Genomic DNA, 125982 nt, shown 5'->3' on the forward strand with positions numbered 1-125982 from the left:
CTCGAAAAAGGACAGAAATGGTATGGATCTAACAGAAGCAGAAAATATTAAGAAGAGGTGGCAAGAATACACAGAAGAACTGTACAAAAAAGATCTTCATGACCAAGATAATCACGATGGTGTAATCACTCACCTAGAGCCAGACATCCTGGAATGCGAAGTTAAGTGGGCCTTAGAAAGCATCACTACAAACAAAGCTAGTGGAGGTGATGGAATTCCAATTGAGCTATTTCAAATCCTGAAAGATGATGCTGTGAAAGTGCTGCGCTCAATATGCCAGCAAATTTGGAAAACTCAGCAGTGGCCACAGGACTGGAAAAGGTCAGTTTTCATTCCAATCCCAAAGAAAGGCAATGCCAAAGAATGCTCAAACTACCGCACAATTGCACTCATGTCACACGCTAGTAAAGTAATGCTCAAAATTCTCCAAGCCAGGCTTCAGCAATATGTGATGTTCAAGCTGGTTTGAGAAAAGGCAGAGGAACCAGAGATCAAATTGCCAACATTTGCTGGATCATGGGAAAAGCAAGAGAGTTCCAGAAAAACATCTATTTCTGCTTTATTGACTATGCCAAAGCCTTTGACTGTGTGGATCACAATAAACTGTGGAAAATTCTGAAAGAGATGGGACTACCAGACCACCTGACCTGCCTCTTGAGAAATTTGTATGCAGGTCAGGAAGCAACAGTTAGAACTGGACATGGAAAAACAGACTGGTTCCAAATAGGAAAAGGAATACATCAAGGCTGTATATTGTCACCCTGCTTATTTAACTTCTATGCAGAGTACATCATGAGAAACGCTGGACTGGAAGAAGTACAAGCTGGAATCAAGATTGCCGGGAGAAATATCAATAACCTCAGATATGCAGATGACACCAGCCTTATGGCAGAAAGTGATGAGGAACTAAAAAGCCTCTTGATGAAAGTGAAAGAGGAGAGTGAAAAAGTTGGCTTAAAGCTCAACATTCAGAAAATGAAGATCATGGCATCTGGTCCCATCACTTCATGGGAAACAGATGGGGAAACAGTGGAAATGGTGTCAGACTTTATTTTTTTGGGCTCCAAAATCACTGCAGATGGTGACTGCAGCCATGAAATTAAAAGACTCTTACTCCTTGGAAGAAAAGCTATGACCAACCTAGATAGCATATTCAAAAACAGAGACATTACTTTGCCAACAAAGGTCCGTCTAGTCAAGGCTATGGTTTTTCCAGTGGTCATGTATGGATGTGAGAGTTGGACTGTGAAGAAAGCTGAGTGCTGATGAATTGATGCTTTTGAACTGTGGTGTTGGAGAAGACTCTTGAGAGTCCCTTGGACTGCAAGGAGACCCAACCTGTCCATTCTGAAGGAGATCAGCCCTGGGATTTCTTTGGAAGGAATGATGCTAAAGCTGAAACTCCAGTACTTTGGCCACCTCATGCGAAGAGTTGACTCATTGGAAAAGACTCTGATGCTGGGAGGGATTGGGGGCAGGAGGAGAAGGGGATGACCGAGGATTAGATTGCTGGATAGCATCACTGACTCGTTGGACGTGAGTGTTAGTGAACTCTGGGAGTTGGTGATGGACAGGGAGGCCTGGTGTGCTGCGATTCATGGGGTTGCTAAGAGTCAAGACACGACTGAGCGACTGAACTGAACTGAACTGAACTGAACCGAAGGGCTAACAAAGTCACGAAAGGCCTGAAGGTTTGACATTGAGGACTGTGCACTGTATATCTTTATCCCCAATCTGAGATGTTAAAGAACAGATATCTCTAGAGCACAAATAAGGAAGTAGAGGTTAACGATAAAAGGCATGCAAGGATTAGGATCTGGGCTTTTGCCTGCGAATGACATCAGCCCCCTGATCCCCACTTTATTTCTGAGTCTTCTTTTTCTTTATTCTTCTGTGGCACTGCTCCCTCAGATTGGTTTGTTGTTGGGCTGGTCCCGACACTAACATATTAGTTATCCTATCAATGCAAACTGTTGCAGACACATTTTGACCAGGGCGTCAAATGTATTACCTGACTAGGATAATAAGGGAGTATATCTGAAAGTGAAAGTTGCTCAGTTGTATCTGACTCATTGTGACTACCCCATGGAATTCTCCAGGCCAGAATACTGGAGTAGGTAGCCTTTTCCTTCTCCAGGGGATCTTGCCAACCCAGGTATCGAACCCAGGTCTCCTGCATTGCAGGTGGATTCTTTATCAGCTGAGCCACAAGGGAAGCCCTGATATTACCCTGACTATGTGGTTTAGTCCCTAAGTTGTATCCGACTCTTGAGATCCCATGGACTGTAGCCTGTCAGGCTCCTCTGTCCATGAGATTCTCCAGGCTCAAGAATACTGGACTGGATTGCCATTTCCTTCTCCAGGGCATCTTCCCGACCCAGGTATTGAACCTGGGTTTCCTCACTGCAGGCAGATTCTTTACCAACTGAGCTATAAGGGAAGCCCCCTGACTAGGATAATAAGAGAATATATTTAGATGCAAGCAGAACAAGATCTAATGATTTCCATAATCATGTGGACAACTGATAATAGCTATATTTGGACCTATGGATAGATGGTAGCAAGCATGAAAGTGAGCACACAAAACTTCAGCTTTGAGGATCTTTGAAAAAAGATTTATAGTAGGAAGATCAAGAGTGAGTTCTGGTCCAGTAACTTACGAGTTGTGTGACTTAGGGCAAGACGCTTTAGTAGTATTCTTATATATAAGATGGGTAAAATACTTCTAATGTAAAATTGCTATTATATGGTAGAAGCTCATGAATGTTTAATCTGAGTTTTTTCATTCTAATTGGCAACAACAAAAATTAGGAGGAATTTCAGCAATCTAAAAAAATTGAATAAATGCAGACACTCTATTTCTTAGAAGATTAAATACTGTAAATGTCAGTTCCTATCAAATTAACTTACAGTATGGTTATAAATTTAGTAAAAATGGTAAGAGAAAACTTTTTGGATATGGAAAAAAACAAACAGGTAAGTATAGAAAACAAGATTCTAAAAAAAAGAGCAAGGGATTAGTGACAAAGATGGTGAGAAAAAGCTCTAATATTAAAACAAAAATTACATTAGTTAAATGAGTGAACACAGGAAACTTCAATCAGATATCCCAGAAAGTACATCCTATTATAAAGTAAAAAATTCAATAATTTAAAAAAGAATCACTACAAATGAAATCCAATTCATGAGCTTGGATATAACAATTTAGAGAAAAAACACCTATAGTTTCACCTCATACTGTATGCTGCTGTAAATATATAAATATAAAACCAGAATATAACATAGAAATACAAGTTTATTATTGAGTTGATTAAAAGTTCAGTTAAATTTTGAAGAGATAGAAGAGTTCACAAAGATAAAAACACTAAAATATCTAATTAAATAAACATGAAAGTTTCTGTAAGTTAAACAAAAACCCTCTAACCTGTCGACTAAAAAAGATGTACAACTGGAGAGTTGTGAGTTAGGTTTTCTTTGGGGCAAAATGAGGACTGCAGCCTGGGAGGCAGCATCTCAGATAGCTCTGAGAGAAGACTGCTCCAAAGCAACAGTGGGGGAAAGTCAATGTATAAGGTTTTGGTGAAGGGGGAGTTCAATACCATGAAGCACTCAATTTACAAAAGGTTTTTTGTTAGTCCTGAGGGTCTGATGTCACCATGAAGGGATTTAGTGCTTCTCTAGACATGCAAGGATTGAGATCATAAAATCTGTTCCTAAAAACATCCAACTATCTAAAGACCTGTCCCACCAGATTCCCTGGAGCACAGAGTGCCTCACTTCACCCTGAGCTCCCTCAGTGGGTGTTGAAGGTCAACAGCTACAGCAGCGTGGGGTTCAGTCTCTGTAGAGGCAGATGGCAGATGCCTTGTCATTGGCAATGCTCTTGCTAAGTGCCAATTTGTAGCTGACAAACCCAATACCAGATAGGCTAAGAAATATATATTTGGAAAAAACTGCCCAAATGACAAAGTATCAGTACCATTTAATAGTGCAAGTCTTATACAAATGGAAAAACAACCCCCGAATTGAGCAACTTAAACATGAGTTTATTATTTTAGTGCACTGAAGATTTCTATAAATAAGTCTGGCAAGTTTGACCAATTCACACATACTCATGAAAGGTAAAAAATTCACAGTAGTGAAAAAGATTCCAGGAAATACCTGGAGTATGTGTAGCTGCTAACATGCTCAACATAGGTCAATTTATACATCAAGAGTTCACTTTGCTCCTAATTTCAACATGGCTAATTAAATAAATTACCAAACAGCCTAAAATTCTTCCTCCTGTCTTTGTTTCCATACATACTGCAAAAAGATAAAGCACCCAAAATAAGCAAGTCCTGAATAAATGGTAGTAGTAAGCACCAACAAATCAGTTAATTGCTAAATAATAAATGCAAAATACAGTCCTTTAGAAAAGATTTTATTTTCTTGGCACAGACATAAAAATGACATTTGCCTACTAGACAGAGCAGGTGAAGACACATCAGAAATGCATCACACACGTTCATGGACAGGATGACAGGTCTCATGTCTCCTCAGTTATCTGTGAAACATATTACATTATCACAGCATACTGGTTAAACTGGCAAACTTCTCAAGTAAAAGAGTAAGACTGATCGGAATTAATTAAGAATCAGGGCACAGAACCATTCTCAATATGTGATATAATGGTACCTCATTCAACACCACACAGGAATGAAGTATTCTATTGAAATGTTTTTTAGTCAAACAACATTTATCCCTCTAAAGTCTAAAGCTATTAATATTATTTTAACAATCTTTGATAAAATAATGTGTAACATGCTTCTTAAGGTTTAAAATAGGCCATGCAGATTATAATAATGTTCTTTCATTAACATTCCTAATAAAAATATGAATTGCTTAATTTTCTAGTATAATATGATATCCTAAAAATGTACTGGTGAGGTGGATATATTTGCCTTACCATAGATAACCCAATATGGCTATGTTTTGAAAATTGTAAGCTTGTTATTATTTATTTATTAGGATTAATTTACTCATTTACTTATTTATCACATTTAACCATCAGCCAGCCATTGCTTCTTGCTTTTTTTTTAAAACAGATTTAATGTTGGTCTTTAGTTACTTTTCTTACCACTTTTAATATAGAAGTTTAATTACAACAGAACTATGTGAATCTTTGATAACTAATGGTTCTCCCTCTCAAGGAAGGTCATTTTTCTAACTGCACAGGTTAGAGGTCAGACACTGAACAATGAAGAAGGAAGGAAAACTTGGAAATCAATGCATCGTTATGTAGAAGTCAATCTGCTTTAGGTTGGGAAACCAGAAAACCAAGCTAGTTAACACTAAAGTAGGGTTGAACATGGGTATTTGGCATCTGAAACATTTTTATATTTTTACTACCCTGAAGTTTTAGCTTACTTGTTTTTCAATATTTTCACTCCTTCTTCATAGTTAAGGGAGGTGGGCATATGACTTCTAGGTGAGAAAAGTGTTATTGTACCACTATTTTAACTATAAATATTACAACTGAATAATGAAATGGATTTTTGCAACTATTATCCTTCAGCTGAAAGTATAATGATCTAATTGTGCCTTCTTGAGACAAAAACAGATAATTAAAAAAAATCATCTAGAAAATAAGTACTATTAAAAATGTCAAATCGTACAAATGTTAAAAGTCTTTTTCCTTTTATGACTTTTCCAGATTTAAGCTATCTTCAAATCACATGAAAAGCTATTCAAGTGACTTTACTGGAGTCAAGATAACTGCTGAATTCGTATCTCTATTTTAAGCTTGTTCTCCATGCTAAACTTGTCAACAGTTTTCAGTTAACAGGAAACCAATATAATACACTTTTATACACAAACTAAAAATAGTTATTTTTAGAAAATTAATATAGTACCTTTTTCTTTAAAATTCTCATAAATATGTCTGAAGGTTTGCATTATGAAAATGTAAACCATCTCAAAGTAGGAAAGTGGAACTCAAGACTAATTTTATAAAAATTTTCTTAGAAAATAAATTTCTAATACTTTGTGATTTTTTCATATAGCCTATGCATCATTAGCACAATTAAATATATGTTAAATATACTGTTGAAATTCATTGTATTAAAAACATATTACACTATCCGTGAAAAAAATAAAAGCACATTATAAACATCTGTGCTTCACTTACAAACATATATTGTAGGTGGACATTTCCATGATTCCATATTCATTTATTATCTTCTGAATGCAATTTGGAAGGTGCTAGATATACTATTGGAGAAGGCAATGGCAACCCACTCCAGTACTCTTGCCTGGAAAATCCCATGGACGGAGGAGCCTGGTAGGCTGCAATCCATGGGGTCGCAAACAGTCGGAAACGACTGAGCGACTTCACTTTCACTTTTCACTTTCAGGCATTGGAGAAGGAACTGGCAACCCACTCCAGTGTTCTTGCCTGGAGAATCCCGGGGACAGGGAAGTCTGGTGGGCTGCCGTCCATGGGGTCGCACAGAGTCGGACATGACTGAAGCGACTTAGCGGCAGCAGATATACTATTAGTAAAAGGTTGAGAAGATTAATTAACCACAGCTTATTCAGTATATACTGTTACTGAAGAAAATATATACCATCATTTAAAGATACTTTTCCATTTCTTTCATTATTACATTCTCATATTTCATTTCACTTATGCACAAAAGGAATATTACATGATTTTTCTTTTTCAAACTCCGGCTTTCAAATTATTTATTTCTAGACATCTGAGGAATACTTCTTGAATTCAAAAGACAAACATTCCATTGGTAGTGATAATTTTTTTTCTTACTCAAATCAAAAACTACATTAGCAAACCCAATGCTTTATAGTCTTACCTATTAGGGCATCAATATTATATGAATGGGATTTAAAAAGTGACTTTAGCATGTGCATATAAAGCATTTACATTACATTACAACTGCATTCAACAATACAACTGGTTGCATACTTAAGAAATATGCATGAGTCAACTAACTATAAGTCATAGAGTGTTTCAAGAACAGCAGCAATTGACCAGGCTTGTGTTTCACAGCTGAAAGGACAGTATTGGCCATTCTCGTTGGTCAGCTCTGGAAGTCCTTTCCAAGGGGATCTTAAAGAAAGAAGAGCCATTTTATGAGATATAATCAAACATATATCTTGTTGGGTTAATAAAATAGGCAATACAGCTGGTGATTTTGTCTTCTCTTTTAGGAAACAATCATCTGTACCCATTTAATACAAAACAAAACAGGCTATACTAAAGATTATGTATAAAGAATTTAGACTGAAATTATTCTTTGACATTCAGTCTTTAGGATTTAAGACTTTCAATTACAAAGGAGTCCCTTTAAGTATCGAAAACAGGACACTCCCACTACAAGTAATGTAAGTATAGAGATAAACATCCTCTCAGGTCTAATTTTATTTCTTTTAGAGTAAGTTTATGAGACTCAAATTGTAATTATATGAATGTATTATGTTTTATCTTGACAAAATTATAAAATGAACATGAAATGATGAAGGAAAAAATGATTAGGAAATGATGATTAGGAAAATGATTAGAAAAAAATGCCAATTAAAAACAATCCAAATTTCTATACAAATTTCTCATTTTCCTGAATAATAGTACAGTTGATATTTATTGTACATTTACTATGTTCTAATACTAGTGCTTTATGTACATTATCTCAGTTAATACTCACGGCAACCCTATGAGGTAGGTATCATTGCTATTCTTCTAGCACAGAAACACATAGAACTTCAAGGAGAAATAGGCAAATCCATAATTGTAAAATAATATGTTACCCTTCTAGGTAACTCACAGAGCAAGTAGACAGAAAATCTGTAAGTATTTTGTACTACACTAGCCTGCAATGCAGGAGACTGGGGTTCAATCATTGGGTCAGGAAGATCCCCTGGAGAAGGAAATGGCAACCCACTCCAGTATTCCTGCCTGGAAAATTCCATGGACAGAGGAGCCCCGAAGGCTATAGTCCATGGGATCACAGAGTCAGACACAACTGAGTGACTAACGCTCATCAACCTAGTTGACATTTTAAGAACACCCCATCCAATGTTGTGGCTTCCCTTGTAGCTCAGTTGGTAAAGACTGCCTGCAACACAGGAGACCCGGGTCAGTCCATGGGTTGGGAAGCTCCCCTGGAGAAGGAAATGGCAATCCACTCCAGTATTCTTGCCTGGAGAATCCCAGGGACAAAGGAGCCTGGTGGGGCTACAGTCCATGGGGTTGCAAGAGTTGGACATGACTTAGCGCCTAAACCACACCACCATCCAATGATAACAGAAGGTACACTTTTTTACTTGCAGTTTAGTGACCTAGTTAGAACATATTTTGAGTTATAAAATAAGTATCAATAAGTTTAGAAAGATTAGTCATATAAAATACATTTTTTGACCACAACAGAGTTAACTTTGAAATCAGTTATAGAAACATCTCTGGAAAATTCCTAAATATTTGAAAACTAAATAACACCTTTATAAATAACCTATGAGTCAAAGAAGAAGCTAAAGGGAAAAGCAGAAAGTATTTTCAACTGAATTAAAAAAACATAACACATCAGAATTTTGGGGTATTGTTAATTTAGTACATAGAAGGAAATTTAGCACTAAGTACCCATACTAGAAAAGAAGAAAAGTCTTTAAATCAATGACCTCAACTTACACCTTGAAAAAAACAGAAAAAGACAAATAAACCTAAAGTAAGTAGAAGAGAATAATAAAAATTAGCATAGAAATCAATAAAAATTGAATAATATGAAAAAAAAATTGATGAACTCAAAAGCTGGTTCTTTAAGAAGACCAATAAAATTGATAAGCTTCTAGTCAGGCAGATCAGGAAAAAAAGAAAAATACAACTTATCAACATCAAAAATGAGAATACTGACATTATTATAGATTCTATAGAAAATTTAAAAAGTAATAATGTACTTCAGGTGAAACCATTTCTTGATTTGTGACAAATATTTTTGTTCTATCTTTTCATTTAATCTTGACAACAAGTAATGAGATATTCTTATTCCGATTTTATAGATGAAGAAATTTATTTCAGAGACGTTAAGTAACTTGCTGAAAGTCACACATGAAAATTAGCAGCAAGGACAGAATTTGAATCCAAAGCTCATAGTTAAAGCTAATGGTAATAAAAGTAGCTATAGGAAACAGCAAGAAATAAAAATGAAAAGGTAGCTGGAGAAAAAATTGTGGAAACTAAGGAATTTTGATTTCATTCTGTAACCAGTGGGGAATTGCTAAAGATGTTTAAACATAAGATTAAAATTGTGAGAGTTACATGTCAACAAGATTGAGCTTGTTTGGGGTGATATGACAAAATGGAGAGAGAAGAGTGGAAGTAGTATGGAGGCTAACTGCCTAGTCCAGAGAAAAGATTATGAGTTACAGACTAGGCACTGGCCAAAGAAAGGAAGACGGTGGGTTATTGAAAGGAGGAGAGCTAGAATCAAGTCTTGACAACTATCTGGATGTTCTGGAGAGGTAATGTAGTAAAGTTAAAAAGAACCTGGGGTGTCTGAGCTTGCAGACCATGAATAATGGTAATACTGTAGCAAAGATGGGAAGCATAGGAAAAAAAACTGAGAGAAAATGAGTGATGGCAGAAGGACATCCAAGGTAAGAAGTTTATTAAGTAGCTGAAAAGTAAAAGAGGAGTTTATGAAAGTTCAAAATTACCTGAAGAGTGAAGATGTGAGACTAGGTGAAATATAACAGAAGACAAGCAGACAGAGAAGAAAAGAAGATCAAGGATAGATTTTTTTGGAGAATGAATGTGTTTTTAGGTTCCAGAAAGCAAAGCCAGAAAAACAGCAAATAGAGCCAATTGTGTAGTGGTTAAGGGCGCAGTCCGTGAAACCACATTGCCTGGAGTTTAATAAGAGCTCTACCAAATTACTTGCCATTTGACTGTGTATAAATTACTTAACTTTCTAAGCTTACATTATAAAATGGAGATAGTAGCTCATATCTGAGTTAGTATCTTGTCCATGTTATACATACTAATAAATCAATCCTCAAAACAACACCAGCACATACCTTAAATAGATGAGGAAACAGAGGCTTAGAGAAGTTAAATAACTTGCCCATAGCCACGCAGCTACTAAGGGGAGATGTGATGCTCGGAAAACAATAATAGTAGCTATCTTATATAGCTTTTTGGATGAAATGAGTAATGTTATATGAATGCATTTAGAACAATGTCTGAAGTACTCAATAAATATTATTTGCTATTATTATAATTGTTACTGTTATTAGGTTAACAAGGGAAATTTAATGCTATGGCTAGCATAGGTTTTTCATGAAAAGAGAAAAGCAACGAGATAGCCAGTCAAAGAAGAGAACTGAGAGGAAGTCATAGGATCTGGGAACCAGAAAGGATCTTCTTGAGTGGCTTCATCAGAGTGGTGGGAGCAAAACAGAAGCCACCTTGCATGTGGTGACGACTGAGTTGGTGTCAACAAGCAAACAAACAAACAAACAAAACTAATCATATAGAAAATGTGGATCCTGAAAAGAAAACAGAATGATAAAACAAAGCTTGAGGTAGGAACAGTATGAAGGGACTTTATTTTAGGGTAGGCTGACAGGTATCTTCATAGCTTAGGAAGGAAGGATCAAGTGGGATACCAAGTAAGGATAATCACTGGATAAGGATGTGGAACAGGGAGGAAGGATGGGATTATAGGCAAAAGTAGATCATCTCTTCAGTGCAACATATTCTTACTCCTCATGGAAAAAAGGGAAGAAAGAAAAGTAATGCAAATATTGGGATCTGTGGTGCAATAAAGGTCAGAACATAAGAATGTTTACATTACAAAGACTTCAGACTTAATCTCTAGATGAGGTAGAAGTGTGACAGGACTAAAGTTTCTGTGACTGCTGCTGCTGCTGCTAAGTCGCTTCAGTCGTGTCCGACTCTGTGTGACCCCATGGACGGCGGCCCACCAGGCTCTGCCATCCCTGGGATACTCCAGGCAAGAACACTGGAGTGGGTTGCCATTTCTTTCTCCAGTGCGTGAAAGTGAAGTCGCTCAGTTGTGTCTGACTCTTCACGACCCCGTGGACCGCAGCCTACCAGGCTCCTCTGTCCATGGGATTTTCCAGGCAAGAGTACTGGAGTGGGGTGCCATTGCCTTCTCCATTTCTGTGACTGTATTTAAGCTAATGAAAATAACTTTGAAAAAACAATTTTGACAACATTCATGGTGACAGATGGAAGCCCCAAGTGTTCCTGTAGTAGAGAGAAAATCTATGCTGCTCATGCATATTATAAATACGATATATGTACATCATATAAGATGTATATATATCTAGGTTTAATCTAGAATTTGTAAAATTAAGAGCTTTTGACCAAGTTATATCATCCTAAAAAGGCACATAACTCTGATACTATTTATCTGCTAACAGTTCAGACAAAGGACATGACAAATGTGTTTGAAACACTCAAAACACCAACACTGATATTTTAATTATAGTATTATAAAACCATTTATGAAAACATTTATCAATATATGTTTAAATAGGTGAACTCAAAAGGCCAAGCCTAAACCTTTAGTTTTTGTATATATCCTGTACTAACCATATCAAAAAATATTAGATAAATTTTAAAAACCAAAGGCTTTTCCCCCTCATACAAATCATGCAATATCAAGTATTTAAATAACAATCTAAAATAATTAAAATAAGGTGAAAATTACATAGAACTTGTGTTAAAGAGTAAAGCTTTCAAATTTCATTGTGATACATAGAATATACAGAAATGTTATGGAAATGCCATTTACTTAATAGCTAATGAATTGACTAAACATTCAGTTAAGTTCAGTTGCTCAGTCGTGTCGGACTCTTTGTGACCCCATAGACTGCAGCTCGCCAGACCTCCCTGTCCATTACCAACTCCTGGAGTTTACTCAAACGCATGTCCATTGAGTCCATGATGCCACCCAACCATCTCATCTGTTGTCTCCTTCTCCTCCCGCCTTCAATCTTTCCCAGCATCAGGGACTTTTCAAATGAGTCAGTTCTTTGCATCAGGTTGCCAAAGTACTGGAGTTTCAGCTTCGGCATCAGTCTTTCCAGTGAATATTCAGGACTGGTTTCCTGTAGGGTGGACTGGTTGGATCTCCTTGCAGTCCATGGGACTCTCAAGTCTTCTCTAACACCACAGTTCAAAAGCATCAATTCTTTGGTGCTTAGCTTTCTTTATAGTCCAATTCTCACATCCATACATGACTACTGGAAAAACCATAGTTTTGACTAGATGGATCTTTGTTGGCAAAGTAATGTCTCTGCTTTTTAGTATGCTGTCTAGGTTGGTTATAACTTTCCTTCCAAGGAGCAAGTGTGTTTTAATTTCATGGCTGCAGTCACCATCTGCAGTGATTTTAGAGCCCCAAAAAATAAAGTCTGTCACTCTTTCCACTGTTTCCCCATCTATTTGCCATGAAGTTGGGTTCAGATGCCATGATCTCAGTTTTCTGAATGTTGAGCTTTAAGCCAACTTTTTCACTCTCCTCTTTCACTTTCATCAAGAGGTTCTTTAGGTCTTCTTCACTTTCTGCCATAAGAGTGGTGTCATCTGCATATCTGAGCTTATTGATATTTCTCCCAGCAATCTTGATTTCAGCGTGTGCTTCATCCAGCCCAGCATTTCTCATGATGTACTCTGCATATAAGTTAAATAAGCAGGGTGATAATATACAGCCTTGACGGATTCCCTTCACGATTTGGAACCAGTCTGTTGTTCCATGTCCAGTTCTAACTGTTGCTTCCTGACCCGCATACAGATTTTTCAAGAGGCAGGTCAGGTGGTCTGGAATTCCCGTCTCTTTAAGAATTTTCCACAGTTTGTTGTGATCCACACAAGTCAAAGGCTTTGGCACAGTCATTAAAGCAGAAATAGATGTTTTTCTGGAACTCTCTTGCTTTTTCAATGATGTTGGCATCATCATTGAGGATGTTGGCAATTTGATCTCTGGTTCCTCTGCCTTTTTAAAATCCAGCTTGAACATCTGGAATTTCACGGTTCACATACTGTTGAAGCCTGGCTTGGAGAATTTTGATCAATGCTTTACTAGCATGTGAGAAGAGTGCAATTGTGTGGTAGTTTGAGCATTCTTTGGCATTGCCTTTCTTTGGGATTGGAGTGAAAACTGACCTTTCCCAGTCCTGAGGCCACTGCTGAGTTTTCCAAATTTGCTGGCATATTGAGTGCAGCACTTTTACAGCATCATTTTTCAGGATTTGCAATAGCTCAACTGGAATTCCATCACCTTCACTAGCTTTGTTCTTAGTGATGCTTCCTAAGGCCACTTGACTTTGTTTTCCAGGATGTCTGTCTCTAGGTGAGTGATCACACCATTGTGATTATCTGGGTCGTGAAGATCTTTTTTGCATAGTTCTTCTGTGTATTCTTGCCACCTCTTCTTAATATCTTCTGCTTCTGTTAGGTCCATACCATTTCTGTCCTTTATTGTGCACATCTTGCATGAAATGTTCCTTTGGTATCTCTAATTTTCTTGAGGAGATCTCCTATATTTCTTTGTACTGATCACTGAGGAAGGCTTTCTTATCTCTCCTTGCTATTCTTTGGAACTCTGCATTCAAATGGGTATATCTTTCCTTTTCCTTTGCTTTTCACTTCTCTTTTTTTCACAGCTATTTTTAAGGCCTCCTCAAGCAGCCATTTTGCTTTTTTGCATTTCTTTTTCTTGGAGACAGGGTTTGATCCCTGTCTCCTGTACAATGTCACAAGCCTCTGTCCATGGTTCTTTAGGCACTCTATCAGAGCGAATCCCTTGAATCTATTTGTCACTTCCACTATATAATCGTAAGGGATTTGATTTAGGTCATACCTGAATGGTCTAGTGGTTTTCCTTACTTTCTTCAATTTAAGTCTAAACACTAAACCCTAGTTTAGAAATTACATGCTCTGATGACTTACCTCTCAAGGTGAACATAATGTCGAGAAAGGACATTTTTAACCAAAAATATAGTTTTTGCAGTAGTCTCTGGACCCATCAATCTGGAAAAGTACAATTTTGCACGAAGAAAATACCCAACAGGCCACAACCACTCCTGAAAAATTTAAAAGTGAAGAGAAAGGAGCTGTGAATATCTAAAATTCTTTGAAAAATAACAAATTGAAAACTCAAAGAAATAAAAAGAAATTCTTACAGGTCCTTGGTGGTAATTGAAACCTTTAGCAAGATTATAGTTGTCATTGTCTAAGGCATTGTCATAAGTTCCACAGTAAACCATATCACTGCAAAATGATTGAAATTTAGGTTAAAAAAAGATCAGACATTATATAAAAAGCATTAGAAAAATTTCCTAATGGAAAAGGTAAGAAATAATAAAATTATTTTATCTTCCAACCTATAGACTAAAGCTCATCATCCACCTAACCCTAAATTAGTATATACTGAGTTCAGAATGTGTTAGGGGATGATTAACAAATGCTCAATACTTAATACAAAAAATATAAAATATTCAGATATCTTGCTTCCAAAGAGACACTAAATATTGGTTAAAGTTAATTATTTCACTTGTGCTTAGTCGCTTAGTTGTAGTCGACTCTTTGCGACCCCATGGATTGTAGCCTGCCAGGCTCCTCTGTCTATGGAATTCTCCAGGCAAGAATACTGGAATGGGTAACCATTCCCTTCTCCAGCATTATCTTCTCGACCCAGGGATCGAATCTCGGTTTCCTGCATTGCAAGCGGATTCCTTACTGTCTGAGCCACAAGGGAAGCCCCTAATATACTTATAACAATTAAAATATACACACAATAATTTGAATTAGTAAACATTAATGATAAAGTTTTACTAATTATTATATATTGGAAAGGCTGTTTTTTAAACTTCTCCATTAAGTTATTTTAAAATTAAGTAAAATTGGTAGGTTACCAGATTATAAATAGCAACTGAATACAATTTACACATATTTACAAACTAAACAAAGTTACAAACACTGCAATATTTAATACAAGATAGTTATCTATACTCTCTTTAATTAAATTATTGCTTTTTTTCTATTAGTGAGATAGATAGACCTTATCACATAAGTGTGTTTTTTCTGTGGGTTTTAGTTCTGACCAGTGGTTCTTACCACCTCCGAAAACATTGAAAATACTTTAGAATGCAGATAAGTTCACACATATAAAATTTTGCATCTCAAGAGTAAAATGAGTAAACAATATGTTAGGAAAAATCTACAAAGGTAAGGCTACAACAAAATGGGAATCTCACATATGAAACAGAAAGCAAATGATGACGGGCATCAAATTTTAAAGCACAACAGTAGAAGAAAAATAGAAACATCATTATGAACTCAAGAAAAAATAAAAATTGGAAAAGAAAAGAAATGCAAAATGAGATAAACATTTAATCATAGAAACAAAATTATTTATTGGCTTAAATAAAAACAGTGATGTAATTATTTAGAGAAAATGGAAAGGGTTCAGGGCGAGGTAACGACACAGTTAAATCTGTCATCAAAAGAAGTGATGTGATCTGTCATCACAAGAAGTAAGAAAATAACATCGAATATTTAAAGGAATCAAGAAATAGCTACAAACACATACTATTTAGAATTATAGGAGGAATTACTAGGAGTAACAACTTCTACAATATTGTCTCTGAGGAAACCATACATCTATGCTTCCAATGTTCATAATAATCATATATGACTTTTATGATCAGAAAAAATAGGCATTAGAAAATATTCATATGACACCTTAGTTTTATAAAGTTAAAATTCTTTTATTGATTATTGAATTTAGGACAAGCCCACTTTGAACACTGACGATTATTGAAGATGTTGTTGCTGTTTACTTGCTAAGTTGTGTCTAACTCTTTGTGACACCATGGACTGTAGCCCCCTAGGCTCCTCTGTCCATGGGATTCTCCAGCCAAGAATACTGGAGTGGGTTGGTGTCCTTCTCAGGGCATCTTCCTGACCCAGGGATCGGGGCTCACATCTCCTGCACTGGCAGGTGGGTTGTTTACCACTGAGCCAGTAGGGGAGCCCCTTAATGAAGATATAGAAGGTATTTTTAAAAATTCAGTGTGAATGCAACTTTAGAAATTTAATTGTTAAGCAAAAATTATGACTTGATGAAATAAAATAGCACCGTTCTTAACACCCATATTTCGACTTACTCTGAATTCACAGTTTTCATGCCAATATTAATATAAGTAAATATAATTATACATTAAATATAATATGAACTACATTCTTAATACTTATAACTTACTCTGGATCCAAAGTTTTCATGCCAAGAGGACCAAGCAATTTTTTTTCTGCAATCTCCAAGGCCTTCCATGCTTTTTGGGTAGTAAAGAGCTCAGGGGCCTAATGAGTTTTAAAAACAAATATACAAACTTTTTGAGATCACAGAAGAATTAGTGTCTACCCACATTAGAAAAAAATACTATAAACTTGGAAAATACTGAAAACTTTAAAAATACAGTGCAGGTCCAGAAGATCGAGCGTAGATGTCTAATCAGACCTAATTCTATCAGGCTGACTCGGAAGCACTGATCTTGGCCTTAGAGGTTAGGAAAGCTGTTTGGGGTGATTGTTTTCTTGTGTCACTTTAAGAAAGTTTACTAGTTCCAAAAGGAAGTTGCCATAGCGCCAATGAAGGCAGAACATAAGATTTACATTATCTTCCTTTAAGTTCACCTGGAACTCATTTTTTGCTTTTAGTGTCATAATGAAACACAGAAGGATATGCACTGGAATAGCATGAGCACATTTGCTTGTGATATAGAGAAGGAGAGAAAGATGACTAAGTGACTAAAAATCCACATTAAATTTAAATGTTAAATAAAATCAATGCACACTGAACCAAAGCTACCTTTATGTACTTTTGTATTTTTTATTCTACTGTAATTAATAATACAATACTTAATACTCTTTTTGACAAGGTGGCAACATCCGGACACAGATGTTGAACACATACCTTCTCTCTTTTACTGTACTTTATTTTTAGGCTAAAGTATAGATAAAAAAGGAGAGTCAAGCATTCTTGAGTAGACGGAACTAATTAGAGCAATACAACAACAGCAAAAAGCAGAATGTGAATTGAAGCTACTCATATTAGTTCATTAGTCCAGATGTTTCCAACTAGTGAGCTGAGGCATGGCACAAGTGTGCTGAGAAACAGACACCCTCAGCTTTCCCCACAGCTGGGTGGGGTCTGGGGCTCAATGATGTGGGTGGATCTGGCAGCAACCTAATCCATTTCACCCAGTGTGCTGTACAAATATCATCATTTTCCTTTTTTAAAAATTATCATTTTCTATATGTTATGATGTAAAAACATTGAGAAGAACTTCGTTAGTCATCACCCATTATTTTCTATTTTTTTACATCAAATGTTATAGTTAAGGGTGTTATGCTTTATTCATTAGAAAAGACCATATGGTCTATGACCATACCACTCTGAATGCACCTGATCTCCTCTGATCTCGGAAGCTAAGTAGGGTTGGGCCTGGTTAGTACTTGGATGTGAGAAAAGACCATATAAAACTAGCTAGTAAATAACTCATTTTTAAACAATTCAATGACCAGTCAGAATGGCTGCGATCCAAAAGTCTACAAATAATAAATGCTGGAGAGGGTGTGGAGAAAAGGGAACCCTCTTACACTGTGGGTGGGAATGCAAACTAGTACAGCCACTATGGAGAACAGTGTGGAGATTCCTTAAAAAACTGGAAATAGAACTGCCTTATGATCCAGCAATCCCACTGCTGGGCATACACACTGAGGAAACCAGAAGGGACAGAGACACGTGTACCCCAATGTTCATCGCAGCACTGTTTATAATAGCCAGGACATGGAAGCAACCTAGATGTCCATCAGCAGATGAATGGATGAGAAAGCTGTGGTACATATACACAATGGAGTATTACTCAGCCATTAAAAAGAATACATTTGAATCAGTTCTAATGAGGTGGATGAAACTGGAGCCTATTATACAGAATGAAGTAAGCCAGAAAGAAAAACACCAATACAGTATACTAACGCATATATATGGAATTTAGAAAGATGGTAACAATAACCCTGTGTACGAGACAGCAAAAGAGACACTGATGTATAGAACAGTCTTATGGACTCTGTGGGAGAGGGAGAAGGTGGGAAGATTTGGGAGAATGGCATTGAAACATGTAAAATATCATGTATGAAACGAGTTGCCAGTCCAGGTTCGATGCACGATACTGGATGCTTGGGGCTGGTGCACTGGGACGACCCAGAGGGATGGAATGGGGAGGGAGAGGGGAGGAGGGTTCAGGATGGGGAACACATGTATACTTGTGGCAGATTCATTTTGATATTTGGCAAAACTAATACAGTTATGTAAAGTTTAAAAATAAAATAAAATAAAAAAAATTAAAAAATAAACAATTCAATGAATTTGAGAACAAATGAGAATAAAGAACTAAATAAACCCTATCAAAACATTTTTGAAATTTGAAAAGAACAAAGCAAATCACTCACCACAACCATTGCTATGGTAAAATTAGGCCTGAGCTGGTAGTCACACCAAGGGCTTGATGCTCCATAGCTATCTTTGTATATGCCCCGCTTGTGCACCAGGTTAGGATGCTTTTCATTGACATCTGAAGGGTCTTCTGACACATAAAATAACTTTTCAAAGTTCTCTTGTATTTTTCTGTTCCATTCATCATATGAGACTCTCACCAACTTTCCTGAAACATTATAAAAGACCTGGCAGTTTTAAGCATTCAGAGAAACTCAAACATTTAGTTAAAGCCGAAGAGTAATATTTAGTCAATAAATTATACACTTTTTTTGGAAAGTGTCAGGGTCTTTTGAAAGACACTAGCCAGAAGTTAAAAATTATCTTTCACTGTATTACTGAAAAAGGATTAGACTCCAACAAATGATTCCAGATCATTTGTTTGGGTCACTCTTACTATTGATAAAATTATCTTTATTTAGCACTTGAAAGGAGGCTAGTCTGAATTGAGAGGTGCTAGAAATGTAAAATATATACTGTATTTCTAAGGCACAGTACCCCTCAAAAGAATGTAAAACAGTCGTGAATAATTTCATAGTGATTACATGTTGAAATAATATTTTATATATACTAAGTTAATGAAAATATAATCATTAATTAATTTCACCTGTTTCTTTTAACTTTTTAAAATGTAGGTACTAGAAAATTTTAAATTACATATGTGGCTTAAATTATATTTCTAATGCACAGCACTGTTTCAGAAAAAAAAAGATGTAAAGATTTCATAATTGTTCACCAAAACTTGACCTGATCATAGTCATATCAAGGAAAAAAAATAAGTATGATGCTATTCATATGTCAGTTCAAAGTTGCTATAAAAATATAGTTAGTAATCAGGTTTGTTACAATTTTCATACTAGTAAATTAATGGTTTGTCTTTCCTTTTAATCTTAAGGGTTTTCTAATACTAGTTCATTGAGTCACATGATGATTATGTAGATTAAGCATACAGACAGTCATTGGACTTTCTTTGGAAACAAAAGAAATAGCTTACCATGTCTTTTCACTGTAACATAATGATAAGGAAAAATATTTTTTTGGGATAATTCCAGCAACCAACGAACAGCAGATTTACTCAGGCCCACAATTTCCACAGCAGATCCATCTCTAAAATTAAAAATAAATTTTATTCTGTGACAATGAGTAATTTAAGCACTATTTAAAGGGCATTCAAAAAATAATTTTCAAGAATTATATAACTAATATAAAAATGACTATAAAAATCCTTACTTTATAGGAAGTGTGTGGCATATATAAGAAATTTCTCCTTTTATTACTTTTGGATTGCTTAGCATCTTATTTTTAAAAAATTCTATGAAGTAGAATACAGATTACGGAGTAAAAGGAGATAGCTTCTGGAAAAAGGCAGAAGTAGTAATCAAAGAATATTGAGACAGAATTCCAGAGAAAAGGTAGAAAATATAGGATATAGGACTAAAGAAAGCCAGAGAAGTTAAGCATCATAATTTCAAAGCTCATTTTTAAGGAAAATGAAAGGGAAGTTCAAGATCTAATAATTCATCAAAATAAATAGGTTTTTAAAAAGAACATGCAAAATAAATAATGACAAATTCTATTCAACAGTTTTTTTTTACATTTCTGATTGAAGGTAAAATTTGGATAAGAAAATAGTTTCTTAGATTTGATATTGTAGTAAGAGCTTAAAATAATAAAAAGAAATGATGAGATAAAAGATTAAAAAATTAAGGGGAAAATATTTAGAAAGTGAAAGGATTTCATAAAAGACAGGACAACTGGTTGTTTTCTGTATTTATAAGAGATAATAATAATGAAATATTTATAACAGTGAAAATAATTAAGTTATAAAGAAATGTCTTAACCATGGGGATAATGAATCATAAAACTTTCCTTTGAGGTGCTTGTAGGGAATCAATCCATGAGAACATCCAGAAGAGAACAGATAGCTTTACCTGATGACATATCAAGAGGATTGTATATGTGTGTATTGGGGGAGAGACAGGAGTACGGGGAAGGGGAAGTGGGAGGAGGGAAGGAAAATTTTGACTGATTTAACAAGAACATTTCATGGTTAATAGAATAAAAGATTCCACAAGTGTATCACTTTACAAATGATATAATTATATAAATACTATAAACAAACACTACCTTGGAGTGGCTGGGATTCCTTTGTTTCTAGCTCTGTCACTTTCTCCCATTTTATCCATCCAGGTACCGCAATTGAAGCGATTTCCTCCATAAACAAATCCTGTTTCTTCATCAACCCCTGCAGTAATATCAAAACCTAAAAATAAAAATAAATCATTTATAAAATTTAAAAGGAATATAATAAATTAGGAAAACTACTCTGGAGATAATTTGGTAATAGCTTAAAAGTTGAAGATGTGCAAATCAAAACTACAATGAAGTATCATGTTATACCTGTCAGAACGGCTATCATCAAAAAGTCTACAAATAACAAATGTTGGAGAGGATGTGGATAAAAGGGTATGTACAATATTGGTACAATGTTGGTGGGAAAGTAAATTGGTGCAGCCACTATATTTTTAATACACAAGATAGGTCATGTCATTCATGTTCAAAACTGTTCACTGGCTCATTTCAGTATGAAAATTCCTTAAAAAACTAAAAATAGAACTACCATATGATCCAGTAATTCCACTCCTGGACATATATCCAGAAAAGATGAAAACTATAATTCAAGAAGAAACATACATTCAATTCAAGAAGATACCCTAATATTCATAGCAGCACTATTTACAATAGCCAAGACATGAAAACAACCTAAATGCCCACCAACAGATGAACAGATAAAGAAGATGATCTACTTTAATATAAATTTGTTTGAGTACTGGTGAGATTGAATGCTTCCCTTATGTTTATTAATGGATGGTTGATGCACCTCCTTGGGCAGGCTCCTTTTACCTCCTGTTCCTATTTCCTCTATTATGAGCTAGGAATAGAGGTACTAGTTTTTGGAAAATGTTTGTCAAGTGATACACAAAGGCAAAGAGCTTTTTAATTTACTTGATACTAAATAACTGGACAGTCAATGTTTAGTGACTAAATCTCTGAAATTTGGCCACAAAGTCATAAGAATGAGCACAAAAAGGTACACAGGTCAAAATGACTATGAATGAACAGGTTGTTTCAAATGCATAAAGTGAATAGAAAATCTATCTTTGCACTTCCTGATGAGCTGCCAAAGTATTCCAGGCTATTGGTGCCCTTTCCATAATCAACCTTGGAGAAACTACAGAGAAGTATGTGTGAGGTACTGATGTGAAGAACTCACATAATGTTTGGGAGAAACTAATGAAAACAGGTGAGACATGACACGTCTCTTTGGACTCTTCTTTTACCTTGGCTCTTAAAGCTGTTGTTTTACAACTTAAGAAGACTGCTACAGAGAGCTGATAATCAAGGGAATGTGAGCTTATTGGGAAAAGACAAACCTTCGATAGCAGAGGAGTCTAATGACTAGATGAGAGAGACAAGTTGAGTAACATATTTCACATGAAACAGAATTACTGTATCAATAGCACACAATAAGCAAAACAAATATCCTCAAACATAAGCAAGAGATTATTAACATGAAGTAGGAACAAAAGACATTAAAAATGACTAAGTGGAGATGTTAGGCCTGGAATTTTTAATAGCTGAAATAAGGAAAACAGTAAAGTGATAATAAAGGGACTAAATAGTAGATGGATAGAGCTAAGAGTGAAATTAGTGAGATGGAAGACAAGATGGAAAAATTCTCCAGAGGCAGCAGGAGTGGGTAAAGGCAGACAACAGAAGAAAAGCTGTGGGGATAGAAGTAAACAAGAAGATACCCAGACAAAAGTAGCCCCAGAAAGTGAAAAGAAATAGTAAATCTCAGATCAAAAGGGCTCATAGAGGACCACATGAAGCAGATAAGAAAAGTTAGAGTAAAATCCCAAATTAAGACAAACATGGTTCTAAAACTTCAAAAAAGAAAGAGTAATCACTTCTAATAGAATGAGGTATAGGTCCATGAAACTTTCAATAGCTATACTGGAAGTAAGACATCAACTGAATAATATTTTCTAAAGCACTGAAGGAAAAAAGTATTTATGTCTAATCTGTTATTTAAATATGAGGGCATAATAAAAATACTGCCAGTCATTCAAGGCCTTGGTGGGTTTGACATGTAAACTGCTGTTGTTGTTCGGTTGGTAAATTGTGTCTGACATGCAAATTACAACTTTAAAAATACTCATATAGCAACAATAAAAATACTCATATAGCAACAATAAAAATAACTACAGCAAGACGCTGTAGTAGTAGGAATTGTTCTGAGGTTTTCATATACTAACATAAATAAATAAGCTCATTTGACTAATTCTAATAAGGAAAGAAAGAAATCTTGGAGGATATAGTAACAGGGGATGGAAACATGATCAAATTATACATCAAAGTTTATTGTTGCCTAAAAATAGCAATAACCAAGGAAAAGAAAAAGAAGAATAGTCACAACAATTCAAACTGAAATTTCACCTAGATAATATCAAACAGGGATTGGGGGAGAGGTGCATATACTAAGTTACTCAATCTGTTAGGGGTCAGTATAGATTTTAACAAGGAAATGAGTACAGGCGTGAAAAATTAATACAGCTATAGGTCATAAAAACAAGAATCACAGGAACAAAAATAGAATGGATTAAAGTGGAATAAATAGTTTCTTTAAAAAACATTTGTAAAACGCAAAACCACAGTTAATAAAAGTCAATGTGAGAGATTATCTTTGTGATATGAAGGTTGGGTAGGATTTCTGAAATAAAATATGGTGAAGGATATGACAGATAAGTTGGGAAAAGGTCTGTATAATTCTAAAATTAATGATGGACAAGTACCTAGAGTAAACCAAAAACTCCTGGTAAACAACATGAAAAGTATTGGAATGCCAAAAGAAAGATGAATAAAGGTATAGAATAGGAACAAATAGTTTATAGAAAAGGAAACTTTCCAAAGATGCAATAAACATATGAGAAAATATTCAAATTTAATAACAGGAGAATTACAAGTAAAAACAACTACATATGGTTTTATAACCATATTCAGCATTAGATAATGCCAAATGATGTTGGTGGGCTTGGGGCTACATAAGAAGACACTTTGGTTGGTAATGGGAATAGAGACTGATGGAATAATTCTGGAAAAGAATGTGGTAGTGTTTAAACAAAGGGCATAAAAGTATAGTATATACAGCTCTGATATACCAATGTTAACTGAAATAAGCCAGACATAAAAGGACAAAAATGATGTAATTCCATTTATTTGAGGTACCAAGAATAATCAAATTCACAGAGACAGAAAACAGATTAGCAATTACCAGGAACTGAGGGGAGGAAAGAATGAGGAATTACTGCTAACTGGGTGGGAGTTTCAGTTTGGGATGATGAAAAAGTTACGGAAATGGACAGCAGTAATGGTTGAAAAACAGTGTGAATATACTTAGAGTCACTGCACTACACACTTAAAGAAGGCTAAAACGGTGTATTTTATGATAAAAGGGTGAACATGTATTTTACCACATACACTCAATAGTAAAAAAAATCCAAGCAATCCAATTAGAAAAGGGATACAACACAGTTTTATCATCAAAGAAGGGGTAGGGATGGTAAATAAGCACATGAACAGATGTTCAATACTATTAATACGAAAATGCAAATCAAAAACACAATATATAGTGGTCTACATGTCTACCAGAATAGCTAAAAAAAAAAAACCCCACCAAATTCTGGCAAGGATGTGGAGAAATTTGCTGGTGAGAGTGCAAAATGTTACAACCACTTTAGAAAACAGTCTCAGTTCATTCACTTAGTCATGTCTGACTCTTTGCGACCCCGTGGACTGCAGCACGCCAGGTCTCCCTGTCCATCACCAAATCTGGGAGTTTACTCAAGTTCATGTCCATTGACTAAGTGATGCCATCCAACCATGTTATCCTCTGTTGTCCTCTTCTCCCACCTTCAATCTTTCCCAGCATCAGGGTCTTTTCCAATGAGTCAGTTCTTTGCATCAAGTGGCTGAAGTATTGGAGTTTCACCTTCAGCATCAGTCCTTCCAATGAATATTCAGGACTGATTTCCTTTAGGATGGGCTAGCTGGATCTCTTTGCAGTCCAAGGACTCTCAAGAGTCTTCTCCAACACTACAGTTTAAAGGCATCAATTCTTTGGTGCTCAGCTTTCTTTAGTCCAACTCTCACATCCATACATGACTACTGGAAAAACCATAGCCTAGACTAGATGGATCTTTGTTTTTATATAATGTCTCTGCTTTTTAATATGCTGTCTAGGTTGGTCATAACTTTTCTTCCAAGGAGCACGTGTCTTTTAATTTCACGGCTGCAATCACCATCTGCAGTGATTTTGGAGCCCCCCCAAAATAAAGTCTGCCACTGTTTCCATTGTTTCCCCATCTATTTGCCATGAAGTGATGGGACCACATGGCATGATCTTAGTTTTCTGGATGTTGAGTTTCAAGCCAACTTTTTCACTCTCCTCTTTCACTTTCATCAAGAGGCTCTTTAGGTCTTCTTTGCTTTCTGCCATAAAGGTGGTGTTATCTGCATATCTGAGGTTACTGATATTTTCCCCAGGAATCCTGATTCCAGCTTGTGCTTCATCCAGTCCAGTGTTTCTCATGATGTATTCTGCATATAAGTTAAATAAGCAGGGTGACAGTATACAGCCTTGACAGACTCCTTTCCCTGTTTGGAACCACTCTGTTGTTCTATGTCCAGTTCTAAAGTTGCTTCCCGGCCTGCATACAGATTTATCAAGAGGCACGTCAGGTGGTCTGGTATCCCATCTCTTGAAGAATTTTCCAGTTTGTTGTGATCCACACAGTCAAAGGCTTTGGCATAGTCAATAAAGTAGAAGTAGATGTTTTTCTGGAACTCTCTTGCTTTTTCGATGATCAATGGATGTTGGCAATTTGATTTCTCGTTGATTTGATCTGGCAATTTGATCTAAATCCAGCTTGAACATCTGGAAGTTCATGGTTCATGTACTGTTGAAGCCTGGCTTGGAGAATTTTGAGTATTACTTTACTACCGTGTGACATGATTGCAACTGTGCGGTAGTTTGAGTGTTCTTTGGCATTGCCTTTCTTTGGGATTGGAATGAAAACTGATCTTTCCCAGTCCTGTGGCCACTGCTGAGTTTTCCAAAGTTGCTGGCATATTGAGTGCAGCACTTTCACAGCATCTTTTAGGGTTTGAAAGAGCTCAACTGGAATTCCATCACCTCCATTAGCTTTGTTCATAGTGACATTTCCTAAAGCCCACTTGACTTCACATGCCAGGATGTCTGGCTCTAGGGGACTGATTATACCATTGTGATTATCTGGGTTGTGAAGATCTTTTTTGTACAGTTCTTCTGTGTATTCTTGCCACCTCTTCTTAATATCTTCTGCTTCTGTTAGGTCCATACCATTTCTGTCCTTTATTGTACACATCTTTGCATGAAATGTTCCCTTGGTAGCTCTAATTTTCTTCAAGAGATCTCTAGTCCTTCCCGTTGTGTTGTTTTCCTTTATTTCTTTGCATTGATCCCCGAGGAAGGCTTTCTCATCTCTCCTTGCTATTCTTTGGAACTCTGCATTCAAATGGGTATATATTCCTGTTCTCCTTTGCTTTTCACATCTTTTCTTTTCACAGCTATTTGTAAGGCCTCCTGAAGCAGCCATTTTGCCTTTTTGCATTTCTTTTTTTGGGGGATGGTCTTGATCCCTGTTTCCTGTACAATATTACAAATCTCTGTCCATAGTTCTTCAGGCACTCTGTCTATCAGATCTAATCCCTTGAATCTATTTGTCACTTCCACTGTATAATCGTAAGGGATTTGATTTAGGTTATACCTAAATGGTCTAGTGGTTTTCCCTACTTTCTTCAATTCAGAAAACAGTCTGGCAATTTCTTATAAAACAAATCATGTATATTCCATAATGACCCACATTATTGGGAACAGTACATGAATCGTGAACTTCCAGATGTTCAAGCTGGATTTAGAAAAGGCAGAGGAACCAGAGATCAATTTGCCAACATCCGTTGGATCATCGAAAAAGCAAGAGAGCTCCAGAAAAACATCTACTTCTACCTTATTGACTATGCCAAAGCCTTTGACTGTGTGGATCACAACAAACCATGGAAAATTCTTCAAGAGATGGGATACCAGACCACCTGACCTGCCTCTTGAAAAATCTGTATGCAGGTCAGGAAGCAACTTTAGAACTAGACATGGAACAACAGAGTGGTTCCAAACAGGGAAAGGAGTCTGTCAAGGCTGTATACTGTCACCCTGCTTATTTCACTTCTATGCAGAGTACATCATGAGAAACACTGGACTGGATGAAGCACAAGCTGGAATCAAGATTCCTGGGAGAAATATCAGTAACCTCAGATATGCAGATGACACCACCCTTATGGCAGAAAGCAAAGAAGACCTAAGGAGCCTCCTGATGAAAGTGAAAGAGCAGGGTGAAAAAGTTGGCTTGAAACTCAACATCCAGATAACTAAGATCATGCCATGTGGTCCCATCACTTCATGGCAAATAGATGGGGAAACAGTGGAAACAGTAACAGACCTTACTTTTTTGGGCTCCAAAATCACTGCAGATGGTGACTGCAGCCATGAAATTAAAAGACACTTGGTCCTTGGAAGAAAGGTTATGACCATCCTAGACAGCATATTAAAAAGCAGAGACATTACATAAAAACAAAGATCCATCTGGTCTAGGCTATGGTTTTTCCAGTAGTCATGTATGGATGTGAGAGTAGTATAAAGAAAGCAGAGTGCTGAAGAATTGATGCCTTTGAACTGTGGTGTTGGATAAGACTCTTGAGAGTCCTTGGACTGCAAAGAGATCCAGCCAGCCCATCCTAAAGGAAATCAGTCCTGAATATTCATTGGAAGGACTGATGCTGAAAGTGAAACTCCAATACCCTGGCCACCTGATGGGAAGAACTGACTCATTGGAAAAGACCCTGATGCTGGGAAAGATTGAAGGCGGGAATAGAAGGGGACGACAGAGGATGAAGTGGTTGGATGGCACCACTGACTCAATGGACATGAACTTGAGTAAACTCCGGGATTTGGTGATGGACAGGGAGGCCTGGTGTGCTGCAGTCCATGGGGTCGCAAAGTTTTGGACATGACTGAGTGACTGAACTGAACTGACTGGGAATTTCTCCCAGAAGAATGAAAACTTATGTTTACACAAAAACCTGTATATGTTCACAGCAACTCTATTTGTATTAGTCAAAAGAATGAAAACAATCCAAATGTCCTTCAAAAGATGAAAGATATAGCCATAAAATGGAATACTACTTAGCAGTAAAAAGTAATAAAATATTGACATATGCAGGAACTTGGATGGTTTTCAAGGGGAATTATATGTAACTATATATATATATATATATACACACACACACACACACACACACACAGTATACACATACTACATATAACTTATGTACATTTATATATATTATAGGTTACATACTATACAATTGTATTTACCTACATTCTCAAAATGCCAAAACTATAGAGATGTAGAACAGACTGGCAATTGCCAGAGATCAAGGATGTTTGACGTGACTATAAAGGATAGCACAGGGAAAACCTTTGTGGAGATGGAATAGTCCTGTGTCTTGACTGTGGCAGAGGTTACATGAAGTTATACATGGCATCAAATTGCACAGAAGTACACACACACACAAATGAGTTAATGTAAAACTGGTAAAAATGGAATATTTCTATAGGTGAATTAAAAGTATTATACTGGTATCTCTCTCCTGATCATGATATTGCCCTACAGTTACATAAGATGTCCTCATTGTGGGAAGATGGATGAAGGGTTCAGGATACTCATGTATCATTTTTGTAATTTTATATCAGTCCCCAATTCTTTCAAAATTGAAAAGTTAAAAAGACTATTTGTGCATAAAGAAATGTGTATTTCATAAGAGTACATTAGTATACAACAAACCCCACTGGAATATCTCTAAGGGGAATGGGTAATAAAATGAAATAAATTGTTAGCCTTGCATTGGCTAATGATGATGAGTTTGTGCCATAAAAACAGGAATATGATGAACTTCAAAGATGTTAAACTGTATATTGATTTTAACTCTGAATACAAATAAACATCTTTATAAGAGCCCAAATTACAAGGGCAGACAAACTATGGATGAAATCCTAGCTCTGCCACTTAGCAGTTCTGTAGACTCTGGGCAAGCTACTCTGCTTCAGCCATCTTATCAATAAAAACGAGAACAATGAAACTCATCCCCAACGTTCTTAGCAGTGTTTGTTAAATGGAAATAACATAGGTAAAGTAGTTAGCACAGTGCCTAGCACATAGTAAGCACTCAATTATTAGCAATTATTATTATGATTATAAATGTAAGCACCAAATTGGTTTTGGTGCTTTCAAAGTTGGCTGACAAAGGATATAAAATTTTATCTTTCCTCCAGAAACTAAAACTAAATTGGCAAGATCAGAAACTCTTAACCTTTTTCATTGTTATATTCTGAAGTTTTATACACAAATAAAATACTTGTTGAATAAATGAACAATTACAAGGTTTAATTTCCTCTCATCAGTAAATCTTTATTAGGTACCTAAAGTTATGTACCTTCATGGGACTTCCCTGGTGGTCCAGCAGTTAAGACTCTGTACTCCCATTGCAGGGGGTGAGGGTTCAGTCCCTGGCCAAGGAACTAGGATCCCACATGCCGCACAGCGTGGCCAAAAAAAAAAGTTATGTACCTTCATCCTTCATGTTCCGATCTATCTGTGGACCAGCATTCCTTTCTCGGAACTGTATGCCCTGCATGTGTCTTTGCATAGCTTCCTGTATTACTTCAAACAATGGTTGATCCTGTTTGAAACATGGATGTTACCTCTGTTAGAAATTACATTTTTCTTATCTTCTTCCAAATTCTACAACTGAAGTTTTGTGAAAACATGTATTTTCCCTTAAAAGAAGAAATAGGGATCAGGGGTGGGACTGGGGAAAGCAGCAGCCTTTATACATCATATAATACAGCAGACCTTTTGCATGTGAATATTTAACATATTGTAGTTTTAACTATAAATTTCTGTGACATGAAATAATCTGTAATTCTGCTGATACATGAAAAAGAATCTTGTGAGTTGTGATCTGTTAAACAGTTCAACTAATAAGCAAATCCAGCTTATTATGCAGAAATCCAAGTTTTAAACTGGCATTGTTCCAATTCATCCACATACATAGCAATGGAGACAAATTATATACTAAAATGGTAATACGTTTACATTAAAAAATTTGGGGACAAATATTCTTCAAACACTTCATGATATAAACATCGTAGAGCTAGCCCTGAGGTAGCCTAGAAGCCCTCCACCCAAGTAAACTGTAACATAAATGCAGACCAGATGTGGCAAAAGTACAATATTCTGTACATTCTTGACTGGGTAAAAAACATACACAAATGTTTATTCATTCTGCACTGCACATAAGAGAAACTCGGAACTCCCTGGATTGGCAGCCAAGGCTCTCCACAATCTGGCCCCCACTTTCCACAATCCCTTACTACCTGGCAGGTGCCCTACACAAAAAGCCAAACACTAGATGGAGCAGTATGTCCTAAGCTGTGCTTCAATCCACCCTGTGCTTTTATTATTCTTTTCATCTTTAATGTCTTCTCATAATTTCCCTCATCTCTGATGAAATCCTACTCACCTTCTGAGGTTAGTTTAGGTGAAATTTTAATTATTTTCTGTAGTCCTCTCTGATCCCACTAAGAGATCATCTCTCTTTCTTTTATGAGACTAAAAGAGGCACTTTCCATATATTTCTTTTTGCAATGATCGTATTATTAATATATACATTATCACCTCTTCTACCGTGTTGCAAGCTCATTAGGTAAAGAATAAGTCATCTCTGCAGTCTCTCACCGTAGCAGCAGGTGCTAAATAAATACCAATATCTGAAGAAGTGTAAGACTCAGATTCTTAATTACATGTACTTTTATCAGATCAGTCGCTCAGTAAACTTATTCAGGAAAAAATTATTTTAAGAAATGATCTTTACCACTGTGCCGGCAGACAAAGGAACAGAGTCATCTGTAGGATACATTCTGGAAACCGGGCAGTTGAGAATGTCCAGGCCATTTGGAACCATTTTACAATAGTCCTGAACACACTGCAGCCACCACCACACAGCATCCCGGCAGTTGTATCTGGCGTGAGCTCCTTCACCCAGGAGATTAGGAATGAGGCCATGTCTCAGGGTACTAGCAAATGCTAAAATGATATTCCTAAAACAACATAAGTAGGTGAATCATTCGACATGAAAATCACTTAAAAAACTAAAGGCAAAAAAGTCACTTTGGGTGATAATTATTTTTTATTCTTTTCTCTTATTTCTTTGTATTTTCATTCAGAAAGTGGTTGTAATATAGAATAAGCACTGAATTAAAAGTCAGGAACCTTGATCTTCACCTTGCCTTCTTCTCTAACAATCTGTATGACTTATCCTCTGGGAGAGTTTTTTTTATCTGTGGAGTTTGGGACCAGGTGATTTTTAACGTCCCTCATAACTCTAGATTTTGCTTTTGAAAACCCTAGTATTTCCAAAGAACAGGAATTTTATGATCTTAAATGGCAGATACCAAAAATAAAGCAAACATATAAGAAAATTAAAAACATAATTGAAAAACATAATTCATTTTAAAAAACTTGTAGAGAATATTTTATCTTTCAACACATCATTCTACCATCATATACCAAATGACAGCTTTGTAAGATGGCATGGTTCTAAAAAGAGCATGAAACTGAGAACTAAGAAGACGGAGATTTAAATCCTAGTGCTGCCATCTGGATAACCTTGGAAAAGTCATTTAAAGTCTTTTTTTTGCTAAAACCATTTAAAAATTTAATTCTGTGTATCAGGTAATACCTCTCAAATAATTGTGTAAAAGGAGCTTTTTTCATTTTCTGCAGTACAAAAAGTGTTAGTGTGGAGAGTGACACTTTCAGTTAATAAAAGGTCAGAATACTAGCAATCTAGAACAGAACAATTATCCAGAACATGTCATACACATGGAAGTTGAGTAAAAAGTCCTCTGTCCATAAACATCTCTGCAGAGGGTGGAAGCAGAACTATCTGTGGTAGAGACAGCCATATGTCCACCAAAATGGCTTTCCTAAAGGTCCCAGTCAGATGACGGCATTCTCCAGGAAAAAAAAAAAAAATTAACTGCATGGAACAGGAGTGTTTTCCCCAGGCTCTCTTTCCCTCTCTGCCAGCTGACTGGAGAGAACCCAGAGGTCCTGGAAGATTGTATATCATGCAGATAAAGGAGGCTATATCCCTTAACCACCATGTGGAAAACCGCCTCTTGAACACCCATATAGGATCAGAAGATCATAAATTTTGTTTATGAAAAGCCCTTGAAATTTAATGGCTTATAATTTATAGTAGTTAGCACTACTCTAACAAACATTATCTTCTGGGAAATCTTCTAGATAAGGGGTAGGCAAACTATTTTTCTGTAAAAGGCCAGACGTAAATATTTTAGGCTTTGTTGACCTTACATAGTGTGATCATGCATTCTTCTTCTTCTTTCAATAATTCTTTAAAAAGGTTAAAACCATTCTTAGCTCACAGGTCATATAAAACAGGTGACATCAAAACAAAAACATAAAAAAAAAATGCTTTTTTTGCTACAGATTTTAACTTGTAGAGCAGTGATTTCAAACTTCAGTCTTAGGCCACTGGAAATCACCTGAAGCCCCTGCAAAAACACAGATTTCCGTCTGTCAACTCTGCCTTTCCACCTCCAGGTTCAGACTCAGGGAGTTCAGCACAGGGGCCAAGAATTTGCATTTCTAACAAGTTGTCAGATGATGGTAATACTGATTTATGGAACACTATACAACATTGCTGTAGAGCTTTTCTTTTCTACCTTTAATAAATTTATTTATAGTATTGTGACGTAGAGAACACCATTTTAAGTCTAGAAAACATAAAACTGGAGGTTATGAGGTCTGCACTAAAAAGAAGGAAACCTGATATTGTAATTCTCTTTACAGGACTTTGTCATTATGGAAGAACAAAAAATGGAAGACTTTCCAATTTTACCTAAAAGTCATCTGCATTCTTATACTTAATTCAGGCACAGACATTTTACTCTTTAGTGAGCGATGTTTGTAACATGGTTACACAATTCTTAGTTTTTCCTGAAATAAAGTAGCAAATGCTGAAGATAACCTGATCTGTAATGTGAAGTATTAGAATTTGGTAACTTCAAAGATTGTCACACCTTTGAAATTCTATGATCCTATTAAATGAACACACAACAAATAAAAATCACACCTCAGGAAAAATGTGCCTACCTACCAAATGTTGAGAATAGATGAATAAGAAAGGTCTGAAGAGCACTGAAAAACACTAAGACATAAACTTGCATTGCAACTTTTTAAAGATTTCCTACCTGGCCTCCAAATAGCGTCCAGTAATCAGCAATAGACCTCTAAGGGCAATAAAAGTATCCCTTCCCCAGCAGCGAAAAATACCAGCAGAGAAGTGAGGTAAGCCTAACAGAAAACACAGCAGAGTAATCTATTAACCTCAGTATACACAAGCCTATGAACTCCACGACTATAGACTGAGCTGCTCTAAACTTTGGGGTTAAGGAGGAGGTGAAAAGAGTCTTCAAACTCTCTTAAAATTATCTCAGAATGTATGGTTATTCTTATGTCTACTTCTGTGTGATGAAGTTCCATAATTGTATCTGATTCTTAAAGGAATCTGTCACTCAAAATAGACTAAGAATCAGTGCTATAGAGTGATGTTTATTTGAACTGGTTAGAATGTGTGAGTTTTTAAACACAGACTTTCTTTTAGCAAATTAAAGATTAAAATCAGAGATCAAATATTTAACACATGAAGAAACACTCAATATAGTAATAATGATATATTTAAAAAGGTTCTACCTGCAGTTTGAAGGCAACAAATTAATCTAAATATGGAGTGATTACCTTAATGACAAATAATTGCATGTTTATGGATCTATCACTCTAGGGCTATTACTTCATCACCAAATTTCCCATTAACTTAAAACCACTTAAAAGTGTCACAGTTTGTTAGAAACAACTTTTACAGGTGAAAACAAGGATTTCAGATGTTAAATCACTTGAAAACTTTAGGTAACTACAGGCTTTATGCAGAAAGTAAAACAGAATGACCATAGATAAAATCTAAAATTTTACTTTTATATTTAGTTTGGTTTCTTATGAAATGTGAAAAGAAATACAATTGTTATATGTAACAATCAGCAGGAAAGTAAAGCAAAGGAAATTAGCATTTCACTAAAAAAAAATGTGCTAAAGTATACATGTAACAGAAATTTCAGGGAAGAAAAACTCAGCTCATAAATAAAACATTCACAGCATTCATTTATAACTATTTTCTAAACACTTAACACTATCTGACATTATTTTGTCTGTCTTCTGGTTTGTTGAATGAATGTCCCTCCCCAGTAGAAAATACGACCCATGATAACAGAAACCTCATTAACCTTATTTGCCAAGTTATATCACTGAAAACTGAAGCTAGTATATATCACTATGAAAATGTATTGGATAAATGAAATAGAAGATTAATTATAAAGCACAAATTGAGAGGTGAGAGAATTTGACTAAGGAAAAATATTGGCAATACTTCACAATTAAAGTTTCTGTTTGTTAGGTCTTCACCTTGGAGAAAGACATTATTTTCTTCGGTTAGGAAAAGATCAGAACTAAAGATAACATCAGACATTTCTTTCTATATTTTCTCCCAAATAGTGGTATAAAATTTCCCTAAACACTTTTATATGGTTTATACACAGTTAGACTTCCCAGGTGGTGTAGTGGTAAAAATCTGCCTGCCAAACAGGAGATGCAGGTTTGATCCCTGGGTTAGGAAGATGCCCTGGAGAAGGAAATGGCAATGCATTTCAGTATTCTTGCCGGGAAAATTCCATGGACAGAGGAGCCTAGTGGGCTACAGTCCACGTGGTAGCAAGGAGTCAGACACTACTGAGCAACTGAGCACCAACATACATGGTTGACATACAGTTTATATATATGGTCGATGATGGTACTGATGACAGCAGGGAGTATATATATATATAGTACTCCATGTTGCACAGATTTCCTGGTACTTAACCCACTTAACACTTGGCATAAAATGTAAGTATAGACAGATCCAAGGGTATGTTTGAGTTGGTATGCCCTGAATACAGGCACTCTTGTTAAAAAGTCAAAACTAAAACCTCTAGCATGGATGTGTGGAAATATCTGTATTCACTAAAACATTTTTTAAATTAATTAATTAACTTTATTTTTGGCTGTGCCGAGTCTTCAGTTGCTGCACAGGCTTTTCTCTAGTTGCAATGAGCAGGGACTCTTCTCTAGTTGCAGTATATGGGCTTCTCATTGCAGTGGCTTCTCTTGTTGCAGATCATGGGCTACAGGGCACGTGGGCTCCAGCAGTTGCGGCTCATGGGCTCTAGAGCACGGGCTCAGTAGTTGTGGCTTAGCTCCTTCATGGCACGTGGGATCTTCCTGGACCAGGGATTGAACCTGTGTCTCCTGCATTGGCAGGCAGATGCCCAGGGAAGCCCTATATTAACTTTTTGACCTTTCAGAATATATGACTTACAGATCACACATCTTCTGAATAATTTCTACCTTGTCAATTAATGTAAAAGTTTAAAATTATACACATATTTTGTATCACTGTTAGAAAAGGAAGGTATTCTTGGCCTTTGTATCATTTAAAAATGAAACCAAGAAATCTATCTGCAAATCCAAATACAGTCCTATATATTGTTAATATGGAATACACAAAACTCTCCTTTTGGATGCTAGAAAGAAATACCAGAACTTCTATCCATATTAATAAACTATATTTTTAGTTTTTCTTTTTGTTTTATATTGTTCTTGATATGTAAACATACCAAGTATAATAGCATATGAGTATATCATTTATGATCTCAATATATTTATTTTGGGAGTGTTTAACAACAGAAGTGGATAATCAAAAATGTTGAGATTACTGTTTTATATAATAGGCTTCTAAACAATAGGCTTTAAAATCAAATTCTGCATTTTTTCCACAATGTTCTTATTCAGTCTTAAGACCATCTGCTATGGGTAAGTACCAGAAGGATATCAAATAGTTGAGTGAAAATCTAAAACACATATAATTAAAATATTCAGAAGGTTCATATAATCCTTCTAAGTTAAATGTTAATTTCTTTTTTAGTTGTTGGGTCCTAGTAGGTCATTTTTATTGGTTTGGCCACCTCATGCGAAGAGTTGACTCATTGGAAAAGACTGATGCTGGGAGGGATTGGGGGCAGGAGGAGAAGGGGATGACAGAGGATGAGATGGCTGGATAGCATAACCGACTTGATGGACGTGAGTTTGAGTGAATCCGGGAGTTGGTGATGGATAGGGAGGCCTGGCGTGCTGCAATTCATGGGGTCGCAAAGAGTCGGACACGACTGAGCTACTGAACTGAATGCAAATTTAAGGGTAAACTGAGGCAATCACATAGACAATACTGTTCATTTCATCCTGCAACTGATATTTCTCAGTTTAGTTTGGAAGTTCTAAACTTCAGTGGACTCAAATATTAAATATGTTTTAGAAATAGCTTCGGAGAAGGCACTGGCACCCCACTCCAGTGCTCTTGCCTGGAAAATCCCATGGACGGAGGAGCTTGGTAGGCTGCAGTCCATGGGGTCGCTATGAGTCGGACACGACTGAGCGACTTCACTTTCACTTTTCACTTTCATGCATTGGAGAAGGAAACGGCAACCCACTCCAGTGTTCTTGCCTGGAGAATCCCAGGGACGGGGGAGCCTGGTGGGCTGCCAACTCTGGGGTCGCACAGAGTCGGACACGACTGAAGTGATTTAGCAGCAGAAATAGCTTGAAATTTATTAAAAAGAAACCATAAGCCTATTTTGCTGAGAATTATACCTGTTACTTGATTTGGGTTTTAAATATACTTTTAGGAAAGATGCTAATGGAGTTGGAAGCATTTAATTGCAATTAGAAACATAATAAAAATTATTTAGCATTTGTTTTGTGTTTTGTAATTTACAGAGGATCTTCACATGATCTCTTGGTAACTACAAGGCTGGGTAAATTTTTTATATTGGGGAAAAAAAGTATAATGTAATGGGAAAGGTAGTAAAACAGATTTGATTGAAAAATGCAAAATGTTGAGAGTTGGAAAAAATATACATGCAGAAGAAAGGGATTAACTGGCCACAATAAAAAATGCACATAAATAAATGTCTGGTGCACAGTGATACTTAAATAAAACCGTTATTACTTTTATAAATGTATGCCTGTGACATTTTACTATCCACTAACATAAAATCTTGGAAAACATCATGAGTTTTTAAAAATAAGCATTTCTTTATAATTTTCCTAGTACTGACTTACACATTTTAATCTTGTACATAATTTCTTACCTGCAGCTAGAGACACACAACACTGCTCCTTCTCCCTTGTGATCTCATTCAGCCTGCACGGCACATCCGTAAGGGAAGGTGAAAGAAGTGGCAGAGAAGAGAATCTTCCTACTCCACACATTTGGACTGAACCCAAGGAAAGGTGTTTCACAAAGGTAGAACCATTCTGAACAAAGCTGCAACAAAGTTATAGAGTTCAAAGTGTTATGGGAGAAATAAAAAATTTTTATTACTTATTCAAAAAAATTTATTAGGGTAAGAACACCTAATTTGAGAATCTACTTTTTTAAAGAGATTTTTAAGGGCACAACACCAATTGCTATTTACAGCCACAACGTTGTACGTTAGATCTCAAAAGTTACTCATCTTGCATACCTGAAATTTTATGCCTTATTGATTCAAAAAATTTTAGCAGTATTATTTTAGTTCTTTTTTTCTCTTCAAAAAGTTTCTCTATTCAAATGTATAGCAATGCTAAAATCGGTTAAACAGAATTTTAAATTTGGTAAAGGTTTCAGAACTGCCTTCATTTCACCCAGTATTGTATCTATTTAGCTGGCTTTAAAATGTTTATTGTAAAACAAATGGTAGAGTTGAAGGTTTATCCTTTCTGAAGTTATGCCCAAATTGCCTTGGCTGCTCGTCATTGGTACATTCCAGCCTGTGGTTTCACCTCAGGGAAATTCACTAATAAAGGCATATTTCATTTATAACAATAGCAGAATATTTTTCTATTCATTAATAAAAAATTAGAAAAAAATAGTATGTATAGATTTAAAAAATTTTATCCATTAACTTAACAACTTGAGGTATAGAGATAACACCAAGCAATTAGAATTTTCCATCAACATGTTTTTTAGCTTTATAGAATAGATTTTAATATCTAAGTTTGTTTTTGTCTGTTCCAGATTAAAGGATGTTAATACATTTTATTCCCACTTATTAACTTTTTCAGCTATATGCATGCATGACAATTCCTGATGTTTTGGTCTTTTTAAGACTGTATACACTGTATGTGGCTTCTACACAAACATGCCTATCCACTCAATCTTTGCTGGGTATACCTTGACATTTGCTTCCATGCTACATCCAGAAGAGTGGTGTATGCACCGATTAATATAGCATCAAAGTAACATGGGATAAGGTAACGTGGGATCTGCTTCAGGTAGAAGAACATAGCCTGCAACCATTTACCAACCTGTTATAAAAATAATTTTAAAAGTTAACTTGGTGTGCTTATAGGCTTGGATTTAAAAGCTAAATCCAAACATGCCACTGTACTATCTAGCAATCTATTAACCAGATTTTCACTTATAAGAACTGAAAGATGATGCAGAAGAAAATGTTTCAGGTTAGAAAACAACATAAACGTATATGTTAATATATATTTCTTACTGTGCTCCTCACCTTTTAATTTTTCGGACAATATAGCTTTACTTACTTCAGCAATAGTTCCTGACCGTGAAATAAGTCGGTTACTGACATAGTCAATCATCCAGTCTCCAGATCTCAAATTATCACAGAAGGGATGCCCCAAGTCATTCTTTGGTCTTATTTCTGCCAATACGGACATTAATCCTGAAAATTCAGAGAAATATCATACCAATTTAATCACTGGCAGAGTAGTTTGCTCTCACAGCCTGGCGACCTGCTGCTAGTCTCCAGTGATTGATGGTGAATATACACACAGCTAGAGACAAGAGCAGCAGAAACCTCAGTGGCTCTTCCCATGACGGGAGGGGAAGTGTGGCAACACTGCCTTGAACCAAGATATAAAGGCAGGCTGATGGGGACTGTGGTCGGTCACATGAGCTATGCAGAGCTTTCCAAGATTCCTGTTTTCTGGGTTGGTCCTGCTCTTTTGAATTTTAATATTACAATATTCAAAGGCAATTGGCACAGCTTCCCTATCCTAAGGCATCTAGGGGCAGAAAACTGATAAGTTTGTCTTTTCACAGTTGAAAAGTGGTAGATTCATGAATATTCAAGCAAGATTTAAGAAAAATCATAGAACTGGCCCAGAGACAGCAAGATCACCTATGGTGATACTAAGAATAAAGTCTGTTCTGGAGAGAATCTTTGAAATATAACAGGAGTTTGTGTTGTTGTTTAGTTGCTAAGTTGTCTGACTCTTTTGGAACCTCATGGATTGGATCCTGCCACCAGGTTCTTCTGTCCATGGAATTTTCCAGGCAGAATACTAGAGTGGGTCACCATTTCCTTCTCCAGAGGATCTTCCCTACCCAGAGATAGAACCCTGTCTCCTGCATTGGCAGGTGGATTCTTTATTGCTGAGCCATCAGGGAAGACCATAACAGGAGGTACTTGGAACTAAATGAAGTATCAAAATGAAGTATACAGACATATCCTCAAGTATCACTCAATTAGAAATATTAGAATTTCTATGCGTGTGTGTGTGTGTGCGCGCGTGCGCACTCAGTCGTGTCCGATTCTTTGTGACTCCATGTACTGTAGCCCATCAGGCTCCTCTGTTCATGGAATTTTCCAGGCAAGAATACTGGAGTGGGCTGTCATTTCTTACTCCAGGGCATCTTCCTGACCCAGGTATTGAACCTGCATCTCTTAAGTCATCTGCATTGGCAGGCAGATTCTTTACCATTGTGCCATAGAAATTTTTGGGCTTCACAGGTGGCTCAGTGGTAAGAGGATCCGCTTGCCAATGCAGGAGATGTAGTATGTTCAATCCCTGGGTCAGGAAGATCCCCTGGAAGAAATGGCAACTCACTCCAGTATTCTTGCCTGGAGAATCCCATGGACAGAGGAGCCTGGCAGGCTATAATCCATAGGATTGCAAAGAATTTCTATGTATATATAACATATTGCTATTTCAATGACAGATAGCTAGAACAATAATACTTCTTTCCATCACTTAATAGGGTAGTAATTTAAAATTATATTGGCTTCACTGACTTCATTCCAAATAAATTTATTTAGTTAGTTAGAATTCAATTACTTTTATTGTGTAAAATAAGCATGTTTTGAAAATTTAAAGTTAAATATATAAATTAAGATATTACTGTTACAAGAAGTAGGGAAGGGGAATTCGGGTTAGAGAAGAGAAAGGTCAGTGAAATGGTTAAGTGTGATTTGAGTAATCTCCTGGGTGTTCATTGGAAGGACTAATGTTGAAGCTGAAACTCCAATACTCTGGCCACCTGATGCGAAGAGCTGACTCATTTGAAAAGACCCTGATGCTGGGAAAGATTGAGGGCAGGAGGAGAAGGGGATGACAGAGGATAAGATGGTTGTATGGTATCACTCCTGAGTTGACTCCGGGAGTTGGTGATGGACAGGGAGGCCTGGCGTGCTGCGGTTCATGAGGTTGCAGAGTCGGACACAACTGAGCGACTGAACTGAACTGAGGTTGTTATTAAAAGCCTACTGGAAATACAAGGTGATTGTTGGAAATATTAAACAGCCAGAGGAAATACGGATTGGTATAGAGTAAAAAAAATAAATCAAATAAGGGCAATTATATTTAGAACGACCGAGAAAAATAATTTCATGAAGAAGTAGTAGGAAAGTAGAAAGTTTAGTTATGTCTATTACTATACTTCAGAGAAGGCGATGGTACCCCACTCCAGTACTCTTGCCTGGAAAATCCCATGGACGGAGGGACCTGGTGGGCTGCAGTCCATGGGGTCGCTAGGAGTCGGACACGACTGAGCGACTTCACTTTATTTTTTCACTTTCATGCATTGGAGAAGGAAATGGCAACCCACTCCAGTGTTCTTGCCTGGAGAATCCCAGGGACGGGGGAGCCTGGTGGGCAGCCGTCTATGGGGTTGCACAGAGTCGGACACGACTGAAGTGACTTAGCAGCAGCAGCAGCAGCATAACTATACTTAATTAATTATAAGGAACATAAAGGCGACAAAAGAAGTTCATAAAAGTACAGTCTTTTCAGGCAAGTAGAAAAAGGAATTTAACATCTCAGAATGAAAATGGAGTAGATATTTGCTTATGGCTGGTAACACGTTCATTTCTTTATTACAGCACAAAATAAAAAATGAGAATATTTCAGAAAAAATGTCATAAACATAAAAAGTCTTAAAATTTTTTATTGAAAGCTTCTTACGTGCTTGATTTAGCAGAAGGTATGAAGGCTAAAAACAAGAATCCTTCAAAAGGCAAACACTATTCTTCTAAGGGTACAGTCCACTTAGTGGAGTTTGATAGCTAGTTATCACTGAATACTTACTATGAACTAACCACTCACTGTCTAACTACTTTATACATATTAACTCATTTAATCCCAATAGTAAGCCCTTGTGGTAAACACTATTTTTATTTCCATTTTACAGATGACAAAATTGAGCCACAATTTACCATATAATTAAAGCTAGTCAGTGCAACCCATAGTTTGGTTCTAAAGCCTATTTCTTGATCATGATAAAACATTCACAAAAAATAGTATATTAATTATTAAAATAAAGCAATAAATTCCAAGGGCTAATCAGAGATATAATAGATAAATACAGTGGGTGTGGAAGACAAAGAAATTACTGTGAAATCAATAATTAATGAAGGATTTGTGGAAGATGTAAGAATTGAATTGGCCCTTAAAGACGGGAGATGTACAAAGACATTAGGAGTCGAAAAGGAGGCTTGTTAAATTGTAAACTTCATGAACCAGGAATATATGTGAAGTAAACCAAATTTCCTAAATAAAAATCTAAGAAAATATGGCTAAAAATGAATTAAGCTGACAGTTAAATATTTAGTTCCTTTATCTCAGTTTACAACTACTCTAACTACAAGATATTTAACTAAAAGTTCTCTTTGTAGGATAAAGCAAATAGGCAATAAAAAAATTTCCAGTTATATGAAAAAAGATGACTATACTTACAACCTAGTCCCATTTGGGGCCCAAATGAATAATCTCATTTAATCCTCACAAAAGTCTATGAATTAGACTTTTAATTAGTCTATTCACATGTTATGGAGGCAGAAGTTGGGGCACAGAGAATTTAAGTTACTTGTCAGAGGTCAATCAATGAGTAGGTGGCAGAGCCATGATTTGAACCCAAGCAGTTGAACTCTGAGCCCATACTCTTATTTCTATAAGGAAGATACCACATGACCCTAAAAAAATACCCCTGAAAAGCTTCACCATCTTTATACTTGCTTACCTTGAAGACCTGCATATTTAAGAGGTAACCAGTTTGGTATGTTATAACATCCTCCACCATCTTCTTGTTCTTCTGATTCACATCGGTAAAGTACCTGATTTAGCTCAGCCAAAGTTAATCTAGAGGCAATACTAAAAATTGGAAAATAAAGAAAACTGGTTAAAAATAATGAAATTCCACTCACTCTCAATAAAAATAAAGAAGAAAATCTGAACCATAACCATAAAATGTCTTAGAAATGTATGTTTTAGGAACTCAGCATTATACTATACATTGTAAGCAGTACACATTATAAACAACAATTAAAGAACAAACACACTAAAAACTCAATTAGAAGTAACACTTCTTCCAAGACAAGGAATTAATCAAGTGCTAAATTTTATTAGTTAGAAGTACACTGAAAAAATCTTTTGGCTGTTATACCCTTTATCTTTTAAATTTGTGTTTTTAATCTTTCTATTTCAGACTTAGTCTTTTTTCTCCTTTATATTCTCCTATGTGTGACAAGCACTTTTATACTAATTATCTTAAACTCAAAATAATTATCAAAGGACCCGTAAAAGGACAATCAAAAGTCACAGTTAACTACCTTACAAATCATGTGTTATTCTACTGTTGCCTCTCTTTCCTTTTCCTTTCTGTCCTTTCCTAAAGTTGCACTACCTTTCAGATTCGTTGTTCAAAGAACTAAGATTTTCTTAAAGTTGTTTCTTGATAATGATCAGAATACAGAAACTAACTCTCATGGCCTTAGTTTCAACAAAGGTTCAGTTAGCAGTGAGATTGTGCAAGGGACCACACCTACCTGAATGCAACTGAAACCCTACTTTCTTGCATTTCTGATTACTCAGGTAAATTCACCTTATATAACTGAAATATCATGAATAGTATGTGAACACATATTTTCTTGAAAATATTCTCTTTTTTCTCATTTACTTCTGTCTCAACTTAGAACATGACTTAGTGACTAAACCACCACCATCAACTTAGAAAACTGTCAGCTGTGCTGTGTTCCCTCTGTCTCTGCTAGCTTCCCTCCTCTCTCCTGGGACTGACTCTTTGTAATCTGTGAGTCAAGAGTGAGTCAAATCAGCAGCCTCAGTACCAACTCCATTCTACTGCAGTACTTACCAACATGTAGCCAGTGAACTCCTTGCAGAAAGCCCAGAGATATATCCATGCACCTATGGACACCTTATCTTTGACAAAGGAGGCAAGAATATACCATGGAGAAAATACAATCTCTTTAACAAGTGGTGCTGGGAAAACTGGTCAACCACTTGTAAAAGAATGAAACTAGAACACTTTCTAACACCATACACAAAAATAAACTCAAAATGGATTAAAGATCTAAATGTAAGACTAGAAACTATAAAACTCCTAAAGGAGAACATAGGCAAAACACTCTCCGACATAAACCACAGCAGGATCCTCTATGACCCACCTCCCAGAATATTGGAAATAAAAGCAAAAATAAACAAATGGGACCTAATTAAACTTAAAAGCTTCTGCACAACAAAGGAAACTATAAGCAAGGTGAAAAGACAGCCTCCAGAAGGGGAGAAAATAATAGCAAATGAAGCAACGGACAAAGAATTAATCTCAAAAATATACAAGCAACTCCTGCAGCTCAATTCCAGAAAAATAAACGACCCAATCAAAAAGTGGGCCAAAGAACTAAACAGACATTTCTCCAAAGAAGACATACAGATGGCTAACAAACACATGAAAAGATGCTCAACATCACTCATTATCAGAGAAATGCAAATCAAAAGCACAATGAGGTACCATTTCATGCCAGTCAGAATGGCTGCGATCCAAAAGTCTACAAGCAATAAATGCTGGAGAGGGTGTGGAGAAAAAGGAAACCTCTTACAGTGTTGGTGGGAATGCAAACTAGTACAGCCACTATGGAGAACAGTGTGGAGAATCCTTAAAAAACTGGAAATAGAACTGCCATATGACCCAGCAACCCTACTGCTGGGCATACACACCAAGGAAACCAGAATTGAAAGAGACACGTGTACCCCAATGTTCATCGCAGCACTGTTTATAATAGCCAGGACATGGAAGCAACCTAGATGTCCATCAGCAGATGAATGGATAAGAAAGCTATGGTACATATACACAATGGAGTATTACTCAGCCATTAAAAAGAATCAATAGTGGTGATTACAAATATATCAAAAAAGATCTTCACGACCAAGATAATCATGATGGTGTGATCACTCAACTAGAGCCAGACATCCTGGAATGTGAAGTCAAGCGGGCCTTAGAAAGCATCACTACAAACAAAGCTAGTGGAGGTGATGGAATTCCAGTTGAGCTATTTCAAATCCTGAAAGATGATGCTGTGAAACTGCTGCACTCAATATGCCAGCAAATTTGGAAAACTCAGCAGTGGCCACAGGACTGGAAAGGGTCAGTTTTCATTCCAGTCCCAAAGAAAGGCCATGCCAAAGAATGCTCAAACTACTGCACAATTGCACTCATCTCACATGCTAGTTAAGTAATGCTCAAAATTCTCCAAGCTAGGCTTCAGCAATATGTGAACTGTGAACTTCCAGATGTTCAAGCTGGTTTTAGAAGAGGCAGAGGAACCAGAGATCAAATTGCCAACATCTGCTGGATCATGGAAAAAGCAAGATAGTTCCAGAAACACATCTATTTCTGCTTTATTGACTATGCCAAAGCCTTTGACTGTGTGAATCACAATAAACTGTGGAAAATTCTGAAAGAGATGGGAATACCAGACCACCTGACCTGCTTCTTGAGAAACCTATATGCAGATCAGGAAGCAACAGTTAGAACTGGACATGGAACAACAGACTAGTTCCAAATAGGAACAGGAGTACGTCAAGGCTGTATATTGTCACCCTGTTTATTTAACTTATATGCAGAGTACATCATGAGAAACGCTGGGCTGGAAGAAGCACAAGCTGGAATCAAGATCAACGGGAGAAATATCAATAACCTCAGGTATGCAGATGACACCACCCTTCTGGCAGAAAGAGGAACTAAAGAGCCTCTTGATGAAGGTGAAAGAGGAGAGTGAAAAAATTGGCTTGAAGCTCAACATTCAGAAAACTAAGATCATGGCATCCGGTCCTATCACTTCATGACAAATAGATGGGAAACAGTGGCAGACTTTATTTTGGAGGGTTCCAAAATCACTGCAGATGGTGACTGCAGCCATGAAATTTAAGGACGCTTACTCCTTGGAAGGAAAGTTATGACCAACCTAGACAGCATATTGAAAAGCAGAGACATTACTCTGCCAACTAAGGTCTGTCTAGTGAAGGCAATGGTTTTTCCAGTAGTCATGTATGGATGTGAGAGTTGGACTGTGAAGAAAGCTGAGCGCTGAAGAACTGATGCTTTTGAACTGTGGTGTTGGAGAAGACTCTTGAGAGTCCCTAGGACTGCAAAGAGATCCAACCAGTTCATTCTAAAGGAGATCAGTCCTGGGTGTTCTTTGGAAGGACTGATGCTAAAGCTGAAACTTCAGGACTTTGGCCACCTCATGCAAAGAGTTGACTCAATGGAAAATACCCTGATGCTGGGAGGGACTGGGGGCAGGAGGAGAAGGGGACGACAGAGGATGAGATGGCTGGATGGTATCACTGACTTGATGGACGTGAGTTTGAGTGAACTCCAGGAGTTGGTGATGGACAGGGAGGCCTGGCGTGCTGTGATTCATGGGGTCACAAAGAGTTAGACACGACTGAGCAACTGAACTGAACTGAACTGAACTGAAAAAGAATACCTTTGAATCAGTTCTGATGAGGTAGATGAAACTGGAACCTATTATACAGAGTGAAGTAAGCCAGAAAGAAAAACACAAATACTAACACATATATGGAATTTAGAAAGATGGTAATGATAACCCTTTATGCGAGACAGCAAAAGAGTCAGATGTATAGAACAGTCCTTTGGACTCTGTGGGAGAGGGCAACAGCGGGATGATATGGGAGAAGGGCACCGAAACATGCAAATTATCACATGTGAAACAAATCACCAGTCCAGGTTTGATGCATGATACAGGGTGCCTGGGGCTGGTGCACTGGGATGACCCAGAGGGATGGGATGGGGAGGGAGGTGGGAGGGGGATTCAGGATGGGGAACACATGTACACCCATGGTGGATTCATGTCAATGCATGGCAAAACCAATACAATATTGTAAAGTAAAATAAATAAATAAAACTGAGATAAAAAAAAAAAAGAATCACCTGGAGAACATATTCAAGTGCAGATTCTTGTCCCAAGATAATCTTGGTAGCTCTGATGAGGAATGTGCTATTTTATAAATATGCCATAGAAGCACAAAACTGCTTCATCTCAGATTCTTAAAATAATGTATCTACTAAGTATGGCCTGAATTAAGAGTTAATATCCTTACTAATAAAAGCTCTTATAGAACAACAAAACCAACTGAACAGAACATAAAAGTGAACTAATATTTAAAAATGACATTTCACTAAATAAATACAAATGACTTAGGAACACAGAAATTAGCTTTATATTTAAAATAAATTGAGATGTAATTTTAAAGTACTTTATATTTACCAATTTGAATAGTAATAGCTAACACTTATTGATCACTGGTACTCTCTGTCAAACACTGTTCTGAGAGTCACTATATCTTCTAAGTAACTTGCCCAAAGTCTTACTTCTTACAGTTAATAAGTCTGAAATTGGATTTAAATCCAGGCAGTCTGGTCCCATCCTTTATGCTCTTAAACATTACATTATAATAACATATACTCAGTAAGGATGTGGGATACTAGACTTTTACATAGAGCTGAAAATATTAATATAATCTTTCTGGAAGGGATATGGCAGTATTAAAAGCCTCAAATATATGATAGTCTAACTCAGAAATTCCATTCCTGGAAATTATCCTAGTACTCATGATATATAACATACATTGAACATTTGTTATGTGCCATGAATTGTGTTAAGTGTTTCATGTGCATTATCCAATTTAATACTTATAAAATCTAAGAGGTAGGAATTATTTTAAGCCTCATTTTCCAAATGAGGAAACCGAGATGAATAAAGTGTAAATAACTGGTCCAAGTTAAAGTGTCCAAAAAACGGAGACGGATGAAATAAACTATGGTATAGCCAGATATAAGAACAATGTATTGGCATTAAAAAAATGAAATGGTAAAGAGTATGATGCATGCAACCTAGTCTCAAATAGCTCAGAAAGATTGTATATGTATATATAAAGATGTGTATATACATATATATATGTATGTGTACATATGTATACATGTATATCTATCTAGAGACCATGTATGAGTGAGAGAACATGTGTGCACACAAATGATAAAGTAACAGGATAAAAGGTTAACAATAAATGATGCCAATACTGCTGGCCCTTGGACTATCCTTTGAGTAACAAGGATATAGAGAAGCCTTAAAACTGCTTAAATCAGGCTTGTGACAACTTATCATTATTAAAGCGGCAAATCTCCGTAAAATAAGGCGTACTTACGAAGCAAAAGGAATTTTTAATACAGGATCTGCGTTGTCAACAGCAAGGCTCCCAGATTTAAAGTGAGGACTGAACTGTGTCAGATGATTTCGAAGAATTCCAACAGCAACTTGTGCATGTGGATCAAGACTAACTCTGAAAACATTAATTAAAATGTGGTTGATTTTTAGGAGTAATTTATTCAAAATTAACAGAATATGTAAAATATTTTAAAGTCAATAGCTTGAACTCTACCTGAATATAATAACACTTCCTGGAGACAAATTTTCAAATTCTATTTCTTGAATATATTCATTGGGTCCTTTTGTAGTAACTCCAGCTTGCTTAACAATTTTACTTTCATTGAGCTTGAAAAAAAAATATAAAACCAGTCAATAAATAAGTCTAATGTCCTTAAAATGTTAAATACAGTAGTGAGATGAGAGTCCGAAGTACCTGAATATGTTCTCTAATTTCTACTGTGATGTTGGGTATTCCATTGATTGAATTAGCATCCTTCCTATAAGGTGCTGTATTTCTCTCAACAGTTCTAGCTTCAAGAACTACTTCTTCAATTTTGCCTAGGAATATATAAAAACTTTAACAAAATTTCACATTAAACCATCTGAAATTAAGAACTGCTAAAGGAGTTTTAAATCATTTAACTTAAAGCTGAATATATTAGCTAACTTAAAAAAAAGCAATCTGAGAGTAGATAATTCTACTTAACAAGCAGTTTTCATACATGCTTTTAAAAAATTAACAAAACTATTTAAAAGAGATGTCATCAAGTAATAATAGTTTAGCTCTGGGAAACAATGTGAAACCTTCCTAATATTGACAGGAGAGAAAGTAGATCACTTGAAAGGCTTACATTTTAAAAATGGAATATTTCAAAGACACAAAAGGCAGGGAAAAGTTAAACATCCAGATCCCACTACCTCGTTTAAGAAAATATTCCAAACCCAACCGATGTCCCTGTGCTCCCTTTCTTTCCCTTCAGAGGTAACCACTACCTGAAGGCTGGTCTGCATTGATCCTGTGCATTTTTACTACACATACATGTTTCCCTAAGCCCTGTATACTATTCTCCATATTTCCAAGTTTATGTGAGTGGATTCAAGTTAAAGATACACTTCTGCAACTTCCTTTCTATTGAATAACACTGTAGTTTTTCAAATTTATTTATACTGCTATGTTAGCTCTACCTCATTTATTTCAAATGCCAAAGAGTATTCCACTGTATGAGTGTACCAAAGTGTATTCATTTAACCACCATTGTCATTATTTTTCCTCTATTATAAATAATGTTACAATAAATATTTTTGTGCATATTTCCTAGTGGAAGTGCAGGAGACTTTCTCAGATACATACCTGGGAATAGAACTGCTAGATCAAAGGATATATAAAACTGAAACTTTATTACTTAAATAATTTGAACTTTAAGCTGTTAATCTGATCATGAAAGACCTGATCCAGAAATCTACTTCTGAAAATATATACTAAGAAAATTATTCAAAACAAAAAGATTATTCCTAGTGTATAATCAAATCTTAAAGAACACTGCTAAACACACACATAAATGTTAAAAATGGAATGCTAACATAATATAAAACATTCAGCATAATGAAAATCACAATTATGTAGACTGACAAAATGGAAAATGTTTTAAGAATGATCACTGATCAAAAACAAAACAAAACAAAACCCTGAGATATTACTGTATACACTGAGTGCAACCATGCAAAACTATATATGTATATTAGCAACAACCAGATGAGGTTACTGAATATAAACTTGTGAACAGTTTAAAAAAAAGCAATAGACATTTAACCCTAAAACTATTCAAGTTGGTAACTTCTAAAAAGGGGAGTTATGAATATTTTGCAATTAGCAACAAATACAGAATATGATCATTTTTGTGAGAAGCTTCATTCACTCAATTAGTCAACGGACTTGGACAGCTGCTATATGCACAGGAGCATGTTATGCCATAATATATTATATAAAATATAAATAAGGAAATTAAATACACATATCTAGAAAACAATCAAGTAATAATAAGTATATACCTCAAGGATGCATTTTATAATGTCTGAGTGATACAGAGACTATAATTGCTATATGCTCAGAGGACAGAGAGTTTACTGAGTACTTAGAGAAGGCTTCTCAAAGGAGGTGAAACTTTAGTCCTTGAAAGATGTAAAGAATTCATAAATAAGTAGGAGTAAGGCGATGGCACCCCACTCCAGTACTCTTGCCTGGAAAATCCCATGGACGGAGGAGCCTGGTAGGCTGCAGTCCAGGGGGTCGCGAAGAGTCGGCCACGACTGAGCGACTTCACTTTCACTTTTCACTTTCATGCACTGGAGAAGGAAATGGTAACCCACTCCAGTGTTCCTTCCTGGAGAATCCCAGGGATGGGGGAGCCTAGTGGGCTGCCGTCTATGGGGTAACACAGAGTCAGACACGACTTAAGTGACTTAGCAGCAGCAGCAGCAGCAGCAAGGCTACTTAGGGAGCAGTGGAAATATCTATTTGGTTGAAACAGATGAGGATGGATTATAAAGTGCCTTAAATATTAAACTATTTTCCATTTTGGTTTATATATGTAAATATATGTATACATATACAGAAACACTTGGACACACATACAAATATATATGTATATACATATGTACATGAATATACATATAAATCTAGCTGGATGTAGAAGAAATACATGTTCATTTATATAAATTAGGAGGTAGGAAAAGGTATTAGGATGAAAATAAAATCACAACTCAAAAAATGTTAACATTTAACAATATTTCCAGGTTTTGCTCCATGTAGTAAAAATACAAGTTATCAAAAATTTGTAATTCTTTTTCTTAACTACATCTACACTTGCACTGTGTTACAATATATATGACACGTAAAAACAATTTAATAATATTTATTATTATTAACAATTTAACAATATAATACAACCAAAACAACATTTTTTAGATCACATTACCAGGGATGCACATTTGAGGCACTTCCTTGCTGTAAAATGAAGTCTTGGGATTCCTGAAAGCAGTTCTAGAAACAGATACGACTGACTGATGGATACTGGGTGAATGTCTGGTTACAGCCACTATGTCTGCATCAACTTGATCCACATACACCTGAGAAACAGAGAGAAAACACATTAGTGCTCGAACTGGAAAGACTCTAAAACTGAACCTTGAGAAAGGAACCTAGAAAATGTAGCTTCTTGCCTGAATAAAACCCTTGGCTCCAAGCTCTTGGTGAAGTTTATTGATAGCACACCTGGCCGCAATAATGCCACTTTGGGAGTTCACTTCACCAGCGTTGGATGGTGATGCTGCAGGATTCCATTTCGTGTAAAACCGCTCTTCAGAAACTACTGAAATCTGAACAAAATAAAAACTTAGCTATGTGCATGTTTTAATTACAATGAGAAATTTTGGTAAAAATGATCAGTGTGGGGCCTCGTGGGTTTTAAAAAACAACACATAAACAAACCTGGTGAGGCACTAATTCGTCATAGCCTTTAGTACTACCGCTAGCACAACACGCCATGGAGACAATCGTGGTGCTTGGGAGAGCGTCATACGCTGACCTATGCTACAAAAGAGTAAAACAACACAAGCTTATTTTCTTTCAATGCAAAGTGCCATGCTATAGCCCAATGACGTAAAAGGGTAAGTGCAGAATGTACATAAGTACCTTCTGAAGATGTATTCATTTGCTTTAAGACAAATGACAAACCACTCAAAAACCTTTAAATCACAATCATTTATAAATCTAAGGCACTATTTGGAGGTACTGTGGATATTACTGCCATTAAACAGCAGAGAACTAAACATCAAAACATTTAGCGAAATAAGTAAATACAAGAAACAGGATAGACGCTTACCACAATAGGACACTCGTTATCATGGGTGATATCCATAAACAGGGCATGTGCAATAGCTGGCACTAAAGGCCTCAAACAGGGCTGAACAAAGGATCCAACAGGTTCTCCTCCGTATCGGTAAACTAATCTGCCCTCTTCATGGCTATCGTATGCACTCATTGCCTCTGCAAAGCATTACAGAGTATTTTAACAATCTTCATTAGCAATGTCCAAAAAGAGATTAGATTTTGTATTGTGACTGACTTTCAAAAACAGACCACAAAAATATTATCAAAAATAATTTAAAAAAATCAAAAAAAAAATTATCAAAAATAAAACTGATTTAAACATTTAAACAAATGTCCATCAGTTTAAATGACAAAAAAGTCTTTTCTGCAACTTAACCAGAGAAATGGCTCATGCAGTAAAAAAGGAATATATGCTGCTTATTAGGATGTTGGTTACATAAAATCTATGGAGAAAAATCTCAAGATTACATCATTTAGGCAGATAGAGATGAAAAACAGATTTATATATTTTCAACAACAAAAAAGTGATTTTGTTCAAGTCATCAATTCGTTCCATTGGTCTTTCAAGTTAAAATGAGATATCTTACCCCAAAGTAGAAATTTTCACTAATGAAAACAGACTCAGTTATATTAAGCAATTTTGAGTAGAATATTTAAAAGAACAATAACTATGTTGAACATTGTTAAACACTGTACATAAAGCTATTAAATGCCTTTTAATCTACTTAAACAAAAACTGAAGCTTTTAGATGGGAAAAACACTTTCAATGAGCCTACCTCTTATTAAGGAACTAATGCCCAGTCTAGTAACAAAGACATTGTCCAGGTCTTCACTTCCTGTGAACAGTTCAGCTACTACATATAAATTGGGTTGCAATTTCCTAGCAGCATCCAACATGTACTGCAAAAAGCACAGTCACAAATGTAACAGAAAGAGAAAAGCAAGATGGTGTGGGGGAAGGAGAGGAGGCAAGACTAGGCACAGATTTGACACAGGAAAATACCATGTAGCAAGACAAAATGGAAATCCAAGAGAATTTCCAAATAAATTTAATTGTGCATAAGTAAGAAAAGATAAAATGGACCAAAACATACAGGAAACAAAAGAATGTATAAAGCGAATATAACAGTTAAAAAGGAAGATTAGATTTTGCAGATGGGACACAAAAGGGGGAAAAAAAGGAAGAAGAAAAATGTTAGTGTCACTTAAAAAATGTAAACCATAGTACTGCAATTCTGCTAGGCTTTCCAAACCCTATTTTATATTTTGTTTTTAATATCTCTAATTAGCCTATTAATTTCCAGGCCCTTGACTAAACTATAAATGATAAATTCCCTGCTGGTGCATCATTTAGCTATTGTAAAGGTTAGGTCTGACTAGACTGAAGCCAGTTTTTCCTGAAAATGATAATAAATTCCTTTTTTTTCCCCTGGCCATGCTATGTGGCTTGCTGAATTTTTGTTCACTGACCAGGGACTGAACGCAGGCCACGGCAGTGAAAGCACTGAGTTCTAACCATTGGACTGCCAAGGAATTCCCCAAAACTTCTAATCAGAAATAAGATCAGTTCAAAAAAAATTTTTGAACATTTGCACAAAGGCTAATACTTGAAATTCTAACACATAAGACCCTAGAGGTTTTTTAAACTTAAATTTTAGTAGTCTAAGTTTTGCTATAATGTTATAACCATCTTACAAATGTATTGCTAAAGGCATACATTAAAAAAAAAACTCTGCCTTTTTTTGAAGCTAAAAATGTTCTACTACCTTAACTAATGTTCATTAAATTCTTCCAAATCAAAGCAATTTTTCATCACAGGACTTGAAACATATGCATTATAATACTGCTTTAAAATGATAGAAATAGATGTTTTTCAGATAAGCACACATTTCCATAGAACACTAACTTGTCACTAGGAAAGTTCCAAAGATCTTACAAATAGGATGAAACTCTAAAGTGTTTACAAAGCTGTAAACATAAAAGATAATGCTATAAATTATATAAAATTTATAGCATTTATAGTATTATATAAAATTTAAAGCATTATCTTTTATGTTTCATAAAAGATAATATTATAAATGTTGGCATTGCTTAAGTTACTATAAAAAACCTGAAGAGGAACAGAAAATTTTTATGTTTACATTTACATATAATTATATTTCCATATGATAATGAAAATTGAATCAGTGAGACAAACTATCTTCAATATGCTGTAATGGTAGTGTTTAAATAATTATTATAATATGAAATAAGCTATATGACTTCACTGCTGCTAAGTCACTTCAGTCAGTGTCCGACTCTGTGCGACCCCATAGACGGCAGCCCACCAGGCTCCCCCGTCCCTGGGATTCTCCAGGCAAGAACACTGGAGTGGGTTGCCATTTTCTTCTCCAGTGCATGAAAGTGAAAAGTGAAAATGAAGTCACTCAGTCGTGTCTGACCCTCAGCGACCCCATGGACTGCAGCCTTCCAGGCTCCTCCATCCATAGGATTTTCCAGGCAAGAGGACTGGAGTGGGGTGCCATTGCCTTCTCCAATATGACTTCACAATGGCTACTAATTTATTGAAACTAACCTAATAATAAGAATAAGACAAATTAATATTTATATATTGTTAAATTATTAACAAGGTTAATTCTTTTAAAATATTAACATTAAAATATTAATAATATTTTAATAATATATATGGCAATATTGTTGTATGTGTATTATCAGAGACAATATAATGTCCCTAACTTAAATAAAAATATTAACTCATATGTTTTATAGCCCAGTACTTGATAATATCTGCATCAAAAAATTCTCAGAATTATGCAAATTATGCAAGTTTTAAAATACTACCACCATATTACTGTTAGCATTCAACAAGCAAAAGGAAACATGTATTTGTACACTCTCATTAAGGAAAGCTAGGAAAGAACACTGATTTCTTTAACATAGATGAATTATTTATCTGTACCTCTGCTACATGAAGAGGTGTTGAGTGACAATTATCAAGACGGACTCCCTGGAAATAAGTTGCGGTGATTTCTGTGTATTTTTTCATGTGTTCCCAGAGATAAGGACAGTCCTCTGGTTTTTTCCCATAGCGTAATTTAACACTGTCTCCCCAGCAAATAAGTTCTCTCCTTAGATAAACATCTGAACCTGTTAAAAAAGGAGCTTGCTTTCAATGGTTCGAGGAATAAAATGAAAATATTTATTTCAAGGAAAAACTGTTGTTTTAAAATGATATTTATTATTTCTAACACAAGCCATATATAGGTTAAAATTATATCTAAAATGGTATGGGATAAAGTTTTAAAAAATTGATAGTAATTTAGATCTCCTATCTATTTTGCTAAAACTGTACCTTATATTCTCTTCTAAAAATGTGTGCTTAATAGTAAAAATTCAAGATGCTTCTTAAGGGAAAACAGTAATAGTAATATCATGAGCCTTTAAAGCTATACCAAAACCATTTAAAGCTCCATCTCCACCTTGCTACCAATTTTTGGCAATATGTTACATTAAATCCATGGTGTAGAGCAAAGTGTCATTTTTCACTTCGAATGGTTGGAAAGGAGATGGCAGAGATACTTAAATGCAAAGCTACATTTTTTTTTTTTAAATGAGACTTCTGAATTAAATTTAATGTCATAAAAACAGGCTTCTGATTCTAAAATGTTAAAAAATAAATATATCGATAGGTCCCCTGCAAAATTATTCCTGGCAATGAAACAGCTATAAGAAATAAGAAGCTAGCATTAAGTAAGAGGGAATCTAAAAACAATTGTTTTCTAGTTTAACTGTCATTCAAATATCTTAAATACTCCTCTAGCTAATCAGTGAAAATATCTCTTACAGTAAACAGTTGTAATCATACAGGTTCAGATGGCTTTTTAAAGATGCAAATGGGTACATTTGTGTACAAATGAGTTGCCCAAATAAAATCTTCTGTAGAACCATAATATCAAATAGATATATGAGAACTCTTCTGTTTGAGGAGATAGGGGTAGAAAAGGAAAGAAGGAGAAAGAAGCTGAATCTCATTCTGTCAGTCCCTTCTCTTCTCTCAAACTGTATGCACCTCTGGCATCACCAATGAAACAATTTAAAAATCATTAGCCTACTTGGGGAACAAAATCAACAAACAATTTATATTCTGAGCTTGCCATGAACTTTTATTTCCCTGTCCATAGAGAAATTAACAAAAATGACATACCTGGTTCAGCAAAATTTCGAAGGGGATCATCTCCCATTACCCATCCATTATGTGCCATCAGAAAACAAGCTTTATTTGGGACATGAATCATTGATTCTTCTACAGAGAGGGATATGTCTTCAAAAGGGAAAGTAAAATATCTAGGGAAATACAATGAAGTATGAAATCCATAGAGAGAAATTCCTTGGAGAAAATCTGAATTAATACCATTAAAATTAAACTTTGTCCCTAATGAATAGAATAGATAAGATTAGTTTGACACCATTTATAAGAAATAAGAAATAAACTTCAATACAGGTGAAAAAATCATCAGACATTTTGAGTAAATCTAGCAGGATTTGAGAAATTGAGTTAGTATTATAGTATATCTGATTAACATTCTAAGTAATAACTTTAAAAATCTCATAGAATGACTAAGAAAATCATCTAAGTATTGACATTATTTTGCAAAAGTTTTTACTATGCTTCAGTTGCCTAATCTCTGCTGTACATTACTTATAAGGAGCTAAATACTTGCTTAATTTGCTTAACAGTGAAATTATTAGTAAGTATGCAGTCCTCCAGAAACATGAATATAAATGATTAAAAACTGGTTCATACTGATGATAGTTTCTCTAACTAAAGACTTGCCTAACAAAATTAATTAATATTAAGCCTACTTACCAGATCAAAACTGCTATTTCAATTTAAGAAACTTACTGGGTCACACATTCAAGAAAATTCAAATTTAGGTTAATTTGAAGAATTTAGTACAATTTCAATTTTTAACCTTTCATGAGAAGAAAACAAAAATGGAATACCTGGTAACCAAAGGATGTTTTCTAGTAACAGGTCCTAGTTTAGGTCCATGGCCAGCCAGTCGTTCATAAAACACATTTCCCAAAAGGCAATTGACTGCCTAGAAAACATGAACTTATGTCAATAACAACAAAAAACAGTATTAACACTCAAAGAAAAACAGCAGTTCAAAAGAAGTAGGTAAAACCTGTTCTTGATGATAGTTAATGAGTTGATGCTTCTCTGAATTTAATTCCTCAATTCTCTTCCTGAACCAATTGCAGCATTCATTAATTGCGGCTGGCCCATTGCTTGAAGTACATAAAGGAATATGAACATTATTTAATGGTTCTACAAACTCTACATTAAAAATTTTTCTAATATGGGTCACAGAAACTTAGGACCTTAATTAAGACTTAAGAAATTTTCCAGTTGTATACATTTTTACCACAAAAGGGGAAATGTCATGTGGTGGAAGTAGTAATTATAGTGAATTACTTTATTTCATTTTTTATTCAGGCTGTTAACAAATAGCATAAAAATAATACCATAAATGTAATCAGAATAGTCATAAAGGTTTACAAGCAATATTATTCTTTAGTATGTAGTAAAATATAAAACGTACTCATGTGGTATGAAAGTTGCTAGAGCAACATTCATATCTACAGTGCAGCCAAGCCGTCTGTATTCAGGATCCTGAATTATCTTAAGGTGGTGATCTGGATCAGGCCTTGTTGCTTTCCTATTTTCTGAAAGAAAGAAAATATTATATCTTAAATGCAGATATATATAAGGAGATTCTAACTGTTACTTATTTCATATTTTTATTGTTTTTTTTCTTAGAAAATAAAAGAACTATTTATTTCATAAGCATTCCTTCCTACCTCCCTATGTATCCTTCTGCAAAAACCTAACACACACACACACACACGCACGCACACACACACACACACACGGAAGGAAAGAGAGAGGCGGTGTTGGGTAAAGAGGAGAGACAGATGCTGACTGGGGCAAAAAAACAACACTGTAGAAGAAAAATGCAGCAATTCCTACCAGTTCAACCCCAGTCCCACCTTTCTGCTTCAATTAGCATTCAGGTATTCTATACATTTTTTAGGGCACTAAAGATGTTCAGTTCGTTCGCTCAGTCATGTCCGACTCTGCGACCCCATGAATTGCAGCACGCCAGGCCTCCCTGTCCATCACCAACTCCCAGAGCTTATTCAAACTCATGTCCATTGACTCAGTGATGCCATCCAACCATCTGGTCCTCTGTCGTCCCCTTCTCCTCCCACCTTCAATCCTTCCCAGCATCAGGGTCTTTTCCAATGAGTCAGTTCTTTGCATCAGGTGGCCAAAGTATTGGAGTTTCAGCTTCAACATCAGTCCTTCCAATGAATATTCAGGACTGATTTCCTTTAGGATGGCCTGGTTGGATCTCCTTGCAGTCCAAGACTCTCAAGAGTCTTCTCCAACACCACAGTTCAAAAGCATCAATTCTTCGGCGCTCAGCTTTCTTTATAGTCCAACTCTCACATCCATACATGACTACTGGAAAAACCATAGCCTTGACCAGATGGACCTTTGTTGGCAAAGGAATGTCTCTGCTTTTTAATATGCTGTCTAGGTTGGTCATAACTTTTCTTCCAAGGAGCAAGCATCTTTTAATTTCATGGCTGCGATCACCATCTGTAGTGATTTTGGAGCCCCCCAAAATAAAGTCTGACACTGTTTCCATTGTTTCCCCATCTATTTCCCATGAAGTGATGGGACCAGATGCCATGATCTTTGTTTTCTGAATGTTGAGCTTTAAGCCAGCTTTTTCACTCTCCTCTTTCACGTTCATCAAGAGGCTCTTTAGGTCTTCTTTGCTTTCTGCCATAAGGGTGGTGTCATCTGCATATCTGAGGTTACTGATATTTCTCCCATTGATCTTGATTCCAGCTTATGCTTCTTCCAGCCCAGCGTTTCTCATGACGTACACTGCATAGAAGTTAAATAAGCAGGGTGATTATATACAGCCTTGATGTACTCCTTTTCCTATTTGGAACCAGTCTGTTGTTCCATGTCCAGTTCTAACTGTTGCTTCCTGACCTGCATACAGGTTTCTCTAGAGGCAGGTCAGGTGGTCTGGTATTCCCATCGCTTTAAGAATTTTTCACAAGTTTGTTGTGATCCACACAGTCAAAGGCTTTGGCATAGTCAATAAAGCAGAAATAGGTGTTTTTCTGGAACTCTCTTGCTTTTTCCATGATCCAACGGATGTTGGCAATTTGATCTCTGATTCCTCTGCTTTTTCTAAATCCAGCTTGAACATCTGGAAATTCATGGTTCACATACTGTTGAAGCCTGGCTTGGAGAATTTTGAGCATTACTTTACTAGTGTGTGAGATGAGTGCAATTGTGTGGTAGTTTGAGCATTCTTTGGCATTGCCTTTCTTTGGGATTGGAATGAAAACTGACCTTTTCCAGTCTTGTGGCTGCTGTTGAGTTTTCCAAATGTGCTGGCATATTGGGTGCAGCACTTTCACAGCATCATTTAGGGTTTGAAAGAGCTCAAATGGAATTTCATCACCTCCACTATCTTTGTTTGTAGTGATGCTTCCTGAGGCCCACTTGACTTCACATTCCAGGATGTCTGGCTCTAGGTGAGTGATCACACCATTGTGGTTATCTGGGTCATTTTTGTATAGTTATTCTGTGTATTCTTGCCACCTCTTAATATTTTCTGCTTCTGTTAGGTCCTTACCATTCTGTCCTTTATTGTGCCCATATTTGCATGAAATCTTCCTTTGGTATCTCTGATTTTCTTCAAGAGATCTCTAGTCTTTTCCATTCTATTGTTTTCCTCTATTTCTTTGCATTGATTGCTGAGGAAGGCTTTCTTATCTCTTCTTGCTATTCTTTGGAAGTCTGCATTCAAATTGGTATATCTTTCCTTTTCTCCTTTGCTTTTTGCTTCTCTTCTTTTCTCAGCTATATGTAAGGCCTCCTCAGGCAACCATTTTGCCATTTTGTGTTTCTTTTTCTTGGGGATGGTCTTTATCCCTGCCTCCTGTCCAATGTCACGAACCTCCATCCATAGTTCTTCAGGTACTCTATCAGATCTAATCCCTTAAATCTATTTGTCACTTCCACTGTGTAATCATAAGGGATTTGATTTAGGTCATACCTGAATGGTCTAGGGTTGATGGTACACATTTACTTAAGGATGTTGATGGTATACATTTTCTTCCCAGGTGCTACCAAAGACACTAACTTTAGGAGTTCTTTTTCCTCAAAGATTGCTTTCTATTTTAAAAAGTAAGTCTTATTAACAACTTGACTTTCTCTGAAAGAAGCAGACAAGTTTGTTTTTATATTTTTTCCGTTTCACCAACTAGCATTCTTCTCTTACATAATAATAAAAAATGAAAAAAGTAAATAAATGCTTTGTAGGGAGAGTTTTCATTCTTATTCTGAACTTGTTTCTAGTAAGTCAGTGGAGGATTGCCTCCACTGGGTTTGATTTTACTTTAATTAATTAATATCTGGCTTATTCTAAATGAAATGGCTTATAAAAGCACAAAGTAAGATAAAGAATAAATAGATTTAAAGATGTAGTTTCTGAGGTTAATTTGGAAGAGTAACATACACGAAAAATGCCAAGAAGTGTTTAAAAAAGAGGTAAAACTACACAATCCGTGTATATTATAAAAGTCTTTCGTATTGCTAGAGTATAAGACAGATCAGTGGAATAGCACAGATAACAGGGCCATGAATATTCAGTATATGATTATACATTATGAAGTATTATGGTGGTATCCCAAACCAGTTTCAAAGGATGGAATATCAACCCAGTATCACTTTTTAAAATTAAATAAAGTTAATGTCTTCTTTATATAAATTCCAGGTCTATTAAATATTTAAAAGTAAACTGTAAATAAGATTATCAGAATGTTGTTTGAAGGTCTATGCACAATGTGAAATTAGAAGCCATAAAAGAAAAGATCAATAAATTTGGTTACAGTGAGGAGAGAAAACCACCATCAACAAGGATTAAAAGATCAACAGCATAATAGGAGGATATAGCTGAGGCCACTATAGTAAGGAACCACCAGTAATAATAAGTCAATATGAAAAAGATGAGCAACCCAACAGAAAAATATGGGAAGAACATTAATATGCAATTATTGGAAGAATTATAAATGGCTAATTAAAACATGAAAAGATGTTTCATTCATAACCAAAGAAATATAAATAAAAATAATGAATATTTTGCCTATTGACAAAGATTAAATGGTAGCTAATGTTGGTGATGTTACAGTTAGTGATAACATAAACTGGTACAATTTGTATTGAAAAGCAATTTGACAACATCTATTACAAATTTATCATTAAATTTGTATACTCTTTGACCCATGAATTCTGCCTAATAATTTGTCCTACTGATTTAGTCAGAAAGCCAGTAAAGTTAACATGCACAAGGATTTATTTTCTATAGTATCACTTGTAAGAATATAAATTCCTCTAGATCCAGGGTTTGCTACATTCACCTCTGAATCCCCCTACCTGGATCAGTGCCTCGCACATAATAGGTGATTCAATAAAAATGTATTAAATGAATGAATGAGAAATGAACTACAAATAACCTATCAAAATGGTTAAAAGGAATTCAAGTACTTTAACACAGTATATTGCTATCTAGAAGTTAAAAAGAAATAATTAGCTGTAATAAGATCATGTTGTCAACTAAAAGAACAACTTGTTAAACAGTCTGTATACTGCAGTCTTATTTATGTGTATAAAATAGATATAAAACTTATGAATGTAATTTATATGTACCTAACTATATAAAACTGGAATTTCTTTCAAAAAAGAGTCTGAAAAGAAACACAAGAGACTATTAAATAATAGTTCCTTCTAGTAAGTAGATTTTGGAGGAGAGGAAGTTACACATTCCATTTATTATATATTTGTATTATTTGGCTTTTTTTCTTTACTGTGTGCATACATAATTGTAAATAAATAATACAGTTTATAAACATCAGAGGAAAGGGAAAATGGAGGCACTTCAGTAAGATAAAACATGAAGGAAAGATAATATAAAAAAATACATGTATTAAGATGTTACACAAATGTGAAAGCTGGAAGAGTGAACCTGACCCGAAGCTTCCAGGGCCTCAAATCATAATGACTTTGACTTTGAAGGCAGTATTTCTGGGCCTTACTCAAGCTCAACTTTCTGGATATTTTAAGAGCCTTCAAAGATTCTTGCTCTTAGGTTGTCCTATACCAATTGTAGATATATTCTTTATTATTTCTCTAATTAGCTTCCTAAAAAATCCTAATTTCTCTTTTGGCATGGTTTTTCCTATCCTACTTTATTAGGGACACAGAGATTAACTTCTCAAGGTTAATTATGTCCTTAATTGGAGATTTGTTTCTTTACCTTTGCTACTGGCTAGTATCTGAGTCAGTCTCACTAGTAATTAGGTGGTCTTAATGGTGCATACGGAGAAGGCAATGGCACCCCACTCCAGTACTCTTGCCTGGAAAATCCCATGGACGGAGAAGCCTGGTGGGCTGCAGTCCATGGGGTCGCTAAGAGTCAGACAGGACTGAGCGACTTCACTTTCACTTGTCACTTTCATGCATTGGAGAAGAAAATGGCAACCCACTTCAGTGTTCTTGCCTGGAGAATCCCAGGGACGGGGGAGCCTGGTGGGCTGCCGTCTATGGGGTCGCACAGAGTCGGACACGACTGAAGCGACTTAGCAGCAGCAGCAGCAATAGTGCATATGTGAATGCTAAATTGTTTCAGTCGTGTCTGACCTTTTGCGACCCTGTGGACTGCAGCCCGCCAAGCTCCTCTGTCCATGGGATTTTCCTGGTAACAATATTGGAGTGGGTTGCCATGCCCTGCTCCGGGAGATCTTCTTGACCCAGGGATGGTACCCATGTCTCTTATATCTCCTGCATTGGCAGGTGGTATCTTTACGAATAATGCCACCTGGGAAGCCCAGTGTTAATGGTAGGTACCATCAACTACAACTTAGCTAAGTTAACTGAGGTACCATCAACTACCTCAGTTAAGATTCCTACATTAGCCAACAGAAAACAATCACATCTCTCAGTTTTGAAGCCTGTTTTGAGTTTTTGGCAGCTGAAATAATCTGTTCTATTTACCTGCCATGTTAAACATTCATTTAACAAATGTAATATTGAGCTGTATGGTATTCTGAGCATTGTGCTAAGGAATCAATATAAGAAGCAGTCCCCAAGGGAAATAATTGTGTATTATGAAAGAACTGATGCTTTTGAACTGTGGTGTTGGAGAAGACTCTTGAGAGTCCCTTGGACTGCAAGGAGATCCAACCAGTCCATCCTAAAGGAAATCAGTCCTGAATATTCATTGGAAGGACTGATGCTGAAGCTGATACTCCAATACTTTGGCCACTTGATGTGAAGAACTGACTCATTGGAAAAGACCCCGATGCTGGGAAAGACTGAAGGTGGGAGGAGAAGGGGACGACAGAGGACGAGATGGTTGGATGGCATCACTGACTAGATGGACATGAATTTGAGTAGGCTCCGGGGATTGTGATGGACAGGAAGGCCTGGGGTGCTGCAGTCCATGGGGTCGCAAAGAGTCGGACACAACTGAGCGACTGAACTGAACTGAATGACATGGCCTTTAAAGATTTCTGCTAACTCACAGATAGCCTCCAGAATCATAGTGTTAGAGCATCAGAAACAACACAAATATCATATAATAATAACAGATTTAATACTGTGTTAACTAAGAGAAGAGTAATACTAAATTTCTTAAAATTGATGGTAACATTCTAGTGTATAACCTTTACCTTGTGTAAGAAGTCCTCTAAATTGCTCGACTGCTTTGTGAACATCTACTTGGAAAAATTCCCAGAGTTGAGTCTTTGGAAAAATATCCTCCCAAATTACTTTTCGAATGCACTGAAAAATATTAAGTTAGAACACATATTTAAAATCATTTTACTAAGTATTATTTAGCACCTTAAAAGACAGGTTCTAAATGATCTTCAAAAAGACATTTAATTTATATTTTAGAAATTGTGTACTAAAAGTGTGGTATTCCTATATACATACTGACATTCATTTGATGGTCATTTTCGATCAAAGCAGGTACTCCTCTGTCTTTGTATTTCCCTTCTGCAACATCACAGGATAAGTGCCAAAGTGCTCTGTCTAAGACCCAGGCAGGTTTTAAGTGTGGGGAATTCACAAGGTTATATGCACTTTCTGGATGTTCCTGGAGCCATCTACTATTAGCAGCTTAAAGAAAAAGGAAACATAAAGGATTATCATGTAATTAGACTGAGGTTAAGATTAAAGCTGAAATACAATATCAACATCTATCACTCATTTTCTTATATGTTAGATATCAATATTTTATAATGATACTGTAGTGGTATGAAAACAACTTTTTGGTTGTGGTATCCTACCATCTATTTTACCATACATTTTTCTTTTCTGTTGTAGGAGTTTTTAACTGACAGTAAATAGGATCAACACTGATTCATTATATCATCATATAACATATTTACTATTATGGTGGGAGTTAAGAAGGGTCTTGTCCTCTGCCTGTCTTGATGGTCCTTAGGAGAACAATGTTTTGGAATGCTCCTTCTAAACCCAAAGGACCTCGTTCCCTTTATGGCAGAAAGTTACCTGCATCTTCAACTCTGGTTTAGGCTTCTCAGTGTCTGGCTGTTCAGTTGTAGGGCAGGAAAAGAGCCCCTGAAATGTACTCTCTCTTGAAGCTCCTCCTTCTTACTTCTGGTCTTCTAAGTGAGAGACCTTTCTTTGGCCCCATCTAACTCTAGATTATGCCTCTTAACCATCTTTTGGATGTAAAATGTCATTTATATTTTTCCCCCTGCATATCATGTCTTATTTTGTTGTCTGAGGGGGGAGGGAGGTGAGATTCTTTCTTCTGGATCTTGAAATATGCTGTATCTCCCCAAAGCTACGAATACAAACACACATCATATCTAAATACAGTTATTTTCCTAAGTTCTGCAGCATCTATTAGTATCAAGACCAAACAACCTACATCTACTGCTTCTACTCTCTCCCCACACTCTCATTCTTCTTCCCACCACAGTCTGCTCCCGTATTCACTCAACCATTCACTCAATCTGTGTGCTGTGGAAGCTCTACCCCAGTTGCTCTACTCCAGGCAGATGTGGCCAATATGGCAATGCCCTCTCCTCCCAACTCCTTGTCTAGGGTGAGTTTCATTCTGGGAGGCAAAGGCTGCCTGTTTCTCACTCCCTCTAGCTCCAAGCTGTAAAAGCTCTATTCCAGGTTGCAGGCAGAGAAAACCTTGACTCTTTTCCTTCACCAAATTCCAATGTGTAGGGTAACTGTCCTACTCGAGCTGTGGGGGGCCCAGAATACTGGGGCTCTATTTGCCCCCGAGACCTGGAGCTTGCTCATAGGGAGGAGGTTCCACATGGGAGGGACAACCAAGAAGATCAGAGACTGACACCTCCTGCCTGAACACAGTCAGAATGGCTGCCCCAGGACAAGTGGGCAGTGGCACAGGTGTTCTGCTCAAGAGGCATGACAGGCTATAAGGTTGAAGAGCTTTGCCTGAAAGGACTGAATTTATTAGGCAGGGTGAGTGGAGAACTCTGTGCCTAATGCTGTTGAAAATAATAGAGACCTTGATGAGGCGCAGTTAAGAGAATGCTAATAGCTCCATGATACAAGAAAAACATTAGAACGACCAGGAATTTCATAGAGAGAACCAGGGAAAGAGATTGCTGAGAAGAACCCTACTGGGACCACTGGCAACTATGGGGTTTGGGAAGGCTGGACGCGTGTGCTAGGCTGCACCCACTCAGGGGCATCCTAGAAGGACATTAGACTTAAAAGCCTAATGTCAAACCACAATGTGTCTCAAACCACATACACACCCATCAACACAGGACAGAAAGTCACTGCCGAAGGGACTTAAATACAACCTCTAACCAAACACTGAGTGAACAAAGAAGTACACCCTGACCCGAGGTGAGTTCTAGGAAGCCGGCATTAAAAACAAGTCACGTCACCTCTGGCAGTCTGGAAGACCTTGTGCATGCACAGGGCTAAGCCATCTTAGCAGTGGTCAGAGAGGGACTTCCAAGCTAACAGTTCAGGTTTATCTTTTTTCATCCTTTTATGGTCAAACTATTTGTATCTTTGGATTTAAAGTATGTCGCATGTAGACAGCATATATTTGAATTTTTTTTTTGACTCTGACAATACCTTCCTTCAAGATATTACTTTCAAGAGTCCCTAAGTCTTTGGCTTTCAAAATGTTTACTATGATGTGTCTGAGTGTGGTTCTCTTTTGTTTATGGTTCTTGGAGATCCCTGAGTCTTAGAATGTGTAAACTGATGCTGAAGGTTAAGAGGTTTTCAGTCATTAGTTCTTCAAGTATTTTTTCCATTCTTTCCTCTCCTTCTGGTATTTCCATGTCCCACATTCCACTGAAGCTCTGTTCATTTTTATCTTTTTTTCTTTCTGTTCTTTACATTGCATAGTCACTATTCACTAATCCTTTCTCCTGTCAACTCAAGTATACTGCTGAACAGCTGTAACTGAGTATTTCAGTTTGGTTATTTACTTTTCAATTTCAGAATTCTCATTTGGCTCTTAAAAATTTTTTTTTTATCTATTTATGATATTCTCTCTTTATGGGATATCATCATAAAATCCTCCTTTATAGCTTTAAGTTGGTTTCCTTTAGTTCTCTAAATACATTTATAATACTTGCTTTCAAGTCTGTTTCAAGCAGGACATCTGGGACTTCTCAAAGGTGATTTCTATTGCCTGATTTTTTCTTGTGTAAGGGTTGCACTTTGCTGTTTCTTTACATGTCTCAATTATTTGCTGGGTATTGGTAATTAGATAATATGATTGCAGAAAATCTGGATACTGATCCCATCCCCTCCAGGTCTTTTTAGTTGTTTGTCTGGAATATTTTAGGGAAGTCTACTTCCCCCACAGTGTGTAGCCTCTGAGGTAGTCTATTAAGCTGTCAAGTCTATTAAGCTGTCTATTAACATGTCCAGGCTATATATTGTCACCCTGCTTATTTAACTTATATGCAGAGTACATCATGAGAAATGCTGGGCTGGATGAAGCAAAAGCTGGAATCAAGATTGCTGGGAGAAATATCAATAACCTCAGATATGCAGATGACACCACTCTTATGGCAGAAAGTGAAGAAGAAGAAAAGGGCCTCTTGATGAAAGTGAAAGAGGAGAGTGAAAAAGTTGGCTTAAAACTCAACATTCAGAAAACGAAGATCATGGCATCTGGTCCCATCACTTCATGGTAAATAGATGAGGAAACAGTGGAAACAGTGTCAGACTTTATTTTTTTGGGCTCCAAAATCACTGCAGATGGTGACTGCACCCATGACATTAAAAGACACTTGCTCTTTGGAAGAAAAGTTATGACCAACCTAGACAGCATATTAAAATGCAGAGATATTACTTTGCCAACAAAGGTCCATCTAGTCAAAGCTCTGGTTTTTTGTGGTCATGTATGGATATGAGAGTTGGACTATAAAGAAAGTTGAGTGCTGAAGAATTGATGCTTCTGAACTGTGGTGTTAGAAAAGACTCTTGAGAGTCCCTTGAACTGCAAGGAGATCCAACTAGTCCATCCTAAAGGAAATCAGTCTTGAATATTCATTGGAAGGACTGATGCTGAAGCTGAAACTCCAATACTTTGCCCATCTGATGCGAAGAACTGACTTTTTTGAAAAGACCCTGATGCTGGGAAAGATTGAAGGCAGGAGGAGAAGGGGATGACAGAGGATGAGATGGTCGGATGGCTTCACTGACTCAATGGACACGAGTTTGAGTAAACTCCGGGAGTTGGCAATGGACAGGGAGGCCTGGAGTGCTACAGTCCATGGGGTCACAAAGAGTCAGACATAACTGAGTGACCGAACTGAACTGAATTGAATTAAGCTGTCTGCTTCTATTGGTATCAGCTATTACACTCAGCTATTACTCTCCTGAGCTGTTACTGAGGCTGACTGTGCTATGACTTTTTATAATATTCCAGAGCATAAATTGCACCACAATATGACCCAGTTAAATCTGGGTCCTTTGGCAGGGGTAGTCTTGGAAGCTTGTCTCTGAAGTCTGTTTTGACCGTAGGAAGCTCTGCTTTACTGTCTCTTTCCCTGGTTTTCTCTGTTGGACTACTAGCTGGCCTATGGCATAGGTTGTTACTCTCATGAAGATACCAGTATCCTCCTGATTGTTTACCACTGTTTTCAACAGTGCTCACGGGCATGAGCTTCCCCTGCTATGTGCCAAATAAAGTTATTCCATTCTGGCTCTGTTTCTACTGCACATCTCTTCCCCTGGGCAGAACACCTGTGTCACTGTTCCACCATTGGTAGCAGAGACAGTAGCCTCCAGTTTTCTTGGCTTAGCTCTCCAGGTGTGGAACCCCAACCCCACAAGCAAGCTGGGCAAGGGCTCAGTATTCTTTATCTGCTATGCATGGGGTAGAACTTTCTCTCCATAAATGGGGGCTGGGTGGAGGAAGGGAGTCCCAGATTGTTCATCCGCTCTTGCCTAGAATAGTTTCTGTAATATAGTGCTGAAAGTGGAAAATGAGAAATGCTGGGCACCTGCCCTTTTCAAGCACAGGGAGAAAGGGAGCCTGGGGTCCTTGGCAGCATCTGCTAGGAATAGCCATATCATCACTCTGATCTGAGGCAGTGGACAGAGGGAGTTGTGGTTCAAATGTCATAGGCTGACTACTCTTTTTGAGATTTAATAGATTTTCTTGAATAAATGTCTCTCTATATGCTGAATACCCTTAGGACAATGTTCAGAGACTAGTTTTTTAAAAATAATTTGCACCAGTTATAGCTGTTTTGCAGGGTAGAGGGTCTGTGAAGCACTCATACTGCCATCCTGGAAATCGACTTCCCCTGGAAAGTAACTTTTTAATGAAAACCTGTTTTGTGGAAAAGACATTATGATATGCAACACTTTCCAAGTAAGGTGGAAGTAATGTTCACTTCTTTTATATTACACAGAATCTCTCAAATGCTTTAGAAATAGTCTCTGACAGAGTCTGTGACTGTACCCCAAATTTTATACTCCCTTTGTCCCTTTAGTAACAGAATTCTCAAGGTTCAGTGATAGACATAGCTGACAAGCAAAAGACTATATACTGCAAGCTCCTTTACAGTTAGGTGTGACAAGAGACAAAATCCCATCTGATGCAATGCGAGCGGAAGTGATATATACACAACATCAGGCCCTTAAAAGACATTACTTCCCTTTCTTCGTTTCTACCGGGTAGAAGGTGGTACCAGGAACTGGAGTGGCTATGTTTGATGAAAAGATGGAAGCAAAAGTGCTGGACAGTAGAGCATCATGAGAGAAAGAACTCAGTTCCCTATCACGGGTGGGCTACCACACGAATCTTAGAATGCCTACTTAATTTTTTAGAGAAATAAGTATAATTTCGGTCTTACGTCACTATATTTTTCTGTCTCTCTGTTACAGATGCCTAAGTCATATCATAATTTGTACAATTCCATTGTATGGTTTGATAAATTTGATGTGAATAATAGTAAAAGATGTCAAAGTGGTTATCAATAATATCAAATTTTCAAGTGAAGACTATCGAATTCTTGGATATTAGGAAGTCTTCCCTGTGAACCCTGATGCTTAGATTTCAGGTGCAGGCAGAAACAACACACTTTAGAATACACCTACTTCGCCTAACTTTGAATTTTTATTATTATACTTAGAGATTATTATTTATATTGATGAACTGAATCTTTGAGTTTTTAAATATCTTCATAGTTGCTATGGTTATTTGGGAAATGATTTTATGACACGGCAGAGATTTTTGTTGTTGTTGTTAAATGTTTTGAACCACCTGGAATCCCTATTGTTTACATATGTAAATCAGTGGTTTTCTGACTTCTCTACACCACAGCAAATAGAAGAGAGTATTTGCAAGCCGCACTCTGATCAGGACTAGGGGCTCCTCCAGGCCCAGCTGCAATGACAGCTGATGTTCCTGAGGATCAGCATCTGGAAACTTAGAATGTATTTTAAGGAACTGGATATTGGAAAGAAATCTTGGGACCCAAAACAGGTTAACTTTAGTAATACCTGTTAACATGGAAAAGATATAATAAAGATTTAAGAATTTACCATTAATTTTCTCTTCAAATAACATCACTCAGTTTTTTCCAAATACATGCTAGGGTATGAGAGCTATTATACAGTACTCATTTGTTGTTCTGGAAAGTATTAATGCTGTAAGTTGAAATATGTTGCTTTTTTCCTATGATCATACTCCTGTTTTTATAATCATTACATGTAAAATACTTATGTTTTAATTATATCTTCAATTAATACTGCTTTCTTTGAAAAAAAAGTGGTACTATCTAAAGGCATTTTTTAAATTGAAGGACACCTAATCATTACTTGTGTTTTCAAAATTTGTTATATAAAAAAGCAAGGAATGAAATAATTAACATATAATATTCTCATTAAAAGTAATAGAAGTAGTTAATGAAGTTCATACCAGTGTGATTGTAGACAACATCAGTTATACAAAGCATATTCCATTCCTTTTTCAATTTTTGCACCAGCTGTCCAACATCAGTCCAGGTGTACTTTTTATTAGGTCTTGAAAAGTCAGGATTTAATTCTAACTGATCAGCAAGGGAATAGCATGACCTGGATAGTCCAAGAGTCTGCAGTGGAGTAAAATGAATCATGTTGTACCCTGCAACACAAGAAGATAAACAAAGGCCACTATGAGAAAAGACATACCTAAAACGAAGTATATACATTGTAAAGTTAAACTTCCATGCCTGCACGTGTGCTCAGGCGCTTCAGTTGTGTCCGACTCTTTGTGACCACATGGACTGTAGCCCACCAGGCTCCTCTGTCCATGGGATTCTCCAGGCAAGAATACTAGAGTGGGTTGCTATGTCCTCCTCTAGGGGATCTTCCCAACCCAGGGATTGAACCTGTGTCTCCTGCATTGCAGGCAGATTCTTTACCCACTGAGCCACCTGGGAAGCCCTTAAATTTCCAAAAGTAATTCTAAATGGCAAGACAAGCATGCCACAAGAGAAGTGGTTAAAGACGAGTTCAAATCCTAGCTGTACCAGAAGTGATTTAAGCAAGTCTACTTAAATCTTTCAGGATTATCAGTTTCCTCACATACAAGATAAGGATAATGAGATGGTGTATTTGAAAAAAAATCAAAGAGAGTGCCCACTTACTATTAGGGGTTCAATTTATATTTCTGGAATGGATATATTTATATGTAGAAAATATATCCTATGCAAGTACATCAGTACATCTTTCTCCTAGTTTTAATGTTCCATAGTACTTGTATTCTTTTAGTTAAGTCAGGGAACCTCTCATTTCTTTTTTCACTCTACACTTAAGTTGAAAGTAGAAAATTAACACTATGCCTTACTTAGTAAAATACAATTTAAGTTATATTTTACTTTGGTATGTATGGCAGCACATGACTTTCACATTAAATGCTTGTTAAATTAAAATTATATATAATGATAATATATTTCCAATATTTTAGTAGCTTACTAATTTTATATGTCAAAGTAAAGTCTTAAGAGACAATAATATCCTCATTTTATCATAGAGTTCCTTAATTATTAAGTTGAACCATATAATTTGCCATTTTTTGTAGGTTCAGTTCAGTCAGTCAGTTCAGTCACTCAGTCATGTCTGACTCTTTGCAACCCCATGGATTGCAGCATGCCAGGCCTCCCTGTCCATCACCAACTCCTGGAGTTCACTGAGACTCACGTCCATCGAGTCAGTGATGCCATCCAGCCATCTCATCCTCTGTCGACCCTTCTCCTCCTGCCCCCAATCCCTCCCAGCATCAGAGTCTTTTCCAATGAGTCAACTCTTCGCATGAGGTGGCCAAAGTCCTGGAGTTTCAGCTTTAGCATCATTCCTTCCAAAGAAATCCCAGAGCTGTTCTCCTTCAGAATGGACTGGTTGGATCTCCTTGCAGTCCAAGGGACTCTCAACAGTCTTCTCTATCACCACAATTCAAAAGCATCAATTCTTCAGCACTCAGCTTTCTTCACAGCCCAACTCTCAAATCCATACATGACCACTGGAAAAACCATAGCCTTGACTAGACAGACCTTTGTTGGCAAAGTAATGTCTCTGCTTTTGAATATGCTATCTAGGTTGGTCATAACTTTTCTTCCAAGGAGTAAGTGTCTTTTAATTCCATGGCTGCAGTCACCATCTGCAGTGATTTTGGAGCCCCCCAAAATAAAGTCTGCCACTGTTTCCACGGTTTCCCATCTATTTCCCATGAAGTGATGGGACCAGATGCCATGATCTTCGTTTTCTGAATGTTGAGCTTTAAGCCAACTTTTTCACTCTCCACTTTCACTTTCATCAAGAGGCTTTTTAATTCCTCTTGACTTTCTGCCATAAGCGTGGTGTCATCTGCATATTTGAATAGTCAAATATCAACAAGTTCAAGGCTATGGTTTTTCCAGTAGTCATGTATGGTCGTGAGAGTTGGACTATAAAGAAAGGTGAGCACAGAAGAATTGATGCTTTTGAACTATGGTGTTGGAGAAGACTCTGAGAATCCCTTGGACTGCAAGGAGATCCAACCAGTCCATCCTAAAGGAAATCAGTCCTGGGTGTTCACTGGAAGGACTGATGTTGAAGCTGAAATTCCAATATTTTGGCCACCTGATGCAAAGAGCTGACTCTTTGAAAAGACCCTGATGTTGGGAAAGATTGAAGGCAGGATAAGAAGAGGATGACAAAGGATGAGATGGTTGGATGGCATCACCGACTCAATGGACATAAGTTTGGGTAGACTCCGGGAGCTGGTGATGGACAGGCAGGCCTGGCGTGCTGTGGTTCATGGGGTCGCAAAGAGTCGGACATGACTGAGTGGCTGAACTGAACTGAACTGAACATAGAGTTCTACCTATTTATATTACTAGATATATTAAGATGTGAAATTAAAAGGATAAAGACTTTGTAATGTGTATCACAGATGATAATTACATTCATTTTAAAGAAGAGAAGAAAAAAGCTGACATTACCTGATTCTTTTGCAACCATAAGTCTGCTTTCCCATTCATCAAAAGGTCCCATACACTTGGCTAAAAATGTCTGGAGCGTAACACAGTCCAAGGGTAACACGTGATTATCAGCACCAACACGTAAAATAGGGTCCACGACTATGTAACCTCCACCACTTTTCTCATTTCTGAGGAAAAAAACAAAAACTTTTCAATTAGCGACAGGAAAAAAAGTCTCATCTAATCGTCTGACTGGAAAGTAAATTACCCCATTTTAAAACATATTTTGAAGCCCATAAAATCTTTTTAAAAAGTTGCAGTGAAACTAGTACAGCCACTATGGAGAGCAGTGTAGAGATTCCTTAAAAAACTGGAAATAGAACTGCCTTGTGACCCAGCAATCCCACTGCTGGGCATACACACTGAGGAAACCAGAACTGAAAGAGACACGTGTATCCCAATGTTCATCCCAGCACTGTTTACAATAGCCAGGATATGGAAGCAGCCTAGATGTCCATCAGCAGATGAATGGATAAGAAAGCTGTGGTACATATACACAATGGAGTATTACTCAGCCATTAAAAAGAATACATTTGAATCAGTTCTAATGAGGTGGATGAAACTGGAGCCTATTATACAGAGCGAAGTAAGTCAGAAAGAAAAACACCAATACAGTATATTAACATATATATATGGAATTTAGAAATATGGTAACAATGACCCTATATGCGAGACAGCAAAAGAGACACAGATGTGAAGAAGAGACTTTTGGACTCTGTGGGAGAAGGCGAGGGTGGAATGATTTGAGAGAATAGCATTGAAACATGTATATTATCATATGTGAAATAGATCACCAGTCCAGGTTCGATGCATGAGACAGGGTGCTCAGGGATGGTGCACTGGGATGACTCTGAGGGATGGGAAGGGGAGGGAGGTGAGAGGGGGGGATCAGGATGGGGGACACACGTATACCCATGGCCGATTCATGTCAATGTATGGCAAAAACCAGTACAATACTGTAAAGTAATTAGCCTCCAATTAAAATAAATTAATTTAAAAAAAAGCTGCAGTTCAAAAAAAACTGAAGTTGAAATTCAATGGAAAAGCCACATTTTATCCTTTTCTAGTCTTTATATAAGGACATAACACATGCATATATATCTAACAATATTGCTTTAAGGAAAAATATCGTACTAAAATCTGTCAATAATAATAGAGCACATAACTAAATAAATGCTATAACCAGGTTGAATGAAAATACTAGAATATTTATGCCATTACTTAAAATAATACTACTTTGAATACGCAAAGAGGCTTACAATTCCTTCCTAGAAACTAAAGAATTATATTCTATTGCATCCCAAAAAAGTCCTGTAAAAATTGTACTACCATAGTTCATATGATAACTTGTTACAAGTTAGACAACATCAAGTTAGAGAATCAATTAACTTTTTTTCATATACAGAACACCTGACTTACCCTTGAAGGAAGTAATACTGAAATGATCCAGCTTGTTGAAGATTAAGTTTACAGTATTTATCAGAATCATCTTCTCTTTCTGTTGGATTTTCCCATTCCAGGGAACGGAATTTTTCTCGATTAAATGCTTCTCCAGGAAGTGGGTAATTTGTATACACAGTAACTGCCTTTCCCTGTAAAGTTGGGCCCAATCGGAACTGCAGTTCAAACCCTAAACAAAAAGCACACTTCAATAAACTCATTGCAGGGCTTAAATTACCACATTAAGAAGATGTTTTACTTAAAGTATTATGAAAATAATGATTTCTCAACTATGTTTAAAAGAACTCTAAATATTTAATGCTGTTTTTGGAAGTACTTTGCATTCTAATTTAGCTTAATTTTGCATTTTAACATACAGTATACACCATAGAACTGTCTGCTCTGTACTGCCCTTCTCTTCTTCTCCTGGAAATTTATACTCCTAGTCGCATGGCTACTTTGGGATATGCAAGTTATTACACGATCTCATTCCCCACCATTCCCACGAGCCCCTCACCTTCTTCCAAACCCTCACCTCCACTTCCTGAACTGACTGCTCAGAAGTGGACATCTAATCAGAGACTCACTGGTATTTTTCAAGCTGAAACAGAGAAAGTGAGTTTCTCTGTGGTATCAGAGTCTGTGAAAATGTGTAAAAGCTGGGAGATCACAGGACAACTATTTTACCAGATAGAGCAGGCCCATCTTCCCCAAGAGAAGTCAACCTCTAGAGAGCAGAATTCAGATTTCTAACAAGAGTCTTAAAGGCATTTGAGCCCCTGATACCAAATATTCTCAATGTCTGCTCAAATTCAGAGATGTGATAATAGAGAGTTAACAAGTGGCTGTGTGGAGCTGAGTGGTGTGGGGTGGTGAGGAACTCTGATTTGCAGTATTGGTGACTTCTAGAGGAAACAATCTCACCATGGTCAGTATCAAGCTACCAACATGACATCACTGAACGTGGACCTGGGAAGAGATACTCACCATTAGCTCTTGACAACCAGCACAAGCAACTCCAGCATACTACAGCCTCTATCCCTGCTCTTCATGGTTTAGTTACTTAAGCCTTTCTTGGAATTCTGAAAGCCAAAATATTCTCACTTTTGCCTTAGTTTGACTATCTCTATTAAAATATATCTGAGATGTCTGTACTGTATTACAAGCCTTTTGCCATAAGAAGAGAAATATTAACACATTATAGTCATAACTAGTGTAAAAGAAAAATGTTTATTGGCTCAAGGCAAACTTTGATTATAATTATTAGAATGTGAACATTCTGACTATAGTACAGTCTATTAGAAACATCAGGCACATAAATTTTAAACATGTGTATAATATTTAAAAATTGAGGGCAGGAGGAGAAGCGGGTGGTAGAAGATGAAATGGCTGGATGGCATCGCTGACTCAATGGACATGATTTTGAGCAAACTCTGGGAGATACTGAAGGACATGGAAGCCTGGTGTGCTGTAGTCCATGGGGCCACAAAGAGTTGGACATGACTGTGCGGCTGAAAAACAACAATTAATTAATAATGGGTAATAATAACTGATGAAGGTAGGAAAATTTAGTTTTACTGGTTACAATCTTCAAGTTTAAGAAACTATACCTAAGGGACAAAAATCTAGAGCAGAGTCGGGAGGAAAGGAGTGATGGTAAGGAGCTGGTAGCAACCTTAAATAGGATGATTATTGAGAAGTTGAAGGGCTTGGGAGAAGTGAGCAGGTTAGCCTCACGTTTAATCATGACCATGGAGGGAAAGTGCTGATCAAGCAAAGGAAACAGAAAACACAAAGGACCCAGGCTCGAGCATGCCTGGTGGTTCCAGAAACAGCAAGAAGCTCTATATGGTTAGACTGAAGCAAGCTGGGGGAGGAATAGTATGGTAAGACAAAAGAAAGGTAACAAGGGAGTCAGATCATGCAGAGACTTGAAGGCCACGGTAAGTATTTTGGCTTCTTCTCTGACTCAAATGAGTCAGTGAACAGCTTAGAGCAGAGTGACAGGACCTAACTTGTGTATTAAAAATATCATTCTGAAGATATCTGCTTCTGGCCATAATGGAGTAATTGGTACTAGACTTGCCCTCTGCTGATAAACTAAATATGAAACAGCTGTTCTCAAAAATAGGTAGAGAAGAACTGTGATGCCCGAGATTTTCTATAAACTTTTTAGCTTTCAGACTAGAGGACCTTTCTGGGCTGTGACACAGGGAGTAGAAACAGTAATCTCACTGAGCTGAGGAGACAGAGATTAGTGCTTTGGAAGGGGGAAGAGAATACAATTTTCAGGGCAGAGTATGACAAGAAGGGAGTTAAACAAAGAAAGAGCTCCAGAAATTTACCTAGAGTCATGTTGAATCTGCCTGAAAACTAAACTGTACACAAATGGGGTTTGACTGCATGAGGTGAGGTTGGGAAAAGAACTAGTAGAAGCTGTAAATTGAACAATTCCTAGTGCTCACCCAGGTATGGGATACATTACAATTTTTAAGCAGCCAGAATTAAGGAAACCTTGTTGAACAGCTGTTTTATTCAAGTCATGTCTTAAGTAACAGGGTTAAAGTGGTCCTAGAGTACAAACTAATATAAACCTATCCTATTAAAGCTTAAAAACAAGCCTCAAAAGGATTAAGTTGATCCACAAATAATGTAAATGACTTCTAAAATAAAACTCATCACTCCTTTAAAGCAAGAAAATAATTCAGAGATAAAAACAGAACACTTACAATGTCCAGCATCCAATAAAAACCTGCTAAACAGAAACAGGAGGTAAGGGAGTTGATCTCACAGATATCTGGAATAGGGCATTCCACATAGAGAAAACAGAGATCTAAATGGCTTGCAACTTCTGCTTCTGGCAAAGATGGAATAACAGGGATTGGATTTACCATCTTCCCCAAAACTTAAAGAAACCAACAGTTTAAAAAAAATCAGACAAAATATATGAACTGATAATTTTTCAAGTCCCTGACATCATGCAACAAAAGTCAGTGACCCCTGAGAGATGGAAAGTAAACAAGATAAGCCTTATAACTGCCCTATCTTGAAAGAGTTTACAGGTTGGGGCACAGGGAGAAGGAACCCAGGCAGACCTAACTGACTTCCTATGTTGAAGAGATAGAACTAAGAACTTATGGAAATCAAGGTAGCTAGAGTTTTCAGATGAGAGTAGTGGGTGACGAGGAGAAAGCTGCACAGAGAGAGAATTCCAGAGATCTGGAAAATGTATTCCTTGAGTATTCAGAACAGTACTAACCAGTACATGTCTGGGAGGAAAAATACCTGAGACCAGGAACAGAATGTGTTCTCACCAGCTGGACTGAGAAAATTCACGAGGCACTGGGTAGAAAGTTCAGAAGGATCTTGCTTCAGGAGTGGGGAATAATGAGCCCGAGACAGGGCACAGGTCTAGACTGGCTTAACAAAGCATAGAAGTAAAACTCAAAAAGACAGTAATATTTCCAAGTAACTTAACTTCACTCCAGAACAATGACCAAGAATATTTATATGAATCCCAAAATACCTATCATCACTCAATAAGGTAAAATTAATAATGTCTGGCATCCAAACAAAGATTATGAGACATACAAAGAAGGAGGAAAACACAATCCATGAATGACACAGATGTTGAACTAGTAGACAAGGAAGGACTCCAGTTATCAAAACTGTATTCCATATGGTCAAAAAGTTGGGTCCATACATGGAAAATATTAAGAAAAAATAAAAAAGATCCAAATTAAGCTTTTAGAGATTAAAACTACAGCACTTGATGATGAAAAATACAGGCAACAAAATTAAGACATGGTGAGACATGGCAGACAAAAAAGATTAGTGAATTTTAAGACACAGGAATAGAAACTATGTCATTGGAGGGACTGATGTTGAAGCTGAGACTCCAATACTTTGGCCACCTGATGCAAAGAGCTGACTCATTTGAGAAGACCCTGATGCTGGGAAAGATTGAGGGCGGGAGGAGAAGGGGACGATAGAGGATGAGATGGCTGGATGGCATCACCGACTCAATGGACATGGGTTTGGGTGAACTCCAGGAGTTAGTGATGGACAGGGAGGCCTGGCGTGCTGTTGTTCATGGGGTCGCAAAGAGTCGGACACGACTGAGCGACTGAACTGAACTGAAAAAGAAACAAAGAGAGAAAAAAGAATCTAAAAAATTGAAAAAGCATCAGACAATTTAAGTGATTTAACATAAATGTAATTAGAGTACTCACAGGAGAGATGAAAAGAGACAAATTATTTGAAGAAATAACAGGTAAAAATTCCCCAATTTGATGAAAAAAACAAACTTACAGATCTAAGAATTTAATATTCTTAATCCAAGAAATATGAAGAAAATTACACCAAAGAGCATCAGTATCAAATTGCTCAAAACTAGGGACAATGAGAATATTTTATAAGCAGCCAGAGAAAAAAAGACAGAGTATGTACAGAGGAACAAGGAAGAGAATGGCAGCAGATTTCTCATGGGCAACAGTGCAAGAAAGAAGAAAGTGGAGCAACATCTTTAAAAGTTTTGAAAAATTATAACAGTTGGCCTAGAATTCTATACCTGGTGAAAATATATTTCACAAACAACAGTGATAAGAGTCAGGTTTTTCACTGTCAGAGAAAGATGTTATAAATAAGCAAGGGAGACAGATACAATGAACCTTGCAATGGTGATATGATATGCCATGGTGATATGATATGATATGGTGATATTATATGATATGCCAGGCTGGATGAAGCACAACCCAGTAGAAATATCAATAATCTCAGGTATGCAGATGACACCACACTTATGGCAGAAAGCAAAGAAGAATTAAAGAAAGAGCCTCTTGATGAAAGTGAAAGTGGAGAGTGAAAAAGTTGGCTTAAAACTCAACATTCACAAAACTAAGATCATGGCATCTGGTCCCATCACTTCATAGCAAACAGATGGGGAAACAGTGGAAACAGTGACAGACTTTATTTTGCGGGGGCTCCAAAATCACTGCAGATGGTGACTGCAGCCATGAAATTAAAAGACACTTGCTCCTTGGAAAAAAAGTTATGACCAACCTAGACAGCATATTGAAAAGCAGAGACATTACTTTGCCAACAAAGGTCCATCTAGTCAAAGCTATGGTTTTTCCAATAGTCATGTATGGATGTGAGAGTTGGACTATAATGAAAACTGAGAGCCAAAGAATTGATGCTTTTGAATTATGGTGTTGGAAAAGACTCTTGAAAGTCCCTTGAACTGCAAGGAGATCCAACCAATCTATTCTACAGGAAATCACCTCCTGAACATTCATTGTAAAGACTGATGCTGAAGCTGAAACTCCAATACTTTGGCCCCCTGATGTGAAGAACTGACTCACTAGAAAAGATCCTAATGCTGGGAAAGATTGAAAGTGGGAGGAGAAGGGGACAACAGAGGATGAGATGGTTGGATGGTATCACCAACTCAATGGACATGCGTCTGAGGAAGCTCTGGGAGTTGGTGATGGACAGGGAAGCCTGGCGTGCTGCAGTCCATGTGGTCGCAAAGAGTCAGAAACAACTGAGCGACTGAACTGAACTGAACTGAACTTCCGGTGATATGAATCAGAAATATGAGTTAAGAACTGCTATTTATTTATATATATGAAGAATGTCAGTTTGGTTCAAGGCAAATCCTGAAGTACAGAACATGTAGATATATTTTAGTCAGTCTAAAATCATTCTTTGGAAGAAATAAGTCTCTCACAGTGCTGTTTGACAGGTGGTAAATTCTACACCACAATATTAAACACTGGGTAAGCTGGGAAAGATTGAGGGCAGGAGGAGAAGGGGACGACAGAGGATGAGATAGTTGGATGGCATCACTGACACAATGCACATGGGTTTGGGTGGACTCCAGGAGTTGGTGACGGACAGGGAGGCCTGGCGTGCTGCGGTTCATGGGGTCGCAAAGAGTCAGACACGACTGAGCAACTGAACTGAAGACATTCTTTTTGAAGAAAAGAAACCAGTGGAAGATGTAAGAGAAAGCTGGACTCTTCCAGTTTATTCTAATCCAATTAAATACTTCTATATTTGCAGAGAGAAACATGAATGTTCTGTTTTAAATCCTGCAATATGAATAAGAAGAAGGAATAGATGTTCTAGGAATTCCTAGAAAAAATTATAATTTATAATTAAGTGATAAATACTGCTAACTATATTCCTGGATTGGACCAAAATATGGATATAAATTTACTCATAGTAAATGGATTTGGCAAGGAAGAAACAAATTATTCAAAAGGAGTTATCAAGTAACTTGGCCAAAATTAAGGGACTCACTTTTACTTCTCACACTACACAGTGAAACTAATAATTTTTTCCAAGTAGCTACATGCACAAATTTTTCTATAAAGCAATTTGGCACAAATCTAAGAATATTAATAAGGTTTTATATTATTGGCTAATAATTTCATAAAGACATTTATGTTCTAGGCAATTAATCAGTGATGTAAACATAGATCATACATAAAGATGTTCAGCACAGTTTCATTTATTATAATTAAACTCACAACAAATTAAATATATAATGATTAAGAATGATTAAATAAATCATGGTACAAATGGTATTCTGTAAGCAGGAATATATTATAAAGCCACTATAACTCATATTATCAAGGGATATTTAATAATGTTACTTTCAATATTTTGTTACATTTTATGTATCTATAGAGATCTTCTGAAATTCTTTCTGGGAAAAAGTATGATGACATATGGCAGTAAGCAGGGAGAGGGAATTTACACATCATGATACTACAAGCAGGTATTAAAAGTGTCTAGACAGTATAAAGCGACTGAACTGAACTGAATTGAAGACAGTATAAACAATTTTGTTTTGAAACAAAAAGCATAGAAAAAAGACTTTTATACCTTTTTATAATTTTGTAATTGGGAAACATCATTTTTATATTAGAACTATTATTATGAAGAGACAGACTGAGAAGTAAATTGCCCAAAGGATTAAAATATAAAGTTTTAATACTTAAGTGATTTTGAGAACTAAATTTCCAAGAATGATTAAGTTTATTACAGAATTAATGGTGTCATTCTGAAGTACAAATATCAGAGATCAGCTATCTGGGCACAGTTAAACAACCTGTCCCCTGTTCGGCTTATACAAATATTGTTTTTATAATTACACAAGGATTCAGAGAACTTGTGGTACAAAGGCTAAAACTCATCCAAAACCACTAAAACAGTATTTGGATCAGTGGTCTACCTTCAGAAGAAAATGACAAGTATTCTCCAATAATGAATATTTACTTATATAATATACATTATGATAATTTAATAGATTATATAATTTATAAAACACAAAATAAGGACAAGAGGTAAATAAAATAATATTTTAAATAATTAATTTTATTTATTAATGGAACAAATCTTTTAACTCTCACTAAAAATTAGTAATATCTCTCATAAAAGGATTGTGATTAAATACATTTCATTAATTTAAAAAGTCTTGGTTTAATATTTTGTGATAAAGTAATTTAAAGTCCTGTTTATTTAGTTTATTTAGTGGTCTCAGATCTGAAAAAAAAAAAAATGTAACACAAAGATACCCAAATCCTAATGGATAAAGTTCTTGGTAGCTATGCTAATCCATGATCTTAACTTTTCAAATCCATTCATTAATTATGCAAGTATTTTTGTTGAAACGTGCTTGTAAATATATATATATATTTTCCCAACATATATCAATTGTTTTTACAAGCTAAAGAGATGTCCCATTTTATGCATTAAAGAGGTGATCTGAAAACCAACTAAAATTCTTTATTGGGTAGATTTCAAACAGATCAGAAAACTTTGTTATCAGTTTTTAAAGTAAGTAGATATTCATTTATATGGGTGAAATCATATGATGGAATTGTTACTAAAAATACATATTTAAAATGCTCTCCCTGTAGCAAGGGTTGGTAAACTATATCTCCTATCTTTAAATAAAGTTTTATTAGAACACACCATTCATTTATGTATTATCTATGGCTGCTTTCACAGTACAATGGTTGAGCTCAGTTGCTGCAATTGAAAGCATGTGGCCTGCAAAGCTGAAAATTTTTGCCACTTGAACCTTTATAGGAAAGAAATGTGCTTATCTCTACAGCATTAATTTCCAGCAAAAGCAGTTTACTTTCTCATTCATGTTTACCTTAGAGTTAGACTGTGTTTAATTTTTCTGAGAATATTTTCTAAGTACACTATAGAAAGTTACATGTCATTTCTGAAAAGGACAAAAACAGCAAATTTCAAACACTCTCTAACTCATCTTTAAGTTTGACAACCTCTTGAGGTAAAACAGAAATTTACGGTTACACTGCTTCTCATTACAAAGTGTGGTAAAGATTCTACTATTTAATATAACTGGCATATCTACCGAACATGGCTTAGATAAAAGTATAATTCATGGCAACATAATGTAAACAAACCAGTGACATTGTGACTGTCAACCTCTTGTAGACCTATAACCTCCACTTTTTCCTCAGAACATATCTTTTTTGTTTATAACTCAACTGACATATGAACCAAGAGCATCTATATCAATTCATATATTAGCAAAATTTAATTATTTTTATATTAAAAAACTTGTTTTGGTTGTGCCACACAGCTTATGGAATGTTAGTTCCCTGACCAGGGATCAAACCTGGGTCCCTGACAGTGATAACACAGACCTAACCACTGGACCACCAGGGAATTTCTCTTAACTCATTTTAACTAATCAAAATAGGTAGATACACAGAGAGACAAAAGGAAAGAGAGAAGAGAAAGAAAATTAAATCCTATTCTTTCTATATCCTGATAGGCAGTGCATACCTGAAAGGGTATATATAGCCACTCTGTAACCTCTAATCCATATTCTTGAAACTAAAATTTTTATATACAGTAAATGAAACATCAGAATACCTAGAGTATGTCAGTTTCCATAATTAATAGCTCAGTTTGCTAAAATTAGCTTAGCACAGCAGTACATGATGTGGCTATCTTATTCCTCACACACTAGGAATACTTTACTCAGATTAGCCATTTCCCTCTTGCAGACAAGGAAACTAGCAAGGTGAGAAATTACACTATTACTGTAAACTAAGTTTTTCTACCTCATTCCCTCCACTCAATTTATAGAAACTTGACTCCTAATTATGGAACCTTTATAAATGTTTTCTTTCAAAACACGTAAAAATTGAAATTTGACCAACCTACATAAAAAATGGAAGAATCCCAGGTTTGAGAAATAATGACTTTTACTCATTATTCTACCACTAAATGAGATAGGAAAGACAGGGAAAGGCTAATTACTTGGTCTTGTACTTGTTAAATTAGAAGAGTCTATGGAGATGTTAGCCTTGAAAATGAGAAGGAATCATTTCTTAGGGAAAAGTGAAAAGGAAAGAAAAATGAAGAAGGGCTTGGTGAAAGAACCAAAATTTGCCAGAGCTTTTCTTTACACCTAATTGGTCACCAAGTCCTATGAATTTTAAAATGTCTTATACTCTGTCCCCTCTTTTTTAAAACCCTAATGTAGTTAAACCAGACATGTTTGTAAAATAGTTTTCTTCATGATTTCTTGCCTCCAATGTCCCTTCTCTTCATCTTTCACAGTACAATTATTTTCTAAAATAATACAGTGAATCATTACCGCACAAAAGGTTCAACATGCTCCCATTTATATCGTTTGGATGAATTTACTGGCTTTAATCAGAGTTACAGGGTCAACCATATTATTCAGAGCTCTTTCTTTAAACAGCTAGGCTAGCTTTAACTGGCACTTGAATAATGATCACCCAGCAAGGATTTATTAGCTGTTGTACACTGCACTACATTTGTAATACTGTTTCTATCTTTACAGATCTTAAACTATAGTTGGACACTAAGATTTTAGACACTGCTATACCGTTAAGCACTTGACTGTCCTGTGCCCACTGTAATCAGAAATCAAGGAAAGGAGACACCAACAAATAAAGAAAAAGCTTCATGGAGGAAGTGGAATTTAGCTGAACGTTGAGAGGGAGGCAACACATAAAAATGATAGTAAAGGAATTTAACAGACACAGAGGAATCTGACAGGAGTGGAGGGGTAAGAACAGGCATAAGAAAAGCCACTCGGAAGGGAATTAACAAGGGAAGTGTAAAGATGTAGAACACTAATAATGACGAACAATGAGATAAAATCTTGGCTTGGCAAGGTGGATCCCATTATAGAATCCTGGAAGCCAGGCAGAGCTATTTAAACGACATTATAAACATCAATTAATAAAAAGAGAAGAGATGGCATAAGAAGATTATTTCAGCATCCATATTCAGGCATATGGAAGAGATAGGTAGGCAAGAGGAGACATTTGGAAAGAAATTACAGGGTTTAAAGAGAAGCTGTAGCTAAAGAAAAAAAATTTCAAAGAGCACAAAGTTTCTAGCCTTGTAAACTATGAAAATGGAGACATCACTAAAGTAAACAGGAAAGCTGAGAAGCAAAAACATGTAAGAATTGTGAGGAGATGGTTTTGGACATGTTAGATTTAAGCAAAACCAACTGGAGCTATCCTCAGGCTCTTCCATATCATGATATTGGGATGAAGGCAAGAATCCAGGGTAAGAATTGACAGACATAGTGATCTAGCCTTTGTATCTATTTGGGGCTTTAAAACAGTTTATTATTAATTTTGAGCCTCAAAACTCAGCAATGTAGAAAAGGGGAAATTAATATCTTAACATCACAAATAATGTTTAGAATTAATGTGACTTTCCCAAAGTCAAACAATTTGCTAGCAGCAGAGTCAGGAAAATTCTAGCTCTCTACTCTTGCCATTACAATCACTTGCTTCTAAGAAGCAAGCAAAGTTTAAGGCCTTTCTTCCAAAAGGAGTCATCAGTATGGAGGCAACAGCTGAGGCCATGAGAACGTATACTTCTTTGAGGGCAGAAGTGAAAAAAGAAAGGATTCCTTGAAGATACACATAATCAAAATGTGGAAGAAGAGAGCTCAGCAAAGACACCACCAAGTTGACAGGAGTACTCAAGAGGATGGGGAAAAAAAAAAAAAATCAAAACCAGAAAACTGCAGAGTCAGGAAAACCAAAAATGGATTTAGTACTTAGAGATCTTAAGTTCAGCTCTGGAGTTGGAAGAAGATGAAGATTTGCCATGGAGGAAACGTATGTGACGGCCGAAATTTTTTTTAAAAATTAGCTCTTGAGAAATTCAGAGGAAAATTTTCTTCAAAATGTTTACTATTATCAACACCCATTTTGGTAGGATGAGAGAGGGGATAGCATTTTACTTCTCATACATTAAACTTCTACTTCACAAGTTATATTAACATAAATGAGTGTGAAATGTTTTTTTTCAATGTTGTAAAATATAAGTCTAAGAAAATAATGCATCTATTTGATTAGTCTTATAGAAATATAATTTGATTTTTTAAATCACAGCTAGAATATATTTCAACACAACCTGATCAATTATTTCGCTTTTAATTTGGCAAAAAAATTTTCAAGTTTTACCTTCTCCACAGTTGGGAGGCTTTTGATAAACATAAATAATAGTTTACTTTTTGCTGTGATCTATTTTACTAATGCAAATGTCCAGTAAAGGAAAAGGGTGGGAGCTATAAAACAGCAAAACTACAGACATACCCAAAATAAAGTTACTTATGAAACAATTTGCCAAGTTTTAATAGTAAATGCTAACGGAGATAATACTGTCAATCTTCTGATTATAAATGCAACGTCTGTCTTAAGTGGAAGTTAGCAAGCTAAGTAAAGTGAAATTTTATCCTCATTCTAACATAACAAAACTTTTTCACTTTCATTAGTGATATTTTTTAAAACACAGAAATGTCTTCACACAAATCAGGTTTAGAAAAGTCCTTGGAAATTATATCTAAAAGTTAAAAAAAAGTTAATGATAATGAATTAAAAATGTAAAAGACACAGAGCTAATCAAATGACTTGCTACTGACCTTGTTCAAGTCTGAAGAGGGTCCTTTCCAGCTTTTCCATTTCGTTCAGTAGTAAAATCCTAATCTGTTTACTGTGTCCCATTTTGGCTTCTAGAGGATTTGAAATCTTTCAGAAGAATTAACAGAACTCCGAAATCGAATGAGTTGCCCCTATGAGACGAAAATGGAATTAAGTTAAAGAAAATAACTATTATCTTAAATTCTCTAGGGCTGACAGCCACACACTTACATGTTTAAAACGTGTTTTTAACCCTATCAGAGAATGAATCTTATAAATAAGAACAGAAGAAACAAATTGAAAAGTTGCTTTCTCCCTTCGAGCACAAGACCAAGGTAAAAATTACAATATAAAAAAATGAAGTATTTTCATAGAAAAGCAATACGTTTTGGAAAACCTGAGGTTGGGTAGGGGGTAAAATTCCCAGCCCCAAGCCAAACGACTCTGAAGGCGTCATATGGCACTTCTGCTTACAAGAGATTAGCCTGCTCAAAGATAACAGGTGGGAGATCTCCCCATTCCCAAATTCGGGTCGGAAGCCACCAATGGGGAGAGGAGAACAGAGGGAAACAGTTGTTGCCCCTGGAATAGCTGCCGTGAACATAGAATGTACAGACAGAGCTATAGATAGAAAGAACGCATTTCCCCGGGAGGCCGGCGGCATTCCTAGCACTTACACCGAGCAAGTTATACGTGCGGCTTCTGGGACACTGCAGGACCCGCGACTCCAATGTTAAGAGTCGGGGGAGGAGACTAGAAGGAAAGCTAGAGGGGAAAGGCAGGCTGCCCAGGCGCAGAAGGAAGCTGCAGACAAGGAGGGCCGGGCGCCGTGAAGGGCAAAGGGAGGGGCGGCGGCAGCCGGGGCAGGGCCGACGCCGCCGTGTGAGTGGCAGAGAGCTTCTCCGTGACTCCGCCTCGCGCCGGTCCCCGGGGAGACCCTCGATTCCCCCCCACGGGGCCTCAAGAGCACACAGCTGGGTGGGAGCTGACAGGTCCCCTCGCCCACTTCCGGGAGGCTCGGCACCAGGTCTCCGGGACCGCTAGTCTCGCGAGAGTCCAGTCGTTGGTGGCCCGGGCCTGGGAGACTGCTGTGAGCCGCTTTTTTTCTCGCCCCGAGGGAGGTGCGACGGCGGGACGTTCCTCTTTTATAGCCTTGGGAGCTAGTGGTTGAGCATTAAAATGCTGCGGTAGAGAGCTAGGTAGAGCTGCACTAGAGGATTATTTTGTGAACCCCCTAAATGGCGGGAGGCAAGCCCCCTGGCTTCTTTTGCGTTTTCTACCACGTTATGTTTTGTGTCTTCGTTTTGACCCTTTTCGGAGAAGGCAATGGCACCCCACTCCAGTACTCTTGCCTGGAAAATCCCATGGACGGAGGAGCCTGGTAGACTGCAGTCCATGGGGTTGCTAGGAGTCGAACACGACTGTATAACTTTCAAGTAGACAACCTGAGCGACTTCACTTTCACTTTTCACTTTCATGCATTGGAGAAGGAAATGGCAAGCCACTCCAGTGTTCTTGCCTGGAGAATCCCAGGGACGGGGGAGCCTGGTGGGCTGCCGTCTCTGGGGTCACACAGAGTCGGACACGACTGAAGCGACTTAGCAACTTAGCAGTTTGACCCTTTTACGTGGCCTCAGTTTACTTGGCTTAAATTCTCTGAGTCTTGATTTCCTCATCTTTAAAATGAGGGGCCTGGCTACAGTCTCGGACATTCCTTCCTTCACGTGTCCACATCTTCCTGACGGCAGACATGGCAGGACTAGGTAGGTAAAGTGTGGCCAGTCTGCAAACAATCAACAGGGCAAATACACTTGCGTTTACAACATCTGGTTGTACCTAACATACACTGCATAGACTGGAAGATCGTCGAAGATGAAGAATCTATATTGGCTGCAGCTGCACGTGTATCAGGTCAGCCATTCAGGAGATGGTACAGATGCCTAAGGAGATATTCATGGCTGAGGGAAAAGGAAAGCCCACCTTCCAGGGAAAATGGAGAAAAGGTTTGAAGTATGGAGAAGAATCTTGATTTCTTTATTGTGGAATTACTCTAGGTCCAGGAAGAATAATGGGTTAAAAACTAAAGATACCGAAATGTTTACTTGTTTCAGGAGTTTCCTGAGAATGCCTAATTACAAATGGTCCAAAACTGAGTTTGGAAACGCACAACTCATTTATTCATTCAACAGGTAGTTTTTTGAATACCTACCATTAGCCAGGCTCAAAGGTGCTGGGAATGCAGCAATGAAACAAAGTCACTGCCCTCAAGGCACTCCTACATGTGATTGGTGGGAGACTGATAAACAAATAAATTATGTAAGATAATTAATTAAAGGTTGTAAGACATAAAGCTAAGAAAGGGAAAATGGAAGAATCAGGACAGGGTGGTTTGCAATTTTAAGTACAATTATCAGTAAAGGACTTGCTGGTAAGTTGACATTTGATTTCCAAAACAGAGAAAGAAGATAGAGGATATCCAGGGTAAGAGGGTTATATACAGAGGTACCAAAAGTGCAGGAGCCTGGAGGTAGCAACATACTTGGTGAATTCAAGGAGGCAACTGTAGCTGAGTCAAAAAGGAAGTGGTAAGGAATTAGGACAGATAGACGGGGTGGGGTGGGTGGTCAGAACTAAAAGGCTTTGTAGGCTGTTGTAAGGACTTAGGCTTTTGCTCTGGCAAAAAGAGCCACTGGAGGATTTTGAACAGAGGAGTGACATCAACTGACCTTTTAAAAGGATCACCTGTCAACTTTATAAGTGTTAGTCGAACAATCGTGTCCAACTCTTTGCAACCCTGTGGACTGTAGCCCACCAGGCTCCTCTGTCTATGAAATTTTCCAGGCAAGAATTCTGGAGTGGGTTGTCATTCCCTTTTCCAGGGCATCTTCCCAACCTAGGGATTGAACCCAGGTCTCCTTCATTGCAGGCAGATTCTTCACTGAGTGTATAAATTGTAAGATGTGGTGAAGAAGGAAGCAAGGAGATCTGTTAAGAATCTATTTCAACTATCTAAGCAAGAGATAGTGGTATGTGTGTGTGTGTGTGTGTGTGTGTGTGTAGTAGTGAAGGTGGTGAGAAGTTCTTGAGCTATAAATCTTTTAATGGTCAAGCTTACCATTTGCTGGTGGAGAGAAAAGGAGTAAGGGATGATTCATAAGTTTTTAGCTTGAGCAACCAGAACATTACTGTCCAATAGAAATATAATGTGCTGCACAGGTAATGAACATTCTCCTTCTAGCCACATCAAAAAAAGTAAAAAGAAACATCTGAAATCAATTTTAATAATATATTTTATTTAACTCAATGTAACAAACATCATTTCAACACACAAATAATTGAAGTTATTAATAAAATATTTTAGATTATTTTTTCATACTAAGTCTTTTAAATATCAGGTATATTTTACGCTTATAGCATGTCTCAGTTCTGATAGTGACATTTCAGGTGCTTGCTTGCTTCATTTGTCAAGTGGCTACTGTGTGGAGAGTACAGAAGAAGTTGTCAGTTAATGAGAGAGGAAACAAAGGGGAGGAAGGTGGAATTCAGAAGTTCAGTTGTAGACTGTCAACAGGCAAGTGAAGATGACTGTCCATTTGCTTGGATGACTGTCAAACATCCAAGTAGAAATATTTAATTACCATTTGTAGCCCTGGTCTCCAAAGTAGTAGTTTTCAAGTTGTGAGGTGTAACCCACTGAGGGTTGTAAAGTCAAGTTATTGGTTGTAACCAACAATTTTTTAAAGTGAAATAAAGATCTGAATGCATTGCATCTAGTAAAAGTATTATTTCATAAAGGTTCTGTTTCTATTACGTGGGTTTTGATATACTGGGTCATATGTTCCTCGTGGGAGTCACAGTTAAAAACAAGTTTGAGAGGCACTGCTCTAGAACGTATGCTGTGTAAAATAATAATTCATGATTTTAAATGGTGCCTGAGTTTGAATTCCAGCTCTGCCACTAACCAGCTGTGAGGCTTTGGAAAATACTCAACTTCTTTGGGCTTTGGTCTTTCCAACTGTAAAGTAAGGATAAAAATAGTTGTAGTTTAGTCGCTAAGTTACATCTAATTCTTTTGCAACCCCATGGAAAGTAGCCTGCTAGGTTCCTCTGTCCATGAGATTTCCAAGGCAAGAATACTGAAGTGAGTTGCCATTTCCTTCTCCAGGGAATCTTCCTGGCCCAGGGATTGAACTCGGTATGCGTCGACACATGAAATTTTCTTTGCCACTGAGCCACCTGGGAAGCCCAAGGATAAGCATAGTAACTACTGTTAATTAAACAGGGACCTAACAACTGTGCCTAATACATACTGATTACTGTATAAGTGCAAATATCAGAGCAAAGGGGGTCCTGGCCATATTGTGAAACAGTCCACGTTCCTATTTGTGTTTAGTCTCTCCTTTCCATACCCTGTTCTGCTTTTAGATTCTCCTATCACTGTTTTGTCACACTGCCCACCTGTTGATGTTTCTTGTCCAGGGTTCCAAAATTAGCCTTTGCTGCTGTCCTTCCTCCAACAAAACACTCACTTCAGTGTCCAATATTTCAACCAGGTAGAAGAAGTAAAACCAATTGATGAAGTGAATTCCTTTAGTAGTGAATTTTTCTTACACAAAGGCTTGAATTTTAAAAGATCTGTTAATCCAAACAATCTTAGTTTGAGAGATTTCATATAGTGAAGAGTGTTAAGTAATGAAAATATTATGACTGAATATGATGTTTCTGAGATTAAATTTCCAAGCCTCATGGTATCCTTTTTAAAAAGAAAGGTCACACTGCATGCTATTTGTGAAGTTCTTGGAATGCCAATGAATTTGCGTTCTAGGGCGACAGTGGTGCCAACGTGCAGCCTTCATTTTGGTGAACATTTGTCATGTGCTCGTCCTGAGCATAACTGCGATCTATATATACACAATAGCCTCATGTTGGAGTTGTTGGGAGAAGACTCTCCTTGAGGAACAACTGATGGATAATCTCAGTTGTTTGGCAGAGACTTTAGTGTTTGCTAACACACTGATTAATATTAATGTACCTGGGGAGTGGGAGAAGGGCTGTGGTCAGAAGGGACTTTCTTCAGGTTTGTGTATGTGTGTATTTGCTGAAAGAAAAGGAGTTATTTGAGGTATTATTTATGGTTAGGTGCCAACTCTGTGAGGTTCTGAATCTGAAGTGGAGGGGCTGCCTTATTTGGTTTTTATATTCATCAGTATTTTCTGCATACTTTATTTTGTAGCAATAATATATGAATATTATTAATAGTTTTATCTTGTAAAATTGAAACTGTGTTTTCAAAGTTCCTTCTAAGGTGAATAATTTATTCTGCATATTTTGAAATATCCAGATACAGCCAATAAGGAAAAGAAGAGGAGGTAGCAAAGGAAGTACAGAGATGTGGAAAAACAGATTTTTCAAAACGGAAGTAGCACAACATCTTCTTTGGAGACAAACAGACCTCGGATTAGTTTCAATGTCTCTGAATCATAGTTGATTCATATAGAATGGAGAAAACAAGACCTTACTTGTGGGGTTGGTATGAAGAATAGATGAAATAATGAAAGCATTTAAAGTGGCATTTAGCATTTAGCAAAAATTAGGCTTTTAATTTGTCTTTCCCTGGTGGCTCCGCAGTAAAGAACCTGCCTGTCAATGCAAGAGACATGGGTTCAACCTCTGGGTCAGGAAGATCCCTGGAGAAGGAAATGGCAATCCACTCCATTGTTCTTGCCTGGAGAATCCCAGGACAGAGGAGTCTGGTTGGCTACAGTCCATAGGGTCACAGAGTCAGACATGACTGAGTGAGTGAGCATACATGTGTGTGTAAGCATGAGGCTTTTAATAAGGATAGCCTTAAAAAAGAAGGGGTGATGACTGGTTGTCTTTGCTGGATCAAAGAAACAAATGACATCATCAGAAGGTCTCTTACTCTATGTAGTATAAAGGTGAAATCAAAGAGCAAAGTCAGAGCCAAGTTTTCAGTCTAAATTGTACAAAACAGAGGAAGAGTAGGGCCTAAGAATGAAGTAAGGATCAGTTGGTATATAATAAATATTTGTTGGAAAATTTATGGAGATGTACACATATAGAGGTAAATATAGTCACGTTTCTATTGAAATGAAAAACAAATGTTGGGCTCTTAGAGCTAACATAGGAAAAGTCACTTAAAAATTCCTAAGTATTGAGGAACTTTGTTCCTAAGACTATGAACAAAGTTAGTGGAGGTGATGGAATTCCAGTTGAGCTATTTCAAATCCTGAAAGATGATGCTGTGAAACTGCTGCACTCAATATGCCAGCAAATTTGGAAAACTCAGCAGTGGCCACAGGACTGGAAAAGGTCAGTTTTCATTCCAATCCCAAAGAAAGGCAATGCCAAAGAATGCTCACTACCGCACAATTGCACTCATCTCACACGCTAGTAAAGTAATGCTCAAAATTCTCCAAGCCAGGCTTCAGCAATACATGAACTCTGAACTTCCAGATGTTCAAGGTGATTTTAGAAAAGGCAGAGGAACCAGAGATCAAATTGCCAACATCCGCTGGATCATCGAAAAAGCAAGAGAGTTCCAGAAAAGCATCTATTTCTGCTTTATTGACTATGCCAAAGCCTTTGACTGTGTGGATCACAATAAACTGTGGAAAATTCTGAAAGAGATGGGAATACCAGACCACCTGACCTGCCTCTTGAGAAACCTATATGCAGGTGAGGAAGAAACAGTTAGAACTGGACATGGAACAACAGACTGGTTCCAAATAGGAAAAGGAGTACATCAAGGCTGTATATTGTCACCCTGCTTATTTAACTTATATGCAGAGTACATCATGAGAAACGCTGGGCTGGAAGAAGCTCAAGCTGGAATCAAGATTGCCGGGAGAAATATCAATAACCTCAGATATGAAGATGACACCACCCTTATGGAAGAAAGTGATGAGGAACTAAAAAGCCTCTTGATGAAAGTGAAAGTGGAGAGTGAAAAAGTTGGCTTAAAGCTCAACATTCAGAAAATGAAGATCATGGCATCTGGTCCCATCACTTCATAGGAAATAGATGGGGAAACAGTGGAAACAGTGTCAAGACTTTATTTTTTGGGGCTCCAAAATCACTGCAGATGGTGACTGTAGCCATGAAAGACGCTTACTCCTTGGAAGAAAAGTTATGACCAACCTAGATAGCATATTGAAAAGCAGAGACATTACTTTGCCAACAAAGGTCTGTCTAGTCAAGGCTATGGTTTTTCCAGTGGTCATGTATGGATGTGAGAGTTGGACTGTGAAGAAGGCTGAGCGCCGAAGAATTGATGCTTTTGAACTGTGGTGTTGGAGAAGACTCTTGAGAGTCCCTTGGACTCCAAGGAGATCCAACCAGTCCATTCTGAAGGAGAACAGCCCTGGGATTTCTTTGGAAGGAATGATGCTAAAGCTGAAACTCCAGGACTTTGGCCACCTCATGCGAAGAGTTGACTCTTTGGAAAAGACTCTGATGCTGGGAGGGATTGGGGGCAGGAGGAGAAGGGGACGACAGAAGATGAGATGGCTGGATGGCATCACTGACTCGATGGCTGGATGGCATCACTGACTCGATGGCTGTGAGTCTGAGTGAACTCCGGGAGTTGGTGATGGACAGGGAGGCCTGGCATGCTGCGATTCATGGGTTGCAAAGAGTTGGAAACGACTGAGTGACTGAACTGAACTGAGAAGAACTTTGAACATTTTTCTATCTCAAAAATGCCTATAGTCTTGCTGCAAAATCCTATTTTGAACTTTCCTTTGTATTCATTCTGTAATGGTCCAAGACCTCTATTGAGGCAGATGTCTTAGACTGAATAGAGAAAATCTTGTATGTTGCAAAAACAAATGAGAAAACTGCATTGATACCTTTAAAAATATTATCCCTATTACACTATGCTCTGCATTGCCTGGTATAGTGCCTGGCACTTAAAGGCATTCAATAAATGTCTACAGGAATGAAAGAAAGATAGAAGGAATGAATAACTAAATGTGCTAGAATATCTATACTTTTATTTCTGGTTTAATGAATAATTCATTTAGGCTAACTTCATCTTAAATCTTCTTTCCATTATTTCTTTTTTTTTGCTCTTGTGTAGGTAGTTGAATATTTCATTGAACAAGGCTTACAGAACTAACGCACTGAGATACATTTATTTGTTTTTTTCCCTCTTTTATTTTTATTATTGTAAAGTACACATAGCATACAATTTACCATCTTAATCATTTTAAAGTATACAGTTCAGTGGTATTAAGAACATTCCTATTATTGTACAATTATCACCACTGTCTCTCCAGAACTCTTCTCATCTTGAAAAGGCTGAAACTCTATATATTCATTGAATGATAAACTCCCCATTTCTCCCCTCCTTCCAACTCCTGGCAAGCATCATTCTGACTTTCTGATTTTGATTACTCTAGATACCTTATACCGGAGAGGGCAGTGGCACCCTGCTCCAGTACTTTTGCCTGGAAAATCCCATGGACGGAGGAGCCTGGTAGGCTGCAGTCCATGGGATCGCTGGAGTTGGACACGACTGAGCGACTTCACTTTTCGCTTTCATGCATTGGAGAAGGAAATGGCAACCCACTCCAGTGTTCTTGCCTGGAGAATCCCAGGGACGGGAAGCATAGTTGTACACGACTGAAGCGACTTAGCAGCAGCAGCAGCAGCAGCAGCAGATACCTTATATAAGTACAATCATATAGTATCTCTCTTTTTGTGTTGGTCTTATTTCATTTAATATAATGTCCTCAGGGCTTATCTATGTTGTAGCTTATGTCAGAATCTCCTTCCTTTTTAAGGCTGAATAATATTCCATTGTATGTGTATACAATTTATTTATTCATCTGTCAGTGAACACTTGGGTTGCTTCCTCATTTTAGTGTGAATAATGCTGAGAACATGGCTGTACTAATATCTCTTCAAGACCCTGCTTTTTAATTCTTTTGCATGTACCAGAAGTGGAATTGTTGGATCATATGGTAAGTCTATTTTTCAGTTTTTGAGGAACTGTCATACTGTTTTCCATAGCAGCTTTACCATTTTACATTCTCATGAACAGTGCACAAGGGTTCTAGTTTGTTTGCATCATTGTCAACACTTATTGTTATTGATAACAGTGATCCTAAAGGGTTTGAGGTACATCATTCTGATTTGGATTTGCATTTCCTTAATAGTAGTGATGTTGAGCATCTTTGCATGTGCTTATTGACCATTTGTGTGTTGTATTTGGAGAATTGTCTGTTTTTGTCAATCTTTGAATTGAATTGTTTCTCTTGTTATGATCTCTATACTTTCTAGCTAGTAATCCCTTATCACATATAGATATGCAAACATTTTCTCCCATTCATGGGTTGCCTTTTTACTCTATTAATTGTGTTCTTTGATGCACAGGAGTTTTTAATTTTCATGAGGTGCAATTCATCTATTTTTTAATTTTATCATCTGTGCCTTTTGTGTTTTATCCATGAAATCTTGCCAAATCCAATATCATGAACTTTATGCCCTATATTTTCTTCTAAGAGTTTTGTAGTTCTATAGTTATATAAATATTTATGTGATATAGTTTTACATTTAAGTCTTTGGTCCACTTTGAATTAATGCATATTCATTAGTTATCAGTCTAACTTCATTCTTTTGGATAGAAATATCTAGTTTTCCCCCCACCGTTAGTTGAAAAGACTGTCCTTTTCCCACTGAATGGTCTTGTCATCCTTGTCAAAAAATATTTTGGCCATATGTATGAATATATGTTTCTGTGCTCCATATTCTAGTCTATTGATCTATACATCTGTCTTTATTTCTTTACCATACTATTTTGATTATTGTAGCTTTGTAGTAAGTTTTAAAGTCAGGAAGTGTGAGTTCTCCAATTTTGTTCTTCTTTTTCAAATTGATTTGACATTTGGGGTCAAATATTTGGGGTCTCCTGTCATCCCCATATGAATTTTACGATAAATTTTTGTATTTCTAAAAAAAAAAAGTCATTGGGATTTGATAGAGATTGCATTATATCTGTGTATTACTGTGACTGATACAATATTTAACCTCCCAATCCATGAACATGGGATATCTTTCTGTTTACTTACGTCTTCTTTAATTCTTTAGCAATGTATTGTAGTTTTCATTGCACAAATCTTTTATTTCCTTGGTTAAGTTAATTACTAATTATTTATTCTTTTTGATGGTATTGTAAATGGAATTGTTTTTATAATTTTTTCAGATGTTTATTGTTAGTGTATAGAGATGCAACTTATTTTTGTATTGACTTTTATCCGGCTACTTTGCTGAATTTGCTTAGTGGTAATAGTTTTTTTCTTTTTTTTTGTAGAATCTTTAAAGTTTTCTAGTATAAGATCATAACATCTGTGAACAGAGGTAATTTTATTTCTTTCTTTTCTATTTGGATACCATTTACTTATTTATTTGTTTATTTATTTAACCTACCTAAGTGCTCTAGTGAGGACTAGTACTATATTGAATGTAAGTGATGAAAGTGGGCATCTTTGCCTTATTCTTGATTTTAGAGGAAAAGCTTCAGTATTTCATCACTGAGTATGATTTTGCTACAAATTTTTCATACATGACTTTTATTTGTTGAAGCAGTTTTTGTCTATTCCTAGTTTGTTGAATTTTTGAACAAAAGGATGTTGAATTTTGTCAAATGCTTTTTTCCTGCACCAATTGAGATGATCCTTTATTTCTTCTTAAGGATATGCATCTCCTTTTCCTTTTTGGAGTGTCACAGGAAAGGTTGCTGGGCTTGAATTTGCTATATCTCATGGCAGTATAATAAGCCTATGGCTAGTATATATAGTATGGTGCGAACAATGCTGCATTTACTATCTTTTCAAAAGTATTATTATTGCTATTATTAATTTTGTTTAAGTTTTAAATCTTTCTCAGTTATGAATTGGAGTTGATTGGACAGCTGATTTCATGGGTCTTTTGCCCAACTCAAATGGTGGAAAACAGACTTCTCAAAACAAAGCTTCCAAAATGGAAGAATGCATAAGATATCCTGACAATAGCAGTCATAGATCCATTTCTCCTACAGAGAGTGAGTTCTTGAGGGGAGAAAATATAAACATACCTAGAACTGGAGGTTGTTGTATAGTAAACAAACTTAATATATAATGTTTGTGTAATAAATCCTTAATAAAACATCTTGGAGGGTATATACATACTGTTTGTATAATAAACAAAGACTTAATACAACATCTTGGAGGGTATCAAAGAACCACAGTGTTTCCCTTGCTCTTTCTCCCCTCTCCTTTCCCCAAGAGACTGCATGAAACTTGGTAACTTTCATAGTGTTGATTTATTTTGAAATATAAAATGAAAGTATCCAAGTTCTGCAAACAGTGCAAAACTGAGCAATCATGCATTTTAATTTGACTCAGCATTGTTGAATTGAAATATTTAGACTTTGGGATTAAGAGAAGATTGCAGTTTTCCTAAAAATCCATCTCACTATTCATTACTTTCTCATTTTAAGCTTATAGACACACACATTATTTAATTCTCAAGAGTTAAGTTGATAGGCTGTCTAAGGGTAGATGTACAAACTGTAATATGAAACCAGAACTGGAGAACAGAGGTACTTTGACTAACTTTTCAATGTAGGTTTTATGTTATAGAAAGCATCACATAGTACATTGTATGAAAATAAAATTAGATGAAGAGTAATCTATGAGTGATACCTGCTTTATAGATTCTCAATTTGATGACCAATCATCAGTATAAAAATGGCAACCCACTCCAGTATTGCCTGGGAAATCCCATGGACAGAGGAGCCTGGCTGGCTACAGTTGATGGGGTCACAAGAGTCGGATATGATGTAGCGACTAAACCGCCACCACCATAACCTAATTTACCAGAACAGTTAACCAAAGTATTTCACTGATGATCAAGTAAATTCTGAGGAAAGGTCAGTGGTATAACTACAAAGGCCAATCTATTTTAATTTCCTAAGGTTTAAAAAAAGCCCTCTTCTCAATTTACAGTGACTGAGGGAGTAATTTTCCTGCTTACACAGTGATAAATGGTTTGTACATCGTGAATGCAACATAGTGGATAATCAGCAAAACTTTACATTAAATTAATCAACATTTTATAAAATTCTTTCCATGAACATAGGTAACATATCCTGTCAAGGCAAATGATTGCTTCTTTGATTATGGAAAAACACTAATAAGCTTTCACTTTCTTTTTTTTTTTTAATGTTTTACTGGAAAGAATTTAGGTAGAGATTTAAGCATAGTAAACTTTATAACATATATGTGTATGACTGGGTCCTTTCACTGTTCACCTGAAACCATTACAACATTGTTAATCAGCTATACCCCAATACAAAAGAAAAAGTTAAAAAATATGAGAATCACTGTTGTGCACCAAGAATTAATATAGCGTTGTAAATCAATTATACTCTGAAAACAAACAAACAAGCAAATTCATAGGGAAAAAGATTGGATTTGTGGTTACCAGAGAAGTGGGGTGGAGGGGGTGTTGGGAGAGGGAAGAAAGTTAAGAGAGTAAATCCTAAGAGATCTCATCACGGCGAAGATTGTTTTTCTTTTGCATCTATATAGAATGACAGATGCACACTAAACTTATTGGGGTTATTATTTTATGATGCATGCAAATCAAATCATTATGTTGCATAACTTAAACTTATACAGTGCTTTATGTTATATCTCAATAAAACTGGAAGAAAAATGGATAATAAAATGTAACTGCCTTAGGTTTGAAAATAAAGAAATATATAAAAAGTGTGTGTGTGTGTGTGTGTGCACTTTGTCGCTCAGTCATATCCGACTCTTTGTGACCCCATGAACTGTAGCCTGCCAGGCTCCTTTGTCCATGGGGATTCTCCTGGGAAGAATGCTGGAGTGGGTTGCCATGCCCTCCTCCAGGGGATCTTTGCCCTCCTCCAGGGGATCTTCCCAACCCAGGGATTGAACCCAGGTGTCCCGCATTGCATGTGGATTCTTTACTGTCTGAGCCACCAGGGAAGCCCAAGAATACTGGAGTGGGTAGCCTATCTCTTCTCCAGAGGATCTTCCTGACTCAGAGATTGAACCTGGGTCTCCTGTATTGCAGGCAGTTTCTTGACCAGCTGAGCTAACAGGGAAGACCATAATATTTTTAGATGTTCAAGCTGGATTTAGAAAAGGCAGAGGAACCAGAGATCAAATTGCCAACATTTGTTGGATCATCGAAAAAGCAAGAGAGTTCCAGAAAAACATCTACTTCTCCTTTATTGACTACGCCAAAGCCTTCGACTGTGTGAATCACCACAAACTGTGGAAAATTCTTCAAGAGATGGAAATACCAGACAACCTGACCTGCCTCCTGAGAAATCTGTATGCAGGTCAAGAAGCAACAGTTAGAACTGCATGGAACAACAGACTGGTTCCAAATCAGGAAAGGAGTCCATCAAGGCTGTATATTTTCACCCTGCTTATTTAACATATAGGGAGGGTACATCATGAGAAATGCCAAGCTGGATGAAGCACAAGCTGGAATCAAGATTGCTGGGAGAAATATCAATAACCTCAGATATGTAGATGACACCACCCTTATGGCAGGAATCGAAGAAGAACTAATGAGCCTTTTGATGAAAGTGAAAGCCAAAAGTTGGCTTAAAACTCAACATTCAGAAAACTGAGATCATGGCATCTGGTCCCATCACTTCATGGCAAATAGATGGGGAAACAATGGAAACAGTGACAAACTTTATTTTTGGGGGCTCCAAAATCACTGCAGATGGTGATTGCAGCCATGAAATTAAAAGACACTTGCTCCTTGGAAGAAAAGCTATGACCAACCTAGACAGCATATTAAAAAAGCTGAGACATTACTTTGACAACAAAGTATGGTTGGCATAGTCAAAGCTATGGTTTTTCCAGTAGTCATGTATGGATGTGAGAGTTGGACTATAAAGAAAGCTGAGTGCTGAGGAATTGATGCTTTTGAACTGTGGTGATACAGAAGACTCTTGCGAGTCCCTTGGACTGCAAGGAGATCCAACCAGTCCATCCTAAAGAAAATCAGTCCTGAATATTCATTGGAAGGACTGATGCTGAAGCTCCAATACTGTGGCCACCTGATGCAAAGAACTGACTCATTGGAAAAGACCCTGATGCTGGGAAAGATTGAAGGCGAGAGGAGAAGGGGACGATAGAGGATGAGATGGTTGGATGGCATCACCAACTCAATGGACATGAGTTTGAGTAAACTCCAGGAGTTGGTGGTGGACAGGGAGGCCTGGCATGCTGCCATCCATGGGGTTGCAGAGTTGGACGTGACTGAGCGACTGAACTGACTAAACTGAAACATATTCCAGGCATTCTCATTAGCAGGGCTCAATCTACTGTTCAAATGTCTTCGTCCTCCTTGCTGGGAAAAGCTCAGGTGGGCAGCGACAGCTTAGAAGGCATGTGCTTTACCTGAGAGCTGAGTGAAGTACTGTGCTCACATTTAAGCCTGTGAAGTTTCCATGTAAAATGGGTGCCACTGCCTTTTATAGTAATTCCCATGTGTATTTCCATGGAATGCTGACAGTGAGTACATACTGCTTTATCAGTAATTCTGGGATTATCTGAAAAATAGCATAGTATTCTTATGACAGGTTTATGTTAATAAGTTTGATTAGCATAAAGCAAAAATAATTCAATAACTCATATAAAGTTAACAGATTCTTGTTTTCTGATGTGACTAATTTTCTGGTCTTGTGAAGGTCTATACATTTCTGTGCCTGAATGACTACATAGAAAGCTTCTATTTGGGTTCCCAGGATGTTAGATTAAGCTGGGTGTCATCAATGTGACACTTGCTATTTTCAAAGTGTGATCCAGGGACCAATTGCATTGGCATCACTTGGGAGCTTATTAGAAAAGCAGAATCTCAGGCCTAATGCTAGGCCTATTAATTAGAGTTCATTTTGTCAAGATCTCTTGGTGATTTGCAAGCACATTCAAGTTTAAGAAGTACTAGTTGTGCTTTTGTGGCTCAAGGTCATGCCTTTCCTAAACTTCTGCTTTTAGGGACCCTCTATTTTCTGCTCTTCTAGAATCTGTAGGCCATCAGCTAGCCATTTCATTCGGATGTTTTAAAAATTCCCAAACCTGTGACTTTGTCTGCCCTAAGCTGTCTTTTCTTTTTTCTTTTTTTTTTTTTTTTACTTTTATTTGCATTTATTTTTTGCGGCATTTATTCCCCTTTTCTTTATTTTGTCGGAGAAGGGAAACTTTTCTTTCTTTGCACTCCCCATATTTTTCATCTCTTTTTACTTGATGATTTTTGTTTTTGGAAAAAAACAAAGAGCATCATTTCTAGCTTCCAGGGGACATGTCCTGTCTCTGATCAACTTGAAAACTTTTTCTCATGGCATCTCTCAATAACATCAAGGTACTGAGATTTTGTTTACTGCTGAATTTGATCAGAAAGATGAGTTGCCACTAATTTCAATATTGCATAGTTTTATGTAACTTGAGAGTAAAATAAAACCACCAAAAGGACTACTTGATAACTTACTCTGCTGCGTTCAACTTTTTAACTTTTCATATTATAGACATATTGGGCCTCAGAAATGTCATATTTATCAACAAAAGCTATACTTTCTGTGTCTTAGTAATAAACATTCTATTATTTTGTTCTAGAACTCTAAACCAATTAAGGGAAAATATTGGACATTTTCTGCTCTTGTTCTCTTAACCTTTGTTTTCTTTTTATCCATCTTTGTTATAAAAGGAAAAAACCCTCATGCTACATGTTGCCATTATGAAATTTAGGTATTTATGTGTATGTTATTTTTGTATATGTATCAGAAATCACATTTAGAAATATTCTTTCTAAATTACCCTTAAACATTTTTAGTGGTAAAGTGCCGGGAACATTATGGTTTGTTTCATAACACCTCTCTTCACTTTGAAACCATATCCTCTGTTTCTTCCTTTTCTCTAAAAACCACCCGGGTGAAGAAATAAAGTAAGAGAAGTCCGCTAAAATATGTGTACAAGCTATTGTAAATGTCATTTGTTGAATAATATATAGAATTTCATGGCATAAGGGGCAGGATTCTCTGAAAGTAACCGCAAGAACTCATTCTTGGTTACTGAACCCCTGGACTACCTGGATGCAGGAATAACCCTTTACCCAGTGGGAAAAGTCACGCTTGAACTCAGCTTCCTGTAAGACTGATGAAATTGTTTTAGCCTCTTGCAGGAACTACAGCTTTCTATGGTTTCTACTGTCCTCAGGTGCTGGGCAGCTGTTTTCACAGTTACTTCCTCTAAACAGATGACATGCAATCCAGATTGCCTGACATTTAAGTTGTGTGCATATCTCTTCCCATTATGGTTGCTGTCGTGCTTGCCCTGTAAGAAATGAGAGCAACAGGGCAGTGGGGACTCTGCCCTGGAGTACTGGACCGAGTGTCCATGAGATGGCCAAGGGCCCTTTGTACGTCTTCATGGGGAAAATGGGAAAATCAAAGGATTTGTGACTTTTCTTATTGTTGACCCCTTAAGTTTCCTCAATAAAGCTTGTTCTTAAGTATGATCATGTAAAATTCGCCCAGAGTTCTGGTGAACCTCAGGGGACCTATCTTACATAGCTCATTTACTGGTGATAATCAATCACCAGTTTGTTCTGCATTCTCTGCTTTGGGAGAGTTCCCTGGGACCTATCTTACATAGCTCATTTACTGGTGATAATCAATCACCAGTTGTTCTGCATAGCCTGCTTTGGGAGAGTTCCCTGGTGGCTTAGATGGAAAAGAATCTGTCTGCAATGTGGGAGACCTGGGTTCCATCCCTGGATTGGGAAGATACCCTGGAGAAGGAAATAGTTACCCACTCTAGTATTCTAGCCTGGATAACAGCAACCATAACACAACTAAAATAAAACATCCTTCCCTGGTGGCTCAGTAAAGAATCTGTCTGCAATGCAGGAGACCACCTGCAGTGCAGGAGACCTGGGTTTGATCCCTGGGAAATACCATGGATGGAGGAGCCTGGTGGGCTACAGTCCATTGGGTCATAAAAATTGGACACGACTTAGCGACTAAACCACCACAGAGAAAGCAGAAGCCCTTAAAAGAACTCCATCACTTGTCCCATTATCTGTCCATACTATTCTAGTTTCCTTCTGTTACAGTATAGGGGCAATTATTTTTCCTAAGGCTAACTCCTCCTCTGGTGCTTTTATTTTACCCATTCCCACCTTCTAAGGTACCTGAAGTTATTAATTATCTTTTATCTTAATATTCAAGGCTTCCCTGGTGGCTCAGCTGGTAAAGAATCCACCTGCAATGCGGGAGACCTGGGTTCAATCCCTGGGTTGAGAAGATCCCCTGGAGAAGGGAAAGGCTACCCACTCCAGTATTCTGGCCTGGAGAATCCCATGGACTATACAGTCCATGAGGTCGCAAATAGTCAGACACGACTGAGAGAATTTCACTTTCACTTTCTTCAGTTGGAGCTTTTGAAAACAGGATCAAGTGTCTCCCAATGAAGAGAAAGAAAAAGAGGAAAGGAGGGAGAGAGAAGAAATTTTTCAATTAATTTCTTCACTCCCTTCTAGATTCTGCCCCTATTTCCTCTGTTCAAATTTTTGAAAAATCATTTCTACGTGCTGTTTCTCTTTCTTTCCCCCTGGCCATTTCTAAATCTTTTCCAATCCAACTTCTGCCTACATTGCTCTATCTTCAGGATTTCTTAACCATGGCACCATTGGCATGTTAGGCCAATATTTTGTTTGCAATACCGTCCTACACATTTTAGGATGTTTAGCAGCATCTCTGGTCTTTATTCACTAGATGCCAGTAACAGCCCTCTCTGCAGCTGTAACAGCCAAAAATGTCCTCAGACATTACCAAATGACCCCTGTGACGCAAAATTGAGAATCATTGCTCTATTCCCATGGCTCCTGTTGAGTTACCAATGACTTTCATGATATTAAATCTCATTTTTTATTTGACTGATAGCTCAGTAGAATCTGACATTGTTAGCCTCTCCTGTCATATTTTTCTCTTGCCTCTATTGACAAAAGTCTCTTGATTTTCCTTTTACCTCTCAGATTGTTTTTTTTCTTTCTTATTTCCTTTCTTTCTCTCTTTCACTCTTTCTTTCCTTCTCTCTCCCTCTCATTTCTCCTCCAAAGCTCTTCTTTTTCTCTTAAAAATTTTTAAGGTTCATCCCCTGTCAATTGACAATTAAATGTTGATGAAAGTGAAAGTGGAGAGTGAAAAAGTTGGTTTAAAGCTCAACATTCAGAAAATGAAGATCATGGCATCTGGTCCCATCACTTCATGGCAAATAGATGGGGAAACAGTGGAAACAGTGTCAGACTTTATTTTTGGGGGCTCCAAAATCACTGCAGATGGTGATTGCAGCCATGAAACTAAAAGACACTTACTCCTTGGAAGGAAAGTTATGATCAACCTAGACAGCATATTGAAAAGCGGAGACATTCCTTTGCCAACAAAGGTCCGTCTAGTCAAGGCTATGGTTTTTCTAGTGGTCATGTATGGATGTGAGAGTTGGACTGTGAAGAAAACTGAGCGCCAAAGAATTGATGATTTTGAGCTGTGGTTTTGGAGAAGACTCTTGAGAGTCCCATGGACTGCAAGGAGATCCAACCAGTCCATCCTAAAGAAAATCAGTCCTGGGATTTCTTTGGAAGGAATGATGCTAAAGCAGAAACTCCAATACTTTGGCCACCTCATGCGAAGAGTTGACTCATTGGAAAAGACTCTGATGCTGGGAGGGATTGGGGGCAGGAGGAGAAGGGGGAGGCAGAGGATGAGATGGCTGGATGGCATCACCGACTCAATGGGCGTGGATTTGGTTGAACTCCGGGAGTTGGTGATAGACAGGGAGGCCTGGCGTGCTGCGATTCATGGGGTCGCAAAGAGTCAGACACGACTGAGCGACTGAACTGAATTGAACTTGTCTTCTTACTCTGCTGTTTTTCTGGGGACTCTCATCCCCATCCAGAGCTTTAATTTTCTCCTTTAGACTTCTGCTTCAAGTTATGATGAACAGGCTTCAGTGTGGTTAACACATCAATCCTCCCACCACCAGAAATAACAAAAATCTGGACATAATAGTTTATCCATAGCTTGTGAGTCTTTATCTGTACATGATACCCTTCTCTTTTAGGGGAAAAAAATCTGCTTCTGGCTCTATCTTTTGAAGTAGAAAATTAGTTCTTAGAATAATACAAAGCAAACTTCTTCAGGGAGCCTTCCTTGATTTTCCTGTCCATCTCCAACTCCCCATTATGGAGGCCCTTATTAGCCTCCGTATATCTCTTTATTAATGCATAATATAGCAGCAATTTTACATTTACTTGTGTGTTAGTGAGGCCATTGAGTAGAGTTGAGTATTTAAAAGCAAGGATTTAAAAATAAATAAAAAGAAAGTGTTTTCGAGCCAAGACTGCCTGGCTTGGAATCTTGGGTCTTAAATTCTTGGTGCCTCAATTTCCTTAACATGGGAATAGTAATACAACCTATTTTAAGAGTTTTTATGGGCCTTAAATGATTTATATAATGCTTAGAACATGGCTTGGAGCATAGTAAGCACTATCACCTATAATTTTTGGAATTTAGTTTTCATCTGTCTCTCCTACATTTTGCTCATGATTTTTTCCTCAGTGTCAACACAGTTCATGAGACATTGCAGGCATGCAGTAACTCTCAGAGTCACGTATAAATAAAAATGTTTGGACAAAAGAAATGCTATATACATGTAAAGCACATTTGTATAAGTGAAAAAGTAGAGAGTCTGCATTGTGTTTTTAAAAATGATTCTATTCAATTGTTTAAATAGTCATTCACTGTTTCTATTTGTACAACCTATGCAAGAAGGGAAACAGGTAATTATTTTTAATTCTAGAATTCAAACAATATTTTATGCTGGATGAGTTCATTATAACAGAATCAGTGAAGTCAGAGACTTTCAGTTAAAATATTACTCAAATATTTCATAAGTGAAGAATATAGTCAAATTCAAATTTCTGTATTAAATACATAAGAAGTAGACATAAGTTTTCATAACAAACCATGAAAATGAACATTTTAGTCTCGGAGCTTAAGGATTATACAACAAAGAATCATTTTAGGTTTTAAAATAGCACACATATCTTGTAACCAACATGTTAAGGACTCGAGTTTTTGATGACAAGGTACCAAATAAATATAAATCTGACAAGCAAACATGGCTGGCAAGCAAGCATATGAAATTATTACTTTGGTTTAGAGGTTGCTGGATTCTTTGACTCATTATGAGTTATTGGACATTAATAGTTGAGAAATACCTGTGCCACATGAGCAGCGATAATTCAATGCAAACAAATCTAAACTTAAGAAGAGATATTCCTAAAGTAGTATATTGTCATTTGTATTAGCTCAGGCTGTCATAACACATCACTACACACTGGGTGGCTTACACAACAGAAATGTATTTCTCACAGTTCTGGAGGCCGGGAAGTCTAAGATCAAGGTGCCGATTAAAAAAAAAAAACCTCACCGGTTTTATTCCTGGTGAGGGCTCTTTCCTTTGTTTGCAGACAGTCATCTTCTCACTGTGTCATCACATGGTGGAGGCAGAGAGCTCTGGGGTCTCTTCCTCTTCTTATAAGAGCACCAGCCCTATCAGATTAGAGCTCTACCCTTATGACCTCATTTAACCTTTATCACTCCTCATAGGGTCTGTCTCTAAATACAGTCACACTGGGTGTTGAGCCTTCAACATATGAATTTTTGGGAGAACACCAACATCCAATTCATAACACCATTAAAAAGGAGGAGAAAATATTTTTATTGGGGTGAGTATACCAAAAACTTTCAGAAGAGGCTTTTAAGATTGGTTTTAAAATGATCTGGACTTGCAGAGATGGGGAGGAAAATTATGCCATGATCTGAATAGTGTATGTGGAAAGCAGACAGGATGTAGGATCTATGTAGGGCTAATGAGGATTTCAGAATATAGTCAAATTCTGACCGGTTTCATAGTATGTGAGGAGAAAATGAGTGAATTTCAGGTCATTGAGAAATTTGAATGATGAGTTATGGAGTTTGTACTGTATTGAGTGAGCAGCAGGAACCCACAGTTTTAAAAAAGGACGTTAATATCAGAGCTGTTCTCAAAGAAGATTAATCTGATAGAAATGTCAAGGGGCTGAAATTGGCAGTTTAGTACTGGTTAGGAAGTTATATTAATAGTCAGGAAAGAGGTAATTAGAGCCTGAGCTATAATAGTGATAGCAAGTATTTACTCATGAGTCAAACACTGACCTTTCTCATAGGTCAATGCTCTAATGGAAAACATACAAATAAACTAGTAATTACAATATAATAGGATAAAAGCTGGAATAAGATTCAACTGACTAAAAATATATAACAGTAACATTAAACTTGTATATGCCTATAATATATACTCAATATTTACAAAGCAAAAGTGGATAAAACTATAGGGAGAAACTGATAAATCTACAATCACAATGGAATATTTCAACATGTATCACAAAATTGATGATAGGTTAAGCAGATAAAATATTAGAAAAGATACAGAAGATTTGAATAATGGAAGTAATTATATCGATGTTGGCTCAAATCAGAGAACAATATATTCAGCAATTAGAGAATTTATATGAATGCTGTTTCTCCTTTTCCCTTTCTCAAATTCTTTTATAGTCACTATTTCCCAACTTTTCAAAAGAAATATCTCTTATTCATCCCAAATCTTCCAGGATGCATCACTCGGGATAAACAATCTTGAGAGGAACAGTCAGAGTATTGGTATTGGAGAAGGCTCTTAGAAACCTTTCATAGGCCATTGCCTTTTCCTGTCTTGTATGAATGTCTAGTAAGGGTGAGGCATGGCATTAGTAAAGGAGTAGTTTCACCCTTTAGGGGATGTTCCAAATTCAGTAGCATGGGACAGTTGCAGTGATGAACTGTGGTTGTTTGACTACCTTACTCTTTCATACTCTCATTATTACCAAATAATGAATTACTCCTGAGGGAGTCATAGCAGAGCAACACACTCACTGGGGTAGGGGATAAAGGGGGGCAGGGAGGACCTGGTGGAGCTGGCCCTGGTGCTGAGCCCCCACGCCATAGCTATAGCCTGGCCAGTCAAAGGAGTGGAGACTCTTAAGTCTTGCCCTGGCAAGAAGCACCTCCTAAGAAAGAAACTGGGAGAAAATGATAGATGTGGCTTAACCAATAACTGCCGATAATGATGAAACAAAAAGTAGCTCTTCTAAACTATCAGTAATAAAATGTATCAACTATATTGAGGAAAACACACTTGATTATCTATTTTCCCATGGAAAATGATATAAAAATGAATTGTCATTTGAAGAGATGATTAAAAGTATTGAGCCAATAAGTGTAGAAAAATTGTTAGAGATATGAATTAATATTGTTATTCTTATATTTTCTAAGTTACATGATGTTTGTGGAATTTATCCTTTTAAAATGTATAATTTGTCATAATTTTATTCTAATATTATTTAAGTATTTACTTTTCCACCTAATTTTTTAAATTTATAATGTATTCTTTTCACAAAGAGGTCTGGATCTCATATAAGCTTTAGACCAACAAAACCTGAATCCATCCCTAGACTTGATATGTTTTCTATTTCTCTTCCTATTTGTCTTTCTGTTTTCCCCACCATTCTTTTTCATGCTCTTAAAAAAGTAGGACCTAAACTAATATATAAGGAATGTAAAATAAAATATTTAAAAAAAAATCACCTATGATACTGTACCCTAAACTTCAGAAAACCAGTTTTATTAAATCAAGTTCTCCTTCTCTGATGTTGTTATTCTAGTTATCAGATATAAAATATATTAATATATCATAAATTTGACTAACAAAACTCATTCTCATCTACTTACGTTTAAAAATAAGATTTTTTTTTAGTGCTATAAATATAAATGAAAAACCAGAATAGCTAAATACTGACTCATTCTAGTCATGAAGGTAATATTAATCCAAGGATAAATTAACTTTTAAACATATTAAAAAATATTAGCCAACTTAAAAAATTCGTGAATGATGCATTCTTTTTCAAATTTCTTTTACATGTATACAGGCAAAATGTTTGGAGACAACTGAGCTAGACAAATAACTATGGAAGACTGTATAAATCAATCCTGCAACTCTTTTAAGGGAGCTGCCATCTATTTTTAACTGTCCTGTTGGCAGATTTCAGCAGACAGCTGCATTAGACGGATGGAGGCTGCCTGAGGGTGTGAAGAATATTGCGTTGGCCCACTTATCTCCAGTTGTGAAACCTTTAAAAACCCTAATATTTAAAAATAAGTAATTGAGGCTAAACATTTTTAAAGTTTGGGGTGGAAATAGCTCCCATTAGTGCCATAGAACAGAACGTGGGAACCTACAGGCCTATAATAGCAGCAGTTCTGGCCCATTTCCCTCAAGGCCCTCCTTTTATTTGTCCAGAAATCCTTGTGTTCTTCTTATCAGTACTTAGGAACAGGTGAGAGTGAGGCTGGAATTGATCCAGACCACCTTTTTGGCTCTCTTGTTGATGACTCTAATGGAGGTGCTTGTTTTTAGTTCAGAATTTTTTCCTGCATAACAGGCTTTGCTTTAGGGCTGCCTAGGACCTGGAGCACCAGCAGTAGCTGATTCATGAGGGTAGTCTTATAGAAAAGGAGTCTATTCAAACTGATCATAACTCCAGAATCTTTGTTCTTTTCATTTCTTCCCCCAGTCATTTTCCCTGGGGCTGAATCTATCAGATCTACACAGGAGAGCATTGAGAGAGCTAATTGGAAAGATTGCTAAGCTTGCTGCAAGAAGCCAGAGAGGGGCATTTTATTTCTCACTTGGATGCTTGCTGAGCCACAGAACACGCAGGTCTCCCCTGGAGCTGTCATGGAAGTATGGTGATGAAATTACTAGGAGAACTTGGCTTGTACCCTCTGGGACTTGGAGGTAAACATGAATAGAGACTGGTGCCTATTTCTAGTCTAGAGATTTCTGAGGGAGTCTCTCTGGATTAGCCCATGTTTGTGGGGCTTGAGGAGACTGTGGTAGAGTATACATAAATAAAGGAGGAGACAATCCCTTGTCATATCCATTTGAAGAGGACCTGGAAGTTCTTGAGACTTCTAAGAAAAACGTTATGAGACAAAAAGGAAAACAAGAGTTGCCATATAGGAAGATAAACTTGTCCTAGTCTACCTCACGGAGAAGGCAATGGCACCCCACTCCAGTACTCTTGCCTGGAAAATCCATGGATGGAGGAGCCTGGTAGGCTGCAGTCCATGGGGTCGCTAAGAGTCGGACACGACTGAGCGACTTCACTTGCACTTTTTACTTTCATGCATTGGAGAAGGAAATGGCAACCCACTCCAGTGTTCTTGCCTGGAGAATCCCAGCGACAGAGGAGCCTAATGGGCTGCTGCCTATGGGGTCACACAGAGTCGGACACGATTGAAGCGACTTAGCAGCAGCAGCAGTCTACCTCAGTGGGGGCTAATACCTAGAATTTCCTGGTGTCTACTGCCACCATGTGGGCACTTACATTTATTGAATTCAAATGTGAGTATTTCCCTCTTAAGGCTGATCCTAAGCCAAAGTACAAAGAACTCTAAGTGTGTTTTAGTGCTCTTCGGCCTCAGATTGGCTCCTAAATCCCCTCAAGCTCCTCTGCGCTCTCAGACTCACAAGGAGATTCCATCACTAAGTACTCTTCTCTTCTGTAGTACTCTGTTAAAATAGTACTAAAACCATGTTGCTGAGACCTCAGTGACTTTGAGCTCTGAAATCAGTTTGAGGCAGAGAAACTCTAAAATGGTCCCCACTTATCTGTTTCCTTTTATTCATGCCCCATGTCACCATTTTACCGTTATCGTGGGTGGGACCTGTGTCTAGCTTCTAACTGACATACTATGGCAGAGGCGATTGGGTGTCACTTTCATAATTAAATTACATAACGCTGTAATTTCCGTATTGCTAGCAGAGTACCCTGACTGCCTCTGGACTTGAGTGCATGAAGCAAGCATCCGTGTCTGGGAGACCCAGTGAAAATGAACTTTAGGGCAACTACTGGCTGTCAGCAGGCAAGAAACGGAGGCCCCCAGTCCAGCAGGACAGAGATCGCTGACTCCTGCTAACAAGCATGTGAAGCTGGGAGCAGATCCCTCTCCAGTTGAGCTTTCAGATGAGATGCTGGAAACCTTGATTGAAGCTTCACGAGAGACCCTGAAGCAGAGGGTCTGGTGAGCTATACCCAGGTTCTGCGAGATGGTACATGTGTGTTGTTGTTAGCCACTAAATGTGTGCTAATTTGTTATAGACAATAGGTAACGAATATGCAGTTTTGTGGTTTTGCTTACATCACTCCCCTCTTCACAGGACTGCAGTATAAGTCCCTGGAGATTGTTCTCGGAAATAAATATAACTGACAATCACCACTCTGTGCTCAGAATTGTCCTTCTCCTTCCACCAAAGGTCTGTTACCTGATCAGCTTTGTTGTGCTTGATTGCTCTGGGAAAAGTTCTCTCTCAGGTGACCTTAGCTCCTCACACAAAGGGAGCTTTGTGGAGCCTGCCTATGTCGTTCCCCAAATAAGCCTGAACACTCTTAAATCCAGCAGTGGTGCAGCTTGGCCTAAGCTAAGAGCTCACAATATGTCAGATAATTTGTCAATTTCCAGATGCATTATACCAAGGGTCCCCAACTCCCCCAGGGCCACAGATCAGTACTTCAGAGCAATGAGCAGTGGGTGAGCAAGAGAAGTTTCATCTGTATCTACAGCTACTCTAGTTGCAGGAAAACAAGCTCAGGACTCCCACTGATTCTCCATTATGATGAGTTGTATAATTATTTCATTATATATCACAAAGTAATAGTAAAAGAAATAAAGTGCAAAATAAATGTAATGCACTTGGGATCATCCTGAAACCATCCCACCCCACCAACCCCAGTCAGTGGAAAAATTGCCTTCCATAAAACCAGTCCCTGGTGCCAAAAGTTTAGGGACCGCTGCATTGATACTACTGTAGCTATAGTTATTAGATTGACATTAAACTTTATTCTTCATTTAAAAAATGTTTCATGCCCTGTGAAATACTTGACTATGAGTAGAAATATAATTCAAAAAAAGACACATGTACTCCAGTGGTCATTTCAGTACTGTTTACAATAGCCAGGACATGGAAACAACCTAAATGACCATCAACAGAGGAGTGGATAAAGAGGAGGTGGTGCATAGTAAATATGATGGAATATTACTTAACCATAAAAAAGAATGAAATAATGCCACTTGAAGCAACATAGATGGACCTGGAAATGATCATACTAAGAGAGGTAAGTCAGACAGAGAGAGACAAATATCATATGACATCACTTATATGTGGAACCTGAAAAGATGAGACAAATGAAATTATTTACAAACCAGAAACAGACTCACAGACTTTGAAAGGAAACTAATGGTTACCAAAGCAAAATGGTTGGGGAGAGGGATAAATTCAGAGTTTGAGATTAAGATATATACATAACTAAATATAGAATAAATAATCAAAAAGGACCTAGTGTATAGCACAGTGAACTCTCCTCAATATTCTGTAATAACCTATATGAGAAAAGAATCTGAAAAAGAATGAAAATATGTATATGTATAACTGAATAACTTTGCTGTACATCTGAAACTAACAAAATTATAAGTCAATTATACACCAACATAAAATAAAAATTAAATTAAAAAAAGGAAGACTATTGGATTTCTTGGATTTGACCAGACAGGAGGATAGAACTGTTTGGTAGTGAATGTGTGCTGCTCTCCAAGAAGAGGGAAAAATGATTTAGAGATCCTCAGGGCCTCTACCTTAGTCTCAATAAGGCAGATAGCCTCTGGCCTCCAAACGCAGCCTGAGAATTAGGAGTGCCCTCTGGAGCTATGAGACTGGGACCACCCTGCAGAGTCTTGGAGGCATGACTCACCCTCTCAAATCTTCCCCTTCCCTCTCTTCCCCCTACTCCCTCCACCAGCAGAGCTACAAAAGGAAGTGGGTAAGGCAGAGCATTGAACCAAAAAGGATTATTCCTGAACTTTAAGATCTGAGGGAAATTCACCTTGCTAGATTTTGAATTTGCTTGGGATTTACCATTTTTTCCTTTTTTCCCGTTTCTCCCTTTTGGAATGCTAGTATCTATCCTATGCCTGGCCTGGCATATTTTGGAAGCTTGCCTGGTTTGGAAACTTGCCTGGTTCCACAGGTTCACAGCTGGAGAGGAGTTATGCCTCAGGATACTTGGAGACTCATACTTACTTGATTTAGATGTTATTTAGATGGCACTTTGGACTTTAGACTTTAGAATTCTTGCTGGAATGAGTTAGACTTTGGGACTGTTAGAATGGAATGAATGTATATTGCCTATGAGAAGGATATGAATTTTGAAGAGCTAGGGGTGGAATCTTTGTGTCCCATCAAATTCATATGTTGACACCCTAACCCTCAGTGTGATGGTATTTGGAAATAGAGACTTTGGGAGATAATTAGGGTTAGATTAAGTCATAAGGGTGGGGCCCTCAGAATGAGATTAGTGGCTTTACAAGAAGAGGAAGTGAGAGACTTGCTCTTTCACAGCAAGGGAAGGCCAGGTGAGGACATAGAAACAAAGTGGTAGTCTGCAGGTCAGGAAGAAGGCTGTAATCAGGAGCCAAATCAGATGGTACCTTCATCTTAGACTTCTCAGTCTCCAGAACTGTGAGAAATACATGTCCATGTATTATTTAAGCCATAGAGTTGACTCATTGGAAAAGACTCTGATGCTGGGAGGGATTGGGGGCAGGAGGAGAAGGGAACGACAGAGAATGAGATGGCTGGATGGTATCACTGACTCGATGGAAGTGAGTTTGAGTGAACTCTGGGAGATGGTGATGGACAGGGAGGCCTGGCGTGCTGCAATTTGTGAGGTCGCAAAGAGTTGGACACAACTGAGCAACTGAACTGAACTGAGTCTATGGTATTAATGTTTTTATGCAGAGCAGACTAATATAAAGAGTATAGGGAACACTTACATTATATTGCAATAGGGAGCATAAAAAATTAGAATAGTTTAGGCAGGAGAAATGAAACCAAGGAAAATTTTGTCAAGATGGGAGAAATACATGTTTGTGTGCTAGTGGAAATGAACTTGAGAGTGAATCAAGCCCCTCTCTGAGTGGATGTACTAATTCTAGGCACAGTGGAAAATAAGACTGATGATCTCTGCTGTCTTGACATTTACATTTTAATTGAAACATGATGTGTATGTGTGTGTGTGTGTGTAAGGAAGACAATGAACAAATAAACAAAAAAACACCAAATGAGTTCATATCTGAGTAATGTGAATAATACTCACAAATCAGGCTATGTGATTCCAATAAATGGAATGAGTAAGAGACTGGATGATACTAAGGATACTGTGTGGAGTGCATTTATTTCTTTATACTATAAAAAACAAAGAAGATTCTAAGAAACCCCAAGGCAAAACAGTGAAACATTAAACACTATGGAAAAGTCAATGCTCCAAGTGTGAAGCAACACAAAATTGTCTGATTTATAACAATGGGTAGAGCAGTAAGAAAAGAGAGTCTGTATTGTACATTGTCATGCTGAGTGGCACTTGGATCAAGACTTTGGAGACATAAATTAGGAAATCTATCCTGACTCTTCAATGAAAAATGTTAAAATAATAATTGTAATATAGATGTTGGTGATGGACAGGGAAGCCTGACATGCTGTAGCCCATGGGGTTGCAAATAGTCAGACACAATTGAGCGACTGAACTGAACTGAGATGTCTTTATTGTTTTCAATTTTGAAATAAATTTACAGGCAAAGCAGGCAAGACTTAATTATGGTTACAGAATAGAATGTAAATGTTATTCACCTTGACCAAGTTATTAACAGAAGACAGGAGGGGATGGGGAAAAGAATGAATATAGCATGCTAGAGGTCCTATTATCCCCATCTACTATAGGAGAAATTCAAAGGATGATGTCTGTATTTGAGACTATTAGAATTTTATATATTAAGTCACACAAGCAGCCAGTGAAAGTGAAAAGTGAAAGCAAAAGTGATAGTTGCTGAGTTCTGTCCAATTCTTTGCAACTTCATGTAGCCCGCCAGGCTCTTCTGTCCATGGAATTCTCCAGGCAAGTATACTGCAGTGGGTTGCCACAGGCTCTTCCCCATAGAACTAAAAATAGTAATATGAACTTATAGGGGGAAGAAGTGAGCAGAGTGGCAGGAAATTAATTAAAAATGTCTTAAGATATATCAAGAAATAGTAGGAAGAGTATATCATTAAGAAAAATGATATTAACCACCAGAAGAACCAAAGCAGATACATATAAAAAAGATTTTGCCCCTAGGTTTGGGAACTGATGGTACTAGACAGAAGAACACAGAATGATTGCTTTTCATTATTGTTGTTGCTGTTGTTCAGTTGCTAAATCATGTCCAACTCTTATGTGACACCATGGAGTTTGCCCTCCAGGGTCCTCTGTCCATGGGATTTTCCAGACAAGAATACTGGAGTGGGTTGCCATTTCCTTCTCCAGGGGATCTTCCTGACCCAGGAATTCAACCTGCATCTCCTGTTTGGTAGATGGATTCTTTACCACTGAGCCACCTGGGAAGCCCATTGCTTTTCATTCTAAGGCTTCTATACTACTTGGATTTTAAAAACCATGTTTTATTTTGATAAAATTTTAAGAACTAAATATGTATAAACAACTTGCTGCAATTAGAAGAATGTCTCCTTTTCTCTGAGTAAGCTGTTTACAAAGAGCTTTTCTTGGGGTGGAGTGGTGTAGGCAGAAAACCTCTGAGTTAAAACTATACCCACCATGAGTCCATCATTTCTGTAATGCTGAATTAATATCCTTATATATTACCAAATGATGTCACAAAATGAAATTTCCTTCATTGTTTAAATCCTCACATATTGTTGGTTAGAATGAAAAAAAAAATGGTACAGTCACTTTGGAAAACAGTTTGGCAGTTTCTTGTTAAGTTAAACATGCAGATGTAAATATTTATAGTGGCTTTATTTCTAATTGCTGCAAACTGGAAACAGCTCAAATGTCTTTCAGGTGGTGAATGGATAAACAAACTAGTATATACATACACTGGAAAATTATTCAGCAATAACAAGGAACGAACTTCTGATGCGTGTAACATGGATGAATCTCAAATAACTATGTTAAGTGAAAGATGCCAGATGCAAAAGGCCATAGAGGCTATCATTTCATTTATGTATGATATGTATGATATTCTTGAAAAAGCAAATCTATAAGGAGAGAAAGCAAATTAATGATATTATGTGTTGCCCCAAAATTCCCATGTTGAAGTCCTAGCTCTGGGATCTCAGAATGTGACCTTACTGGAATAGTGTCTGTACCGGGGAAATCAAATTAAAAAGAAGCCTTTAGGTAGACCCTCATTCAGTATCACTGCTGTTCTTGTAAAAAAGAAAAATGTGGACACAGAGACATATAGAGGGAAGATGATGTAAAGAGACATAGGAAGAAATCAGTCATTTATAAACAAAGGAGAGAGGGCTGCAGCTGATTCTTCCCTCTCAGCCCTTGGAAAAAACCAAACTGGCTGACTACTTGATTTTGGATTTTGAGCTGTAGATTTTCCATTCTTTAAGAAATTCAGTTTGTGGTAGTTTCTTACAGAAATCCTCACAAACTAATACAAATGGTTTTCAGGGTGGCAATGTTGACTAAAGGGTCACAAAGGGACTTTCTGAGGTGATGAGAACGCTCTATTTCTTGATTGTGGTGGCTACATGATTGCATATGTTTCATGCATATGTCAGAAATCACAGAACTCTACACTAAAAAGGGAAAATTACACTCTTTTTAGAATTATACTTCTGTAAGTATAACTTGACAAAATTAATAAAAATGACATTAAAAAAGATTACTTTAAAAAATTAAATATTGGAAAAGTGACCCAGAATGTATGTATATACAAAGATGTTTATATTAATGTTGGTCATAATAATGAAACAGCAGAATGAAACACAATGTCCAAAATAGGAGATTATTTGAACAAATGGTTAAAATCAGAGACGAAAGATAAATTCTTTCCCTGACAGATCTTACATTCTAGAAAACAAGATCGCCAATACATGAATAGAGAAATAAATATATAGACATAATGTAAGGTAGTGATAAGTTCTGTGAAGAAGATAAAGCAGAGTAAGGAAGGAGAGTTAAATGGAGCTGTGTTTTAGATACAGTAGTATGGTGTTGTGGAGAAGGTGATGGCACCCCACTGCAGTACTCTTGCCTGGAAAATCCCATGGGCGGAGGAGCCTGGCAGGCTGCAGTCCATGGGGTCGCTAAGAGTTGGACACGACTGAGCGACTTCACTTTCACTTTTCACTTTCATGCATTGGAGAGGGAAATGGCAACCCACTCCAGTGTTCTTGCCTGGAGAATCCCAGGGACGGGGAAGCCTGGTGGGCTGCCCTCTATGGGGTCGCACAGAGTTGGACATGACTGATGTGACTTAGCAGCAGCAGCAGCAGCAGCAGCAGCAGTATTGTGTTGTCTGTGCTAGGTTATAATCCCCAGTTATTCCATCAAATGCTAAGCCAGACATTGCTATGAAGGTGTTTTGTAGATGTGGTTCAAGTTCATAATCAGTTGACTTTCAGTGAGAGAGATTATCCTAGATATCTGGGTGAGCATGGTGTAATGAGGAGCATGGGAAAAGAGCTTAATAGCTGAGACTTCCTTGAAGAAGGAGATATTCCAGCTATGGTGAGAGAGAAAACTTGAGAGAAATTTATTATCTCTAAGACCATGTTATCCTAGAGTTTTATTAATCAAGGAAGGGACTACAATTTTTTCTTTGTCATGATAGGTGTTTTTAATTGGAGAATAATGTAATTGGAAGATTTATGTGTATATGTGCCTGTTCTTCCCAACCTCTAAATGTTAGTGAACTCCAAGGCTCATTTTGTCAGATCTCTTCTTTTTTCCATCCATGCTCACTTTGTAGTACCAATGACTCAAATATTTTATTTTCATACATATCTATCAACAGATAGCTTCACTTGGCTATTTTAATGGCATCTAAAACTTAAAATGTCCATCACTCAGCTCTTGCTTCCCATCCTTCAAATCTGCTCTTTCCTTTTCCCACTAATCTTCCCATCCTAATAGATGCTACCACTTCCAATTCTTCCTCTTCCCCTCAAATTTCCTGTCTTGGGTTCACCAGTTTTTCTCTGTTGATCAGAATTGACTCAAGAGATACAGTTCTGGTTGTTGCTTCCTTTGCTCTCAGAGAAGTAAAGTTATTAGCGATTCAAGTTAGGAATTTATTCAGTGTTCTGAATTTAGAGTCTTATTGTCAGCATCTTAAAAGAAAATATCTCATTTTTAGGCTACAGAACAAACTTGGCTTACTGGGGGCAGCAGAGAACAGTGTGTTAAATATTTAGACCCAGAGAAGACACTGGAAGCATTTAGTTACAAGCAACTCTCCCAAGCACTCAGATCACTGTGATCAGTAGTCAGCTCTTTTGTCGGATGATGGAAGGTAAGAGACTGGAGGGGAGTATCGGTGCACATGTGCCTATCAGAGCTGGAAACCAATGGACAGACATGGCAGCAGTTTGCTCCATAGGGATTATCAAATTCCTGGAGAATCCATAACCTACTGAGATTTTTATATTTGTTGACTCCCTCCAGTTGTTCAATGGCACACTGTCCAGCCTAGCACACTGATAGTTAGCTATCAGTGAATTAACTTATGCAACAAATAGACAAAAAGATTCACTATTTTTAGACTGCTTGGTGTTTTTTTTTTTTTCCTTCTTTCCATATTCCCTTTCTTTTACATGTTCTGTTTTTGTGTCTGGCCCTCGATAGTCTAAAGTCTGTGGAAAGAAGGCCTACATGTAAGTATTATAGGGGTGCAAAATTTGCCACCCCCAAATCCTCTTTGGCATGAGGATTAATTTAGGCTGATCATTTTTAAGTAAGAGAAGACTCAGGAAGTCTCTCTTCTACAACCTGTTGGCTGTCTAAATAATTTAAAGGGCCTGTTCCCAGAATAGAGTTATCACCAGAGATATGGGTGGTGTTGAGGGGGAACTCAGCTGGGCCCAGGGGTCAGAGTCCACTCTGCGTCCCAGAGCTTCTACATGGCCCATTTACCAAACGTTTACTATTCTATCTCTATGTCAGTTACCTTCCTCCTTTTTAAAGTCTCCAACCGACTACTCCCAACATCCTCATTTGTCTCTAGCTGAAGACAGAATTCAAGGTGAGGATTTAGGTCATTTTGGCAAGTAACTCAGTTTTCCTGCATCTCTCCCAGGGGCACACGTTATTAAACTTTTCTTGTTTTTCTCTCTCATGTCAGTTTAATTCTTAGACCATTGTGAAGAATTTAGAAGGACAGAAGAAAGTTTTTTCATCCCCAAAAATACTGAGAAAGAAGGAACTGATAATTGACTTGGGGAGATGAAAAGCAGTTGGTTTCAACATTTGGGGCTGTTACCCACAGTGAGAAATACATCTTATCTTACAAACCAGGACATATCTACTCATAATCACAAAAGCTCATGAAACACCAATTCCTTACCCTTTTCATATAAAGGTATTTTCTCTGATATTTTCTATTTTATTTCCCTAACATTTTTTTCTGATTGTGACCACTAAGATTATATAATCCACTAACAATTTGGTTGTGGCACTGAGATGAAAAATTCTGAGCTATAAAATATGAAAAAGACAAAAAGTTGAAAGTCATCTCCAGGTTTAGCTTGTGTGGTGAGGAAAATAGGTACTGCTAATTGAAAAAACAAAGAAGAAATTGGAAAGAGAAATTGATCAAGTTTCCTGTGGCCACTGTAACAGATGTGAAAGGAAAATAAACGAATGGAGTTGGTTTTGCTAAGAAAACTCTCTAAAGTGGACCAGGAGGCCACTGAGAAGGTGTGAATTGTGTGCGTCTTGGCCTGGATGAAATCTGGCCTTTTGATTCTTGTCCTACTCAGCATCCTTGTTGGACCGTTGTTACTCCAGAGGACTCTTGGCAGCCTATCTGCCTGCTGGGCCCTTGCCCTAGAGCAGCTCGTGATTCCTCGAGGGCAGATGTTTCCTGCCTTGTGTCAGGGGCAGTCATGGTTCTTTGGCAGGCTGTGTGGCTTTTATCTTTGTGCGCCCCTGACTCTTTCTCTTCTCCAGAACACTCTTTTGGTTTTCTCCCAATCTGTGTCTCCCAAATTGCAGTTCCTTAGACCCCCAATAAAACTCTTTGTTCTTTGCAACCTCAATATTTATTACTATTCAACATAAATTACCATAAACGTGGTAGCTAAAACAACAGAAATTTATTCTCTCATGGTTCTGGAGACCAAAAGCCCAAAACCAATATCAGCAGGCCAAAGTCAGGAGGTTAGCACACACCCTGCACAGGCTCCAGGTGAAAATCTGTTCCCTGCTTCTCCAGTTTCTGTGAGGCTGCTGTCATTCTTGAGTGTTTACTTCCAGGGTCACACTGTCTTTTCTTCTGATGTTGAAGCTGCCCTCCTGCCTCCCTTTCCAGAACATTTGTGATTGCAGTTAGGGCACACCTGGATAATCCAAGATAACAACTCAGTGACATCTGCAACACTCCCACCCCCCACACTATTTTTGGCCTTGTAACATTCATAGGTTCTGGAGATTTGCATGTAGATAACTTTTTGGAGACTATTATTCAGCTGACTAGGAGAAAAATAGAGTGAGTTCAGTTTTTGAATGGAGAGATGCTCAATTAGCTTGAAAACAAGAAAACAAGACTGGAATTGATTATTATATAAAAGATGAGGGCTATAATTATATTTTGGGTGTTTATTAACATCAAGGGAAGTTGAAAATCTAAGAGTGCAGGTGTTTATGGAAGCCTGAACCAAATTTATCTTCATAAAATATACAGTGTTGTTCAGTTCAGTCACTCAGTTGTGTCTGACTCTTTGTGACCCCATGAATCGCAGCATGCCAGGCCTCCCTGCCCATCACCAACTCCCGGAGTTCACTCAAACCCATGTCCATTGAGTCGGTGATGCCATCCAACCATCTTATCCTCTGTTGTCCCCTTCTCTTCCTGCCCTCAATCTTTCCCAGCATCAGGGTCTTTTCCAATGACTCAACTCTTCACATGAGGTGGCCAAAGTATTGGAGTTTCAGCTTCAACATCAGTCTTTCCAATGAACACCCAGGTCTGATCTCCTTTAGGATGGACTGGTTGGATCTCCTTGCAGTCCAAGGGACTCTCAAGAGTCTTATGGGACAAATTACATGCTCAGATGTCTGGAAAACTACAAGACTGCATGTCTACAGGCACATGGGTTTACCAGGTAATTGTGCCCTTTATTTATTCCCTTTCTCCTCCTTTCCCTTCCTCTTTCCTTCCTTCCTTCTTTCTTTCTCACCCACCTAGGAAGACACAATATATTACAGTAGATTTAGAACCTCCTTATACAAATATAAGTTAGTGCCTAGTACAATCTTTGCGATACAGTAGGTTAGTTGACAAAATATTTGTTGGAAGTGATAATTTTTTTTAAATTGACCACCTAAAAATCTAATATTTTTCTAGTCCATTATGTGCCTCTTCTTGGCCACCAGAAACTGCATTCAGAATTTAACATGACACCTTAAAGAATATATGATTCTGGTTGTAACCCCTTACTTTTACTTTTGAGGTAACAAGAGCAGATAGGATAAGTGATTTGTCTAAAATGATCTAGTGCTCTTTTCACCACACTCCTTTGCCTTTTCACCTTCATTTTAAGCCAAGCTTCTCTAGTTTACCTGCCAACCTGAAGAAGCAGTGCATGCACGCGTGCTAAGTCTCTTCAGTCATGTCCGATTCTTTGTTATATTATGGACTGTAGCTCACCAGGCTCCTCTGTCCATGGGATTCTCCAGGCAAGATTACTGGAGTGGGTTGCCATGCCCTCCTCCAGGGGATCTTCCCGACCCAGGGTTCACACCTGCATCTCTTATGTCTCCTGCATTGGCAGGCAGGTTCTTTACCACTAGGGCCACCTGGGAAGCCCAAAGAAGCAGAACTATTACTAAAATGGGGTAATACTCTGAGTCTTTCCCCTGTTGGCATTTATTTTCTTCAAAGGCAAAATGCTTCATTCCATTGGGATCGGGAGTGACTCATCTAATCACAGCCTTACACAGTGGAGTCACTCTCATACCTTATATCTGCTTCCTGCTGCAACTTTGGAAATGTGCAGTGGAATTTTTTTTATTATCATTAGTAATAGGTAGAACAGGGCTTCTATATTAATAGCTGGAGAATGGAAGGCTTAGACTTTCTACAAAGAGCAGGACAGTGCAGCACAACAAGGAAATATCTCACTGGAAAAGAATTATTATCAGAAAGCAACGTCCTATGCCACAAAGAGTTATCCTCTATGTATTTACACTGGAGTAGACTTTTTTGACTTCAGATCATCTCCAAGTTTTTTTAATAGTGAAAAGAAATTATGGTGAAAATAAAGTTTTTTTCAAGAGATTAATTTTACCTAAATAAGTCAAGACTGGATCTCAGTAACAATGTTAGTTACCTTTTGAAGACACAGGTAATTCTAGCCAGGGGTTGGGTGAAGTGGCAGATATTGTTCAGGATCATTCATCATAGAGAAGTCACATTATGTTGAGTAATTTAAGGAGTAGGCTGTGTTTAGAGGAGCATACTGTGAAGTGACCTGGAACTGGTGGGAAGAAAAGTATGAAGAAGAATATTGCTACTACTAATCTAATGCTGAGAATGGCTTTGTGTTGTCAGAGAACATGTAAAATGTGGATTTAATGAGCAGAGTTTGGTCAGAAGTTTATGGGTAATTTTGGAACAATTTCTTATTGTGAGGCATGGGAAGATGGGATGTTTCATTTACAAATACTTTTGTGGCAGGCACTGTGATTTACAGATATTATTTCATTTGACCGTCAGTCTATGGAATATGGACATTCATTCATTCAGTAGTAAGTGAAGGTTTTTTGAGAATTACATGGTATGAGTTATACTTTAGGAAGATTGATATGATAGCATGTGGGATGGCTTGTTAAGTTAATGAGAAACTGGAGGTGCTTAGTAGATAATGACCATAGTCCTGCTGAGAAGTAATGAGGATGTAAGCCAGAATGAAGGCACTGGAGATAGAGAAGAGGGGATGAATTTGGATGAAATTTGATGAGATATAATTAAAGACTGAGTGAAAATAAGTTCATTTTAGACAGTGGATTTGGTTTTATGGAGTTGTACAGTCCATGGAATTCTCCAGGCCAGAATACTAGAGTGGGTAGCCTTTCCCTTCTCCAGGGGATCTTCCCAACCCAGGGATCGAACCCAGGTTTCCTGCATTGCAGGCAGATTCTTTACCAACTGAGCTGTCAGGGAAACCCTTTATGGAATTGAGGCACGGTCTAATCAATTGGAGATGTTGTACCTGAATGTAATTTTTAATGACATGCTGACTGCAATAGGAAGATTTATACGTTTGGCCCATCCACCCTCATTCATACTTGGCAGTGGGACTCAGTATATGGAGAGTCAGTAGCTCTGGCTTAGATTCCTGTCAGCCACTTTTTTCTGCCTGACTTTGGGCTATTTACTTAGCCAGGCACAGCCTTAGCCTTCTCAGCTGCAGTATGCCTATGACAAATACCTATTGCCTAGAGTTCTTGTGAGACTTAGATATAATTCATGTGCTTGTTCAAAATGGAAGCCTAATAGATGGTTATTATTGTTCATGCTATACTTTATTTGTCTTATTCATTCTCATTCTCATATGAGTATGCAGTGGATTTTTCCAGTGACTGCACAATGTGTTGTATTGGGTTGCAACAGACTGAATGGAGAAGCAGGTATGAGAATCCAGTTGTCTTTTATTAACCCAGGCACAGAAGAAATTTGTAAAAATTTAAACAATATTATTCTTCTCACTGAATTCTTATATTTGAAAAACACTTATAACAGCAAGAGGAAAAAAATATTAAGAGTAAAAAAAAAATTGCATGTGATGAGTTCATTATTGTCATTTGTCCATAAATAAATATGTGGAATTTGTGAATAAGTATTTAAATATATCTCATTAAATTTTTTTTAATACAATAGATATTGACAGATATCACCCCCATAACCAAACATCTCTTACGGGCTGTAATGATTTTTAAGAGTTGCAAAAGGGTCCTGAAACCCAAAAATTTGAGAACTGCTAATTTAGAGACCTGAGAGTGGGATCCAATGGGCTGGTATCTACTTCTCAGAGTCCAATGTCCATTGAAGACTCTAATAAATAGCGTTTCTTTTCTGGCAGCTGACAAGTAGAAGAGGGAATGATAAGGGGAATTAGGACTGGGGACTTTAAGGGAAATGATAAGCCTGGAAAGGGTGGTTTTAAATAGTGTTAAACCTCTCCATTCAGTTTTTTCTGCCATATCATACTGCTTTCTAAGATTGCTTTAGGATGAAAGATTGATAGCATATTCTAAGAATTATTTGTTTTATAGACTTTTTATCATGCTTTTGGCATGTAAAGTGTTCACTGGGGACTATTCCTGGAAAGAGTCTAATTATAACTAGAGAAAGTTATGTCACCACTTGACCCTTAGTATGGAAGGACTGAAGTTCAACTGACTCCGTTTAAAGTTCATTCACGTTCCAAGCAGCTTTAGGATAGAAAATCAGAGTCTTCTTTATTTAAAGCTTCTCTCTAAAATCCTGTAGAGGGGGCTTTTGTTAATTTGTGGCAAGTTCCTAAAGATTAAAGTGATGGTGTTCTTTCCCTACTCTTTTCCCTTTTGAAAAAGTTTTAGAAAATTTACTAATGTGATTGCCAACTGGTGATCACAAGTTAAGGCATGTGTGACAGTCTGTTTTTCAGTCCGCACAAACTAGTCGTGGTCCGAGGTATTTACTATTGTCTTTTCCTAGCCCTGATTTTTTTTTTTTTTGGACAAAAAATCTTGGCAAAACAAAGCTTAAAGTCTTTAAAAAGAAACAAAAACAAACAAAACTCCTAAATTCCAAGGTGTGCATGCTCAGCCTGAGTCTGTCCAACTCTTTGTGACCCCATGGACTGTAGCCCACTAGGCAACTCTGTCCATGGGATTATCCTGGCAAGAATACAGGAGTGGGTTGTCATTTCCACCTCCAGGCGATCTTCCCCCCCACCCAGGGATCCAAGCTAGGACTCTTAAGTCTCATGCATTGACAGGTGGATTCTTTACCACTGAGCCTCATGGGAAGCCCCAAAGTAAAATTTGCATAATAAAAGAATTCTTTTGCATTATGTCACTTGCACTTTCAAAGGTGTCATTTTAATGCAGTCTGATTCTATTACACGTTTTGTAGTTAATTGGAATAGTCTGCTAATTATTGTTATTCCCTAGATGAGATTGCCAGATAAACGAAGCTAAACTAAGCTAAGCTAAGTGAAAGTCGCTCAGTCATATCCGACCGTTTGTGACCCCATGGACTATACAGTCCATGGAATTCTCCGGGCTAGAATAGTGGCCTTCTCCAGGCGATCTTCCCAACCCAGGGATGGAACCCAGGTCTTCCGCATTGCGCAGGCAGATTCTTTACCAGCTGAGCCACAAGGGAAGCCCAAGAATACTGGGGTGGGTAGCCTATACCTTCACCAGTGGATCTTCCCGACCCAGGAATCAAACCG

At 37.3% G+C, this 125982-nt stretch overlaps 1 protein-coding gene and 1 long non-coding RNA gene across 4 annotated transcripts; one reads left to right on the plus strand and one right to left on the minus strand.

Moving 5' to 3' along the window:
- Nucleotides 1–6400: 6400 nt before the first annotated feature.
- AGL (amylo-alpha-1, 6-glucosidase, 4-alpha-glucanotransferase) lies at nt 6401–106891 on the minus strand. Of its 3 annotated transcripts, none has more exons than XM_006049778.4 (34): nt 106768–106891; nt 86227–86376; nt 74232–74442; nt 72774–72940; nt 70232–70435; nt 63752–63933; nt 63483–63594; nt 57263–57386; nt 56846–56948; nt 56661–56758; nt 55861–56000; nt 54616–54803; nt 52433–52556; nt 51648–51811; nt 51254–51355; nt 50986–51141; nt 50742–50892; nt 48200–48324; nt 47999–48111; nt 47765–47899; nt 42261–42391; nt 38549–38685; nt 38172–38305; nt 37108–37283; nt 33067–33169; nt 30663–30888; nt 29357–29468; nt 20703–20838; nt 19570–19682; nt 18533–18744; nt 16284–16381; nt 14203–14290; nt 13970–14103; nt 6401–7108 (listed from the first exon to the last, which is right to left on the minus strand). In XM_006049778.4, exons 2-34 carry the CDS (start codon nt 86306–86308, stop codon nt 6991–6993), a joined length of 4599 nt encoding a protein of 1532 aa, XP_006049840.2. In that variant the 5' UTR covers nt 86309–86376; nt 106768–106891; the 3' UTR covers nt 6401–6990. The 3 variants fall into 3 exon arrangements, with proteins under 3 accessions (XP_006049840.2, XP_045022006.1, XP_006049839.2); XM_045166071.1 differs by lacking the exon at nt 106768–106891 and adding an exon at nt 86902–87253; XM_006049777.4 differs by lacking the exon at nt 106768–106891 and adding an exon at nt 86456–86690.
- Nucleotides 106892–106946: 55 nt separating this feature from the next.
- Nucleotides 106947–112914, plus strand: LOC112585615. The gene is made up of 3 exons (XR_003110097.3): nt 106947–107065; nt 109988–110211; nt 111239–112914. It is a non-coding gene; the product is annotated as an uncharacterized LOC112585615 (long non-coding RNA).
- The last annotated feature ends 13068 nt before the right edge of the window (nt 112915–125982 follow it).

This window comes from Bubalus bubalis, chromosome 6 (assembly GCF_019923935.1).
Source record: "Bubalus bubalis isolate 160015118507 breed Murrah chromosome 6, NDDB_SH_1, whole genome shotgun sequence".
NCBI classification, from domain to species: domain Eukaryota; kingdom Metazoa; phylum Chordata; class Mammalia; order Artiodactyla; family Bovidae; genus Bubalus; species Bubalus bubalis.

Excerpts from the sequence above, each read along its gene's own strand:
- AGL (XM_006049778.4), bottom strand. The coding sequence starts at position 86,308 with ATGGGACACAGTAAACAGATTAGGATTTTACTACTGAACGAAATGGAA. Across the intron at positions 57,387-63,482 it reads TAGAGGACTTCTTACACAAG|AAAATAGGAAAGCAACAAGG; the intron begins GTAAAGGTTATA and ends TCTTTCTTTCAG. Across the intron at positions 56,759-56,845 it reads TTAACTATCATCAAGAACAG|GCAGTCAATTGCCTTTTGGG; the intron begins GTTTTACCTACT and ends CATGTTTTCTAG.